This window comes from Stegostoma tigrinum, unplaced genomic scaffold (genome assembly GCF_030684315.1).
Source record: "Stegostoma tigrinum isolate sSteTig4 unplaced genomic scaffold, sSteTig4.hap1 scaffold_66, whole genome shotgun sequence".
NCBI classification, from domain to species: domain Eukaryota; kingdom Metazoa; phylum Chordata; class Chondrichthyes; order Orectolobiformes; family Stegostomatidae; genus Stegostoma; species Stegostoma tigrinum.
Window position 1 is genome coordinate 2,255,298 of NW_026728600.1, and position 144,179 is coordinate 2,399,476.

The 144,179-nt window shown below is 44.3% G+C and overlaps 2 long non-coding RNA genes across 2 annotated transcripts; one reads left to right on the forward strand and one right to left on the reverse strand.

Annotated features, from left to right (window-relative positions):
* Window positions 1-6,836: 6,836 nt before the first annotated feature.
* LOC132209095 (uncharacterized) lies at window positions 6,837-75,931 on the forward strand. Its single transcript, XR_009445197.1, has 3 exons — window positions 6,837-6,898; window positions 59,877-60,036; window positions 75,802-75,931. It is a non-coding gene; the product is annotated as an uncharacterized LOC132209095 (long non-coding RNA).
* A 19,894-nt stretch (window positions 75,932-95,825) lies between these two features.
* LOC132209094 (uncharacterized) lies at window positions 95,826-112,367 on the reverse strand. The gene is made up of 4 exons (XR_009445196.1): window positions 111,358-112,367; window positions 110,744-110,791; window positions 96,022-96,142; window positions 95,826-95,906 (listed from the first exon to the last, which is right to left on the reverse strand). It is a non-coding gene; the product is annotated as an uncharacterized LOC132209094 (long non-coding RNA).
* Between the last annotated feature and the right edge of the window lie 31,812 nt (window positions 112,368-144,179).

Below are 144,179 nucleotides of genomic sequence, written 5' to 3' on the forward strand. Positions count from 1 at the left end.
ATATATGCACCACCCTCTGCGTGAAAATGTCGACCCTTAGATCCCTTTTAAATCTTTCCCCCTCACCTTAAACCTATTCCCTCCAGTTTTGGACTCCAAACCCTTGGGACAAGATCTTGACTATTCACCCAATGCATGTTTGTCATGACAGTATAAGCCTCCGTAAGCGCCCCCCCCCCAACCCCCCAGCGTACAACATTCCAGGGGAAATAGCCCCAACCTATTCAGCTTCTCCCTTCAGATCAAACCTGCCAATCATGGCAACGTCCTTGTAAATATTTTTCTGAACCTTTCAAATTTCACAACATCCTTCCTGTAACAGGGAGATCAGAATTGAATGCACTATTCTAAAAGTAGCCTAACCGATGTCCAGTGTGTCTGCAACATGACACACTAACTCCTCGATTCAAGGCACTGACCTGTAAAGGCAAACGTACCAAATACCTTCCTCACTCCCTTGTCTACCTGCAACTCCACTTTCAAGAAACTATGAATTTGCACTCCAAGTTCTCTTTAAGTGGTAACACTCCCAGGGCCTTACGATTGAGTCCATAACTTCTGCATTGATTTGCCTTCCTAAAACGAAATATTTCATATTAATCCAAATTAACCTTCATCTGCCACCCCTCAGCTCATTGGCCCATGTGATGAGGGTCTTATTGTACTCTCGAAATAAACTCCTTCACTTTCCATTGCACCACTACTTTTGATGTTATCTGCAAACATACCTTCTCTATTCACGTGCACGTCACTTATGTAAATGACAAAAAAACAAAGTCCTTTTGTCCCCTATTGTCTGTCCAAGCTTTAACTTTGATCCACAGCGGTGCCATTGGCATTGCGTTCTCATACTTCCAGGTCATCGCACCCATTGTTGTCCATCTGCCCTTAAGTGGGTGTTTTGTCATCCAACTCGTTTGAGTCAGTGTCATTGTCCTCACGGCCTTCTAAGAAGACGAGGGCACTCGGTGCTTCCCCTACGCTAAGTATCATCATGCCCTTTCGCTTTAAGCCCTCGTGTGAGAGCTGCCATCTTTGCTTGTTCCCATTTCTCATTGGCCATATTTCTGATGGAGGCTGTCAGAGTTACAGCCACCTTCTCATATTTGCAATTTTTCTTTTTGTCCATTCCACCAGGTTCTCTGCTTTGGGTTTGGGTCATCCTGATTATCTTCGTGATCAGTTTCTTTCTGAAATCCGGTACAATTTGTAACAACCACCCCTCTGGACCTCTTTTTTTAATCATCCGTAGATACGATCCATTCAGAATCCATTTTGGCCGCCTTGGGCTTATGCCCCCCCCACCTCGTGCCCCACTTTTCCACCATGATGTCCTGTTTTGTGGCCCAACCCCTCCCAGGTGTGGACTAGGTCTATCAATTGTCCACTGAATTCAGCACAATTCCCTTCTCCCTCTTATTACTTTTTATACTGCCAAGAGCTATTCTGGGGTTTACTGTCTCCCTAAAGTGTACTAAATATTAAACATACTTGCGTGATTAGATTCGACACAGCTGATCATTGACTGGTTTAATATTGTCGGAGGAGAAATATAAAAGAGGGGTCTTGAGACAATGAATGGATATTCATGGTGCCTATTAAATTGTACAGTGAAACATATTTACTCTGATTCATGAATTTGATAATAATGAAACATATTCTGTGATTATCAGAATATAGAAGAACAAAGTTTGACTTTTTAAACTTCACTTAATAATAACTTTGAATTTCTCTGTCTGTAAAGCTGAAAAGTAGACTGATTATTGAAGTGTTATTGATGTGATCACAGCAAAAGAATCATCAGGTACAAACTGCAATTCATGAGATAAGCAATGTGATCATTTGCATTGATTCTTGTATTGAAAATTCAAGCTTGTTTAATGCTTGTAAAATATTTCGCTATTCATTATAATTCAAGAATACAGCACTGAAATGATGTCAGTAAAAAATAGATTTTAGTTTTAGTTTTACTGTTATAATCGACCAATACAATAATTGGACATACGGTTGGATGACTGCACTCTAAACTGTTAGATATCTAATATTGGCTGTGATGAGAAAAACAATTTAGTTTACAAGGTGTTCTGTACTAGGAATAATTAAAAAATAATTTGTGATTACGAATCAGCTACTTAAAAGACAATTACTGTAATTGGCTAAAATATTTACATTTTGGTCAGATAATTGGACCAAGGGACATACACGTTGTACATGTGTTTGTTCAACAGAATACTCAAGAGATATTTTTCCCCAGGTGCTAATTATACATACGCAGATCAAAGCAGCTTGAAATATACATGGAAGCCAAATGATCAATGAATTAAGAAAGAATCCATAGTTATACCTGACAGTTTAAAATTCTGAGTAGTTTGGGCACATGTTCATGTTGTTCAAACAGGCAACATGTGGATCAAGGTTAAACCTTGGACGGACAGTCGGGGACAAAAGGATGCTGCTTTTTGTCATTTGCATAAATGATTTGGATGTGCATATCGGAGGTAGGTTTGCAGATGACCTCAGAATAAGTGGCAGATTTTCATGTTGGGATTCTTGTCTGTTTAACTATAATCTGTTCCATTCTCCATGCAAGAGGCTCTTCTTGTGTGTGATGGACTGCCACTAACAGTGCAATTTCTCTGAGAGTCCTGGGATCAAGTTTCCTTTGTCTGCAAATCAGGCAGCCAGTAAACCCCACACCTGCTTTTCTCAGGTGAAGCAGAGATTCATTTCTTAGTTGAATAAGTGGTAGATGCTAAAGTTATTTCACTCAGAATGGTTTCTAGCATGCACCATCAATCAGTGTACCTGCTAAGTTATTTTCTGAACAATTCCGATCTCTATCTGTCAATCTGATGGTACATCTTGTTTGTCACTTTTATGAGAATTCAACCCTTTGTTTCTGAGCTATTTTTCTCAATGATTTGACAAATCTATTGCTTCACTGTGTGCAGTCTAAGAGCCGTTATGAGCCAGTCTCACCAGTTAGCCACAGTAACGTACCCCCGTATCACCGTATTATACATTTTTTAGCATTATCGTATCAGCAAATTCTTTTATTAAGGGGACCAGGAGTGAGTTTTTTTTTTAACATGACGTTTTTTCTGCTTAATATTTTGATTTTAAAACATAAGACGATGGCTTGTATTTGTGAGAGGGTCATGTTGCTGTGTGCAACAGCCTGTCATTAATGGGATTATGTTCCCTGGAACAAGATTTCTTTTGTCAACAAATTACGCATGAAGTTACTTGAACACCTGGGAAAAGGATGTGTTCATTGCAGTGTGACTTCCATCAATGCACTTTGTGGAGCCCCCTGAAGCCAGAGGTACACGTATGTGTGCAGATTTGTTTTCCTCACTGAAGGAAGCACACATTAGCATACGAGTGTTTGTAACACGGGGCAGCAGACTTATTCTGGGAACTGCGGATTATACTGAGGTGCGACAAGTTGGCTAGATATAAATATCTGACATTGCGAGGGAATAAAGAGGCGCTCTCTTTGAACTGTATGTTATTCCCAAAGACAGTGACAGGATAAATGTTGGCAGCTATCTTTTTGATAGGAATCTAGAATAATGGATCAGTCTCAGCGGTAGAACAGCCTGAGTGACTGAGATAAGCAGAAATGTCTGCACGCAAATGCCTGTGAATCTGTGATCATTTCCACCTCAAGGACTGAATCACTTACTATATTCCAGAAAATGGCTTGCAATGTTTGCTGTGCTAAGGGGATCAAAAAAGTTGCAAAAACTGGATGAGTGCTAAGAAGTCAACAATGATGTCACTGAAATGAACTGTGGATGCTGGCAAATTGAAACAAAACAAAAAATGCTGCAGAAACCTAGCCAATCTAGCAGCATCTGTGGAGAGAGAAACAGAGTTCAAGTTTCACGCCTGATGTGTCTCCTCTTCAGAACAAACAATGTTGTTAAACTGCAAGTCAGGCTGTAGGTGCTAAATGATTTAAACCTGACCCAGTCTTTGAAATTCTTTTGCAGAGAAATGATCTCCCCATTTGTTTGATAGTGGCACTGAGATTGTGCTGTTGAAGTAGAAAGGACACTTTCTGTATCTCGTTGATAAATTGGTGTCTATTGCTCATCACTGAGACTGGGCGGGAGTTCTGATAGACTGCAATAGTCAACATAAAATACTGTTTTTTGAAGAACAGGGAGACTTTCTGCTATGCTAGGAATCAGATCACAATGATCCTCACTGACCATAACAGGGCTCAAACCAAGAGATTTATTTTTGTGACTAACACAGTCAAGATGTGGCATACTGTACTCACACAGTCCTGTCTTCATCACACCCCAGCTTCATGATTCTGAGTCAGAGAATCTCGATGTAGAAACATTTCCTCTATATGAGACAATCCACATTTTCTCTCAGAACAGTCCCAGCACAAGATTTAGTTAGTGAATCGTTGGAACAGGTAAAATCACTGGAAGTCGAGACTGCTTGAAGTGTAGTTACAGTTCTCACATACAGAATTGAACTGTTATTTGGATTGTTCATTTTAATCATTGATAGATGTGCCTGTAGTTTTCATTTGAAGTGGGAGCTGGAATGTTTCAGCCCTGAGAGATGTTTCTGAGGAACCATATGAGTGTTTACAGGGAGCTCCTTGGAAATGTGTCAGTGTTTACTGGGGACTCTGAGGGGGAAATTTGTCAGTGTTTCCGGTGAGGGTCAGAATGTGCCTAGAGGAAGGTGTCAGCGTTTACGGGAGGTGGGGGCGTCGCCTAGGAGAAGGTGTCAGTGTTTATTAAGGGTCCCCAGTGAGTGTGAGAGTATTTACAGAGTGCCTTTGGAGAATTAGTATGGGATTCTGGTTTGCGGTTACTTTTTTGATCTTTAAGCGCCTTCCAGACCTTTGATTGTGAACACTGGGCCTACTTATGGGGATGCGAATGAGAAGACTTTAGACAGGTATTTGAGGGCAAAGGAATCTCTCTTTATTTCGGTGCATAGAGGTAATTATAATTTGAGAAATGGGTACCTCAGTAAATTCTATGAAGTTAACACAATATACTATGAAAAGAGATTACCACTATTAGACATTATTTACTGACATACAGAAAACAAACATTTACACTGTTCTCTGATGAAGGGTCTAGTCCCGAAACGTCAGCTTTTGTGCTCCTGCGATGCTGCTTGTCCTGCTGTGTTCATCCAGCCTCACATTTTATTATCTTGGAATTCTCCAGCATCTGCAGTTCCCATTATATCTCATTTACACTGTCTGCCTGAATTCCTCCCAATAGGGTCCCAATGTACAGCTATCGATGTTAGAGTTTGGGATCTTGGGGTTTATGCTCCCATCCCAGAATGTGGTTTTGAAGTCCCAGTGGTATTCTGGATCACCACACCTGGAGCCTGGATTTGGACTGTATGAGTTTTTACGTTTGGGTGAGTCAGCTGATGCGCTAAGGTGTGTTTTGGTGAGTTCCCGATTCTCTTCACCTTTGGGTTTGTGAACGGGTTTTCACCTCACGTTGTGACTGAGGACACGTGCCTTCGGTGAAGTCAGTGATTGATCATGTTGTCGGTGTCTGGTTTGGATGGTCTGGATCAGGTTCTTGCTGTTGGTGTTTTGGTTTCAGAAAGACCCGTGTTCGGAAGCACTTTGTTCAGATTCCTCCTCCCGTACGATCGGGGCTGGCAGTTATACTGACTGTGAGTCCCATTATCTTCAATCTGCAGTTTTCACTCTGCTCTTGATGTTCTCCCCTGAGGTTAATTAGCTTTCCGATGGTTAGAGTGTGTTTGAATGGATTTGAATGTCGAGTATCTCTTTCAGCTCCAGACTGACTGTGCTGAGTAACCTGAGGTGTAAAAGTTGTCTTGGATCGGTTCCTACTATCTCATCGATCAGGGTCAGTTGGTTTCGGTCAGATGTCCTTCAAGAGAAGAGGGGCAAAATGGGATTCCAGGACTAAAAATAATTTTCTGAAGAACGGTCAAACCATGAAACGTCAGCTTTCCTGCTCCTCTGATGATGCTTGGCCTACTGTGTTCATCCAGCCCTACGCCTTGTTATCTCAATAACCCCACACAGCAACCTCCGTTCCCAGGCATAATTATTGTGTTGTGTATTTTTCACAGACTCAGTCCAACTGTCTCTTTGAGTAGTTTTGGATGGGCAGAATCCTGGACTGCAACACAAGGTTCATCAAAATGGTTTACTATTGGCGATTTTTTATTTCTTCACGGAGTCCTGCATGAATCAGTACTTGTGCAGGTTTCCCAGTGAGTGTGTCAGTATTCACAGTGAGCCTGTGGTTAATGATTCAGTATCTATAGACTTTTTCCAGTGATTGGTGTGGAGTGCTATTTACAGAATGATCACTCGGAACTATTTCAGTACCCCAGGGAGTTGCTGGGGAGTTTGTCCTCACTGCAGTGTGTGAAAGGTATTTGAGGTGTCTTTGGGGAGTGTGACAGTATTGGCAGTCTGTCTGGGGTATTCATTTCAACACATACAGTGTGTCCAGGGGGCCTTTGTTATTATTTACATGGGGTTCCCTGGCCGTGTATCACTATTTACAGGGGGTGTTCAGGGAGAATGCCAATATTAATACAGTATCCCTGGGGAGTGCGTCAGTATTTACAGGGAATCGTTACAGCATTTTAATGGATCCCGTGCAAAGCAGATTGAGGGGTAACACGACAGAGGTTTAAAAATCCTGAGCGGTATTGATAAGGTGGATGGCAGATTTCAATTCAAGAGGGTGGGGATTTCAAGGCTGGGGCATACTCAGAAGGTGAGAGGAGAAAGATTTTAATAATAAATGCATTGAATTTTGTTTTTGTTTACATAGGATTCATGTATGGGATGGACTTCCGGAGGAAGTACTGGGTGCGGGTACAGTTACAGCATTTAAAAGGCAATTGGGTAAGTGCATGAATAAGAAGTATTTGGAGGGATATGTCCCACCTTCCTGTGCTTGGCCCCAATTCAGTTTGGGTTTATGGTCGGCATGGACTGGTTGGACTGAAGAATCCAATTCTGAGATATGTGTCTCTGTATCTCTAAAAGCAGTATCCACAGGGAATCCAGGATGAGTGTGTTAATATTTACAGGGGTTCCAGAAGGGATGCATCAGTATTTACAGCATGTCCCGGGGAGGATTTTCAGCATTTCCTGGGTGTTTCTGGGGAGGGCATCAATATTAAAAGGGCATTCCTAAGAAGCGTGACCGACTTTTACAGAAATCCCAGGAGAGTGCATCAATATTTACAACAAATCCATCGGGAGTGTGCGAACAATTTCTGGGAATCTGACTGGGAGAGTTTCACTATTTATGGGAGGGCCTGGGGAGTGAGTAATGTTGACAGGGAATTCACACACGATGTGTTAGAATTTTGAGGGACCTGTGGGCAGTATATCAGTATCTGCAGAGAATCCAGGGGAATGTGTCAATAATCACTGAGTGTTCAAGAGGGAATACAACAGTATCTACAGTGGGTCTGCGGGTAAGTCTGTCAGCATTTACAACCGGTCCAGCGTGACTCTGATGATGTTTGAGTTCAGTGGGACTGTCAGTATTTACAGGGGATCTTTGTGCATGTGTCAGTATTTTTTAAAAAAGTGTTCCAATGTAATGTGGTCGAGTTTAAAAGGAATCACCACGAAGTGTCTCAGTTTTTATGGCTTCTCCGAAGGAAATTGTTAGTATTTGCCAGGACACACTCAGGGCGTATTTCACAGAATGCTGCTGACAGTGTGTCATCATTTACTTAAGATGGTGTCCACGTTAACATGGGTCTGGTGGCAGTGTGTCCGTGTAACAGACTTCCACGGAGAGACCACAGTGAGTCTGCAGTGACTGACTGTAATTTTCAGGTGTGCCCAAGGACGGTGTCAGGATTTCGTGCCTTTTGCGAGTGTGTTCATAATTGTAAGTGATTTGTGGGGTAATGAGTCAGTGTGTATAGAGATTCCCCAGTGAGTGTGTTCGTATTTACACAGTGGGTGCAGGTGGCGCAGAGGTTGAAGCAGGTAAATTTTTTTGGGTTCAGACAAAACGTGCCCAGAAACCATAACCACACTCCTCTACATCAAAGACATTTTGGAAATGACTGCCAGACTACTCGGAACTCTTGGCATCACGGTAGCCCACAAAACCACCAACACACTAAAACAGCAGCTAATGAACTTAAAAAACCCGATACAGACAACAAGCAAAATGAACGTCATTTGCAAAATACCTTGCAAGAACTGTGACAAACACTACATTGGACAAACAGGCAGAAAGCTAGCCACCAGGATACATGAACATCAACTAGCCACAAAAGACACGACCACTATCACTCGTATCCTTACATTCAGATGAGGAAGGACACCACTTTGATTGGGACAACACATCCATCCTTGGACAAGCCAAACAGAGACACGCACGAGAATTCCGAGAAGCATGGCATTCTAACCGGAATTCCACCAACAAACACATAGATTTGGAGCCAATCTACCATCCTCTGAGAAAAAGAACAGGAAATGACATCACCAACACAGGAAATGACATCACCAACCCAAGGAAACTGAAACAGACAAATAGGAAGCAGGACATAACACCAGCGCTTCACCAGAGGATCACTGATGATGTTACCTAGAATGGTGACAAAACGTCTGAAAACGAACCTTCCAGCTCAGTGAGCAAATTTGCATCCAGAGCACTAAGAATCTTAGATATTTCATTATTTCTCCCTCATTCTTCAAAATGACAATGGGACAAGCTCAGACCAATTAACTTGTCCTCATTCGAAAATCCCTCCATTCCCCCAATCAACTGAGTGAAACTTCACTGGCCTTTCGCAAATGCAAGAATATCTTTCCAAAGGGTAGCCCTGCTGTTCATAATATTCTTGGTGTAGTCTGACTCACCTTATTTATTTTAGCAAAGATTCTCCATTTTAAAACTTCATTCCCTTTTTAATAATTGTCAGAATTTGATTTGCCTTCTCTATTACCTGCTGAACGTGTAAGCTCCCTTTTTCAGATTGATACTTATGGATTCCCGAAAACCTTTGTGCAGTCAGTCTGAAACCAACACTATGAGCCTGACAGTAAGTTAGAAATGTGCTGGCCTGTATTAGAACATAGAACATAGAACAGTACAGCACAGAACAGGCCCTTCAGCCCACAATGTTGTGCCGACTATTGATCCTCATGTATGCACCCTCAAATTTCTGTGACCATATGCATGTCCAGCAGTCTCTTTAATGACCCCAATGACCTTGCTTCCACAACTGCTGCTGGCAACGCATTCCATGCTCTCACAACTCTCTGTGTAAAGAACCCGCCTCTGACATCCCCTCTATACTTTCCTCCAACCAGCTTAAAACTATGACCCCTTGTGTTAGCCATTTCTGCCCTGGGAAATAGTCTCTGGCTATCAACTCTATCTATGCCTCTCATTATCTTGTATACCTCAATTAGGTCCCCTCTCCTCCTCCTGTTCTCCAATGAAAAGAGACCGAGCTCAGTCAACCTCTCTTCATAAGATAAGCCCTCCAGTCCAGGCAGCATCCTGGTAAACCTCCTCTGAACCCTCTCCAAAGCATCCACATATTTCCTATAATAGGACAACCAGAACTGGACGCCGTATTCCAAGTGCCATCTAACCAAAGTTTTATAGAGCTGCAACAAGATCTCATGACTCTTAAACTCAATCCCCTTGTTAATGAAAGCCAAAAAACCATATGCTTTCTTAACAACCCTGTCCACTTGGGTGGCCATTTTAAGGGATCTATGTATCTGCACACCAAGATCCCTCTGTTCCTCCACACTGCCAAGAATCCTATCGTTAATCCTGTACTCAGCTTTCAAATTCGACCTTCTAAAATGCATCACCTCGCATTTATCCAGGTTGAACTCCATCTGCCACTTCTCAGCCCACCTCTGCATCCTGTCAATGTCCCGCTGCAGCCTACAACAGCCCTCTATACTGTCAACGACACCTCCAACCTTTGTGTCGTCTGCAAACCTGCTGACCCATCCTTCAATCCCCTCATCCAAGTCATTAATAAAAATTACAAACAGTAGAGGCCCAAGGACAGAGCCCTGTGGAACCTCACTCACCACTGACTTCCAGGCAGAATATTTTCCTTCTACTACCACTCGCTGTCTTCTGTTGGCCAGCCAATTCTGTATCCAGGCAGCTAAGTTCCCCTGTATCCCATTCCGCCTGACCTTCTGAATGAGCCGACCATGGGGAACCTTATCAAATGCCTTATTGAAGTGCAAGTATTACAAAGGATATGACAACAAACAATAATTGCACCCTTCAAAACAACAGAAGATGTCTGAGTTGATGAAAGGAAATTTTTTTGATCATCCTGTTCGATTCTTTTTTTGGTGTGGCTGTCAATTGCAGAATAAATAAGGTGAGGGAGGGGATTGGCATTGGGGCATATGGTTAATTGAATTTTCAAAATCACTATGACGAGTTTGAACAGGGGCTGGAGAGTATCTAGGGGGTGAATAAGGCCTCTTAAAGATCAACAAAGCCATTATATGTGGGACAACTAGAGATGGATGCAATCATAAACAAGTATTTCTCTTCAGTATTTACTGTGGAGAAAAACACAGCACCTCAGGAGCTTGGTGAAAGAAATAGTGATCACTAGAAAAGAATCCACAACTGAGAGCATGAGGTGCCAGGAGTCTAAAAATGCACAAAGGCAGATAAATCCTGAGGCCTTGATCAGGTCCATCCCAGGACATTGTGGAAGGCTAGGTAAGAAATTGTGAGGTGCTCTAGCAAGATATTTATAGTCGTCAACAGCCACGGTGAGATGTCAGAAGACTGGAGGGTGGCTAATGTTGTTGCATCACTCAAGGGGCGCAAGGCAAAGATTGGATACTACAAACCAGTGACACTGACATTCGGGTGGGCTTGAAATGGACATCAGTTACAAGCTGTGGGAGTAGGTGGGCTTGAAATGGACATCAGTTACAAGCTGGTTGCCTGAGATGGAGACTGAGAGGTCCAGGAAGGTGAAGGATGTGCTGGAGATGGCCCCACCACACCTGGCACCTTCCCCTGCAACTGCAGGAAATGCTACATTTGCCCCTACACCTCCTCCCTCACCGCTATTCCAGGCCCCAAGATGACTTTCAACATTAAGCAGAGGTTCACCTGCACATCTGCCAATGTGGTATACTGTATCCATTGTACCCGGTGTGGCTTCCGCTACATTGGGGAAACCAAGCGGAGGCTTGGGGACCGCTTTGCCGAACACCTCTGCTCGGTTCACAATAAACAACTGCACCTCCCAGTCGCGAACCATTTCCACTCCCCCTCCCATTCGTTAGATGATATGTCCATCATGGGCCTCTTGCAGTGCCACAATGATGCCACACGAAGGTTGCAGGAACAGCAACTCATATTCCGCTTGGGAACCCTGCAGCCCAATGGTATCACTGTGGACTTCACCAGCTTCAAAATCTCCCCTTCCCCCACCGCATCTGAAAACCAGCCCAGTTCATCCCCTCCCCCCACTGCATCTCAAAACCAGCCCAGCCTGACTCTGCCTCTCTAACTTGTTCTTCCTCTCACCCATCCCTTCTCCCACCCCAGCCGCACCTCTATTTCCTACCTACTAACCTCATCCCAACTCCGAGACCTGTCCGTCTTCCCTGGACTGACCTATCCCCTCCCTACCTCCCCAGCTATACTCTCCTCTCCACCTATCTTCTTTTCTCTCCATCTTCGGTCCGCCTCCCCCTGTCTCCCTATTTATTCCAGAACCCTCACCCCATCCCCCTCTCTGATGAAGGGTCTAGGCCTGAAACGTCAGCTTTTGTGCTCCCGAGATGCTGCTAGGCCTCCTGTGTTCATCCAGCTTCACACTTTATTATCTTGAATTCTCCAGCATCTGCAGTTCCCATTAACACTGACATCAGTGTTGGGTACGTTGTTGGAGGAGATCCTGAGTGACTGGATCTTCAAGCATTTGGAAAGACAAGGAGTGATTTAAGGCTAGTCAGCACGGCTTTGTGTGTGGAAAATCGTGGCTCAGAAAGTTGATTGATTTTGCTTTGCAAAGGTAGCCAGGAGATAGATGAAGGCAGATTGGTATATGGCTCTCAGAAAGGTTAGAGCACATGGCGTCCTGAGAAAGCTTGCCAGTTGTGCACAAGATGGGCTTGACAGTGGGTGCTGCCTGAGGTTTGTTGTTCTTCCTGGAGGCCTATGCATGTGCTGCCAGGTTCGGTTATGTTGTGTGTCATTTATATTGATGATGTGAATGAGAGTACAGGAGTCATGGTTAGTAAGTTTGTGGGTGACAGTAAAATTGGTGGCATAGTGGATAATAAAGGAGATTATCTAAGAATTCAATGAGACCTTGACCTATCAGGTTGATGGGATGAGGAACAGCAGATGGAGGTTAAGGTGGATAAATGTGAATTATGAATCTTGGAAAGACAAACCAAAGCAGAACACAAACAGCTTACGTTCAGGCCCGAGATGGTGTTGTCAAACAGAAAGACTTAGGGGTGCAGATCCACAGTTCCCTGAAAGCGGCGTCACAGGTAGACTAGACGGGGTTTTGAAGGTGATGTTTGGCATAGTTTGCTTTCGTTGGTTAGAGCATTGTTAATAAGAGAATGGGACGTCATGCTGTGGCTGTACAGGACATTGATGAGGCTACCAAAAAAGCATTCTTAATTATCAGGAAAAACTTATCTGGTTTACCTGTGTCCTTGAGGGAAGGACATCTGACATTCTTAGCTGCTCTAGCCGACATGTGATTTCAGACCCACAGCAATTTGGCTGACTCTGAGCTGTGCTCTGGCAGTTAGTGATAGGCAACGATTGCTCGACAAGCTCGTGACATCCTCATGCCATGAATGAATAAATAAAAGTGCATATTTCCCTCCCTACCTCTCCAGACACCTCCAGCTCAGCAATTCCTCCTGGATTTGTAACATCGTTCAGGCCCTTGCCACTTTCCGTAACACTCTCATCACCTCCAGCACCTTCAACTTTCCCTGTTCCTATCATCTCAATAAATCCCGATAATGTTTCCTGTTCCTACCGCATTTCTCTGCTAGGAAATCCCTTTAATACCTGCGTCCATACTTTGGGAGCCCTCTTTTGTTAAGCAGTCTCTTTCTTCTGATTTGTTCTGATGGGTTTTTTGTGTGGTCTTCTATGGTTCTTTCAATTCAATATATTCCTTTACACCCTGAGTAAGTCACAGGTAGGAATTTCTTGCTGAGCTTTTGTCAATGGAATTCCCTTCTTTGTTGGATATTTTACAGTGTTCCTTCAAATGATTTCCACTGTTCATTTACAGCCATACATTTCAGTCTGTTTACCTGTTTACACTGGTCATTTCTCCTCTCAATGTCATACAATTGGTTTTGTTTCTGTGTCTAATTGTTGCTTGTTTTTTGTATGCTCACATTAAAACTTCATGATCCCTTTTGAATTCCACTTTTTCATAATTTCCCTTCGGATCTCAGTATGACATGACTCATTCACGCAGCTTCATCACACAACAGTCAGTCTGGGACAGTTACATCCCTAGCCAGTTGCACAACATGTTATTCAAAGAAATGCTGACAGAAATATCCTTTGAGCTCCTCTTCAAATGCCACTGTTTTATTGCACGTACTTTGTCCATTCCAAGGAGTAAATTATCATGCACTTTATACTACAATGTCCTGTCACAAACTGATGCATAGTTTTCGTGAAGCTCTGTGCTTCCTGTCCCTTTCTGGTTGTCTTCAGCCACATCATCATGCTGTTCCATTCACTCTTTCTGTTTGGGTTTGGACATCTCCTTTCCCCTGAACCCTGTCCCTACATTCTCTCTGTCAGTTTAAAGCCCTGTCCATAAACATTATAACATGATTGGCCAGGACACTGGTCCCAGCATGGTTCCAGTTATTATTTATTCACTCATGAAATGTGGGTGTCTCTGGCTGGCCAGCATTTATTACCCACCCCGAGCTACCCTTGAACTGAATGGCTTGCTGTGCCATTTCAGTGTGTAGTTGTGAGTCAACCACGTTGCTGTGGGTCTGAAGTCACATGTAGGCCTGACCAAGTGAAGATGGCAGAATTTCCCCCCTAATTACTGAGTCAGACTCAATCATTAGTTGTCATGGGAAGCCTACTTTCAGCTTTGAGATACTGTACCTTCCGAAGACGACAGAGGAAGTTCACGGTTATCAATCCAGGCCTGTGCTGTCTTTGTGAGGATCAGCACAACAGAAGTGAAAGCAAATCTCCCACGATAGGGCGGTAATGCTGTCTCTGATCTTCCTGTTCTGTGCTTTCCCTCCATGACTGTGTCTGTGTCATGTCTTGTGGACCAGTGTCTTCAATCATTCTAACTCCTATTTCTGTCACCACCTTTCCTCTCTGCAATCCCTCCATAAATTTGAAACATATTCCAATCCTGACCACCATCCCTATCTGTGTAAATTGCTTCGGTCTGTGCAATATGCCTTATCTTGGGAGCCTCCTCCTCCAGTAACTGGAGTCATCGAGTTGTGAAGCACGGAAAGAGACCCTTTGGCCCAACTTGTTCATGCTGACCGGGTTTCCCGAACTGAACAAGTCACATTTGCCTGCGTTTGGCCTGCATCCTTACAAACCTTTCCTGTCTGTGTACCTGCCCCAATGTCTTTTCACTGTTGTAATTGTACTTACCTCAACCACCTCCTGTGGCATCTCGTTCCATATTTGCACCATTCTCTGTGTGGTAAACGTTACCCCTCAGATCTGTTTTCAAACTTTCCCCTCACCTCAAGCTTATGCTTTTGGACTCCCCTAGTCTGGGAGCAAAGACTTTGTCTCTTCACCTTTTATATGTTGCTCAAGCATTCATAAACCTCTAAAAGGTGACTCCACAGCCTCCTCTGCCCAGGTTACAACAACTTCATCCCTGATTTCCCAAACGTCCTCAGATACACTTCATCAAGCTTTTCTTGACCTCCAACAGCACTCTTCTGTCGTGTGGACTCTTTTCAAGGCATCGCTCTTTATTTCCCTGAATTTATGAGTCCTTCTCCACAGTAAGCACTGACGTGAAATCTTGTTTAAGATCTCAAATACCTCGCTTCTTCTTACCTGTTTTGGGACCTCTGCTCTTTGTGATCTTTATGAATGACTTGGATGAGGAGGTGGAAGGGTGGGGGTTAGTAAGTTTGCTGATGGTGGAGTTGTGGGCAGCATTGTAGGTTGCAATGGGACAATGACAGGATGCAGAGTTTGGCAAAGAAGTCGCAGATGGAATTCAAACCAAAAAAGCACCAAGTGATTCATTTTATAAGTTCAAATTTGAATTGGATATTCTTCACACAGAGTGTTTGGCATGTGGAATGCACTGCCAGCAATGGTCGTGGAGTCAGATATTTTAGAGACTTTTAACTGACTCTTGGATTGGCAAATGGAGGATTGTAAAATGTAGCCTGTGCAGGGTAGATTGACCTCAGTAGGATAACAGGTTGGTACAACACTGTTATTTCACGTCCCATTTTTGCCATCTGGATTTCCTTCATTAGGTGTATTCATGCACTCCCATATTCCTGAAGGGATGCATTGATCCAGCCTTGTCCCCTCTTTCTTGACCAGGGCGCCTCTATCACAGGACATCCAGTGTTTCCTGTTTTTGTCAGCGTTGTCCGTCACACTAACAAGAACATGCTGGCCCTGACCTCTTTCTTTATCTTGCTTTTAAAAGCTCCCAACTTGCCAGATGCCCCTTTACCTGCAAATAGTCTGCCCAATCATCTTTTAAAATTCCTGTCAAATACCATCAAAATTGGTCTATCCCCAATTTATAATTTTAGCTTGTGGACCAGGCCAATCGTTTTCCAGAGCTATTTTCAAACATGTGTTGCCCTGATAACACGTCAGTCCCTTGCCCGACCTTGTTTCACATGTGGACGTCAGGTTTTGTTCCATCTCCTCGGTCCATCTGCGGATTGTTTGAGAGTTTTCTTGAACACACTTAACAAATTCCTCCCATCAAAGCACTTCACACTATTGAAGTGCCAGCCTAGGTTTGGAAAATTATAATCCCCTCCCATTACACCCTTATTATTGTTACAGTTATCTAAGATCTCTCAACATATTTGCTCCTCATTTTCTCACCGACTGTTGGGGTCCTGTTGGACAATTGCATCAAAGCGATCACACATTCTATTTTTTGTGTTCCGCACTTGTAGCTTCAATGTGCAAACCGCAGGAATATTCTCTGTAAACACTGTTGTCATGTTTTCCCAATTCAAATAAACCTATCTCCTCCTACCTTGCCTCCTCTTCTGTCCTTCCTGTAGCATCTGTCCCCTGCAGCATTGACTTGCTAGTCCTTTCTTTCCCTCAGCTGTGTTTCTGCATTCCCTTTGATATCCCAGTCCCATGCCCCCATCCATGCCCTGAGTTTATCTGCCTTACCTGCCCAGTCCATTGTGTTGATATAAATGCAATTTAATTCATCAATTTTCCGTCATATCCTTCCCTGCCCTGTCTATTTAAATTATTGTTTTGAACTTCTGTGCCAGCCTCTGTATTGCCGCACTGCTGTTTAGGGTCCCACAGCCCTGCTAGACTGGTTTATATCCTTTCAATGCCTCAAAGAATTCACCTTGCCAGGACATGTGTATTCCCGCCCCCAGTTCAGGTGGGCCCCCCGTCGATCTGTGCTGACACCTTCAGTGATCTATGGGCTTTTGTACCAAGGCCCCTAAGTTTATCAGTACTCTGCGTGTACCTACCGCCCATTACGTATGTCCTTCACTTGCCATACCTCCCACAGTGTATTACCTCACACTTCTCAGAAGTAAAGTTCATCTGCCGTTACTGTGGTCTGTTTGTCACTTGATCAATATCAGACTGTAGTCAGACCATTTCCCTCACGATGGACAACACCCCAACTTTTCATCTGAACATACTGTAGATCCTCAGTGTCAGGTTCGTTTTTGGAGACCTTCACGGACTTGCTGCAATAACAAGACACTGGCCTGTTTAGAAAAACACAAATCCTTTTATTACCAAGCAAGAACAAGCTGTGGCGAGCGACTGAACTCAACCCAGCACAGAGTGCAGAGTCTCGTAAGTAATTCTCCCCGAGCAGCGGACAGTCCCCGCTTTTTATACATAATACATAATACAATTTCACATCTCACAATGACATGATACGTGAAACAATTACTACAACAGAAAAAGACAGGATACAAAACAATTATTACATCAAGGACATAAAAGACCAGGATATAGTATCGATTGTTCGTGAAGTGGCTGCTAATGGCAGGAGGAGATTTCAAGTTGTTAACGAGACAGATTGTAATTTCAAGTTACCGATGTGTCTGGCTGGAACAAAGTCAGTGCCCTGGCCCCTTTGTCAGAGACAGATTTTACATATTTCAGAAGTCTCACACCTTTACAAATGCTCCTCACTTTATTTGAGACAGTTTAATACTAATAAGGAGTGACAAAGCCTTACACCAAATTCCTAGCTGGGCAGGAAGCTTTTGGGCAGTGCCTGCATACCTATGTGTAGGCAGATAAAGGACGTTAATTTATAGAAGTCTGGAAATCAATGGGATATTATCCCACTAACATCTCATCAGCATCCCAACTGAAATCCACGGCTACAATATGTTTCTCCTTTCTGAGCACAGATGAGAAGTGTTCATTTCAGACCTCACTTGCTTCCTCTGGCTCTATGACGATTCTCTGCATTGGTCTGGAACAGGCTCGACTCTACTTGGTAATTCTCTTCCTCTAACCAGACGTACAAAAACAACCGTGTGGCTTTTTCCTTAACGGCACCTGCCAAAGATATTTCACGCCATTGTTTGCGCTTCAGTTTTGAGGACCTCGTTTTGCAAATTCTATAATTTTGAAGGGCTTTACCCTTTTTCAATGCGCTGTATTTTCTTTATCAAACTCATGCTATCACTTCATCAGTATTCACTGGAATGCTGCCTTTGTCATTCACTCTCCATGGAATACAGTGACCCTGGATTCTCATTGTGTCTCTTTATAATAGTCTCACTTTCCAAATAGAATCAACTGCAAGCAGTTCCTCCCCAGTCTATATGTGCCAGCTCCTGTCTAATGAGAGTGCTAATGCTGAGTGATAGAAGTAATGTACTGATAGGTGGCTTTCCTCAAATTTAGACAATTAACTTCTGCACTATCCTTATCGCTTTCCATAATGATATTCAAACTTAGAGCTATTATCTCTGTCCCCCAAAAAATGGCGGTAGGAGGAAACTTGATTTGATTTCTCAGATGCATTTTAACAGGCTCCCATTGAAGAAGCGAACAAACATATTTGGACCAGATGGTCTTGGAGGTGACATGCTGGCATTCATTAAGAATTGTTTACCAGACAGAAAAGCACATGTTAATAAAATGTTGATGTGTGAGTTTGCAGGCTGCACCTTGTGAATTTGAGGAAGGATTCATGCTTGGGCTCCAGCTATTCACAATCTCTCTCTCGATGAATGAGATGCACAGACCAAATCTCATGTTTCCATGTTTGTTGATGGCAAAGCCATAGATGGGATTGTGAGCTGCGCAGAGAATACAAAGAGGATGAAGGGGAACATGAATTGTCTCTGAGTTTCGTCGCATATTCATGCTTGTGATGTGACAATCATTTACTTCCCATCTCTAATTGCCTGGAGAGGGTGGTGGTGGTTCTGAGCAATATTAGCTTTGGCTTCTCTTTACACATGTTGAGCTTTTCCAGCAACTTCTGTTTTTATTTGTGAGCTGCCTTGATTGACCCACTGCAATCCTTGGGGAGCGTTGGTAGGAAGGAGCATGTCTTCGAGGAGCCCTTGGAAATGCTCCTCGTGTCATACACCTGCTGTTGTTCTCCTTCCAGCATTTGGCCTTATGAAATGCTGCTGTGATGATCCTTGTAGATTGTAGACACTGCTGTCGCGCTGTGTTATGAGTGAAGTGAGGAAATATCATTCCAAACATGAGGCTGCTTTGTGCTGGATGGTGTCTATCTTCTTGAGTATTGCTGGAGCAACATTCATCCAGGCAGGGAGAGAATATTTCTTGACATTGCTGACCTGGGCACTGGAGATGGGCAGCATGCATTCTGTGGGATGTTGTTGTTTTTAAAATTTCTTTTCATTGCAAAATATCAGTTTTTTGTTTGGGCAGATTGATGTTAGTCTGTGAACGATGAATGGCCAGATCTATACATGGAACTGTGCTTTATTTTCTTGTGGATTCTGAATGTCCAGGTCTCTGCATGTTCAGTTCTGATTGTTTTCATTCTGTCGACTGCCAGCAGTTGGTCAAGTGTGGAGTGATTTCTATTTTTTCAAAAAAAAGATATTTGGCAAGCAGACAGTCAAGTTTCCTGAGGGGAACAAGCTTTGTTTTCAAGTCCTGTAGACTGTGATTGCTGTCTCTTGTATGTATGCAGACTGCATAGGGTCAGTCCTGTGTGAGGAGTTGTTTCCAACCTGTGGGCTGCTGTTGGTCAGTCCTGTGTTGTACACGGCTTTTGTGTGTATCCGTGTGAAGTAACTGCACCGAGGCCGGTATGCCATCACCAAGTCACCCTTTATTTACTCCTGCACAGTACATTGCCTATGGTCAGTTCTGTGTGTAGAGCTTGAAATTATACTGTGGCCTGTGGGCATTTCTGTCTGAAAGCTGCTGTTGACCTTGTGGACTGTGGTCAGTTGTGTGTGCAGACCTGGTTTTAATTTCTCTGCGGGGAACTGAGTTTATTCTTCGTTTTTTTCAATGGCTAGACATGTCTGTGCGTGTGTGCATCTTTGTGTCTCTCTCATTTCTGAAGAGCTCAATTCGCTGCACAGACGCTGCCAACCTACGTACTTTGCACCAATTTCTGTTCTGTTTCAGATCTTCAGATTTCGCAGTTCTTTGTTTAATTTTAAAGCTTTAATTTCACCTGTTAGGGCATAGGGCATACAACAGTCATGAACCAGAGCAGGTCCTTCAGCCCATCATTTCTGCGATGACCATGATGTTATTCTAAATTAATGCTCTCTGACTGCATGTGATTCAAATCCCTCTCTTCCCTGCCCATTGAATCCGTTTAAGGGCTTCTTAAACATTGCTGTTGTCCCCGCTTCGACCACCTCCCCTGGCAGCTTGTTCCAGGCAGCAACCTAACCTCTGTGTAAAAATTCTCACGTCTGCTTTAAACTTTCCCCTCTCAGCTTTAAACTAATGAACAGTTGAATTTGACATTTTTCACCTGAGGGACGAGACTTTGTTTATTTATTCTATTCATTCCTCTCATTTTTATATATTTCAACAAGTTGCCCCCTCAGCCACTGATGCACGAGCAGATACAATCCAAGTCTGCCCACGCTGTTCTTGTAGCTAATACACTCTCTCACCCATGTCACGCCCTGGTTAACCTCTTTTTCCCTCCTCTTTAAAGCCTCCCCATCCTTCCTTCAATGCAAACAGGTAATTTTATGAGAACTGCTGGTTCATATGTTGTGAATAACAAATTGTCAATGATCTGTTGGAATCTTGTATTTATCCTGTGGACTTCAAATGATCAGTTATTTATGATCTAATTTTCATCGAATGAGTTGTAAATAGTCAATGTTGTGTGGAGAGTAGGTTTTTATCCTGTGCAGTTTTGAGTAGTAATATTACACACAACTGACATCAGTGTGGAAATGATCTTTATTGTGATTACTCGTGTGTGTGTGTGTGTGTGTCTCTGTGTGTGTGTGTGTCTCTGTGTGTGTGTGTGTGTCTCTGTGTGTGTCTGTGTGTGTGTATCTCTGTGTGTGTGTGTGTGTGTGTGTGTGCGTGTGTGTGTGTGTGTGTGTCTGTGTGTGTGTATGTGTGTGTGTGTATGTGTGTGTGTGTGTGTCTGTGTGTGTGTGTGTGTGAGCCTGTGTGTGTGTGTCTGTGTGTGTGTTTGTGTGTGTGTGTGTGTGTGTGTGTGTCTGTGTGTGTGTGTGTGTGTGTGTGTGTGTGTGTGTGTGTGAGCCTGTGTGTGTGTGTCTGTGTGTGTGTGTGTCTGTGTGTGTGTTTGTGTGTGTGTGTGTGTGTGTGTGTGTGTGTCTCTCTCTGTGTGTGTGTGTGTGTGTGTGTGTGTGTGTGTGTGTGTGGTCTTTGTGTCCTTTGTGAATGTTCTATTCTGCGTTTGTGTTGACACCTCTTCTTAAAATAACAGTACACCCCCTTGTTACTGTGTCTTCGTCCAGTCCCTACAGCATTCCTCGTGTCTGTAACTGCCCAGAAGCTCTAACATCCTCCTGTTCTGACATCTCCTCACAATACCAAACCTGTTTGATCACCTCCTGCCCCTTTGGTCTCTGGTAAACCTCATACCCCTTTGACACTTTTTCAATTTCTGAAGCCTGTTTTGGATCACACAGCCTGCTCTGCAGTTGTCTGCGCATGTGTGCAACTGCGTTTCTCTTTCATTGCTGAAGAACTCAATTCTCTACGCAGATGCTGCTAACCTACATACTTTTTGCACCAATTTCTGTTCTGTTTCAGATCTTCAGATTTTGCAGTTCTTTGATTAATTTTAGAGCTTTAATTTCGCCTGTTAGTGCATTAAACAGTACTGAATCAGAATAGGTCCTTCGGCCCACCATGTCTGTGATGACCATGATGCTATTCTAAACTAATGCTATGTGACTGCATGTGATCCAAATCCCTCTCTTCCCTGCCCATTGATGTATCTGTTTAACTGCCTCTTAAACATTGCTCTCGTCTCTGCTTCGAACAGCTCCCCTGGCAGTATGTTCCAGGCAATTACTGACTTCTGTGTAAAAACTCTCATGTCTGCTTTAAACTTTCTCTCTCAGTTTAAACTTATGACCCGTTGTATTTGACATTTTCACCTGATGGAATGATTCTGATTATTCACTCTATCCTTGCTTCTCAGTTTTATATATTTCAACAAGTTTCCCCCCTCAACCACTGACGCTCGAGCAGAAGCCATCCACCTCTGCCCACCCTGTTCCAATAACTAATACACTCTCTCATTCATGTAACATCCTGGTTAACCTCTTTTTTTTCCCTCCTCTTTAAAGCCTCCCCATCCTTCCTCAATGGCAAATAGGTAATTCTGTGTGGACTGCTGGTTCATATGTTGTGAATTACAAATTGTCAATGATCTGTGGGGAGTTTTACTTATACTGTGGACTTCAAATGGCCAGTTATCTATGATCTAATTTTAATCAAATGAATTGTAAATAGTCAATCTTTTGTGGAGAGCACGTTTTTATCTTGTGGAGTTTTGAGTAATAGTATCACACAATTGACATGAACATGGAGATGATCTTTAGTCTGTTTATTCGTGTGTGTGGCCTTTGTGTGATCAGAGAACGTTCAGTTCTGCGTGTGTGTTGGTATCTGTTCCTCAGACAACAAAAGGGTCCCTTAATACTGTGTCTTTGTCCAGTCCCGACAGCATTCCTAATATCTGTAACTACCCAAAAGCTCGAACATCCTGCTGTTCTGACATCTCACAATATCAAACCCGTTTAATCACCTCGTGCCCTGCCGGTCCCTGTATACCTCACGCCCCTTTCACACATTCCATCTCTGAAGCCTGTTTTGGATCACACAACGTGCTCTGTTGTTGTAATCGTCGCCATATTCAATAACACTCCATATCGCTTCAACCAATTCCCTTATGGAATCGGCCACAGTCTCATGATATTACCAATGGGCTGTTAATTCAGAGACACAGATAAATGTTCTGGCGACCTGGGTTTGAATCCCACTGTGGCAGATTGTGGAGGTAGAATTCAATAATATAATCACACATGGTGTGTCCATTGTTGATCATCTGTTTTAAAAAAACCTCCACTCATTTACGAATGCCCTTGTGGGAGTGGCATCTGACCAGGCCTGGCTGACATATGTTTCTAGACCCATAACAAAACAACTGTCTCTTAACAATTGCTCAATGCAAGCAGCAAGTGGCACTGAATGCTGGTCCATCCTGTGAAGCCCAAGTCCCATGAATGAAGAAATAAAAAGATATATTTCTCACCGCGCCCTCTGCAAACACTGCAGCAATTTGTATTGGCTTTGTGATATCGTTCAGTGCCTTGTCACTCTCTGTAACGCTCTCACTGCCTTCAACAGTCCCTGGTCCTGTCACCTCATGGAACCCCAACAATGATACCTCTTCCTAACACATTCCTCCAGCGCAGGAGACCCCTTGCAAACTGTTTAACACCTACTACTATAGTTTGGTAGTCCGCAGTCATTTTCTGAAGCACATTCTTTCTCTTGAGAATTGTTAGGTATTGTTAGGTTGTCTTTTAAGCCTTTCTTAATTGAATGTTATACCGTATGCCCTGCGAGAGATACACAGAAATTTCTTGCTGGTGGTGTGTCTGTTTGAATGGAATATCCTTTTATTGACTATTTTACACTGTTCCTTCAAGCGTTTTTCACTGTTCATTTACGGCCATACGTTTCAGTCTATTTACCCTGTTTAACTTGGTCAGTTCCCCCCCCCCCGCCACCGCCCCGCCACTTCAAACTGCTGTAATTGGCCTCATTTCTGTTTCTGACTGTTGTTTGTAATTTTTGTGATCACTTCAAAACTTCATAATGTCTTTGAATTCTACTTTTTCATAATTTCCCTGAGGATCTCTCGGTGTGACATTACTCATTCACTCGGTTTCATTCCACAACGGTAGATCTGGGATAGCTCCGTCCCTAGTCTGTTGCACAATGTTTTTGTCGGTGTTTCTTTGAATAACACACTCTCCGAGCTCCTCTTCGAATGTCACTATCTTACTGCATATACTTTGTCAAGGCCAAAAGGAACATTATAATGTACTTTCTTAACCAAAATTTCCTGTCACAAACTTGTTTATTCATGTACAGTTTTTGTGAAACTCTGTTGCTTCCTGTCTCTTTCTGCTTGTCTTAAGCGACATCGCCGTGCTGTCCCAATGCTTCACCTTTTGTGTTTGGATTGAGAAATCCCCTTTCTCCTGAACTCTGTCCCAGCATCCTCTCTGTCAGTTTACAGGCCTGTCCAGACACCTACTGCCTTGATTGACCAGGACACTGGTCCCGGAACAGTTCCAGTTATTCACTCATGAGATGTGGGTGTCTCTGGCTGGTTGACATTTATTGCCCGCCCCTGGATGCCCTTGAACTGAACAGCTTGCCATTCCACTTCAGAGGATAATTGTGAGTCAACTAAGTTCCTGTGGGCCCGAAGTCATATGTAGGCCTGACCTAGTAATGGTGGCAGATTTTCTTAACATACTTTACAAATTCTTGCCATCAAAGTGCTGAACACCATGGCAGTACCAGCCTATGTTTGGAAAATTGGAATCCCCGACGATTACACACCTATTATTCTTAGAGATAGCTAAGATCTCCCAACATATATGCTCACCGACTTAAGTGGGGTCCTGTAGTACAATTGTACTCATTCTTATTTCTCAGTTCCACTAATATTGCTTCACTGGGCGAACCCCAGGAATATTATCTATTAACACTGCCGTCATGTTTTCCCCATTCTAAAATACCTCTTCCCTCCTATCTTGCCTCCGGCTACTCTCCTTTCTGTAGTGTCTGTACCCTGGGACATTGATCTGCTCATCCTTTCTCTCCCTCAGCTGCGTTTCTGTAATACCTTTGATATCCCAGTCCCATGTCCCTGTCCGTGCCCTGAATTTATCCGTTTTACCTGTCGGGCCCATTGCATTGAAATAAACGCAGTTTAATTCATCAGTTGTGCCTGTAATAGAATTTACTTTTTACCGCGATTTCTTGTCACACACCTTTTCACACATGTGCAGCTTCAGTGAAGCTCTTTCCCCTTCCTGCTCCTTTGTGCTTGTCTTCAGCCACATCACCATGCTGTCCCAAAGCTTTGCCTTGAATGTTCAGATTTGGAAATCTCCTTTCACCTGTACCCTGTCTGTGCACCCTCTGTGTTAGTTTAAAGACTTGTCCATAAACCTGCTAGTGTGATTAGCCAGGACACAGACCCCAGCATGATTTACTTGAGTATTTATTCACTCTTGGGATGTGGGTGTCTTTGGCTGGCCAGTGTTTATTGCCCACCCAAGCTGCCTTTGAACCGAGGGCTTTGCTGGGCCATTTCAGAGGGACATACATTGTACAGAGGGAGGTAAATGTCAGGTGCATTGCTCTGGGTCTGGAGTCACATGTCAATCAGACGACATGCACATAGCACATTCCTTTAATGATATAAGGTAATCAGATGAGTGTTTATAACATTGTCATTGGTTTCTGGTGTAATAGTCTAGTGGTATTCACCATCGCGTGTCCCACTTGGAGCTCGCCTATCCCTGAGTACTGATACTAGTGCGCCATGAATTAAAAGCCCTTCTTCCTGACCACGGTGTGATCCAAACACCTTCCTGGTGATATCACCCAGTATCTCTTCATGTGATACCTGTCACTGTGTGGATTTAATTGTTGCCTCTGACTGCACCTTTTGCAGATACTATGAGATCCTGAGCCAACAGAATTCTCCACTCCAGAGATCTGGCAGCAGAGGCCAAGGATGGAGTCTGGGATTCTCCAGATCTCTGCAGAGCTCACTGCCATTCTACATGTGTCATTCTCTCTGGATCAGTATAATTTCTCAGCCTGTCTATGTTTCTGTCTTTGGCAGCCACTCGGGAAGTTCCTGACTCTCAGAATTCCCACCTCCAGTCTTGTCCATCACCACATGGAAGTCAGTTGGTCAGCTAGAGACAATAAGGGCAGGGAGATCTGGACTCTTCAATGAATCCTGCTGCGAGGTACAATCACTCTCAGAGAACCAATGAGACCGCTAAAAAACATGAACCCACAAGACATGATGGACATACAGTGTCGAAGTTGTAGCACAATACAGAAAGAGCCCAGACTCAATCACCACCCGACGTTCACCTCAGTTGTACTGAGCCTTCCCAGGACAGCATAGGATGTTCATCGTTATCAATCTCAGCCTGTGCTGTTTCAGTGAGGATGAGTGCAAAAGAGGTTAAAGCAGGCCTCTCTCAAGAAGGTTGTTTTGAAGCCTGGGATCTTTCAGTTCTGTGTTCCCGTTCCAACATTGTCTCTATTGTTGTGTCCTAGTCGTACAGCAAGTTTACAGATCCCTTGTTGCAACTCATCTGCGCAATTGTGTTGAGCCGTTCTGGAACTGACAACAGTTGGTATCTCTGTCACCTCCTGTCCTCCCTCAATTCCCTCTGTATATTTGAAAACTATCCCAATTCTGACTACCCGGTCCATCTTTGCAAATTGCTCCAGTCTTGATAACATGCCCAATCTCGGTATTCTCCTCCTTCGCCTGCAGTCACTACAACAATCCCTGTCACTGTTGTAAGATGATAAGGTGCAGAGCTGGATGAACACAGCAAGCCAAGCAGCATCTGAGGAGCAGGAAAGCTAACATTTTGGGCCGAGACTCTCCTCCTGCTTGGCTTGCTGTGTTCATCCAGCTGTATGCCTTGTTATCTCAGGTTCACCAGCATATGCAATTCCTACCATCTCTTATATGTGTCATCTTGTCCAGTACCTACAGCCCACCCTGGCTCCGTAACATCACCAGCCCCTATAACACATGATATCGCTGTAACCATCTCGAATTCCTGTAACACTCCTACCTCTCGTCCTACGTCACCTCATGACCTCTGTCACCATCGACCATTCCTACAGACCTCCCCAGCCCCTATTGCCTTTCCTGACTTTGTAAACCGCTCCAATCCCTTAAACCCTCCCTTTGTACAGCATTCTGAAGTTATTTTACCCCTCCCCATGTCTGCAATCTCATCCAGTCTCGACAATCTCCTCTATCGCTGTGACATTCTCCCATTACTGTGGTGTTCCCTAATCGTGCCTCCTCCAGTCATTACTCGCCTTTTCTACCTCTGTATCCTCCTGAAGTCATTGAAATCATCCATGGATCTATAACATCTTCTTGATTCCTGTATCCATCTTCAGTTCCTCCAGCTAGTCTCTATTTCTAACCTCCTTCAGCTCCATGCCTGCGTATTCACCCTCACTTTAAAGTAATTCCCCGTCTGTGTAACCGCCACCAGCTCAAACAACCCCTCTTATCTGTGGCGGGAGAAAAAACACACTCTCCAGTCCCTGGAGCCATCCCGATCCATGTAATCACGTCCAGACCCAAGAAACCTCCCTACCTTGCTCACTTTCCTCATGGTCCTAAGCCCTCACCATCGATCAAACCAATCCCAAAGGTTTTGGAGTAGATTTGTAGCTCATGTTATGGTTGGGTAACATCTTCAATGCAGCCTCCGATGAAGTGTCGTTGTATTTCCCTGACAGGAATTCCTGTCTGTCTCTACTTTGCTTGTCCCAGGATTTTGGTGTGGTCCCAGTAGAATTGGTGTTCTCCTTATCCATGTGCATTGAGATGAGTTACCACCCCCCACCCCCCACTAACTACGTTCATTGATCTCAAATCTCCCCAACTCTGAAACATCTTCCAGTGTCTATGATTTTGCTCCTACCTGCAAGCTTCTCTAGTGCCTACATTCCTCCCCAAACTCACCTTCCAATGGCACTCTCCCTATCCATGTAAATGCCTCTTGTCCCTAGATCCTTCCCTTTCTGGGTAGCTCCCTCCAGGCCCGAGAGTCATCTTTACATGTGGTACCTCCTTCAGGCCTCTGCTCTTGCTCTCGTGCTCGCTCTCGTGCTCGTTCTCTCGCACGCTCTCGCACTCTCTTGCACTCTCTCGCGCGCTCTCTCTCTGTCCAAGGCCCCTCCAATCAATCTGTTCACCCCCATGCCTTTTAGTAGTCTCTGCATTTTGCACTTCTCCTTCAATGTGCTGCATCCTTGATTTTTTTTTCTGAATGATTGTCTGCACACCACTCACCATCCCTCAATGCTTGTTCTGCCAATAACAGTCTCCACCAAAAGTACAACAGTCCTTAATTCTGTAAGATTCTGCAGTTCCTGAATATCTATCTATCTATCTAACCTCTAGCCATCACTTTTAACCCACTCTCACTGAACGTCTCTGCACATTTGCAACAGGGCAGCTGGAATGATAGCGCTTAGTGAAGTGAACAGATAACGTTGTGTTTCACTCTGATCCAGTTAAGAGATGAGATGTTGCAGGGAAGACGGCCATTTCGCCCACTGTGCCTGGTCCACCATTGAATGTGATCGTTGCTGCTCTGATAATCTTCATCTCTACTTTCATGCCTTTTCAAAGTGACCCTGATTCCCTCACTGATTTAAAAACCTGGCGATCTCTGCAGGTAATCCGGCTTCTACAGCCCTCTCCACTGAGTAAGTAACAGATTGTCTACCCTCTGGTGAAATTCCTCCTCATCTCCTTGAATGAGTGAGCCCTTCGTGTGATTTTTGTAACCTCCATTTCTAGATTCTCACGCAAGGGGAGCCAAATTCTTTGCACTGACCCTGTATAAACCCTAAAGAGTCTTCAATGTATCAAAAGATTTACCTTTTATTCTAAATTCCAAAGAGTTCGAGTTCAATCTTTTCCATGTCTTCTCATTAAAATCTCTACATAAAGAGGATCAATCTTCCGATTTTCTATGGACTGCCTCTCAGGCAAAAATATTTATTCTCCCTGCATAGAGGCAATACTGATCACAGTATTCTCGGTGTGGGCCAAGTAGTGCATTCTAGATTTTTTGAAAACTTCCCTATTTCCATTCTCTATCCCCTTTGAAATGCCAGCATTCCATTGACCTTCTCTATGACATGCTGAACCTGAATGAAACCTTTTGAGTTTGAGACACAAGGAATCCGAAGTTGCAATCAATGTGAAACCAAGAGGTGACAGTAATAATCAGGAAAGGACTGGAATGAATGATAAACGCTAAGCCAGAAATGATAACTGCACACTTGGAAATCAGGTAGGTGAAGCATAGGCCAAAGAAGTTTAAATTATGGGAGTGGAGTAAACACATTCATTCCGTCGAGTCTGCTCCACCATTTGACTGTGGCTTCTATATTTCTCAGCCCCGTTCTCTTGCCATGACCGCCTTGGAGCCTGATCCCCTTATTCATCAGGAACCGACCTATCTCCGTCTTCAAGTCATTCAGTGATTTCGCCTCCACAGCCCTCTGTGACAATGCACAGATTCACCACCTTCTGACTGAAGAAATTCCTCCACACCTCAGCTCTAAAGTGTTGTGCCTTCACATGGAGCTCTGCCCTAGACTCTCCTACCAATGGAAACATCTTCTCCATTTCCACTCTCTCCACACCCCTCCGTATTCTGTCAGTTTGAACGAAATGCTGCCTCCTCCATTGAAACCTCATCAAATACAGACAAAGAGCCCTTAACTGTTCCTCATTTGACAACCACCTCATCCATAGCATCTTTCTTGTAAACTGTTTCTCTATTCCCTCCAAGAGAAGCACAGCCTTCCTTCAGTCTGGGTCCCAAAACTGCTCACAATGTTCCATAGGCTGTCTGAGCTGAGCTTTTTGGAGCCTCAGCAGTACATTTCTGCTTCTCTCTGGAAATAAGTGCTAAAATTTCCGATGCCTTTTCGACTCAAACTGAACCTTTGTGTTCAACTGAAGAGTATACAGAACCAGGATTGCAAGACCCTTGTGCTTCAGATTTTTCGCCATTTAGAAAATAGTCTACACCTCGATTTTTTCCGACCAAAGTTCATGAACGCATAATTTCAACACATTGGGTTCCATCTGCCACTTTGTTTCCCATTCTCGTACCTGTTTTTCTACAGCCTTCGCTTTTCCTCAGCACTATCTGTCTCTGCACCTCTTCTAGCTGATGACACAACATTAGCAACAATACCCTCACTTTCTTCATCCAGACTGCTAACATATAACATGTGCACTTTTGGTCCCAACACAGACTGCTGTGGAACTCCACACATCACTGGCTGCCATCCTTGAAAAATCCCTTTAACCCACTGTCTGTTTCAGCCAATCCACTATCCGTGCCAAGGATGTTGTTATGAAAGGCAAATTTTGATGGACGGACCCTGTTGGATTTGTCATTTTTCTGACGAAAAACAGAATAGATCGAAGGAGAGGAATTATTTGTTTGAATTTTCAGAAACCTTTGAAAACCTGGCCACTGAAGAGGTCGATAAATAAAATAGGCACGTGTGGGCTTGGACGGAATGTAATGGCAACGATTGTGAATTCTTTATCAGACAGAAAACTGAGTGGAAATAAATGAATTTGTGCTGGGCCTTCAACAACTCACATGTTGGGTCAATGAACTTGTTAGATGAACAAAATTTGATGTTTCTGTGGACTAGGAGATAGCAAGAACAACATTTGCCGGAAGTCAGATTCGATACAATGTGGGGCTGGAGGAACACTGCAGGCCAGGCAGCATCAGATGATCAGGAAGGGTCTCAACCCAAAAGGTCAACTTTCCTGCTCCTCTAAATACTGCCTAACCTGCTGTGTTCCTTCAGCTCCACGTTGTATCGTCTCTAATGGCGTTGTGACAAAACTAGATGGCAAGGAGATTTGTGTGAAGAAGCAAGGGGTGCGTCAACAGTCTGTGAGTTTCTCTATTTTTAAAATGATTTAAAAGATTATTTATGGGGTGAAGACATCACTGGCTAGGCCATCTCTATGATGGTGTTCTGCTGCCTTCGGGACCTCCTGCAATCCTTTCGGTGTAGGGACAGGCAGAGTAATGTTAGGATGCCGCGTGGCTTGGAGGTGACGTTGGGAATACTGGTAATCGGATGCAACTGTTTCTCCTGTTCTTCTTGATGATACTTGTTCCTGGTTTGTGAAGTACTGTGGGAAGAGACTTCCTGAGTGAGCTCAGTGCTGCTTGGTGAGCTTTATTTCATTCGTTCATTCATGGGATGTGGGCATTGCTGTCTGAGCAAGCACGTATTGCAGATTTTCATTCACCCCAGAGAAGGTGGTGCTGAACTTCTGCCTTGAGCCACTGCACCAGCCATTGGAAATGTTGTTACCTGTGTAGCCCCCACCAGTTACTACAACACTCCTCATGTCTGTGATTGCATCCAAAAGCCTCTTCATGGCTACTACCCTTCAAGCCAAACAGCATCCTGGTAGCCCATTTTGATACCCTGTCCAACACATGTACATCCTTCTGCTGGCAAATGTGACCAAACTAAATTTGCACTCAACTGCAACGTGACTGTTTTTGTACTCTGTGCCCTGATGTTTAAAAGCATGAAATATGCTTTTTTGACCACAATGTCCAGTTATGTTGCCACTTTTGGGGAACAATGGACCAGTACACCTGGATCCCTTTTACTTATTGCTGTTACAAAGATTTCTTCAATTTACTGTATCGTCCGCTTCTGCATTCAGTCTTCCAAAATGCATTACCTTGCACTTGCCCACATGGAATCACAGCTGCCTTTCCACTATCCAAAATGCAGCCTATCTCTGTCCTGTTTTATCCTTTTGGTAATTGTCCCCACGATCCATTGTCCACAATCTTTGAGTCATCCAGAAAACTACTGATCAGGCTATTTACATTCATTTATCTATTTTACAAAGAAAACCTGACTCAGCACCAATCTCTGCAACAAACACACCTCCCGTTTTAAAAAAAACACTGTTCCAGCATACTATGGCCAAGCCAGTTCCGTATCCATCTTAACAGCTCAGCGCAGATCTACTTGACTTCACATTCTGTATTATCGTGCGATGAGGAATCTTATCAAACGTCTTGAGACCATCCATATGGACACCACCCAGCCCCATGATCTCATAAGTCATCTTTTGTCCCTTATTCACAATATTCTATCAAGTTTGTGAGACATGACGTACCATGCACAAAGCCACACGGTCTATTGTTAACAAGTCCAAGTTTTCCAAAAATAAGTAAATTCTATCCCAAAGAACCTTCTCCAATAATTTCCCAACTACTGACCTCAGGTTTACAGATCTGTAATTTCCTTTCTTATCCTCGTTGCCCTTAAAGGAACAACATTGGCTATTCTCCAATACTCTAGTACCTATCCTGTCACTAAAGAGGACACAAAGATTTTGTATCAGGCCCGAGAAAATTATTCCCTCAGATTCTGTGATGAATTCCATCAGGATCTCAGACTTTTCTACCGGAATGCTTTTCAGATCACCCAGCACCACCACTTTTTTTTAAATATTGAAATGCTCTTGAACATCAAGGCACCCCTTTTCTAGAATGACCATCCATCATACCCTTCCCCTCTGCCAATGCCAATGTAAGTATTCTTCAAAGATTTTACGCACTTCATCTACCTTCATGCATAAATTCCCTTCTTTGCCCTTGGGTGGGTGTAACCTTTCCCTCCCTAATCTCTTGTTCTTTATACTCTGTAAAATGGTTTGGGATTTTCCTTAATCCGGGTCTGGCAAAGATATTTCATGGCCCATTTTATACCTCCCAAAACATTCCTGTTTTCTTTATGTTTTTGAGAGCTCTGTCTGCCTTCAGTTTCCGAAATCTTATGTATGCCTTATTTTTCTTTCTGACTAAGCTCATGATTTATCTTGTGGCCCAAAGTTTCCAAATCTTGCCATTCTTACCACCATGTGCCAATCACCAGATTTCATGTTCCTAAATCCTTATATCTGCTTGTAACGTTGAAAAGGGTCTGATGGATTTCTCAGATGATTCTCTCAAGTTGTTCATTATAGCCCATGTCGTTGAGGCCTCCTTACATTTCAATCTACCTTGTGTGTCTTTTTTTTTGTTAATCCTTATTTTAGTTTTATTTTCATTTTCTGTATTGAAAAAAAATCTCAAAGATCACCTTTGATGTTTCTTGCCAATGTGATTTCTCTTACACTGTTCGCTTTCTAATTTCTTCTTGATTTGTACCTCTCCATATTCCACAATCTTCTCAGATCTTTGTTGCTTTTAGCTACTATTGTCTGACATAATGTTTCTTTTTCTGCCTGAAAGTTTCCTGGACTTTCAGGGATCTCTGGATTTAGGAGCTTGCCCCTTTTTACTTTGCATTTTCTTGAAACTGTGTTAATTTCCTCTCTGGATACCTGCCACTGCTCTGATTCTGATTCATCATCTTGTTGCTGCTTCTAGTTCACATTCAGTAAATCTCTTCTCAGTTCAGTAAAATTGGATTTACTCGAATTAAATATATAGCTCTTAGTCCATCTTTGTTTTTGTTTTTCAATAAAATTATATAATACATAACACATTACATAATACTCAGCACTGTTCATGACTCCTCAGACACTGAAGCAGTCGTGTCAAAATACAACAAGATGTAGACTATATTCAGGCTTGGGTTGACAATTGGCAAGTAACATTTGCGCCACATAAAAGCCAGGCCAATAGTGAAGTGCATCTTGTAAATATTATACACCCTGCTGTTCTTGAACGTCAGTTGTGGAAGGAATGGATCATAATGGATGTAGTGCCAATAAAACTGGCCGCTTTTTCTTGGGCCGAGCCAAACCTCACTATTGATGCACTCCTTAAGGAAAGTGTGGGATATTCCACCATACTCCTGGCCTGCGCCTTGTAAATGATGATCTAGCTTATGGGATTCAGAAGATGAGTTACTCGTTGCAGTATTCCTAGCCGATGACTTGCTTTTGTATAAACTGTGTTGATCTGGTGAGCCCAGTTGACGTTTTGAGTAATTCGAACTCTTAGGATGATAGTGGGGCATTTAGTCACGGTAACACCATTGAATTCATGGGGCTGTGGTTAGATTGCCTCTTATTGGTGAAGGCCACGGCCTGGCTTTTATCTGGCACAAATGGTACTTGCCACTTGTCAACCCAAGCCTGAGTATGGTCCACATCTTGTTGCAGTTTGACACGACTGCTTCAGTGTCTGAGGAGTCATGAATAGTACTGAATATTATGTAAAAATTGGCAAACATGGTTACCTCTGACTTTAAGATGGAGAGAACGTCATTAATGAAGCGGATGAAAATGGTTGGGCTGAAGACACTACGCTGAGGAACTCCTGCAGAGACGTCCAGGAGCTGAGATGATTCATCTCCAACAGCTACCATTTTCTTCTGACGTGCCATGTATTACACCAATCACCAGGCAGTTTGCACCGGATACCTAGTGATTCCGGTTTTGATGGGCACCTTGATGCTGCACTCACGGTCAAATGCAGCTTTGCTGTCAAAGGCTGTTACACTCACCTAACTTCTGGAATTCAGCTCAGTTGTCTATGTTGAATCAAGCCTGGAAGGAGGCCAGGAGCTGAGCGACCCTGGCAGAATCCAAACTGTGTGTCACTGAGCAGCTTATTGGTAATACAAGGTAAAATTTAAAAGCAGCATGATTTCAAGCTTCTGATTTGCTGTTGTAAACACTGCAGGAAGATGCAACACAAAGGGAGTTGGGCTCTTTCTACGTGAAACATAAAGCTAGCACGTAGGTGCAGCAAGTAACCTGGAAGACAAATTGAATATTTGCCCTTATTTCAATGGAAAAAAATGGTAAAGGATTTAGCAATGGTAATGTCAAATGTTAATGGTGAGATTCTCAATGTTCATGATGGTCATTGTCTGATATTTGTGTGGTACATATGTTGTGCGCTGCATGTTTACCCAAGCTCACATGGAGTCCAGATCGTATTGCATTGGGAAATGGACTGCTTCAGTGATGAGTTGCAAATGCTGCTGAACATTGAGCTGTCATCTGCAAACAACCCCAATCCTGATCTTATGATGGAGGGAAGCTCATTGAAGCAGGTGAAGAATTTTGGGCATATCAAACTCCACTGAGGAACTCCTGCAGTGAAATTCTGAAGCTCAAAAAACTGACTTCCTAAACCTATAATCATCTTCCTCTGGTCCAGGTCATGTCTCATGTCAATGGAAAGTTGCCCCTTGATTCTCATGAGACCATAAGATCTAGGGACACCAGTAGGATATTCTGCTCCTCAAGTCATGCATCGATTTATCGAGGTTCTCAAAACACAGGATAACTAACAGCAAGAAAGGCAAGTTCAATTAATGCATGGGAACACGAAGAACTTGAATCAGGGATCAGACCAAAGTCAAAACAGATTTCAGAGCAAAGAATGCCTATTGGAGGAGATCTTGAGAGACGAGATATTCATGCATTTGGAAAGGCAATGATTGATCAGGGATAGTCAGCACAACTTTGTGTGTGGAAAAGTCTGCCTCAGAAATTTGATTTGTATATTTTCAGGAGGTAGCCAGGAGATGGATAAAGGCAGAGTGGTACGTGCTTGTTAACAAGACCTTAGGTAGGGTTCAGCATGATAGACTGTTTAATGGGGTAAGATCACATGGGCTCCCAGGAGAGGTTGCCAACTTGGTACAAAATAGGCTTGATGGTGGTGGGAGACAGTGGGTGCTGGTAGAGGTTTGTTGACTGGAGGTCAGTGCTTCAAGGTTCGGTGCTCGATTAACTGTTGCGTGGCGTTTCTATTAACAATTTGAATGGGAAGATATGAGTCGTGGTTAGTAAGTTTGTAGGTGACCGTAAAATTGGTGTAGCGGACTGTGAAGATGGGTAGCTAAGAGGACAGCAGGATCTTGATCTACTGGGCCAGTGGGATGAGGAATGGCAGATGGAGATTAAGATAGGTAAATATGAGATATTACATCATGGAAAGACAAATCGGGGCACGACGGAAACAGCTAATGGTAGTTCCCTGTGTAGTGCTGTCCAACAGAGACTTGGGTTGCAACTATGTACGTATATGAAAGTGGCATCAGAGGGAAATCGGGTGGTGACGGTGGCTTTTGACAGATTTGCCTTCATTGGTCAGAGCAAGGGGAACATGAGTTGGGACGTCATTCTGTGGCTGCTCATGATATATTTGACGCCACCATGCGAGCATCATTGATTATCAGGAAAAAAAACTCTTCTGATTCACTTCTGTCCTTAAAGGAAGGGCACGTGACATTCTTGGCTGGTCTGGCTGACGTGACTGCACACCCACAGAAATATGCCTGACTCTGACCTGCGCTCTGACAATTCGTCGTGGGCAATGATTGCTGGACAGGCCAGAGACATACTCTTGACATGAATTATTTTTTTTTAAAAGTACATGTTCCCCCCCTGCCCCCAGCCCCCCATCACTGCAAACACCTCCAGCTCCCACAATTCATCCTGTGTGTGTAACATCGTTCAGGACCTTGCCACCCTCCATAATGCTTTCACATTCTCCAGCACCTTCAACTCTCCCTGTTCCTATCATTTCCTTCAGTCTCAACAATGTTTCCTCTTCCCACTGCACTCCCCTACAAAGAGATGCCTTGCAATCTTTTTAACACCTACGCCCATAATGTGGTAACTCACTGTTCCTAAAATATTCCCTTTGTTCAGATTTGTTGTTTTTTTTTTGTGTGGATTTCTCCGCCTCTACCAATTGAATTTGTTGAGTTACACCCTGAATCACATGTTTGGCTGAGTTTTTGTCAGTTTCAATGGAATGTTGTTTTGATGAATGTTTCACACAGTTCCATCAAATGTTTTCCACTGTTCATTTACAGAGATCCATTTCAGTCTTTTCACCCTATTTACCTCGGTGAGTTCTCCTCAGGCTGATGGAGAAAATGAAGTCGCATGGGGTCCAGGGTGTGCTCGCTAGATGACTCAAACTGGCTAGGCAACAGGAGCCAAAGAATAGTAGTGGAATGGAGTTTCTCAAATTCAACACCGGTGACCACTGGTGTTCTACACGGATCTGTGCGGGGACCACTGTTGTTTGTGATATACGTAAATAATTTGGAGGAAGGTATAGGTGGGCTGATTAGCAAGTTTGCAGATGACACGAAGATTGGTGGAGTAGCAGATAGTGAAGGGGACTATCAAACATTACAGCAGAATATAGATAGATTGGAGAGTTGGGCAGATAAATGGCAAATGGAGTTCAATCCAGGCAAATGTGAGGTGATGTGTTTTGGAAGATCTAATTCACGAACAAATGATACAGTAGATGTAAAAATCCTGGGAAAAATTGATGTACAGAGAGATCTGGGTGTTCAGGTCCATTATTCCGTGAAAGTGGCAACGCAGTACAATTGAGTGTCAAGAAGGCATACCTTATGCTTTCCTTCATTGGACGGGGTATTGTGTACAAGAGTTGGCAGGTCATGTTACGCTTGTACAAGACTTTGGTTCAGCCACATTAAGAGTACTGTGTACAGTTCTGGTCATAACATTATCAAAAGGATGTGGACGCTTTGGAGAGGGAGCAGAGGAGGTTCACCAGGATGTTGCCTGTTATGATTGGCGCTGGCTATGAAGAAAGGTTGAGTAGATTAGGATTATTTTCATTAGAAAGACGGAGATTCAGGGGCGACCTGATTGAGGTCCAGAAAATGACGAGGGGTACAGTCAAGGTGGATTGCAAGGAACTTGTTTCTCCACAGTGGGGGACTCAATTACTCGGAGTCATGAGTTCAAAGGAAGAGGAGAAAAGCTTAGGGGAGATACGTGTGGAAAGTTCTTCTGTGGTGGGTGCTGGAAGGCATTGCCAGCGGAGGTGGTAGACGCAGACACGGCAGTGACTTTTAAGATGTATCTGGACAGGTACATGGATGGGCAGGGAGTAAAGGGATACAGACTCTTTGAAAATAGGTGACAGGTTTAGACAGAGGATCTCGATCGGCGCAGTCTTGAATGGCTCCAGGGCCTGTTCCTGTGCTGTAATTTTCTTTGTTCTTTGTTCTAAAATTCATACAGTTGATTTTTTTCTTGTTTCTGATTATTGCTTGTTCTTTGTGTGATCACTTTAAAACTTTATAATCCCTTTGAATTCCAATTTTCCACAATTTCCCAGAGGATATCTTGGTGTGACATTATTCATTTACTCAACTTCACCACTCAATGGTCGGTCTGCGATAGTTATGTCCCTAGCCAGTTGCACAACGTGTTATTCAAAGAAACACTGACAAAAACATTCTCTCATCTCCTCTTCAAATGCTACTATTTTATTGCACACTCTTTTTCCACTCCAAAAACCAACATTGTAATGTACGTTTTAGCACAATATCCTGTCACAAACCTCTTCACTGATGTACAGTTTTGGTGAAACTCTGTGCTTCCTGTCCATTCTGTTTGTCTTTAGCCACATCACCGTGCTGTTCCAATGCTTCACATGCTCTGTTTTGATTTGGAAATCTCCTTTCCCCTGTAGCCCCATCTCAGCACCCTCTGTCAGTTTCAAGCCCTGCCCACAAACATAATGACATGAGCCGCCAGGACACTGGTCCCAACACGGTTCCAGTCATTATTTATTCACTCATGAGATGTGGGTGTCTCTGTTTGGCCAACATTTATTATCCAACCCTAGCAACCCCTGAACTGAATGATTTGCTGTGTTGATGACTAGCTGTGCCTTTTCAGAGGGTATTTGAGAGTCTGTTACATGTAGGCCTGACCAAGTGTTAAAGGGGGAACACAGACCAGAGAGATGAGAAGCAGCATTATCATCCTGCTTTGGGAAATTAGTTTTCATTTAACTTGTGCTGATCCTCACAAAGAAAGCACAGGGATGGAGTGATAACTGTGTACTTTCTGTTCTGGCTATGGAAGGCACAGTACACCAATATTGAAAGTGAGGATGGCAGATTTCCTTCCCTGATTACGCAGTTAGGCAGAATCACTAATTCGTCATTTAAAGGAGGCCTACTTTCAATATTGGTGTACTGTGCCTTCCGTAGCCAGAACAGAAAGTACACAGTTATCACTCCATCCCTGTGCTTTCTTCGTGAGGATCAGCACAAGTTAAATGAAAACTAATTTCCCAAAGCAGGGTGATAATGCTGCTTCTCATCTCTCTGGTCTGTGTTCCCCCTTTAACACTGTATCTACGTCTCATTGACCAGTGTCTTCAAACATTCTAACTCCTATAACTGCTCCTATTTCTGTCACCCCCTCCCCTCTCTACAATCCCTCTATACATTTGAAACATACTCCAGTCCTGACCACCACCCCTATCTCTGTAACTTGCTTCAGTCTCTGCAACATGCCTTATCTCAATAGTCTCTTCTTCCAGGAACTGGATTCGTAGAGTTGTGCAGCACAGAAACAGAGTTTTTTGCCCAACTCATCCGTGCTGACCTGGTTTCCCGAACTGAGCATGTCACATTGGCCTGTGTTTGACTTGTATCCTTTCAAACCTTTCCTATCTGTGTACCAGCCCCAATGTCTTTTCACTGTTGTAATTGTACTTACCTCCACCACTTCCTCTGGCACCTCGTTCCATATTTGCACCATTCTCTGTGGGAAACGTTACCCCTCAGGTCTGTTTTAAAACATTCCCTTCTCACCTCAAACCTACGCTCTCTACTTTTGGACTCCCCTACCCTGGGCGCAAAGACCTTGTATATTCACCTTATCTATACTGCTCAGGCATTCATAAACCTCCTGAAAGGTCACCCCACAGACTCCTATGCTTGAAGGAATTATCTCTGCTCGGAGTCTAACAAATTCATCCCCGATTTCGCGAAAGTCCTCAGATACACTTGGCAAGCTTTTTAAGACCTCCAGCATCACTCTTCTGAATTGCGAACTCTTTTCAAAGCATCACTCTTTATTTTTATGAATGTGCTAGTCTTTCTCCACAGTAAGTACTGACGTGAAAAACTGTTTAATGGCTCACCTACCTCCTGTGGTTGTCCATATCAGTGGCTTCATTCATCTCTATGCATCCCTGTTTTCTTCCTCATCACTTTTTTGCTCTTAATATACATGGAGAATCTCTCTGTATTCTCCCTAATTTTATCGGCCAAAGTTATCTTGCATCACATTTTTGCCCTCCGGATTTCCTTTATAAAGTGTATTCCTATACTCCCATACTCCTCAAGGGATTAATTTGATTCAGCTATATATCCCCTTTTTCTTGACCAGAGCCTCTTTATCACCAGTCGTCCATAGTTTCCTACTTCGTTCAGCACCGCCCATCACACAAACGAGAACATATCGGCTCTGACCTCTCGCTTTTGAAAGCTTCCAACTTTCCAGATGCCCAATTACCTGCAAATAGTCTCCCCAATCAACTTTTGAAATTTCCTGTCAAATACCATCAAAATTGGGATTGCCCGAGTTTATAGCTTTAGCTTGTGCTCCAGGCTAATCATTTCCCATAGCTTTTTTCAAACTAATAAAATGGTGGTCACTTGCCAAAGTGCTGCCCCAACATCACCTCAATGTCTTGCCCCTTGTTTCGCACGTGGAGGTCAGCTTTTGCCTCTTCTTCAGTCGGGCTGTCTACGTATTTGTTGAGAGTTTCCTTTTAAAAACACTGAAAAAAATTCCTCCATCAAATTGCTTAACACTATGACAGTACCAGTCTAAGTTTCGAAAATTATAATCCCCTATTTTTCTTACAGATATCGACGATCTCAACATATTTGCTCTGCTGTGTTTGGTTGGCACTGCAGCCTCTCAGTAGCAGGGACCCAGGCTCGAATCCAGCCTCGGGCAACTGTTTGTGTGGACTTTGCACATAGTCCCTGTGTATGCGTGCGTTTCCTCTGGGTGCTCTGGTTTCCTCCCACAGTCCAAAGACGTGCAGGTTGCGTGAATTGGCCATGCTAAACAGTGTTCATGGGTGTGTGGGTTATAGGGGGATGGGTCTGGGTGGGATGCTGCAAGGGTCAATGTGGACTTGTTGGTCCGAAGGGCCTGTTTCCACACCGTAGAGATTCTATGATTCGATGATCTCCCAATATATTGGCCCCTAAATTTCTCACTGACTGTTGAGGGCCTGGCGTACAATTGTATCGAAGTAATCACCCATTCTGATTTCTCAATTCTGCTAACATCGCTTCACTGGGCAAATCCCCAGAATATTCTCTATAAACACTGCCACCATGTTTTACCAATTCAAAAATCCCTCTTCCCTCCTATCCTGCCTCCCGCTCTGTCCTTCCTGTTGCGTCTGTACCCTGGAGCAATGAGCTGCTCCTCCTTTCTTTCCCTCAGCATTGTTTCTGTCACACATTTGATATCCTAGTCCCAAATCCTCATCAGATTATCAGGCCCATTGCATTGAAATATATGCAGTTTAATTCATCAGTTTTACCTCATTTCCTGCCATGCTGTTGCCTGCCTTGTCTATTTAAATTGCTGTCTTGAACTTCTGTGCCAGCCTCTTTCTTGCGCAATTGCTGTTTGAGGTCCCATACTCCTGCTAGGCTGGATAAATCCTTTCGGGTACCTCTAACAATTCACCTTGCCCTTCCCCCAGTTCAGTTGACTTCGCCACCCTGTTTATCTGTGCTGACAACTTCAGTGATCTGTGGACTTGTGTACCAGGGTCCCTTTTGTTTTTCAGTCCTCTTTGTGTACCTACTGCCCATTATGAATGTCCCTCACGTATCATACCTCCCACAGTGTATCACTTCACACTTATTAGACATAAGTTTCATCTGCCATTACTCTGCTCAATATCAATATCAGACTGTCGTCTATGAACATCCATCTCTCTATGGACAACGTCCCAACCTTTCGTGTCTTCTGCAAACCTACTGATGATACGTCCTGCTCTCACAGCCAAGTCATTAATGTACAGAATAAACAGCAATGGACTCTGCACCGATCCCCGTGGTCTGCTGATGTTAAAAGGCTTTCAATCACAAAAAAATACTATCGAGGAGGTTTGGATCTAGTTTGCCCACTTGCCTCAAATCCCATGGGTTCTTACCTTTTGAACCAGCCTCCGATGTGCGACATTGTCAAAGACCTCACTGAGGTTCATTGTAAACCACATCACCTGCACTGTCCTCATCAATATTTTTTAGACACAATGTCAAAGAACTGGAATGAATTCATCAGACAGGATCTCTCTTTCCTACATCTATGCTGATTACTCCTGACTGATTTCTTCCTTTGCAAGTATTGATTTGTCCTTTGCCTCGAAAGTTTTTCCTATAAGCTCACTCCTACTGATGTCAGGCTATCTCTTCTGCAATTATCTGACCAATCTTTGCTGCCATTCTTGAACAAAGGAATCTGATTAACTATCCTCTAGTCATTGAGAACTTTACCTGTGACCACCAAGGTATTGAATATACCTGCCAGGCCTCTGCAATCTATTGCCTTGTCTCTGACAGCAGTTTGTGATAAATTTCATTGGTCCCTGGTAATTTATTCACCAATACGCCTGCAAAAGCATTTAATTCTTGCTCCTTACTGACCTTAACATGTTTGAGACCCTCACCATCCTGTGCCACCCGAAGGCTGCAGGGACAGCATCTCATTTTGCTTGGGAACCCTGTAGCCCCAGTATCAATGTGGACTTTGAAAGCTTCAAAATCTCCCCACCCCCGACTTCATCCCAAAACCAGCCAAGTTCGTCCTGACCGCTTTGACCTGTCAGTATTATCTCCCATCTGTCCACTTCTCCCACCTCACTGACAAAACCCCATCCTAACTCCCTCCCTACCCTCACTTTTACTGGAGCCATCCCCGCTTCCTTGGCCTCTCTGTCTTTTCTCCATCTATGTGCTCCGTTATCCACTCGCTGTTGTTGCCTCCCCACCTCTTTCTATGTATTTCAGAGTCCACTTCGCTCTCCCCACCCCTTTCTGAAGAAGTGTCCAGACACAAAGCATCAGCTTTCCTGCTCCTCTGCTGCCTGGCCTGCTGTGTTCATCCAGTTCTATACATTATTATCTTAGCCCTGGATTCTACTTGAAAACTTTATAATAGCCCCACTTTCCGAATACAGACTCAACTCCAAGTAGTTCCTGCCCCAGTCGATATGTGCCAGCTCCTGTCTAATTATGGTGATAATGCCTACTGGTAGTGGTAATCTCATGATAGGTGGCATTCCTCAAATTTAGACACTTAGCTTCCATACTAAATTATCGCTTTCCATAATGACATTCAAACATGGAGTTAGTATATCTATCCCAAAAAAAATGATAGTGGAGGAAACTTTAGTTGACTTTTCAGATGCATTTTTACTGAAGAAACAAATAAACAAATTTGACCACATGGATTTGAAGGTGATGTGCTGGCATGAGTTGAGAATTGTTTAACACAGAAAAAAAACGTGCTTATGAATTGTTGATTTGGGAGTTTGCAGGCTGTGCCTTGTGAGTTTGAGGAAGGATTCATGCTTGGGTTCCAGCTGTTCACAATCTCTCCTAATGAATGAGATGTACAGGTCAAATTTAATGTTTCCGTTATGTTGATGGCATAATCATAGATGGGATTGTGAGCTGCACAGAGAATGCAATGGGAGTGATGGGGAACATGAATGGTCTCGGGGTTTAGTCGCATATTCATGCGTGGGATGCGGCCATCACTGCCCTGGCCATCATTTAATTCCCATCTCTAATTGCCTGGAGAAGGTGGTGGTAGTTCTGAGCAATGTAAACTTTGGTTTCTCTTCACACACGTTGAGAGTTATCAGCAACTTCTGTTTATTTGTGACCTGCTTTGATTGACCCACTGCAATCCGTTGGGTGCAGGGAGAGCCACATGGCTGTTAGGAAGGAGTGTGACTTGGAGGGGACCTTGCAAACGCTGCTGTTGTCATACACCAGCTGTTATTTTCCTTCCAGGTTGTTTGTGGATGCTTTGGATTGTGAAATGCTGCTGCTGCTGATCCTTGTAGATTGTGGACACTGCAGTCATGGTGTGTTACAAGTGAAGTGAGTAAATATCATTCCAAACATGAGGCTGCTTTGTGCTCGATAGTGTCAAGCTTATTGAGTGCCGTTGGAGCTACATTCATCCAGGCAGGGGGAGAGTATTACATGACAGTGCTGACCTGTGCTCTGTATATGGGCAGCATGTATTCTGCGGAATGCTGTTTTGAAAACTCATTTTCATTGCAAAATGTCACTTCTGTGTTTGGCAAGATTATTTTATCCCTTGAATGATGAATGGCCAATTCTGTACATGGAACTGTCCTTTATTGTCTTGTGAATTGCAAGTGGCCAGCTCTCTGCATGTTCAGTGGTGATTGTTTTCATTCTGTGGACTGTCAGTTGTTCATTTGTGTAATGATTTTTAAACAAAAGAATGTTGAGAGAGCAAAGAGTCAGTTTCCTGAGTTGAACGAGTCGATTTTTAAAATGCTCTTGGACTGTGATTGTCAGCTATTGTGTGCAGATTGCAAATGGTCAGTCCATATGTGGGGAATTGTTCTCAACCTCTGAGCTGCTGTTTCAGTCCTGTGTTGCAAATTGATTTTGTGTGTGTCCCCATGTGAAATACCTGCACCAAGGCTGCTATCCTGTCACCAAGTCACCCTTTATTTACTCCTGCAAAGGACACTGCCAATGGCCAGCCAGCTCTGAATCATTCCGCTGAACTGAGCAGATTATAAATCCACTGTTTTCTTTGTCCTTTCTTCTTGATTTAGCGTCTTTTCTTTGTTTATTTTCCCCTAATCTTGCACTGGTGGGGAGCGGGTTTTCTCCTACAAATTGTGTTTGGTAAATTGTGTCTCTGGTTTGGATTTAACTCCTGGATTTTGAATGGTTGGGTGGATCAGTTGAGCTGGTTCCCAACCTGTGGTCTGAAAATGGTCAATTCAGTGTGGGGAGCTTCTATTTGTCTTGTGATCTGTGGGCAGGTAGTTTTGTTTGTGGAGATAATTAATGCTACAGATACTGAATGGTCAGTTCTGTGTGGAGAGGTTGTTTTTATTCAATGGACTGTGGTCATTTCTGTCTGAAGGCTGCACTTGACCTTGTGGACTCTGGTCAGTTGCGTGTGCAGAGCTGGCTTTAATTTCTCTTGGGAGCTGAGTTTATTCTTTGGTTTTTAAAAGGTTCGGCATGTCTGCACGTGTGTGTCTCTGTAATTTCTGAAGAACGTTGTTCTCTGCGCAGATGCTGCCAGACCTACTTAGTTTCTCCCCCAAGTTCTGTTTGTTTCAGTTCTTCAGATTTTGCAATGCTTTGTTTAATTTTAGAGCTTTCATTTAGCCTGTTGGGGCATAGGACAATGAATGACACAGATAAGGAACAGGTCCCTTGTCCCACCATGTCTGCGATGACTGTGATGCCATTCTAAACTAATGCCACTTGTCTACACATGATCCATATTCTTCCGTTCCCTGCCTGTTGATGTATCTGTCTGAATCCCTCTTAAACATTGCTATCATCTCTGCTTCCTCTGCTCCCCTGGCAATATGTTCCTGTGTGCAAACTCACACATGTGCCTTAAATTTTCCCTCCTCCAATTTAAATGAATGATTCCTTGCAATTGGCATTTCCACCTGAGGGAAGAAAATCTGATTATTCACTCTATCCGTGCCTCTCAGTTTTATATATTTCAACAGGTTGCCGCCACCACACCCCCCGTCACCACCGCCCCCACCCCCCCACCGCCGTCACCAGCCAAGAAGGCACGAGCAGAAACCATCCAACTCTGCTCACCCTGTTCCTATAGATAATACACTCTCACTCATGTAACGTCCTCGTTCACCTCTTTTTCCCTCCTCTTTAAAGCCTCCCCATCCCTCCTGTACTGTATATAGGTAATTCTGTGTGGACTGCTGGTTCAAATGTTGTGAATTTCAAATTATCAATGATCTGTGGGGAGTTTTATTTATCCTGTGGACTTCACATGGCCAATTATCTATGATCTAATGAAATGTAAAGAGTCAATCTTGTGTGGAGAGGAGGTTTTTATCCTGTGGAGTTTTGAGTAATGATATCACACACAACGGACATAAATGTGGAGATGATCTTTATTGTGATTATTTGTGTGTGTGGCCTTTTGTGAGCTCGGTGAATGTTCAGTTCTGTTTGTGTGTTGGCATGTGTTCCTCAAACAACAAAACCCACCCTTATCACTGTGTATTTATTCAGTCCCTACAGCAATCCTCATGTCTGTAACTGCCCAGAAGCACTAACATTCTCCTGTTCTGACATCTCCTCACAATATCAAACCTGTTTCATCACCTTCTGCCCTGTTGATCTCTGGTACACCTCATATCCCTTTCTCGCTTTCCATCTCTGAAGCCTGTTTTGGATCACGCAATGTGCTCTGTAGTTATAATGGTCTCCATATTCTGTAACACTCCATATCTCTTCAACCATCTCAAATGTTGGGTCGGCTACAGTCTCAAAAAAATACCACTGGGCTGTTAATCCAGAGACACAGATAAATGTTCTGGGGGCCTGGGTTTGAATCCCACTGTGTGAGATCATGGAGTTAGAACTGCATAAAAATATTCCGAAATGAAGTGTTCATTGTTGATCGTCTTTTTTTTAAATCTTAACTCATTCATGACTGCCCTTTAGGGAAGGACATCTGAACAGATCTGGCCGACATATGACTCCAGACCCACAATAAAATGGCTGACTCTTAACTATCCCTGAGCAGTTGCCCAATGTAATCAACAATAGGCACTGAACACTGGTCCATCCAATGACGCCATCATCCCATGAATGAAGAAACGAAAGGGTATATTTTCCTTCCAACCCTCTGCAAACATTGCAGCAATTCATTCTGGCTTTGGAACATTGTTCAGGTCCTTGCCACTCACTGTAACACTCTCACCACCTCCCAGCATCTTCATCTCTCCCTGTTCCTATCATCTTGTGGAACTCCAGCAATGTTTCCTCTTCCTACTACATTCCTCCTGCGAGGGGACCCCTTGCAACCCCTTTTTCACCTACTTCTATATTTTGGTAGTTCATTGTCATTTTCTGAAACACACTCTTTCCCTTTAGATTTGTTAAGTATTTTTTGGTTGTCTTATAAGACTTTCTGAATTGAATCTGATACTTTATGCCCTGAGTGAGATGCACGTAGGACTTCCCAGCTGAGTTTTTGTCTGTTTCAATGGAAAGCCCTTTTTTGAATGTTTTACAGTGTTCCTTCAAATGTTTTCCACTGTTCATTTGCAGCCATACATTTCAATCTCTTTACCCTGTTTCCCCTGGTCAGTTCCCCCGTCAAACCCATGTAATCGACCTTGTTTCTGTTTCTGATTGATGTCTGTTATTTGTGTGATCACTTTAAAACTTCATAATGCCTTTGAATTCCACTTTTTCCAAGTTCCCGGAGGATTTCTCGGAGTGACATTACGAATGCACTCAGCTTTATGACACAACGGTCGATCTGGGACAATTACATCCCCAGCCAGTTGCACAACGTGTTATTCAAAGAAACACTGACAAAAACAATCCCCGAGATCCTCTTCGAATGTCGCTGTCTTATTGCGTATACGTTGTCCATGCCAAAACGGAACAGTATCATGTACCTTTTACCAAAATTTCCTGCCACAAACCAGTTCACTCAAGAATAGTTTTAGTGAAACTCTGTTGCTTCCTGTCCCTTTCTGCTTGTCTTCAACCACATTGACATGCTGTTCCAATACTTCACATTTTGGGTTCGGATTTAGAAATCTCCTTTCACCTGAACCTTGTCCCAACATCCTCTCTGTCAGTTTCCAGGCCTGTCCATAAATGTCCCACCATGATTGGCCAGGATACTGGTCCCAGCACAGTTCCAGTTATTATTTATTCACTCATGAGATGTGGGTGTCTCTGGCTGGCTGGCATTTATTGCTCACCCCTGGCTGCCCTTGAACTGAATGGCTTGCCATTCCATTTCAGAGGATAATTGTGAGTCAACCACGTTCCTGTGGGTCTGAAGTCACATGTAGGCCTGACAAGGTAATGATGGCAAATTTCATTCCCTAATTACTGAGTCAGATTTGATCATGACTCTGCCATGGGAAGTCTACTTTAAGCTTTGTTGTACTATAACTTCCAAAGACAGCAGAGGGAATTCACAGTTATCATTCCAGGCCTGTGCTGCCTTTGTGAGGATCAGCGCAACTGAAGTGAAAGCAAATCTTTCACAACAGAGGGAAATGCTGCTCTGATCTTTGTTTTGTGATTTCCCCCTCGATGACTGTATCTGTGTCATGACTCGTGGACTTGTGTCTTCAACCATTCTAACTCCTCTAACTGCTCCTTTTTCTGTCACCACCTCCCCTCTCTACAATCCCTCCATATATTTGAAATATACTCCAATCCTGACCACTATCCCTATCTCTGTAATTTGCTTCAGTCTCCGCAACTTGCCTTATCTCAGTAGTATCCTCCTCCAGTAACTGGAGCCATAGAGTTGTGCAGCACAGAAACTGACCCCTAGACCCAACTCATCCATATGGCTCAGGTTTCCTGAATTGAACAAGTCACATTTGCCTGAATTTGGCACATTCGTTTCAAAACGTTCCTGTCTGTGTATCTGCCCCAATAACTTTTCATTGTTGTAGCTTCGTCTGGCAGCTCGTTCCATGTATGCACCATTCTCTGCGTGGTTAATGTTACCTCTCAGGTCTCCTTTAAACATTTTCCCTCTCACCTCAAACCTCCTCCCTCTAGTTTTGGATTCCCCTCCCCTGGGGGGAGGGGGGGTAGGGGACAGATGTTGGCTGTTCATCTTAACTATGCTGCTCAGGCATTCATATACCTCTAAAAGTTCACCTCTCAGTCTCCTGCCCTTGAGTCAAACGTCTGTGCTTGGGTGTGACAAATTCATCCCTGATTTCCAAAAGTACTCTGAAATACTTGATTAAGCTTTTTAAGACCTTCACCACCTGTCTCTTGTAGTCGAGACTCTTTGCAAGACATCACTCTTTATTTCCCTGAATTTCCTGGTCTTTCTCCACAGTCAGTACTGACATGAAATACTGCTTCGTATTTCACCCACCTGCTGTGGTTCTCCATACCGATATCCTCGTTCATGTGTCTGCAGCCCTATTTCCTCCCTTATCACTCTTTTGCCCTTGATATACCTATGGAATCTCTTTGTAATTTCCTTAACTTGGACCAATAATGTTATCTCGCATCCCTTTTTGTCCTCTGGAATTTCTTCATAAACTTTATTTCTACATTCCCATAGTCCTCGAAGGATTCATCAATCCAGCTCTTTATCACCTCTTTCTTAAACTGAGCGCCTCTGTCACCAGTCATCCAGAGTTTCCTCCTTCTGTCAGCATTGTCCTTCGCACTAACAGGAACATGCCGGCTCTGACCTCTCTCTTTTGAAAGCTTCCAACTTGCCAGATGCCCCTTTACCTGTAAATAGCCTCCCCTACAATCTTTTGAAAATTCCTGTCAAATACCATCAAAATTGTTCTTGCCCCACTTTATAACTTTAGCTTGTGGACCAGGCCATTCTTTTTCCATAGCTATTTTCAGAGTAATAAAATTATGAGTCACGTTCCCAAAGTGCTGCCCCAATGACACCTCAGTCCCTTGCCCGACTTGGTTTCGCACGTGGAGGTCAGGATTTGCCCCTTCTCCAGTCAGGTCATCTTCATATTGTTTGAGAGAGTTTTTCTTAATATACTTAACAAATTCTTCCAATCAAAGCGCTTAACACTGTGGCAGTACCAGCCTAAGCTTGGTAAAATAGAAACCCTGATGATTACATACCTATTATTATTACAGATATCTAAGATCTCCCAACATATGTGTTCCTCAATCACCCACCGACTTTGGGGGACCTGCTGTACAATTGTATCAAAGCGATCACGCATTCTCTTTCTTTCAGTTCCACTAAAATCGCGTCACTGGGCGAACGCCAGGAATATTCTCTATAAATGCTGCTGTCATGCTGTCTCATTCAAAAATAGCTCTTCACTCCCATCTTGCCTCCAGCTACTATACTTCCTGTAGTGCCTGTACCCTGGATCATTGATCTGCTTACTCTTTCTCTCCATCAGCTGTGTTTCTGTATTACCTTTTGATATCCCAGACGCTGTTCCCACCTGTGCCCTGAATTTATCTGTCCTACCTGTACGGTCCATTGCATTGAAATACATGCAGTTTAATTCCTCAGTTTTACCTCATTTTCTGCCCTGGTCTTGCCTGCCTTGTCTGGTTAAATTGCTACCTTGAACTTCTGTGCCAGCCTCTTCTTGCCTCACTACGGTTTCGGGCCCGACACCCCTTCTAGGCTGCATAAAATCTTTTGGGTACCTCTGACGATTCACGTTGCCCTTCCCCCAGTTCACTTGACTTCACCACCCTGTCTGTCTGTGTTGACACCTTCAGTGATCTATGGACGTGTGTACCAAGGCCCTCTTGTTTTTCAGTTCTCAGCCTGTACCTACAGTTCAATACGTCTTTCACTTACTATACTTCCGAAAGCATATTACTTCACACTTATTAGAAGTAAGTGCCATCTGCCATTACTCTGCCAAGTTCATCAGCTGATCAATATCAGACTGTAGTCTGAGATGATCCACCTCACTATGGACAACACCCCTAACTTTCGTATCATCTACAAACCTACGATGAAATCTTGTGGTTTCACAACCAAGTCAGTAACGTACATAATAAACATCAATGGACGCTTTACAGATCCATGTGGCTTGCTGATAGTCAAAGACTTTAATCACAAAAATAAAACTCCACCAGTTTGGATCTCTTTTGTCAACTTGCCTCAAACTCCATGGGTTCTTACCTTTTGAACCGGCCTTCCATGCCGGATGTTGTCACAGGCCTTCCTGCGGGTCTTTGCAAACCACTTCATCTGCACTGCCCTCATCAATATTTGTTGGCACAATTTCAAAGAACTTGACTGAATTCATCAGACATGATCTCTCTTTACCAAAACCGTGCTGACTACCCCTAATCGATTCCTTCCTTTGCAAGTTTTCGTTCAACCTTTCCCTCAGATTTTTTTTTCCAATAAGTTCCCTCCCACGGATATCAGATTGTCTGCTTTCTAATTACCTGGCCATTCTCTGATGCCCTTCTTGAGGAAAGGAAACACATTAACTGTCCTCCAGACATTCAGCACATCACCTGTGGCCACCAAGACATTAAATGTAACTGCCAGGCCTTGTCAATCTCCTTCCTTGCCTCTTATAGCAGCCTGGGATACATTTCATTGGGCACTAGTGATTTATCCACGATTACCCTTACAAAAGCATTTAATTCTTGCTTCTTATTGATCGTAACATGTTCGAGGACCTCACCATCCTAACTGAAGTCCCTGACTACAATGTATTTCTCCTTTGTGAACACAGGTGAGAAGCATAAATTTCAGACCTCACCTACTTCCTCTTGCTCTATGCAAAATATGCCCCTTCGCTTTCTAACAGTCTTCACTCTCCATGGTAATCCTCTTCCTCTAACTAAATTTATAAAATACCTTGTGGCTTTTCCCTTAACAGTACCTGCCAAAGGTAATTCTAGGCCATTGTTTGCCCTTCATTTTTAACGACCACCTTTTGCAAACTCTATACTTTTGAAGGCCTGTACCTATTTTCATTGTGCAGTGTTTTATTTACCAAACTCATATCAATTCATCAGCATTCACTGAAATTCTACCTTTTTCATTCTCTCTTTGCGGAACACAATGTCCCTGGATTCTGATTGTACCACTTTATAATGGTCCCACTTTCCAATTATAGACTCGATTGCAAGTAATTCTTCCTCCAGTCTATATGTGCCAGATCCTGTCTCATGATAGTGATAATGCTGAGTGATAGAAGTGATCTTCTGATAATTGTCTTTCAGCAAATTTAGACACTTAACTTCCGTGCTATCCTTATCGCTTTCCATAACAACATTCATATTTCGAGTCACTATCTCTTTACCCCCACCAAAAAAATTGGAGGTAGGAGGAAACTTTATTTGACTTTTCAGTTGCATTTTAACAGGGTCCCACTGAAGAAGCGAATAAACAACTCGGGACCACGTGGACTTGGAGGTGATGTGCTGGCATGCGTTTGAGAATTGTTCAACATACAGAAAAGCCCATGCTAATAAATAGTTGGTTTGTCAGCTCACAGGCTGTGCATTTTTATTAGACGAAGGATTCATGTTTGGGCTCCAGTTATTTACAAATTCCTGTCGATGATTGAGGTGTACAGATGAAATCTTATGTTTTCACATTGGTTGATGGCATGACCACAGCTGAGATTGTGAGCTGCACAGAGAATGCAAAGAGGATGAAGGGGACATGAATAGTCTCTGAGTTTCATCGCATATTAATGCATGGGATATGGCCATCACTGGCTCTGTCATCATTTAATTCCGATATCTAATTGCCTGGACAAGATGGTGGTAGTTCTTAGCAATGTTAACTTTGGTTTCTCATCACATATGTTGAGCTTTTTAATGTATCAATAGATTTACTTTTTGTTATAAATTCCAAAGAGTTCAGGTTCGTTCTTTTCCATGTCTTCTCATGAAAATCCTTTCATCAACAAGATCAATCTTCTGATTCTTCTCTAGAATGCCTCCATGGAAAGATTTATTCCCCCGAATATAGGGAATACTGTTCACAGCATTCTCGGTGTGGGCCAAGTTATGCATTCTCGAGTTTTTACCAAACTTCCCTATTTCCATTCTCTATTCCATTTGAAATGCCAGCATTCCATTTGCCTTCTCTATGACCTGCTGAATATTCATGCAACCTTTTGAGTTTAATACACAATGAATCCCAGGTTGCAATCAATCAGAAACTAAGAGGTGACAGTAATAATCAGGCAAGGACTGGAATGTGTGATAAAATATAAGCCAGGAATGACAGCTACACACTTAGAAATCAATGGGAGACATAGTACAAAGGGTTATAAATTGTAGGAGTGAAGTAAGGTCATTCATTCTATCGAGTCTGCTGCACAATTGAGTCTGCTGCACAATTTGATTGTGCCTTATATCTGTCTCAAACTCACTCTCTTGCCTTGATCTGTTTGAATCTTGATCCCCTTATTCATCAAGAACCTACCTATCTCTATCTCCAATTCATGCAGTGATTTCACCTCCGCAGCCCTCTGTGGCAATGTACAGATTCAGTACCCTCTGGCTGAAGAAATCCCTCCACATCTCTGTTCGTAAGGGTGAGAGATAATGGGAACTGCAGATGCTGGAGAATCCAAGATGATAAAATGTGAGGCTGGATGAACACAGCAGGCCAAGCAGCATCTCAGGAGCACAAAAGCTGACGTTTCGGGCCGAGACCCTTCATCAGAGAGGGGGATGGGGTGAGGGTTCTGGGATAAATAGGGAGAGACGGGGAGGCGGACCGAAGATGGAGAGAAAAGAAGATAGGTGGGGAGGTAGGGAGGGGATAGGTCGGTCCAGGGAAGACGGACAGGTCAAGGAGGTGGGATGAGGTTGGTAGGTAGGAGATGGAGGTGCAGCTTGGGGTGGGAGGAAGGGATGGGTGAGAGGAAGAACAGGTTAGGGACGCAGAGACAGGCTGGACTGGTTTTGGGATGCAGTGGGTGGAGGGGAAGAGCTGGGCTGGTTATGTGGTGCAGTGGGGGGAGGGGACGAACTGGGCTGGTTTAGGGATGCGGTGGGGGAAGGGGAGATTTTGAAGCTGGTGAAGTCCACAGTGATGCCATTAGGCTGCAGGGTTCCCAAGCGGAATATGAGTTGCTGTTCCTGCAAACTTCGGGTGGCATCATTGTGGCACTGCAGGAGGCCCATGATGGACATGCCATCTAAAGAATGGGAGGGGGAGTGGAAATGGTTTGCGACTGGGAGATGTAGTTGTTTGTTGTGAACTGAGCGGAGGTGTTCTGCAAAGCGGTCCCCAAGCCTTGGGGACCGCTTTGCAGAACACCTCCGCTCGGTTCGCAACAAACAACTGCACCTCCCAGTCGCAAACCATTTCCACTCCCCCTCCCATTCTTTAGATGACATGACAATCATGGGCCTCCTGCAGTGCCACAATGATGCCACCTGAAGGTTGCAGGAACAGCAACTCATATTCCGCTTGGAAACCCTGCAGCCCAATGGTATCAATGTGGACTTCACCAGCTTCAAAATCTCCCCTTCCCCCACCGCATCCCTAAACCAGCCCAGTTCGTCCCCTCCCCGCGTTGTACCACACAACCAGCCCAGATCTTCCCCTCCACCCACTGCATCCCAAAACCAGACCAACCTGTCTCCGCCTCCCTAACCGGCTCTTCCTCTCACCCATCCCTTCCTCCCACCCCAAGCCGCACCCCCATCTCCTACCTACTAACCTCATCCCACCTCCTTGACCTGTCCATCTTCCCTGGACCGACCTATCTCCTCCCTACCTCCCCACCTATACTGTCTCCACCTATCTTCTTTTCTCTCCATCTTCGGTCCGCCTCCCCCTCTTTCCCTATTTATTCCAGAACCCTCACCCCATCCCCCTCTCTGATGAAGGGTCTAGGCTCGAAACGTCAGCTTTTGTGCTCCTGAGCTGCTGTTTGGCCTGCTGTTTTCATCCAGCCTCACATTTTATTATCTCTGTTCTAAAGGGTTATGCCTTCACACAGAGGCTCTCGCCTAGCCTCTCCTACCAAGAGAAACATCTTCTCCACTTCCACTCTCTCCACACCCCTCCGTATTCTATCAGTTTGGATGCATTTGTGCGTCTTCCATCGAAACCTCATCAAATACAGCCCCAGAACCCTTAACTAACTGTGCTTCAGATTGTTTGCCATTCAGAAAATAGTCGGCAGGATTCCACCCTACATCAGCGGTAACCCTAAAGAGTTTCAAATCCATTGCCTTAATCACTTGGCCATAAATATGTGATTGCACTCGCATGGTCTCTCGCACTGTATTTTTTTTTATTGAATATCGCTGTTGTGAGGATGCAGATGAATATGTCACCTGATTCCGGGACAAAAATCGATCCCATTTGTGAAATGTTTCATGACCTGAAGTCTACTGCCTCACATTTTCCTCTCTTTATGATAATTAAACAGGTTTGTTGTTTCTAAACATGGGCCTCTTGCATACTCAGTGAATCAAAATGAAAATGGAGCAGATAACGACAAAACAAGCTCACTGCCTGGTTGAGGGGATCCTGCAGTTTTCAAACTTCCTCAAATGGAACAAGAAATAATTGCAAGTGTGTTTGTGTCATTCACACAATGGGACACTTATTGTGTGAAACCAGCTGAGCTGCAGATTCCAGTTGGTAGGATTCAAACAACACGTGAGCGAACCCATTGCATTACCAACCCATTACTTAACCACTCAGCCACGATTGTGTCAAAGTTTACAGCTCACAGTCGCCTCTTGCATTGGATTTCATCTGCAAATATCGCTGAATAGGGTTGATGGATGGAAATCCCAAGCAAATCTGTCGAGAAAATCCTTACCATTCCGGTATTATTGCATGGCCTTTCTGATTTCTCTGTTACTTTTTCCTCTCTATTGGGAAATAATCAACTTTGTTGTTTCAAAGCATGGTCATCTTGCATTCTCCATGAACATGGGAAACATTGAATGTGGAGAAATATTGCACTGAGTAATGTACTAGTGAAGTCCCAGCAACGTTCAACATTGTGGCCATTCATTCTTTTAAGTATATTTCAGGAGAAATTGGTGGATTTTTGCCTGGATAATTTGTAGCCATGAACATTGAACAGAGAAGGCAAAAGAAACTAACTCAGAGACAACAAGAAGTGCAGACACCGGAGTCAGAGATTCTATGGAGCTGGAGGAACACAGCAGGCCAGGCAGCATCAGAGAAGCAGAAACTGACCACTTAGTTTCAGGGTTCCTGCCAATTGTGCATGCACCTATGCTTGTGATGCATTTGCTAAGCACATTTGGCTTTTAATCAGAAGACCGAGTGTTTTGGGCAGTGCCAGGGACAAAACTAGGGTTTCCTTTTGCCCAGCCAGCATTCTCTGGTTCTTGCTGTGCAAATTTACAATGTGTGAAGACGCCGACAAATATTTCCAGCTAAACTGCCAATGTTCCAACTTCACAACGTTCACTGATATTGTAATGGTGCTCTCAATCTCTTCTGATTTTTATCCCCCTCTCCTTCTAATGTAATCATCAGCACCTTCCTCAGAAATAACCCTGTACCTTACCATACCCACAGACAACTGACCTTCCATTGCAGTACTTGTACCTGGTATCCACAAGGTTATATCCATGGTGTGTCATATTTCTCATCAACATGCTTCCACTGATGGAATAATCGAAAAGTGCTGTTAATTTTCACACACCCACTGACAACAACCAGATCTAGCTCAACACCCTCCCTATCCACTCCAACATTTCAGGAATATCCTCCATTTTAAACTTTACAAATCCATGCCATCGTATTTGATTGCTGCTGAAAGTTCCATTCCCCAATTTCCAAGTTCTTTCCTATCCTGGTAACTGTCTAAAGCTGAAGAATGACACATGGCAAGTGATTAAAATGGAGAAACGTCGTACAGTGCTGTCTGATCCAACAGTAGCCTGCACAGCTACTGCCTTTGCTGTCCTGTTTTGTGTATCGTTGGATATCGGAGCTTGTTCTGAGAAAAATAAGGAAACAACCAAATTCACATCTAACCTTGGAGAAACCTATGGGTGGGAACTCACAATAGAAGAGCAGCAAAATGGCCTTTGAAAATGTAACTTTTAGTTTCTTTTTGTAAATCTACAGTAGTGAGTAGAGTTTTATCTTATAATATGTTGTTATTAAGATCTGCCTCTTGGTTTTAATTTTTTAAAATTTAACAAAGTTATAAGCTATCCTGGAGCAGTGTTTTTAGAGCATTAAGTCTGTTCTTTTCTGGGTCTGTCGATTGTTGAGATGCAAAGATGGCCTTTAGTAGAGTGATGTGCTCTTTATGTTGAATGTGGGAGTTTAGGGAGAGTTTCCGTGTTATAGATGACTATGCCCAACGTAAGTGTGTTAGGCTGCAAATCCGAAAGGATTGCATGGATTGGTTGGAGTGGCAGTTAGAGGCAAGTAGAAATTTACACTAGCAAGAGGAAAGGATGGATGTCAGTTGCAGGGAGAGAGATAAACTGGAATGCAGTCAGGTATTCGTTGACCTCCAGGAAAGGGAGATGGAGTCAGATATTGCAGGAGTCTCCTGTGGCTATCCCCATCTCAAACAAGTGCGCTGTGTTGAAAAATGTGGGGAGTGGTGGATTCTCTGGAGAATGCAGCACTGACAACCAGTTTCCTGGTCCAGATTCTGCCTCTAAGGTGACACCAGTTCCAGGCCATTGATTATGAGAGGGGACTTTCTAGCCAGAGGTACAGACAGGTGTTTCTGCAGCTGACAGCGAGACATCAGAATGATGTATTGCCTCCCTGGAGCCAGAATCAAAGAAATCTCAGAGAGAGTATGAAATATGCTCAAAGGCGAGAGAGATCAGCAGGTGGTCATTGTACACATTGGAAATAATGACATAGGAAGAGAACAGATGAGATTATGAGGAGACAACATAGGAAGTTAAGCAATAATTTAAAAATTAGCTCATCAAGGATAGAAATATTTGGATTACTCACAGGGCCACAAGCTAGTGGGGGTAGGAACATGAGGCTAGAGCAGATGAATGCATGGTTGAGGAGCTTGTGCAGAGGAGAAGAATCCACATTTTTGGATCGCTGAAATATCTTCTGGGGTAGGAACCACCTGTACAAGAAGGACGGATTGGATATGAATTGGAAGGGAGCAAATATACTGGCAGGGAGTTTTGCTAGAGATGCTCGGGAAGATTTAAACTGGAGGGGTAGGGGAGGGGATGTTTTGTGAACCAGGGAGACCGTGAAGAAAGAGATCAGTCTGAGACTGGTTAGGTTGGGAAAAATTGTAAGTCAAACGGACAGGGCAGACAGGAACCAAGTAGAGAACTGCATTTATTTCAATGAAAAATCCCCAGCAGGCAAGGCCGATGACCTTGGAACATGGCTCAGAATGCGAGACTGGGATAGCAGAGAGACATGGCTCGGGAATAGACAGGACTGGCAGCTTCATGGTTCAGGAATAGATGTTATAGTAAAGATCAAAAGAAGATGTTTGGACAAGAGAGGATAGGGAGTTGCACTTTTGAAGAAGGGTGACATTGCAGCTATATTTATCCAAAGAAGCCCAGGGATGTTATTTGGCTGGAATTGAGAAATAAGAAAGGTTTGATCACATTACTGCAAGTGGAAATCGATAAACAAATATTAAAAAACATCTCAGCTATCTGTAAGAATAATAGGTGGTTATGGAAGGGGGTTTTAAATTTCCAAACATGGACTAGGACTACCATAGTGTTCAGGTCTTAGATGCAGAGGAATTGGTTGAGCAGGTACAAGAAAATGTTCTAATTCAGTGTGTGGATGTACCTTCTGGAAAAGACGAAAAACTTGACCTGCTCTTAGGAAATAAAGCAGGGCAGGTGCCTGAAGCATCAGTAGAAGAACATTTTGGGGCCAGTGACTATACTTCAATGAGTTATAAAGTAGTTATGGACAGGGATAGACCGGATCTAATAGTTAAAGTTCTGAATTGGAGGAAGGCCAATTTTGGCAGACTTAGGCAAGAACTTTCAAAAATTGATGGGGGGTGGTGGTGGGAGCAGGTGGAGGGTACAGTTATACCAAGGTAAATGGAGACATGGAAAATGTGAAGTGTTCAAAAATGAGAGCTCAGACACACTATGTTCCTGTTATTGCGAAGGACAAGGCAGGTTGATACAGGAAATGCTGGATGATAAGAGAAATTCAGCTTCTGATCAAGAAGACGAAAGCATATGTGAGGTATAGGCAGCATAATAGAGTGATTTTCTAGAAGAGTGTAATGGCAGCAGGAGTGCACTTAAGAGGGAATGCAGGAGGGCAAAAAGGGGACATGAGTTTGCTTTGTCAAACAGGGTGTGGAGAATCCAAAGAGTTTCCACAAATACGTTAAGGGGGAAAAGAAAGAGTAACTGGGGAGAGAACAGGGCCCCATAAGCATAAGCCATGCCACCTATGTGTGGAACTGCAGGAGGCAGGTGAGATGTTACACAAGTATCTCAGATCAGTGTTTACTGGGGAGAAGGATATAGAAGATAGAGAACACATGGAAATAAATTAAAATCTTGTAAGATGCCACTGTTACGGAGGAAGAAATGCAGCATATCTCCAAATGTATAAAGTTGGGTAAATCCCCAAGACCTATCGAGAGTATGCTAGAACTCTGTGGGAAACTAAGGAAGTGACTGCTTTGCCCCTTGCTGAGATATCTGTATCATCGATAGGCACAGGAAAGGTGCTGGGCAGCTGAAGATTGGCTACCTGGTTCCGCTTTTTGAGAAACCTGGTAAGGAAAAGGGGGGCTCTTGACCAGTGAGCCTGACATCAGTGGTGGGCAAGTTGTTGGAGGGGATTCTCAGGGGCAGGATTCACATGCATTGAGAAAGGCAATGGATTGGGGAGAGTCAACATGACTTTATGCCTGAGAAATCATTGTTTGAGTTTTTTTTACCAAAGAGGCCTGATGAGGGCAGAATGTTGGGCATGATCAATATGGACTACAGTTAAGACATTTGACAAGGTTCCTCATGGTAGACTGGCTAGAAAGGTTAGATCACACACAAATAAAGGGAGAACTGGCTATATGGATACCGAGTTGGCTCAAAGGTAGAAGATGGAGGATGGAGTTGAGATGTTTTTGGGATAACATCCCGTTGATTTCTATAAATTCATGTCATTTATCTGCCTGCAAATCGGGATGTAGACACTGCCTTAAGCTTCCTGCCTGAATACAATTCAAGTTAAACTGTGCAAATCATTATATTCCTGCACGGGGGTATGTGGAAACTGTCTCATAAGATTAAGTGAGGAGCATTTGTAAAGGTGTGAGGCTTCTGAAGTATGAAACTTCTGTCTCTGACAAAGGGGCCAAGGCACTGACTTTTTTTCAAGCCATACACTTCGGCCACTTGAAATTACATTCTGCTACTTCGGCAACTTGAAATCGCCTCCTGTCATTAGCAGTCACTTCGTGAATGATCGATGCTATATCCTGCTCTCTTTATGTGTTCGAAGTAGTAATTGTTTTGTATGATGTCTTTGTAGTGATTGTTTCATGTATCATGCCATTGTGAGATGTAAAATTGCTTTATGCATTACACACTTGACAAAGTATAAAAAGCGGGACTGACCGCTGCCCAGGGTGAATGGCTTGCGAGACTCTGTACTCTGTGCTGGGTTAAGTACAGTGATTTTCCACAGCTTGTACTTGCTTGGTAATAAAAGTTTTGTGTTTCTCTAAACAGGTCTGTGTCTCGTCGTTGCATCAAGTCCGTGAGTGTCTCCGAAAATGAACATAACATTTGGTGCCGTGACCAGGATTGCAACATGTACAGCAGTCTCATGTGGAGGGCTGAATAAGGGATCGATCGAGTGTCAGTGGAGTGAGACAGACAGGCCCGCAAGGTAAGATTCACCTTGGTCTCTCTCAGTAGCCTGCCACCCGTGCGACCCCTCATCCCTGTGTGGCTCTGTACTGACGGAACCCCAAGACGACTCACGGTCTTGAACACTGCTAAATCTTAATGCCTGGAGGTTCAAGACTCCAGGTAAGTAAAGAAATCCGGGAGGTTCGAGTCCCTAGAACAGGTAAATGGGAAAATAAAATCCGGGAGGTTAGAGTCCCGCAGTGGCCAGGGCAAGAGTCCCTAGGTCAGGTAACTGGGAAGAGGGAGGGGATTAGTATAAGATTGGGAAGGTATAATAGGTTCTGGATGTGAGTTTGCTCACTGAGCTGGAAGTAGTTTTCAGACGTTTTGTCACCATTCTAGGTAACATCATCAGTGAGCCTCCGACGAAGCGCTGGTGTTATGTCCCGCTTTCTGTTTATCTGGTTAGGTTTCCTTGGGTTGGTGATGTCATTTCCTGTTCTTTTACTCAGGGGATGGTAGATTGGCTCCAAATCAATGTGTTTGTTGATGGAGTTCCGGTTGGAATGCCATGCTTCTAGGAATTCTCGTGCATGTCTCTGTTTGGCTTGTCCTAGGATGGATGTGTTGCCCCAGTCAAAGTGGTGTCCTTCCTTATCTGTATGTAAGGATACGAGTGATAGTGGGTCATGTCGTTTTGTGGCTAGTTGATGTTCATGTATCCTGGTGGCTAGCTTTCTGCCTGTTTGTCCAATGTAGTGTTTGTCACAGTTCTTGCAAGGTATTTTGTAGATGATCTACCCCTCCCTACCCCCACCTATACTCTCCTCTCCACCTGTCTTTTTTTCTCTCCATCTTCGGTCCGCCTCCCCCTCTCTCCCTATTTATTGCAGAACCCTTACCCCATCCCCCTCTCTGATGAAGGGTCTAGGCCCAAAACGTCAGCTTTTGTGCTCCTGAGATGCTGCTTGGCCTGCTGTGTTCATCCAGCCTCACATTTTATTAGCTTGGATTCTCCAGCATCTGCAGTTCCCATTATCACTCATGGTGTTTTAAACTCTGGTTACCACGCCTCAGGCAATGGGGAGGGTTAAGATGGTGGGACCCTCATGGTCACCTTAGCTGGTAGAGGAATTGATCATGTGTTGCTGGCATCACACTATATCACAAACCAGCCATCCACCCAACTAAGCTAACACACCCTGACCAATGCACAATGCACCATTGAGGATAGTCTGTCCTCCCTTTGTGTACTCAATATATAGATGTAGAAAACCATCAGGAATTTATCATATATAGTCTTGTTACTGATTTGATTTGCTCAATTTTTGTGCAGATTGAAGTCATCCACAATAATCCTCAGAACACAAGGTATGGGAGCAGAGTTAGGCTATTTGGCCCAGAAGACTGTTCAACCATTTGATTGTGACTGATATGTTTCTCAACCTCTTTCTCCTAACTTCTGGAACCATTGATCCCATTACCAATCAAGAACCAAATCACCTGTGTCATAAATACATTCAAAGGCTTGGCCTCCACATTCCTCTATGGCAATGAGTTTCACAAAATCATCGCCCTCTGACTGAAGAAATTCCTCCTCATCTCAGTTCTAAAGGGTCATCCCTTCACATTGAGGCGGTGCCCTCAGGTTCTCGACTCTCCTATTAGTTGAAACATCTTCTCCATGTCCATCTATCCAGGTCTCTCATTATTCTGTAAGTTTCCGTCACAGCCATAGAGTCTGACAACTTGAAAGCAGACCCTCGGCCCAACTAATCCATACCGACCATGTTCTGAAACTAAAGTAGTCCTATCTGGCTGCACATGGCCCATATCTTTCCGAACATTTCTTATTTATGTACTTATCCAAATGGCTTTCAAACGTTGTCACTGTGCCTGTATCCGCGACTTGTTTTGGAAGTTCATTTCACATACCAACCATGGTGTGCAAAAAGGTAGCCCACTTTGCTGGAAAGTGACTCCTCTCACCTTAAAAATATGCCCCTTTGTCTTGTTATCTCCCATCCTGAGGAAACAACAACTGCCATTCACTTTCCGTATGCCCCTCAAGGACAGGTCTTAAACATTTACTGGTTAGGCCCTGGGTTGTGTTGAACCCAGATACCTTCGTGCCCTAGATGGTGCCATAAGTGGCTACTTGTAAACGGTTCATTGTACTTATGTCAGTGCATGTGACTCCATGATTTCTGAATTCTCTACAATCCTCTACAACCTCCTTGTTATACCTCTAAGGTATGTTTGGGCCCTTGGATATTGGGGAGGGAGGTGGTAAATGGACAGGTGTTGCACCTTCGTCAGTTACGGGGGAAGGTGCCATAGGGCTGTGGGGAGGTGTTGGGGGTGAAGGAAGTGTGGAACAGGGTGTCCCGGAGGGAATGGTCCCTGTGGAAAGCGGACCAGAGAGGGAAGGGGCATATGTGTCTGGTGGTGGAATCTTGCTGGAGGTGGAGGAAAGAGCGTCTGATGATCTTCTAGATGTGAATGCTGATAGGATGGTAGGTAAGGATAAGGTGAACCCTATCACGGTTGTGGGAGGGAAGAGATGGGGTGAGGCTGGAAGTGCGGGAGATGGGTCGGACCGGGTTGAGGGCCCCATTGACAACGGAGCTGTGGAATCCTCGGTTGAGGAAGAAGGCCATATTTATGGTCACTGCCTTCACCTCTCATCAAATCTCCCTCGTTATACATCACTAAATCCAGAACTGTCTGTTCCTTTCTGAATGCAACCATTAGCTGCTCCAAAACAATCTCATTGACGTTCCATAAATTCCTTGTATTGAAATCAGCTGCCAATTACATGACTACTTGGAGGCTTGTACACACGTTCCATCAGTATTTCAGCCTTTCCATGTGCCTATCTTTCATAGATATTTATTAGATATTTTGTTCCCAGCCCTGATCTCCTGGCAACCACATGTGTGTTTGTCTTGCATCTCCAATCTGCCCACTTAACTGATGCGTGTCCTTTCCGTACTAATACTTGGGCATATTTTCATTTTCTGGATCCTCACTAATGCCTTTTACCTCGTCCTAAAATGTTGTATTCAAGTCTCAGTAAACTATTCTCGTTCAGTTTGAACTCGATCCAATTCAGCCCGTGAACGTTTTGTGCATTTTCTCTGCCCCCAAAGGGTTTTACCTGTTTAAAGCCACAAAAGAAAAGTTGCAAACAAAACCAAATAACTGCGAATGCTGGAATTCTGAAACAAAAATAAACAAAGAGACAAAGCTGGTGACACTCAGCAGGTCTAGCATTATCTGTGGTGCCGTCTGAGAACAGTCAAACGTTTCTACCTGACTTTTGTTGCACACAGCTCCAGTTTTGTTCTCAATTCCGCTGCCTCTCTCACCAAATCCAACCTATCTCCCGCTGAACTGACTGCACTCCGTGCACTCAGATCCAACCCTGGCTTTGTCTTTGAGCCGACTGACAAGGGAGATGTTGTTACAGTCTGGTGTAGTGACCTCTACCATGCAGAGGCTGAGCGCTAACTCTCCGATACCTCCTCCTACCTTCCTCTGGACCATGTGCCTCCATGGTACATCACACCATTGTATCCACTACTGTTAGTGATCTCACTTCATCCATTGATATCCCCCACCCCCAACCCCGCCTCCCCCATTAACCCGCTCCGCTTCCAAGCTAATAGTCTCCCCCAACCCTGCACAGCTCGTTTCTACCTCCTCCCAAAAATCCACAAACAGTTCTGCCCAGGTAGACCCATTGTTACAAACTACCCATGGCCCGCAGAACTCATCTCTTCCTACCTCAACTCAGTCTTCTTTCTCCTGTCCAATCTCTAACCTACATACATCCATGATTCATCTGACGCCTTGTGCCAATTTCAAAACTTCCAGTTTACCGGCTCCAACCACCTCCTCTTTACTATGGATGTACAATCCTTCTACACATGCATTCCCTACCACGAGGGTTTTAGGGCTCCATGCTTCTTCCTGGAGCAAAGACCTGAGCCATCCCCACCCACCACCACCCTCCTCTGTTTGTCTGAGCTTGTCCTCACCCTCAACAAGTTCTCTTTGAACACCACTCATTTTCTTACGGTCAGAGGGGTTACCATGTGTGCCCGGATGGGCCCGTGTTATGTGTGTCTCTTCATGGGGTACGTGGAACATTCCTTGTTCCAGTCCTATTCCAACCCCACCCACAACTCTTTCTCTGATACATCGATGAGATCATCAGTGCTGCTTCCCTCTCTCTCATTTGGAATTGGAAAAATTGATTAATTTCCCCTTCAATTTCCACCCTGCCCTCACTTTCACCTGGTCTGTCTCTGACTCCTTCCTTCCCTTCCTCAACATTTCTGATTCCATTTCTGCGGTAGACAGGCCACTAATATCCATTACAATCCCACTGACTACCACAGCAACCTGGACTATACATCCTCACATCCCACCTCCTGTAAAGACTCCATCCCATTCTCTCTGTTCCTCCGACTCCTTCACATATGTTTAGATGAAACCAAAATCAACAAGGTTGCCTCCAACATTTCCACATTTTTCTCAACTGAGGATGCCCCAGCAACGTTATCAACAGGGCCCTCAATTGGATCCACCCCATCTCCTGCACTTCCACTCACAACCTTTCTCTTCCCTCCAGCAAAAGCGATAGAGTTCCCCTTGTTCTTACCTACTGTCCCACCAGCATCCACATCCAGAAGATTATCAAGTGCCATATCTGCCACCTCCAACAAGATGCCACCACCAGGTGGTGTATACCTCTCTCTCCCTTGGCTGCCTTCTTCAAGCACAGTTCCCTCTGGGACTTCCTGTTCCACACTGCCTTCACACCATCAACCTCCACAGCCTAACTGCACCTTCCCCTGCTACCTATAAAGGTCTAACTCCTGCCCATTTACCTCCTACCTCCCCAGCATCCAAGGGCCCAAATATACCTTCCAATGAAGCAACATTTCACCTGCATTTCCCAGAATCTCGTCCACTGCATTCTCTGCTCACAATGTGGTCTCCTCAACACTGGGGAAGTGAAGTGCAGACTGGGTGACTGCTTCACAGATCATCTACATTCAGCTTGCAAAAGAAACCCTGAAGTACCTGTTGCTTCCCACTTTAACACACCATCCTGTTCCCTGGCCAACATGTCTGTCTCTGGCTTACTGCAATCTTCGAGTGAAGCCCCACACAAGCTGGAAGAAAATCACCTCATTTTTATACTTGGGGACCCTGCAGGCCTCCAGACTCAATATCGAGTTCAAATGTTTTAGGACCTGAACTCTCCCGTGTTCCAGCCCCAAACCCCACACACAAGGACTTGTTACGACATAGCCTGTCTTTGCACTCTGCCTGTTCTTGGTCACTAATAGTCCCTATTAACAACTAATCACGCTTGCAGCCTAATCATGTTCACTGCTTTGTCTGTCCAACTTCTGTTTTCTCTCTCTTTAGGCTCTATCCTATCATTTATTCCCTATTCCTTCCCCTCCCCTTTCTTCTGAGTATAAACTTACATTTTCCCAGCCTCCGTCAGTTCTGAGGGACGGTGACCAGGCCAGAAACGTTAACTGCTTTCTCCTTCACAGATGCTGCCAGACCTGCTGAGCTTTTCCAGCAACTTTGTTTTTGTAATACCTCTACTAGATTGACTAACCTAGTACAGACAGAAGCCTCACTCACTCTTTCTTAGTCGTGAACACTGTAGCTATTTCAGCATGTTTCTACACTTTTTTAAACAGGCTCTGCAGAATGGACTGATCTGGACACCAAAATCTTTTCCCACAATCCATCCCTGCCACTTGATCAGACTCTCTCACAACTGTGCCTGCTTCAATTTTACTGTTTCACTATTTCCCAAACAGTTGCTCTTTTTCTACCTTGCACTTCTCTTGAGGTTTCGGGAGTATTTTTTTCTCATTTCTTTTCTTATTCACTTTTTTCTCGCTTAGTTAACGTGTGGCAACACAAGGACTCACAACCCTCCTCTTTCCTTATTTGACTCGTGATTGTGCCAGGACTCTCAGCCCTCCCTTTTTTCCTAATTTGCAGGCAGGGCCTCGCAACCCCCAGTTCCTTATTTCAGGTTCTGATATTATTTCACACACTCTTGTGCTGTCCTTTGCATTCTCATGTTATTTCAAATATTTTCGTGTTATGTTGCATTTTCACATTAGGTCAGATGTTCTCGCGCCAGGATCCACTTCCACTATTTTGTGTGTTCTCGCAAAATAGTGGAAGGGTTTTCTGGTTGACAGAAGAAACCCACCAATTGCCAAGCATTTTAGAAAGAGTGGGAATTAAAGATTCTTACCCAGATCATGGCCCAGTGTAACGCTGCTCACAGCAGCAATTTGTAGGAACATTTTCCAGAGCAGGGACAAGAACTCAGGAGGCAGGCAAGATTCAAGCAAGTGGAAGATGTTTATTCCAGCAGAGACCAGTCGACAGAGGAAGCAAGCCTATGGATATTCGTGGAAACTGGCTTTGGAGGATGGATCAATGACACACCCTCTGGTTTTACAAAGAAATACAGCATTTTTATATATATCTTGTGTTACAGAAATCAATTGCAACATATTCACTGTCCTCCCCAATTAATCTAAACACACAGATCCTGTGGGACACCTAGTGGACACTTCTATAGACAGCCCCAGGTTCCATGATCTTACGCTGTTTGCTCGACATTATCATCTCTCAGCCTCAGAATCTTTCTGTGCATCCCATTCATTTGCATTCAAAAAGTTTGATGATTATACTTCCTTGGGTCTTTCTCAGACGTGTTTATCTATAAGGACAGTTTGAAATCCATTATCTGCTGTATGTTGGTACAGTCATTTATCACATTTAGTTACTCCTTTAATTTTCCCATTCTCCCAATGCATAATGTAAAAACAAAAAAAATTCAGTTAGTTTAACTAATTGCTCTCAGGTTAACTTCTGTGTAAAGTTAATTAAAAGTGTAGTGTTGTACCACTACTTCTACAGTCAGCATTTCATAATTTATGGGTTGTGAGGGCATAAGAGAAGGCATTTCCTCAGGCTAGTTAACCTACACATCTAAACTTAAATGTTCGTAAGGAATGTATTATATTCTGATTGTGTCTAGAAACCAACTTATGTGATTACAGCAGTTTTAGATCGAAACTATTTAATATTGCTGGCAGCTTCGAAGAGGCGACTATTTATGAGGAAAAAACTTTAGCTGCTTAAGAACCTAAACTAGAACATGATGTTACGCATTTACTGGGACAACCATTCTTTCAGTAATAAAGCTGGAATTGGCCATTTACCTGTCCTGAGGCATCCTTTTATCAGAACTGTCTGGGATAGAAACATACAGCGTCCTTTTACTTACCTTCTCGCAGTTCTGCTCAAGGATACAATTATACTTCACTGTGTGAGCAGGCTGCTTAATTTTTGCTTAGCTTCTGTCTGCCAACTTGTAAAAAGGTATGGGCAGCTTGGAGTGGTCCAGTACAAGTCACCTTACATAGCCACTACAGGTCACCCCTACGCCAAGTCAGAAAGTGAGATGGACAGAGAGGCAGTGGAACATGGAGAGAGAGATGGCGAGAGGGCCAAAAATATATGGCTAAAGAGACAAACAGATAGAGAGTGTGGTGCAGAGAGAGGGACAGGAGCTAATTGAGACAGAATGAGAGAGAGGGACCAATGTGAGAAGGGTACACACAGAGAGAGAAAGACGCAGTTACAAAGGGAAAGGGTGTGAGGCAGAGAGGGAGCACAGAGGGGCAGAGAAGTAGGAGAGCATATGAAAATAGAGAGGGAACGACTTACGAGGGAGAGAGAGGATGGGCGGAATATGGGTGAGATAGAGATCAACAGAGTGGGGAAGAGAGGGAAAGATGGAAAGAGAGACAGGGGAAAGGAGTATTGGGAGGGGATGGTGCAAACAGAGACAGATATAGAAGCAGATGAGAATAGAAGTGGAGAAAGAGCATGGATAGGGAAGAGGGAAACAGGGAGAAGGGCAGACAGAGAGAGCCAGGAACAGATGAGGAGAGAAGGACCAAGAGGGACAGGGAGGGGGGTAGAGAGAGACGGGAGGCAGAAGGAGGACAGTTAGAAAGAGAACGACAGAGAGAGTGAGGAATAGAGAGAGACATAGAGAGTTGGACGGTGAAGGATGTATTGGAGACAGGGACAGACAGAGTGGATGGCACAGAGTGATGAAAGGCGGGACGGTGCTGAGAGACAGAGTAGGAAAGGAAGATAGGGATCGAGAGTGAGGGGGGAACAAAGAGTGAAAGCAACAGTGTTACAGATGTGTGAGGTGTGTGTGAGAGAGAGGGGCGACAGAGGAAGAGAGAAGGATGTGACAGAGGGAGAATATGAGTGAGGGGACCAGAGGGAGAGAGACACAGAGAGAAACGGGCAGAGGAGTGGGAAAGGGACGGGGCTGTGGGAGAGAGAGGGGTGTGGAGAAGAGGAGAGAAAGAGAGATGTGACAGGGGATAGAGAGGGGAGAGGGCAAAGAGAGAGAGGGCTAGATAGGGCGAAACGTGCAGGCAGGGGCGGAGGGGGTGAGAGAGAGGGCCTGAGGAAAAGCAAGAGAGGGGGATGGAGGTGGAGTGAGCCGGTCTGGAGGGAGAGGAGGACAGAGGGAGAGAGAGGGAGCAGAGACAGGGAGGGGAACAGAGAGAGGCAGTGGGAGATGGAGAGACAGAGGCAGATATACAGAGAGAGGGACAGGTAGAGAATGGGAAAGAGAGAGAGAGAGAGAGAGGAATACAGAGAGAGAGAGAGAGAGAGAGAGGGGGCAGGCAGAGGAAATAAAATGAGTACAGCAAGAGAGATAGAACATAAACATAGAAAAGTGCAGAATAAGAACAGACCCTTCAATCCAAGATGTTGCACCAAACACAACATCAAATTAAACTAATCCCTTAAGCCTGCCCCTGGAGCATTTCCCTCCATTTCGTACACAACAGTGTGTGCATGTAAAATTCTATTAAACACCCTTATCTTATCTGCCTCTACGACCACACCTGCCAGCACATTCCACACTCCTACCGCACTGAGTAAAAAACATGCCCCTCACAGTTCCTTTGAACATGCCTCCCCCCTCCCATCAACCTTTAAAACACATCTCCTGGTTTTAGTTATTTCAACTCCGAGAAAATATTCTGGTTTTCAACCCTACCTATACATCTCATAATCTTACAGACCTCTATCAAGTCCCCCCTCAGTTCTACTGCCCCAGAGAAAACTACCCAAGTTTATCGACAAGAGAAAGAGAAAAGTGCTGGAAAAGCTCAGCAGATATGGCAGTATCTGTGAAGAGAAAACAGAATTAATGTTTCAGATCCAGTGACTCTTCCTCAGAACTGATGGTAGCCAGGAAACTGTGTATTTCTAGCCTCTCCTCCCTTTAATCCAGGCAGCATCCTGGTAAAACTGGTAAAGCTGGTAAAGGCGCAACAACACCTCTTCTTCCTGAGGAAGCTGAGGAAATGGATTAAGAGATTTAGTATATCTGCACCCGAGAAAGCATTCTATCCCAGCACAGCAACTAGCCTGGTCAGGACCGTAAGAAACTACTGAAGGTTGTGTGCACAGGTCAGACCATCACAGAAGCCAACCTTCCATTCATTAGCGCCATGACACATCTCGTTGCCAGGGAAAATCTGCCATCATAATCGAAGACCCACGCCACCCGCTAAGGCTCTCCAACATCCTCTTCATTCAGGCAGAATATACAAAGTTTGAACACATGCACTGGCGCCTAATTTGACAGAAACACTGAAATGTGCCACAGTAAACCTCTGTGGGATAAGGTTGGATAAACCAGCACTACCCTCAGTCTGTTACCATAGTGACAGGCTGCTTCATTGCTGAAACATTGAACTGAAATGAGAAAATCCTGGATGGATTGATTAATGAGTGAATTTGATTGATTGATGAATTTGGGTAAAGGGACATTTCAGCACATTCTTCAGCTGCTGCCTGAACTTTGTCTGGGTCACGGCATAAATCGCGGTGTTTGTGCAGCAACTGAGGAGCTGCAGCATGAAGCCCAATTCCTGCACAAAGTAATCGAGGTACACAGACTTATACCCAAACCACCACAACCGGTTCCACACTGAATACACCATTAACATTGACCACAACAGGACGAAATTGGCCGAGATCACAAACAGTAAAATGATGGATTTTTTTCGATTTCTCATTTCTGTGTCACACTGACCGTCCCCATTGGTGTGAGCCCGGAGTCTCCTGCGGGCTCTGCTGGTCACTAAAATGTGTCTGACGGTGAAAACATTGAGCAGCAGAATCAGGAGAAATGGGAGAGTCGGGGTTAGAATGTGGTGGAGGAACTCGATTGTGACCCAGGCACGAGAGTCATAAACACCACCTCTTACATCACAAATCCAGGGGGCATTCACCAGCCAATAGCGAGCTGAGAGCATAAAATACCAGAAAATGTTCTTTGAACAGCTCAGCACAGTCACTGTTCCCAGAACCACAGCCGCCGTTTTCTCACTGCAATATTTACTTTTCAGCTTCTGGCAACAAATGGCCACAAATCGATCAAAGGTGAAAGTGACAGTGAACCAGACAGAACAGTCAGTGGCTGCATAAAGCAGGACGGCGTGGATATTGCACACAGGGATGAAGAACAGGAAATAAAACTGTTCCCGATAAACAATGGGAATGTGTCTCAATATCAGATCAAGGATAATGAGCAGTAAATCCGCTGCTGCCATGGCCCCCAGGTAACGTCTGACACATGGAGATAATCCACAATCTTTATAAAGCAGGACGTAGATTGTCACTACGTTAACTATGGAGAAAGAAAACAAATAAATTATACATGAGCCTGGAGGCAAAGCCACCAGTTTGGATGAGGATCCAGTGCGATTTTTAAATGTGTCGCTGTCTTCAGAGATTTATTAAAGATATTAAGGCTGAAATGCAAATGGTAGGTTCTAAATTATTTACAAAAATGTGGCGTAAAGCACAAAAAACACTCCCCCTCCAAACACACGGACACTCATCCATAATAACAGATGGTTTCTCGAGCGTTCCCACATAATTGATCGCTCAATAGCATGCAGAAGTCACTTCTTTGCAGTTTCTAATATGGAGGGTGAAAACATTGCTGTCCCGAAGGAAAATTGAATTAAAATTGAGATTGGAAATTTTTGTCTTTTGGTCTAAACAGTGGTCGACCCTCAGTAATGAAGAAATGTAACTCAGGGAAAACTTATTCACCTCTTTAACTACACCGGGGGACTTCGAAACAATGTTTCCTTCCTCTGCCTGGAATGAGATCTCTTCTTTCAGGAAATTATATTTTGTTCAATTAATTGACCTCCGGGTGTTCACAGCTAATGCCAGTCACAGAATGTTTTGGGGAATGTCAGTTTTAGAATTTTCTAGGGAATGGCGGTTATAGAATAGGCCTGGGAACGCTGGTAATACTATATTCCAGAGACTGACAGTTATAAAATGTTCTGCAGAAGGTCGGGTATAGAATGTTCTAGAGAATGTTGGTTATAGAATGTTCCAGAAAATGCCACGTACAAAATGCAATAGAGTCATAAAGATCCATATCACAATGGGCCTTCAGTCCACCTGGTCTGATGAAATCCACTCACCCTCACAGAGTTAATCTCTCATCAAACTCAACTCGACACTCTCTCTCTCTCTCTCTCTCTCTCGCCTTTGCAATAACCCCATAGGGGCATAGAATCTTCTGGAGAGAGTCAGTTATGGAATGTTCCAGAGAATGCCACTTGTAGAATTTTCTGAATGATGTCGTTTACTGCAGTTTCCAGATAACGCTCTGGACATTTTGCAGTTTCAGAATAATGTCAGTCGCCTGATATGTAACACATAAGGGGAATAAGCAGAGCTGTTTTTTCTTTCTCAAATCTCATCCGAATAACGTCCATCCCGAGTCCAGCCAGCCTTTTAAACCTGCTCCACCATTTAATAAGCTCAGGACTGATCTGATGGTGTCCCGAGATCCATGTCACAGATACTTTCAATTATTCAATCCTTTGTCTCGTTATACAATTAGAGATCCTGCATAGGGAATATTAGGAATTAGGAGCAAAATTAAAGAGCAGGGCCTCAACTGTTATAACCACCAGGTTATTACCCGAGCCACATGTAAATTGGTACAGAAAAGAAAAGACAACTGAGGAAGTAATGTTGCCACGAAAGGAATGGTGCAGGAAGGATGGGTTCCTTTTCGAGGGGCACTGGTATTGGTTTTGGGACAGGACGGAGCTGAACCTTTGGGACGGACTGCACATGAACTGTTCAGCAACCAGGATATGACTCGAAAGATGAAATACTGTCGTCACAAAGACTGGAAACTAGTAGAAGTGGGAAGAAGTAGAAGGAGAGGTCATTAACATTTCCAGAACAATGAGATTTACCAGGTACTTGAGATAGCTTTGGAACCAGGATTAACAAGAATTCAAGGAAATTCTACAAATTTATTAGTGACAAAACACTAACAATTGAGACAATAGGGCCCGTTAAAGATCAACAAGGCTGTCTATCCATGGAACCACATGAAAAGGGTAAGATACTAAACAAGTGTTTTGCATCCTATATCGTGTGGAGTAGGATATGTAAACTAGAGAATTTGGAGAAATACGTTATGATTTCTTGAAATGTGCCAATACTACAGAGGAGGAGGTGCTGGACGTCTTGAAATGCATAAAGTTGGGTAAATTCCTCACAAATGAGCAGTTGTACCCCAGAACATTGTGGGAATCTGGGGAAGTGATTGTTGGGCCCCTTGCTGAGATATTTGTATCAACAATAACCATGGATAATGTGTTGGAAAAGAAGGGGTTGGTATGTGGTGCTATTATTTAGGAAAGATGGTAAGAAAAAACCCAGGGAATTGTGCATTAGTGAACCCGACATCAGTGGTGCCTAAATTGTTGGAGGGGACTCCAAGGAACAGGACATATATATGAAGAAAGGTAAGGACAGATTAGAGATTTTCAACATGACTTGTGTGTTAGAAATCATGTCTCACTAACTTGATTGAATATTTTGAGAAGTGACAAAAATATTGATGATGACATCAATTGTCTGTACAGACTTCAGCAAGGCATTCAGCAAGGTTCCACGTGGTAGGCCAGTTTGCAAGGTTAGATCGCATGGAATCTAGGGGCAACCAGCCACTAGGATATAAAATTGGCTTGAAGGTGGGATGCAGAGCATAATGTTAAGTGTTGACTTTTTTTGTCTGATTGGAGGCCTATGACCAATGGTGTATTGCAAGGATCAGTGCTGTGTCCGGTAGTTTTTGCCATATATATCAATGAGTTAGATATGAACATTGGAGGAAAAGTGAGTAAGTTCACAGATAACTCCAAAATTGTTGGGGTGTCAACAGTGAAGAATAATATCTCAGAGAACAATGGGAACTTGATTAAATTGGCTGTTAAGTGGAAGATAAAGTTTATTTTAGATAAATGTGAGGTATTGCATTTTGAAAGCCAAATCAGGGCAATATTTATAGACTTATTGGTAGGGATCTTCAAGGAAATAATGGAATCCCTACAGTGTTCAAAAAGGCCATTCTGCCCTTTGAGTCCACACTAATACTCCAAAGGACATCCCACCAGGATCAACTGCACCATATCGCTGTAAACCTGCATTTTTACTGTAAATCCAGTAATACACATCATTGGAAAAAAATGGCCAATTAACATGGCCAATCCACCCTAACTTGCACATCTTTGGACAGTGGGAGTAGACAAACGAACCCACAGAAAAGCCATGCACGCACAAGAAAAGCGTGCAAACTCCACATAGACATTCATTTGAGGGTGGAACTAAACCTGGACCCCCATTTCCGGGTAGTAGCAAGGCTAACTACTGAAACACCATGTCACCCTGGGGTGAAGGTTCACAATTCCCTGAAGCTGGAGTCACAGGTAGACAGGTTAGTGAAGAAAGCATTTAGTACACTTACCTTTTTTGGTTAGTGCGTTGAAGAGAGGCGTTTGGATGTCATGGGACTGTACAGAACATCAGTTAGTCCACATTTGAAATGCGGCATTTAATTTTGATCTCCATTCTATAGAAACAATGTTGTTAAACTTGCAAGTATGGAAACATGATTTATAGGGTATTGCTGGTATTAGAGAATTCGAGCGAAAGGGAGAGTTTGAATTGGGTGGGGCCATTATCCCCAGAGCTTTGGAGGATAATGGATGACTTTATAGAAGTAATAAAATAATGAGAGCATTGGATATGACGAATAGTCAAGGTCTTTTCTGAGGGTAGGGGAAAGCAAAGCTAGAGTGCATACGTTTAAGGTGAGGGGTAAAGACTGAAAAGGGTCCGAAGGTGCAACCTGCTCAGGCAGAGAGCGGTGCATGTACCGAATGAGCTGCTAAATGAAGTGATGGAGGCTGGCATCTGGATTTGTACATGAAAAGGAAGGGGTTGGGGCATTTCGGCCAAATGTTGGAAAAGAGGACTAGGTTAATGAGGATACCTGGTTGGCATGGACAGATTGGCAGGAAGGGGCTGCCTCCGTGCTGCACAGCTGTCTGACTCTATATGAGAAGATGAACATTCAGTCTCTCTCATTTCTGACGAAGGGTCACCGGACCTGGAACATTGACTCTGATTTTTGTTCATGAATGCTGCCAGACCTGCTGAGTCTTTCCAACAACTTCAGTTTCTGTTCCTGATTTATAGCATCCATAGTTTTTTTTTTCAGTTTTTATTGAACCTCTCTAGCCTGTTACACAGAAAAGGAGGTGGCTATTCAGCCTCTTGGGTCTCTTAAACTGAAACAGGACGAGGCTCTTTGATCTCTCAAGTCTGCCACAGGGGGCCTTTTAGGTTTTCAGCCTTTTACAATGGAACAGAGGGAGGCCATGTGGGCTCTGGACTCTGTTACAGCAGAAAAGGAGATGGCCAAGCAACCTCTAGAGCCGGTTACACAGGTTGGAGGGTATGAGCTATCGGGAGAGGCTGAATAAGTTGGGGCTAGTTGGCCGGGAGCATCGGAGGCTGAAGGATGAGCTTAAAACTTTATACAGTCATGAGCGGCATGGATATGGTGAGCAGTCAAAGGCTTTTCCCCAAGGTAGGGGAGTCCAAATCTAGATGATACAGGTTTAAGTTGAGAGGGAAAAGATTTTAAAAAGGACCAAAGGGGCATTTTTACTTTTCACACAGAGGACCGCTTCTGTATGGATTGAGCTTCAGAGGAAGTGGTGGAGGATTGTTTCGTTTTCAGGTTTAAAAGGCATCTGGAAGGGTATATGACCAGGAAGGGTTTAGAGCGAGACAGGCCAATTGCTGACAAATGGGGCTAGATTCATTTGGGATATCTCATCGTCCTGGACAAGTTGGACAGAAGGGCCTGTCAGCACACTGCACGCCTCTATGACTCTACTACTGGAAGATGCCATCCAGCTTCTCAAGTCTGTCATACAACTGCACGACCTGTTAGCTCGCTTGCTCAATTACTGAGAAAAAAAAAATCATAAATACATCGTTCAGATTGTGAGGATGCTTTTCAGAAACAGAAGAAAGGCTTCCAGTCAATAGAAGCTGTAAGTAATGTGAATGGACCATTCAGTCCCTCAATTCCATTCCATGGGCAAAGCACACAGCTATTCGAACCTATTGTTCAGGATCAGGAGGAACACGTCTGTTTTCATGATAAAAAAAAACTAAAAGATTGTGGATGTTGTAAATCAGGAACAATAGCAGAAGCTGGTGGAAAAAATTATAATAGTTCTGAAGCAGGATCACCGGACCTGAAACGTTAACTCTGATTTTTTCTTCACAGATGCTGTCCGACTTGCTGATGTTTTCACAAAGCTGGCACACAGGGACAGAACAAAGCCATTCAACTGCTCGAGACGATACACAGTTTGATCTGGAGGTCAGTAAGTCCCAAGAAATCTGTTACCCAGGAACAGGAGGAGGCAACTCACTCCCCACCACTATGGTACACTGGCAGGCACGGTGATTTGGCTTGTTACAAACAGAAATATATGAATACGTTGCAGGAGTGGGCCATTTAATCCTGTTCCCCCATTCAATAATATTCAATGTAATTGTGATTCCTCACCCATTTCCCTCTCTGCAGGCTCTGCGCTGTTTTCTGGCCATGTTACAGACAGAGACACTGTAACTATAGTCATGACGACTCATCTAGCGTGGGTCACCAAAGCATCTGGTCTTCCTGAATGCCCACAGAAGATTAAAACACAACCTTGAGGAAACTATCCCAAGCATTTCCATGAACCTCCCAAAAAGAATTAAGTGAAACACTACTCAACGCCAAGTTCGAAGCCTAGTCTGAATCAATAACAGTCCGGGATTCCAGAACATATGATCAGCTGAGAGAAACTAAGACAGACGTTCAGTAGACAGTCACAGAACACGTTACAAAGGTGTACCCCTTAGCTGTTGAATATCTCTTGTCCAACATGGAGCACCGCGCAGGACACTGGGAAGTGAAAGAAAGTGCAAGCTATCATTTTTTTTTTAATGTCAGTTTCATAATGATGAACTGAATGTTCCAGAGTAAATGACACAATAGGTCAGTGAGGATACGGGACATCAGTTCAAGTTAAACTGGACAATTACTTAATGGGCAACAAGATGCAGCAATACGTGGGTAGACAGCAGAATGGGACTCGCCTGGGGAGTCAGAATTTGGAGGGTGCAATCGTAAGAATGAGAGCATAAAATAAATATGCTGCCAGATCAGCTAAAATTGAATTTTTTAAAAAATCACATTCACAATCCAGTTCACAGAATCAGCCCAGACACCATAAATTCAGAGAAGGCATCCGTTCAGCATCGAACACTGTGCAAACCAGCATAGTGTTCGTCTCAATGCAAGCTGGCAATCTGTCCAGTGTGGAACACTGATTACACCAAACCAGTGGATTGAACTATAAACCCAAACTAGACATCTATCCACCACAAGGACCACAGCAGTACACTGTTCTGTAAGCCCAGAGAAGATAACTGTGCAGCATGGGGAGCTGAGCAGACCACGGCTTGCATTGAGTTATAAATTTAAACTATGTATCTGTCGCCTTGTCGAGCTGTGCAAACCACCCCAGTGTATTGCTCAGTAACACTGCCGAAGATCACAAGGTGTAGAGCTGGATGAACACAGCATGCCAAACAGCACCAGAGGAGCAAGAAGGCTGACATTTCAGGCCTAGGCCCTTTTTCATCCAGCTCGACACCTTGTGGTCCCAGATTCACCAGCACCTGCAGATCATACTATCACTGCCTTAGTTCGCTCTCAGCTTGGGGAACCTTGCAGCCCATGCTGGAAGTGACAGGATATGAGGCTCCCATCCATTTACAGCTCCGTATCCCCAATGTGCCATGACAAAGGGTGCTGTGGATGCGAGCATCACTGCCAGAGAGAGATGCCAGGGAATCCGTTTAAATACCACCCAAAACAAGGGGTTCAGAATGTAGACAGAGAAAGGAAAACTGAGAGATAATGTCATGGAGGGATGTGTTCACGGGTTTCAGAATGCTGAAGTGAAAATATTTTGATAGCACCTTGCAACATGGGCCAATGTTTCCCACAATGACGGGTGTATGGAATTTTGGTGAGTTCAGTTGACGGAGAGTGTTGGATGACCATTTGTTCCGTAACTTTGTAACTCAGAGTGGCGACAGCAGAGCCTTTGACTCATTGGGTTCAATCTTGCAATATTTTGTCTCAGAGTCATTTTCATTGAGTTTGACAGGGAACATCTGCATGAGGGCAAGCTAATTTCCTGCTTCTACCTTGTCAATCTCACCTCATTAATTACCTACACCACCCCATATCTTCCCTCTCACTCAGCATCCTCCAGTTTTGCCCCTTCATCATGGCTAGTGGTACTGACCACTGCCTGGATGCTCCTGGATATTCTGTGATTCCTGGCTCTGGTACCATCTTTAAAAAGCTAATGGGCACATGCGGTTATCTTTGTTTGGACCTGCCCTGAACTGTGTACAGTGAGCATAGCAGATAAGGGGCTATTGCATCACATTTTTTTGACAGGGGCCTGGAGGTCCGAGTGAATGGGTTAGTACAGGGGAAGACCATTCTCTTTCCAGGGGAGGCCATGACACCAGAACATGATCCGAGCTTTTTGCCTATTTCAGTCCAGTATCGGCAGGGTGAAGAAATGCCCAGCAATACAGGATAAGCGTGAAACCCCTCCCTGTTCAGTAAGGGTAAGTGCCACCGTATTCTTTCCAATCTGTCGCACTCAATGTACTTCTTTCATAGCATTGACCTTCAAACAAGATTCATGAGCTAACATTCTAAGTGCATGCAGCATCATACCTCTCTCCCACCTCCACTGTAACCCCCACACTAATAACACTGCATGGATTCAAAATTCGACTGACTCACTCCAGACACATCAGTATTTACCTCCTACCTCCAACAACCCTAGGAGCAGGATCACCCACTTCCATCCACCCTTCCACCCTCACGCCCGTTCTGTCATTTCAGGAGAACGAGCGTGTAATAGAGTAGAAAGTGTGCAGCCGGTTGGTGGAGTGCTCAACATCCGTTCCCTCACAACTTTCTCCCACCCTGCGCCATATTGACAGGTCCCGGAGAAGCTCAGGATGACTTGTGTGGAGGTTCTGGAACATCCATATCGCACCAACTGAGTAAGAAGCAATATTCAGTGAAGAACAATTCTCATTTTCAACCTACTCTAAGTTACTTTTCACTTGGCATAACTTAGATGCTGTGGCCCAGAAAACTGTCCCTCTTTTATGTTGAGTCAGTGCAAATGGAATCTCCACGGTCTTGTTGTGTCACAACACATCGTCTCCACCACCTCCCAGGAAAGGAACATGATCGAACAGCAAAGCACACTGAGTGGGTCGAATCGGCCATTTCTGCTCCAATTTCTTACGCTTTCATGATCTTATGCTAGTTGTAATATATCTACCTAAAAGAGCAGTGGAGGATGAAGTTGATAAATATTTGGTTGAAAAGTCTTAATGGTAAAAAGAGGTATGTGGGGTTTGAGGTCTATGCCTGTTACTAATTGTTGTATCCTTCAAACTCCGAAGAGATGGTGACATAGTGTGATGTTAACTCATTTAAAAAATAAGGGCTCGCCTATTTAAGACTAATATAAAGGTATTACCTTTTCTTAGTGTTGTGCTCACCTCCAGGCCAGTGAAGATTTGGTTTTTGAAGATACTCAAGGCTGAGGTCAACTGATTTTTGATGGAAGAGGGAATCATTGTTTATGCGAACAAACAGGAAAGGCATGTTCAGACACATTCAGATAACAATATGCTTTTATATGATTCAACTCAGACAGGGAGAAATTGCAACCTTCCTGAGAAGCGACGGCTTATTGCCCCCATGTCTGTCTGTCTGCCTACCTGTCTGCCTACCTGTCTGTCTCCCTGCCTGTCTATCTGTCTGACTGTCTGTCTATCTATCTATCTATCTATCTATCTATCTACCTACCTACCTATCTATCTCTTTCACCTCAGAGTGATGTGTGTGAATGGAAACCCCGCTCAGTGATCTTTACTACACGTGGAGGATTCTGGTTGAGGATTCATTGAAATTTCCAAACTCCCTGAAGGAAAGGGAATTAAACTAAATCCAACTGGTCCAAGTCGAAATCCAACTGCCAGCAGCTTGTGTGTCCAGAATGACTTCAGAAGCAGAGTAACATTTGGGACAATCTACTTTTTGCTCGTGTCATGAGTTTAACTTTTTATTTGACAAAACTCTTCAAACTGATATTCTGCAGTGATTTTTTTTCCCGTTTGTCTTCACATGTGCATATGTGTGTGCATGACTCTGTGTGTTTGCATGTGTGTGTGATTGTAAGTGTGTCTGTATGTGTTTATTTTTATGTGTTTCAGTATTTATAGAACGATAAATACTGATGTACATATTTTCACTGCTCAAACCTTTTGTCATTTAACCTTCCATCACAGCGTCAGTTACGTTGCTTTGATTATGGCTGAGCTTTTTTTAAGTAAACGTAAGACTTCGACTCAATTTTTCCTAAACGCTGAACGTAACCCAGTCTGAGACCTGCATAATTAGCCATATCACCAAGTTGGCAACAAATAAAATTTGTGAAGAGTTGGACAAAAAAAGGAAGAAAAAAGACCCTCCATTCTCAGTCAAAACAGGGATGAGGAGAAATTCTCAAAGGGTCATTTGAGTGGGAATTCCCTTCCCCAGAAGTCTGTGGTTCCTGCATGTTTGTATTGATTCAAAGCAGCGTTAGTTAGATATTTGAAAGCAGAGTGATCCAAGCATAACGAACTACAGATAGGAAGGTGTGACTGAGGCGACAACCGGGTCAGCCACAAGCTTAGTGACTGGTGGAGCAGAGTCAAAGTGCCTAATGACCCACTCCTGCTCCTCAGTCCTATGTTCCATTCTGATCCTCAAATCTGCCATACTGAAGCTGTGGAAGGCTACTTATTCCAGCTACTTCATGCACGGAAACTCCTCAGAACTGCCACACACCATGTGATGCATGTTGGATAATGTTTTTGGTGGAAAACGGGGGCACCAGTGTGAAACACACCCCAACTCTCCTCACAGACGTTTCCCAGTATCCCTTTATTGGTCGTGGTCTAGACCTTGATTCACTGTGAAAACAGCCGCATACTGGTCACTGACATCACTGACAAAATTCTCTGGTCTTCCTACCTGCAACATTCCAAAGCATCAATTTCAGGGAAATCAGAACCAATAACTTTTCAAAAGCAGAATTGGAGGAAACAAGATACAGAAGTAAATCTTTCAGCCCCTCAAGCCTGCCTTCCCCTTCAATGTGATCATGGCTAATCTGATGTTGGCCTCAATTCCTCTTTCCTGCCCACTTCCTTGTAGTTCTCAAATTTCTGATGTGTCAAAATTTAATCACTTCTTTCCAAACATTTCAGTGACCTATCTCTCTATGCTCTTTGGAATTATGACGTTCCGACAGTCACTACTCTCTGAGAGAAGGAAACAGCCCCCACACATACAGCATAACCTATTAACACGAACAAAAGATACAAACACAGTGTAAATGTGATGGGCACAGATTGCAAGGCAGCATTTGACTCGCAGTGGTATCAAGGAAACCAAACAAAATTGGACTAAATAGGAATCAGTGTAAACTCTTCAATGGGTGGAGACATTCGTAGCACAGTGTGGTTGTGAGACATCAATCACCTCAGCGCCGGGGTATCATTGCGGGAGATATTCAAGGTAGCTTCCTCGGCACAAACTTTTTCAACTGTTTCATCAATGCCTTACCCCCATCATAGGATGAGAAATTGGGATGATCACCGAAGATTACACAATGTTTAGCACAACTTTTCAGGCCTCAGTTCCTAAAGCAGCCTGTGTCAGTGTGCACCAAAAACTGGACAACAGTCAAGCTTGAAATATTAAAGTGTGTGTAACATTCATGTAACAGCACTACTGGACACAGCACATATTCACAGTAAAAGGAAGACATCATTCAGCACCTCGAGGTGATTTCACAGGAGGATAAGGAAGTCTTTCAGTCCATTGAGATTTTGGACAAGGGGGACAGCCCATTCAGTCACTCCTGCCTGTGACATCAGAAAAGAGTGTGTCTTGTCAGCACATCAAAATTTTAAACAGGACTCTGAGGTTGCTGAATCCAGTCCATGATCCTTTTCCATGGAATGAGGAAGATGCCATTCAGCCCTTTGAAACACTGATACATAAATAGGAGGATATTATTGCCGGCCCAACATGATTAACCAATGTACCACAGACTGCACAGATAGACTGTTACATGTTGCTCCTTCTGGCTGCATGGCTAATGGTGCTTTACCACAATTTGCTGATTGTGAAAAAGGAAAGTGGATCAGTTGTGCCAAGCCTCAAAGATACATCTGCCATCTCTGAGAATACAAACTGTTTTTCTATATGGAGGTCAGAAACTGGCTGCAATGGCAAACTCTGTCTGACTTAGGGCACTGTGGCCCCTGACAGGTTTGTGAACAACATGAAAATCAATGCAGGATCACACACCGACTGCAAAATAAAGTGGTGAGAGCTCATTGAGAGCCTGGAGCTCTCTCAACCTGAAGATGAGGTGTCAACTTGGCGAAGCCACCAAAGAGGACTGTTTGCATGCCAAACAACATAAGCTGCAAGTGATAGAATGAAGCTATTTCGTAGCAAACAGATCAGATCAGAGTCCTGCAGCCCTGCTACATCCACTTGTGTATGATGGTGGAGAAACAAACAATGCACTGGAGGAGGAGGCTCCACAAATATTCCCGTCCTCAATGATGGGAAAGCCCAGCACCTCAGTGCAAAAAGTAAGGCTGAAGCTTTGGCTGCCACCTTCAGCCAGAAATGCCGAGTGGATGATCCATCTCGGATTCCTCCAGAGGTCCACATCATTACAGATACCAGTCTTCAGCCAAATCTATTCTTTCCAAATGATACCAAGAAATGTTTGGAGACACCGAATACTTAGAAGGCTACAGGCCCTGGCAATATCCTGGCATTGTATTGAAGCCTTAAGCTCCAGAACGTGCCACTCGCTAACCAAGCTGTAGCAGGGCAGTTACAACGCAGGCATCGACCTGACATCATATAATGTTGTCCAGGTACTTTCTGTTCATGAAAAGCAGGACAGCTGCCCCATCAGCCTACTTTCTATCACGAGCAAAGTGATGGGTGGTATCATAAATAGTACTATTAAAAACACTTTGTCATCAAAAAGTTGCTCAGTGAAGTCCCGTTTGGGTTTCACTGGGGTCTTTCAAATTGTGACTTCATTAAAGCCTTGGTTCAAACATGGACAAAAGAGCTGAATTCATCAGCTGAAGTGAGAGTAACAGTGCTTGGCTTCAAGGTAATATTCGACTGAATGTGGCATCAAGGGGCCTGATTAAACATGGAATCAATCAGTATTTGGGTACACTCATGAGTGTTTGGAGATATGACTGGCACAAAGGGCAATGGCCACGGTTGTTGGAGGTTAGCCATCGGATCTCCATGACATCACTGCATGAGCTCTGTGGGGTAGTTTCGGACGCCCAACATTCCCTCCAGCATCAGGTCAGAGGATGTTCATTGATGAATGCATAATGTTCAACACCATTCACAAGTCATTAAAATACCAAAACAGTCCATATTCAAATGCAACAAAATCTGAACAGGATCCAGGCTTGGGCTGAAAGATTGGCACCACACAAATGCCAGGCTGTGGCCACCACCAATAAAAGACATTCCAACCACGGCCCCTAGACATTCTGAATCCTCCTCTGTCAACATTCTGGGAGGTATCATTGATCAGAAACTCAGCTGGACACACCACATAACTGCAGTGGCAACAAAATTTGATGAGAAGTGAGGAATACTTTGGCAAGGAACTCACATCCTGGCTCCTCAAAGTCTGTCTACTATCTTCAAGGCACAAGTCAGGAGTGTGACGGAATACTACCCACTTGCTTGGATGAATGCAGCTCCAACAACACTCAAGAAAATTAACATCATCCAAGATACAAGCATTGACTCCTTCCAGCACCAACATTCAGTGGTAGCAGTGCATACTACATGCAAGATACCCAGCAGAAATTCACCAAAGATTCTCAGATAACACCTTCGAAACTCATGATCATTTCAATCGAGAAGGACAGGGAAGAAGGTATGGAGAAAATTCACCACATTCGAGCTGCCCTTGAAGACACTAATCATCCTGATCTGGAAAGTATATTGCTTATTCCTTCACTGATGCTCGGTCAAATTCCTGGAATTCCCTCATGAGTGACATTACGATTCAACCCACAGCGGGTAGTGATTCAGGAAGGCAGCTCATCAACAACTTCTCAAGAGTCATAAGGGCAATAAATGTTTGCCCAGCCAGTGATGCCCAATGCACACAAATGAATGCTAAAAGAAAAAGAAAACAACACGGAGGTTCGGCAGAGAATCGTAAACTATCTGCAGTCATGTATCAATGTTTTGTTTCAGACGTGTGACGGTGCATAAACTTCATCTTTCAATGGAATCACCTCTTATCCTCTCACAGTGCTACAAATTAAAGCCTCGCTTTCTACATACTCTCCTCATGTCATCGTCATCTCAGGAATCAGTCTGGTGAAACGCCTTTGCATTCTGTCTGTGACAAAGAATCCGTATTCAGGAGAGAAAATCTGTACACGATGCTCAACAAATGCAGAAAGGTGTCTTTAGCCCTATACCTGAATCATTTTGCAATGAAGGACAACAAACAATTTATTGTTTTGATCACTTGCTAACCCGCCAGATTTATGTTAGCAACTCATGACCAAGGGTATTCAGGTCCTTTTCGACAACAGCACTTCTCAACGTCTCACCTTCTAATAAAAACAAAATGAGAAGGATGGTGTTTTTTGCCTGCATCTAAATCATTTCTTTGCCTTATAAATATCTGTTCTCCAAGCACTGATGCCTGTGATATCATCTGAGTAGTTACCTTCGGTGTATAGAAGGATCTGGCGCACTGTATTCTCTCCATTATCCAAATTTCAATCCATAAAATACTTTCCCCCTTACCCAAGGATTCTAAATGGGTTCACTCACCTGCGTACAACCACATCAAAGGTTTTCTGCAAATTCAAATACACCACTTCCACTTGTTCTCATTTGTCGATGTCACAACCAACATTTTGGACAAACTCCAGAAGATTTATCAGATAATTTCCCATTCATGAATCTAGGCTAAGTCTACCAACTCATATCATTATTCTCCTATTATCTAGTTGTTACATGAATTACAAAAAAAACTGATATTTTCTCATAACTGACATCATGTTATCCACTACTTAATTTTCTGTTCTCCCTTTTCATCCTGTTTTAGATATTTGTGATCGCAATAGCTACTTTCCAGTCAGCAGGATTCTTTCCAGAATCTAAAAAGCATTGAAGAACTTTGACCTTCCTCAATATTCCAGAATGTAGATCATAGAATGATGGAACTTACACTACAGAAGGAAGACATTGACCCATCGTGTCTGTATCAACTCCTGAATGAGCAATCCAGCAACTTCAGTGCTCCAGCCGTATATCTGTAGCCCTCTTAAGGCATCACACATCTGATGCATCAACATATCAATGTTCAATAGAATGAGTTTTTTGAATACTTCCTCTTTATTCTTCCTAATTTCCTACATGTCCTCATTTTTACCAGTCACCTTGTTCCCTAATATTACTGGAACGTTTTGCATTGCTCCCTCTGTGGAGACAGAGCCAACGTGTTCACCTCACTGGACAAAGATGACATCACCTCATGAATACATCAGAGGACGGCTCTCTGGGACACGATGGACATGTAACTCAATTCCGCCCAGAAATTTCCAGAATAAAACCAGTTCACTTCATGGCCAGTGTCAGCACAGTCCTCCCCCTGGTGTGTGACTACAGGTTATACTGAAATTGGTGACACAACTCTGGGACCTCTTCATTTCTGAATAAAACTGGCTTCACGCTTTGCAACTGAAATAGGGACAACATTGGAAAACATTCCATGAATCTCCAGAGAGGAGAGCACAGTGCCCTGATCCACCCTGTTTACAGAGCTTCCCTTCAATGCAGCCTCTGTCCCATTTGTTAGCCACATTGAAGTCCCAGATACACTGTAAATGCAGCAACCATATATCTCACGGAGTGGAGGCACCAGACCTTCAGGTCTCCCGAAATGAATGCAGCAACTGACAACACACACCCAAGAAACCATGAAAATAACATTTCCTGGCTTTCCAATGACAGGAGAAAGTCAAATTTATGCATTCATGGTGCACCCATTCAGTGTTGAAAATATCTTCCTCTCCTCATTTTCTTTTCCTGGATGATAAACTGTTACATTTTTACGCAGTCGCAGTGACCTGAAATATTAACTGTTCCACTCTCCATAAAAGTAGTTTATAATACAATTGCACACTTTTTCTGTACCTCAGTCACAATAACAGTAAAACCACTATTACCGGTGAAGATGGTTGGACATGCTTGAACGAGGCATTCTAGTGATATTATGTGCAGACTGTTAATCCAAGGACCCAGGTATATGACCCAGACTCAGGATTTGAATCCTGCCACTACAGATAGTTGAATTTGAATTCAACAAAATATCTGGCATTATGTATTTATTGAAACTGTGAATGCATCATCGCTCGTCAGAGAGAAAGAAAAAAAAAACTGGTCCACCGCTGTACTTCATGGAAAGAAATCAGCCATCTTCATCTGGTCTGGCCTTCAGTGACTGCAGAGCTAAAGCAATGTGATTGGCTCTCAGTTGCCATCTGAAATGGGCAAGACAGCCATTCAGTTATATCAGTCACTGCAAGGTCTCATAGAAATGAACAGAATGGCTCTAGGCATTGACACATGTGGACAGCAGTGGTTGAAGAAAGCAGCCCACTGACACCGTCTGGAGGGGAAGCAGGAAACGGCAGTAATTTCTAGCCCAGTCAGCGATGATCATGTCCCATTAATGAATAAAGGAAGATGATCACACTCAGGGAAAAGAAACAAAGGGGACATAACTCACTTTAAACACAGACTTGGACATATACCTGCACAGGAATGATATTCAGGAATATGGGAAAAGGCTAAAAATAAACAAGATTAGCATCACATTTTATTTCTATTCCAGCTGATCATTAACAGTGTCCCTAATTGCTTCTTTTTTTCTCTCTCTTACTCCACGTATTCAACACACTCCTTCTCCCCTTCAAAACAAACATCTCTGTCACCAGATTAAATCACATCATTTCCCAGCTGCTTTCAGTTCCAATGTGTGGCCAGTGGACTCAAATGCAAACTCTGTTCTTCTCTTGGCAGGAACTTCAAACCTGTTCAGTTTCCTCACCATTTGTTTTTCCTCTTTGTTTCATGGAATTTCATGGGATTTTGACATTATTGGAAAGGGCCAGCATTTGTTCACCATCATTAATTGTTCTTCCCTGTGAGGCCAATTCTCAAGGCAGTATAGAGCCGAACACATTATTATGGGTCTGGGCTCACTCTTAGTCCAGATCAGGTGGTAATGTGAGATTTCTTTCCCAAAGGATATTCGTAAAACAGATAGGTTTTTAGACAAAATTCCGTTGATTTTATGGTTGCTGTTAGTGACTTCTTTAATTACTCCAGTTCCTGTCATTTGAATTTATGGTCTGCCATCAGCTGTGAATTTGGAACAGTGTTGTTGATATAAATTACCTGTCCATCAACATTACTACTCTGACACAATCTCCGTATTGAAAAGTAAATTCAGAGACAAGAACAAGTTTCTGGCCAATTATTTGTAACTGGAAGACTGGCTGGTGGAGACCCGAAGATGTAAAGTCTGAACGATAGCAAGGCGTAGTTAATGGTTTACTCAACAGCAACAATGACACAGAGGTGGAGCGTGTGGATATTATCGAGCTGGTCGTCGACAGGTTTGCTGATGGAGACAACAATGAGGGATAAATCAGTTCAGGGCAAAAGGGGTCCTCCAGGTTGTGAACACTCGTGTCTGTAAAGGAAGGGTCTGAAATTCATGGAAATGAGCGGTGTTTGCAATTGAAACAAAAAAAAATAGATTCTGCCTTTGCCCAAGTGCGGATAACGGAAATAGCAATGAAGTTCAATATGTTTTATGGAATTAATGAATGGTTAGAGACAGTGACTTACCAGGAACACCAACAATAGCGAGGAGGGGATAGTAACCCACTTGAATAATCAGCAGTAGACCGTGTATTCGCCATGATAACAGGGCCCAAGGATTTGAAAGGTATAAAAGACCCTCGAATAAACTCCTGTCCGTTATTGTAACATTCCCGTCTATTATTCTCAGATTCAGATTCATTGTTGGAACATTCCAGTCTATTGCTCTCAGATTCTGACCTCTCCGCACCGTCTCTCTGCAGCTGCTGATCCCTGTCAGTGCTGTACCTGATGCTCACGCTTATACTATGGGAGAACACACTGAATGGGGCCCCTTAGTAGTAGGAGAAGGAAAGCCTCCTGTGACACAGCTGGAATCCATGGAGACTGACATCAATCACAGTCACTGAACAAACAGTTCTAGTTAACTCCTTTAATTCGAGAAACTTCAGATCAAAATAATAACCAAACTGGTTTGGGTGACTTAATCTCTGTCTATTGGCCTTATCTCCCATTACACATTGCTCTAGCGAAGTCAATTGTGTGGGAGCATAATGTATGATTTCTTTTCGCTGGTTAAATGATTCTACTGTGCTGTCCATATACAATGGTGTACCCATCTCCCCCCTCAAAAAAGTCAAGAGGTTGTTATTGTGCTGGTCTTTCCTTCACCAAAACAAGCGCCAACCAACTGATTGCCACTGGGCATAGCTGCCATGACCTTACAGAGGAAGTGTGGATTTGGCTGGACATTCCTGCCATTTATCTAAGAAGGCATTTTTTTTCAACACACAATAGACTTTAGCTTTCTTTTTAAAATACACTGAAAAGCATCTTATTGAAGTTTATTTGCTTTAAAGTTGTAAAAAAATTGATTTTGTAACTTGAGTCCAAAGCCAAGCTTGGCATGAACAATGATCTTGTCCATTTCAACCCACGGATTAATGACAGAATGAATATGATGCTGGTTAGGAGACAGAAAGGAATGAAGCAGTGGCGGTGGAGACTGGAGGGGAGTACAATGATCTCGCCCAGTCACTAATTTTTGACCATCACTTTCTTTGGGAGGCAGAATGAAGTGTGATGCAGAAGAAATAGACAGACTACATTTGGGAGATGAAATGCCCAAAGACATTGTGAACAGAGCAGGATAATTTTAAATGTGTCGTCGGGAAATATATTTTATATTAAGACTGCTTTATCACAAGGTATGAATGTTGATAACATTGGTCATATCTGGACGGGGTATTCGAAATTAAATATAGATACAGCTAATAGATGTCGGGGTACTGGATGATTTCTGGACAATAACAGTAGAAATATAGCTCATTCGGACCTCCTGCAGTAATGAGGACGTGTGTTACCACTATTTTTCCTGTAGTTATTCTGTGACATGTATTACGAGGTGGCATGGTTGTTATGACTGCTGCCTCACAGTGCCTGGGACTTCGGTTCGATTCTATTCTTAGGTGACTGTATGCAGTTTGGATGTTCTCCTGTGTCTGCAATATGTTTTCTCTGGGTGCTTCCGTTTCCTCCCACAGTTCAAGAATTTGCACGCTGATGGAATGGCCATGCTGAATTGCCTGTGATGTTCAAGAATGTATAGATTAGGTGGTTCTGGGGGAAGGGTCTTGGTGTGAAGCTCGGAGAGTAAGTGTGACCTTGTTGGGCTGAAGGGCCTGTTTCCAAACTAAAGGGATTCTATTAAAAGTTTTCAGAGCATGTGGAGACAGGCTTGTTCAATAAAGAACACGGCATGGGTCATCATCAATAATCTATTCCTGTTTTTATTTTCATGAAGTTCAGCTGCGTCTAAAATATCTTTTCAAGCAACATCAATTTTCTGAGATTCACAAATTTAGGAGGATATTCTCAAAAAAAAGTTTTTGTTGGAACTTAAAGAAGAAACAGACACCATGTTTATACAAGTATCACCAGCACAGCTTCCTTAATGGGAAAAGAAATGGACTATATTTTGTCTGATCTGAACGAGTACAGTGAAGCTGCAATTTCAGTCGACTCTCAAGTATTTGGTTATGGCCAATACATGAGTAACTATAAAGTTTCTATGTTTGTCAGGTTCCCCAAGTATCAATGACATATTGAGTTGTGCTGACTTGCCATGAAATTAGTGAACTCAGTGACACTGACATCATACGATCAATCCTCTGAAAGTAACCAATTGAAAACAAACAACAAATAAACAAAAGAGAAGTGCAGCACAGGAACAAACCTTTCATCTTTCCAAGCCTGCGCTGATCGTGGTGACCTGACTAAATTAAAGAAAAACCTTCTGCCCTCATTTGTTCCGTATCCCTCCATTCTCTTCCTATTCATGTAACCATCCAAGTGTCTTTTAAATTTTGCCAACGTGCCTCCTTTCATCATCTCTTCTGGTAATGTATTCCAGGCTCCTACCAGTCCATATGAAAAAAAAACTTTCTGCGCACATCTTGCTCAAACTTTTGCCCTCTCACGTTGCATCTGTGCCCCTTTATAAATTGAAACTTCAACCCTGGGAAAAAAAATCAAAACCTCTAACTATCCACCCTATCTCTGCCTCTCATAATTTTCTAGGCCTCTATTCGGTCACCTCTCAGCCACCATCTTTCCAATAAAAACAATCCCATTCTTTTTAACATTTCGTCATTACCAATGACCTCGAGACTGGCCAACATCCTGGTGAACCTACTCTGCACTCTCTCCAAATCTACCACATCCTTCTGGCAATGTGGCAAACAAAACGATGGGAATCACAACCTCAATGTAATGTCATTCTCTTAGTGTCGCTGGAATCAGACTCATCCAGCAAGGTATTACCTTTCTGAAACTGTAGACCCAACTGTGAAAGCATAAAATATCTTGGTATTTTTAAGAAAATATATTCATCTGTGTTTTGGAAGGCAAGGGTAGAGTTTGTTTGTCATCCCCAAAAGCTCTGGAGAGTTTGACAGAGAGATTCGTCCTTGAAATTCTTCTATCCAAGTGGTGCAGATACAGACGCAGACCTCTCTGAAAGGGGATTCCAAAATATTTCAACTAACCAACAATGATGGAATATCAAATTTGTCATCGGTGCCACAATTAAAGCAGTCCTTATCATTTAAGTTACAGTAAAGCAGTGCTTCTTGGTTATTCTAATGACCATACACATTGGACAAGTCAGATTAGCGAACGTAGATTGAACGATGAATTGACTAGTTCATTAGAACAGTATTTTCCAGAAACAATCAGAGAGCAAGACACCTGGTAATATGCAATGGCACAAGATTAATCAATGATCACATAGCGAACACGCACCGAGGTATCAGTGATCACGGTGTGGCTGAGTGTACTTTGAGGGAGGGATGGTTGGTTCTAAGATGACAGCTTGAAACCTATGTGAGGAAATTGGTAACAGTGCGAAATTAGGGTTGGCTGCAATGAATTGGTAAATTAGCTTAGGAGCTGGGTCAGTAGACTTGTAATGTTAGACATTTGAGGAAATATTTCATGCTGGAAAAAGCTAAACTGCAGTCAGAAAGACTCGAAGAGAATGAAGCACCATCCAAGGCTAAAGAAGTATTTTCAAGATAAGGTGAACTTTCAATAAGAAGCGTAGGATGACACAACGATATTCATATTCAGACAGAGATAATGGGAACTGCAGATGTTGGAGAATTCCAAGAAAATAAAATGTGAGGCATCCCCATCCCCCTCTCTGATGAAGGGTCTAGGCCCGAAACGTCAGCTTTTGTGCTCCTGAGATGCTGCTTGGCCTGCTGTGTTCATCCAGCCTCACATTTTATTATCTTCATATTCAGACATATGCACACAGGGCACATTTCTTAGGGGAGTGCATTTTATACGCCACCTTTTCCTCGATGCTATCAGTTCTGCTGAATAGTTCAGACCCGAGTACTGACGACCCTTGATTCGCAGCCACAGGACAACACATAATGTTGATCTTGCTGCCCTTGATCTCGCCTACTCCATGTCCTGTGCCATGTAACCAATGTACCTCTGTCTAGATCTTTTCACAAATTCTGATGTGTTTATCCTTGCTTCCTATGATCTGCTTGTCCTGCTCGTAAACAAAGCTTTTCACTGTATTTCGGTACACATAATAATCCATCAATCAATCAATCATTTCCACAGATAATGCCTGTTGGACTGAATTTCTCCATAAATTTCTGATTTTGCTCAGAGAACGTTGTACCATTTTGATTGCGAGATACAGGAAGGGTGTAATTGCACTAGAGTGTGCCCAGAGCAGATCAGCAAGGATATTACCTGGATGGACGATTTCTGCTAAGAAGACAGACGATCTAGGCTGGGTTTTTTTTTTCTGACAGCAGAGAAAGCTCAGTGGGGAGCAGATTAACATGTATAAAATTATGAATGGGATACATGAGGGAGATTGGACTAAACTTCAGCTTATTGAAAATGATTATTAACCTTCAAGAAAGATTGAAAACAAGTGACAGAAGGTTTACGGGAGATTTAAGGAAGATGTGTTTCTCCCACAGATAGTTCTGGGCATCTGAAATTCACTGCCTGAAAGTGTGCTTAAGCTAAGAATCAGAACATTTTACGAGTGTTTAGATGATCACATGAATGCCAGATCTCTCAGGGATAGTGTGGAAAGTGGGACGAGGACAAACAGATACAAAAGCAGAAGTTGCGAGAAAAGTTTGACAGAGCTGCCAACATGTGTGAAGAAACATCGGCGTTATTTTTCAGGTCTGGTGACCCTTCTTTCCAAGGAATTTTTTTTTGTTAAAAGACACAAAGATGATGTACCAAAGCCAACTTTCTGAACTTTTAAGCTCGAGTAGGCGAGGTTCTAAGTACAATGGCGAGCGTATCAGACATCTATGGATTTATGGCCCTGTGTTTCAAATGTTGTGGGTTTGACTCCCACAGAGTTTTAGATTGTGTTTGATGGAAGTCAATGATGATCTGCAAAAGCCGATTCGTTGTCACCCACTGTTGTCCAGCTCCCACTGCTGACCATGCGAAGTTTGTCAAATTTTCGGGGCAAGTTTTCTGGGGATAATACAGTTTGAAAAATATTCAGACTAGAATCGGTTGCCTACATGATAAACCTGCATAGTTCATGAGAAAGCACAACTGGCTCGCAGCACAAACATTTCCTTCCACAGTTGACATGCTACTTTCGAAATTTTTTTGGAGGTGGAGATTGATAAATGTCTGGTTCCCAACGGTACACAGGGTTTTGTGGATGGGGTGGAAAATGTCATTGAAGTTTAGATCAGCCATGATTCTATCGAATGTTGAGATCGTTCCTTTTTTATTAGTGAGTTTTCCAGCTGAGAGTTTTAAACAATAACCTGGTGAGGATGATGTTAATTGACACCACTGAATATCAACTCATCAACTTTACTACACTTCTCTCACAGCTGGAATTTTCCAGCTTCAGATCAGGCAATGGTAGATTTACAGGAAAATAAAAATTAGTTCCTGTGAATTACTCCAGTCATTACATTTCTTGCCTAAAATTGTGAAATTAAGGATTTTGGAAATGTTTACTCTGTGCAAAATTGTGGGCCATTAATACCTGTCCGGAATAGACGTGGTCCCAACACTGACTCCTGGGAGCAGCACTGTGCACCCTCCTCGAGCCTAGTCAACAAAGCCACATCCCCACTATTGCAGGGATTTTCAGTCCCTGGGCTTCAATTCTTCACAGAATTGGTTTTAACAGACCTTGTCACTTCATAATTCTTTACTTGTGTTCTACTGGGTACCATACTCTGGAAGACGTACTCTGCTGTTTATCGTTTCACTAATGCCAAGGAGAAGAGTCTGTTGCTCTGCGCAATTTACTCAACAGCTTTCAGAAGCAAGGTAAAACAACTCAACTGTTTCCTGCTATCTGTAACTGAAGCAATCTCTCAAATTGATTCTACTGTCACACAGGCCAAGATTGTAAATGCTATACAAAAGTAAAAGCTGTCCACTCTCTCACATCCCTGTTCTCCCCAGAAGATGTCAAAGTGCTGGCCTGAATTGCTTCTCTGTCACTCTGAGAATGATTTGAAAAGTAAAATCTATTCCCTGAGCTGGGATCAACACCATGAAGTTTATACAGACCTAGGACAGTGTGTCTGAATGACAAGACTCCCTGCAGTAACTTTCCCGCTGATTCATATAGCAGCGACCTCCCTGTGACATTAAGATACAGAAACAGTTTCCTATTATTGGGAGGGATTCTCTCTTTCGTACCAACTCTGCATTTTTCGCTCTGTCTCAGATGCAGTAATTTAGACAAGGTTCCCAACATCATGTCAGTTCCTGTGCAAGTACGATCTGCCTTCTGCACAGACTTCCACAATTTCCATTCCTCACAAGGAGGTTTGACAGAGAACTGAAGAGCACGTTCATGCTGCCCTTCTCCAGCACTAGCTGCCAGTGGAAGATGTCTTACTCCAGGTGCCAATGGACAGAGCTTGGTCCCGGGAGAAGGGAGTAAGGAGTTAGAATGGGAAGAATCTGTTTTTAAAAAAACTCAATGTTGCTTTCACTCCCCGAGGAAATGGGGATATCCTTAGCTTACAAGAAAACTCACCTGGCTGAGAGTTCATTGTTCTGAGCTGTTTGCTGGTTCATTGATCGAGCGGTATGATTCCTGTTTTGTGTGGATAGAGTAAATGAGAATGGTTCTGCACGTTAAAAGCGTGGGCAATCTCTGGCATTTTCTATCTTGCTCTCTTCGTTACTGATGAAGTATGTTTTTGATGAGAACGTGGTCAGTCTGAGGTCCCTCAGGTTTGCTGTGGCGAATGTATCACATGTGCAAAATAAGGAAGCAAGCTTTGAACAAAAAACCTCTTCTCGTGGTGAACGGACTTCATGACATGGAAAGTCCTCTATAAACGCACCTCTATTTATCTTCAAAGTTCAAAAATCCCAGTTTTTACTGCCCCTGGTCTTTGGAAGCAAGTTTCTCACTGTCTACTTCATCCAAACGCTCGTGCCATGAAATCTCCATTTAATCTTCTATGCCCAAAACATAACAATCACAGCCTCTGGAATGTCTCCACAAAACTGAATTCTTTCATCCCTGGGCATGATGAAGACTGAGCAGCGCCATGAGAATTTAAGCGGGAAATTAGTTAGTACGTGGAAACATGGAAATGATACGAAACAGAAACCCAGTCTGTGAACCTTTCAAAATATTTTGTGATCTAGGTGGAAGAAAATGGTTTAATACACAAATGAAGAGAACGTAGTCTCGTTGGAATGGACAAATAACACCATTCTGGGAGCAAGGAGACAAAATGAGAGGAAATTGTTCTTGAAACTCTGAGTTGGTTTGAATTTCCAGAGCAACATTCGTGACAATCCACTCTGAGTAAGTCTCAGCTGGTTCAGAGCTACGCAAGTGCACACAGGCAGGGCTTGTTAGTCTAGGGGTATGATTCTCGCTTAGATTATGATATAGTGTAGATATGCAAAAGGTCGCTGTGTTCAACTCCCAGACAAACCCAGCTTCTTTACCTTACATTTGCTACAATGCCCAATGAGATTTCCAGAAAAAAAGCTGGTTTTGTTAAATGTGTTTGGATTGCCTAACGTGGGAATGGTGCAGAGGTACCGTTGCAATGAACATGCCGAAAGGAAACACTCGTTCAAAGTGAAAACAAGTGTTCTCGGGCCTTTGCCCACGTTAACTGACTCTGCATGAGTGCTCCAACTGCATTATTGCTCATTTCTGGGAGTGAAACGTCCAGATTAAAAAAAAAACGAAGGAACAGCAGATGCTGTAAATCAGGAACAAGAATAAATTTGCAAGAAAAGCTCAATAGGTCTGGCAGCATCTGTGAAGGGAAAAAAGGCAGTTAACTTTTCGGGTCTGGTGACCCTTCCTCGGAACAGAGTCATCGGATACAATATGCTTGTTCTGTTTTTTTTTCTCTTTCATTCCATGTATGTTCATTGGAAGAGAAGTTGGAAGACATAATAGGAGGGAAAATCGTGCTCCTTTTCATTAGGCCATCTCAACATCCCAACTCAATTATCCAGAGATATACAGAAGGCAGCTTCTGTACGTAGAGACAGAATGTAAAAGTCAATCAGAGATGTCAAAAAAGTGCTAACGCGATGGGGTTGCTTTGTGTTCAGGAGGTGAAAAGCTCTCTCACCTGAGTCACCTTCACATCACTTGCTGAGGACTGAATAAGAGAAAAGGTGTTTCACCAGAGCTCACGAGCCTCGCTTTCCTATTCCTCCTTGTTTCGCTCTCCTTGATCCTTTGTGAAAGAATGAAAAGAAAATGGAAACAATATTATTTAGTAGCCTGGCTTGTCCTTTTTGCAAACATTAGAATTCAAAAACGACAATATCACGTTGCGAAGTAGTTCGAACCTTGGTGCAGGTCTGAGCAGCTATCTGCCTTGTCTTTCTCCTTAAGCGTCAATTTTCCTGCACAGCTTTCCAATCGTGGACACGAACAAATGTCAGATTGGCAGCCAGCTGATTCAGAAACCTGTGTGGGAAACGAGGAAAAGCAACTCAATAAATTTTACGAAATTCCATGGTGCTTATTTAGAGACGCACGTTTATGAACACATTGACCGTTAGTAAAAGGTGATCAGAGACGTCAGCGATGTTAACAGCATGTGATTGTTTTTCATTCAAGAAGTGAAAAGCCCTCATGCCTGAGTCACCATCGCTTCACATCCTGCTGCATGATTAAAGTACAAGTTGCTTCACTTTAACTTCATGTGGCACACTTTTCTATTTCTCCTTGCTTAGGCTTTCTTGCTCCTCTTTGATATAAAGAAAAGATTGGATACAATATCAATTGATAGCCTGTCTTGTCATTTCCTCAGTTTCAATACTAGCATGTTGTTGACTTGAGACCACACGTAAATGCTAATGACTCTACGAGAGCATGAGTCATGAGGTTCATCTGAGCCTGTAAATCCCTTCACTCCTGTTGTTGGCTGAATGAGCCGCTATTGCGTCCACTGCTAAGAAATGCAAACACATTTCTCTACTCCGAAAGGTGACTGAAGGCTTCTGGTTTCAATTCATGCACTTTGAGACATGGCAGAGCAGAACTAGGACGTTCAGAGACTACCTTGAGATGCATTTGACAGAGAGGAATATGCGGTGCACTGCGACACCCGCAAATCAAGCTTTTCCTTGACTTTGAGCTGGAACGCTTTCACACAAAAAGCAAAGGTGACACTACACTGCTCCAGAATGAATTAGAGCACGCTAAATGCACACGTAAAAGGGACCATTTCAGCACATTCATGACCAGGAATGAGAGGAATTTAACAAGGATTCATACCACATTGAAATAGAATTATCCTCCCTTCCACAACAAAAGCAGAAATGGCCAACTTCATTCAAAGAAATGTTGGCTGACAAGAACGCTCACACCATGTCCATCCAGAAACCTATCACTGCAAAAGGGCAACAGCACTGTTTCTGCCCAGCTTCGAACTGGGGACCTTTCACGGGTAAAGCGAATGTGGTAACCACTACACTACAGAAACACAGCCACTACCCTGCCCTGCGCACTGACCTTCCTACAGCATTAAAATGTGCAGCCGTTCAACACTAAACCTCTCTGTTTCAAATAGATCGATGCAGCCCAGCGTTATTGGCATTATTGAAAAATAAAAGATATCATGTCAACCCGCCCAGAAAATATTCACGTGGGCATTGCCAGGGTTGCAGGTTTCGGACTGTATGGCGAGACTGAATAGGTTTAAGGCAGTTTTCCCTGGAGTGTCGGAGTTTGAGGGACGACCTGGCGGAAGCTGATATAATCATCACGAATATATACAGGGTGAGGAGTCAAGGTCTTTATCGCATGGTGGGTGAGTCCAAACCTGGAGGGTGTGTAATTAAAGTGAGGGGTAGGAATTTAAAAGCGACCTGAGGGCCATTTCTTTTATTGCCCTGAAGTGGTGCAAGTATGTGTTGAACTGCCAGATGAAGTGGTGCAGCCTGGTAAATGTACAACATTTCCAAGGCATATCGAATGTGTGAGTGAATCGGAAGGGTTTAGAGGGATATGGGCCAAATGCTGGCAAATGGGATTGTGTTAATGTGGGACATCTGGTTGACATTGGTGAGTAGACCAAAGGTTGAGTGTCTGCTCTTTCCATTTCCACAACAAAATTGATAACCACTGGCACAATGGAAATGAGGAGCAGATGCTCTGTGCTCTCTTGCATCGTACATTGATTGGAAACAAAATGCTTCCTACTATTGCTTTCTACTGATCGCAGCTCATCGCCATCCATTTTCAGCAGTACAGACAAACAACATGACAGGGTACCAGCATAACGGCAGTGGTGGGAATTGAACCCACGCCTCCGAGGAGACTGGATCTGAATCCAGCTCCTGAGACCGCTTGGCCACACAGCCACTGACAGGTGCGCTGCAAACATGATTCTTTCTGATGTTGCTACTGCAAGACAACATAAGCGAAGGCACAGGGAAAGGCTTGAACCATCGCTGTCTTGTTCATCCATTTTCGTAGCTGCCGGGCAGTGCCCAGCTCAAACATTATTTTCCCACGAGATGCTGATAGCCGCTCGATCAAATCAAAAATCAACTGAAAGCAGAGCACGTCATGTGAGACTCAGTCAGGCGACAAATGTAATGTGCCTGGGAGAAAGTATATTCGGTTATGCTTGGATAAAATAAACATGAACTGCATGGCATTTCCAGCATTTAGATTTTCACTCTGGTGAACGATTCCACCCTTTGCTCAAAACAGGACAACTTTCACGTTAACATGTAGCGTGAAAAACACCAGACCACTGGGAAAATGCACCAAGCTGAGCAGGTTGTGTACCAGATGATACCGTGCAACATATGTAGACTTACCTTCGACGACGTTTTGCAGTGTAAGTGGCTCAAAGATAACCCTCTGTCTGAAAAACTGAGCAAGCATTAGAATTCGAGAACGACAAATCACATTGGGAGGTTGTTCGAACCTCGGTGCAGCTACGAGCTGTCATCTTCCTTGCCTTTCTCCTTACTCCAACATTTTCCAATCGTGGACATGAAGAAATCTCAGGTAGCAGCCAGCTGATTTGCAAGCTGGCATTGGAGACGTGAAAAAGCAACCCAGTAAAATTTACGAAATTCCACGGTGCTTATTTAGAGATGCACAAAAGGCAGTTTCTGAACACATTTCTGAATGTAAAAGGCGATCAGAGATGTCAAATAGATGCTAACAGCATGCGATTGCTTTTTGTTCAAGAAGCGAAAAGCTGTCGCTCCTGAGTACCATCACTTCACATCCTGCTGACTGATTAAGATAGGGTTAGGGTTTGGGTTGGTGTTCATGTTCTCTTGTTGTTAGTTTCCTTCCTGTTTGTCCGATGCAGTGTTTCTCACAGTCTCTGCAGGGGATCTTGCAGATGACATTGGTCCTGTCCATGGTCGGGATTGGATCTTTAGTTCTGGTGAGCACTTGTCGTAGGGTTGATGTGGGTTTGTGTGCCACCCTGATGTCGAGTGGTCGAGAAGTCTTGTGGTGAGTTCTGACATGTTCCTGATGTAAGGGAGTGTGATGTGTGTGTCGGGGCATGTAAAATCTTTCTGATGCTGTTCCTGGAGGCATCTCCTGACACAGATCTTTGGATATCCATTATCGTTGAACAACTGGCTACAAAAAGACATGGCCAATGCTCACTCATCTTAATCCACACGGACAAGGAGTACCACCACTTCGACTGGGACAGCACCAAATTCCTGCGACAGGCAAGCCAGAGGCAAACACGAGAATTCCTGGAAGCATGGCACTCCACGAAGCAGGCTATTAATAAACACATTGAACTCGATCCCAAATACATTCCACTATGGAGGAAACCCACAAGTGAGGCAATCCATCGCAACGAACCCCAGAGTTTAAAAACCAGGCGGGAAAGCACTCTGATGCTTCATCAGAAGCTGCACTGAGGATGTTACCAAGCATGGTAACGAAACGTCTGCGGAACAACAAACCAGCTCAGCGAGCCATCCAACCTCAACATCGTCATCATTAGATTTTTAATTCTAGATATCTTTTTAGAATTGGAATGTCACCACCTGCTGTGTCAGGATTTTCAGTGAGTCGCTTACAACCAGGGGAAAAAAAAACACAGATACAAACACATATGGAGACACATGTCAACATGACCATTGTATCATTTGAAACTCAAGAGGGAGAGACAGAGAGAAAGCGGGGAAGTGAGTTAACCCCGTTTCAATGGATTCACACACAAAACAACAGAAAGCCCACTGGAAAGAACCACAGGCACAAACACACAGCCACAGAGACTCACACTAATGCACACACTCAGCTTACAGTTTTGTTTCACATCAGTCTAGCTTGCACACAGTGAGAGTTCAACAGTGACACACTAATACAGAGACAGAAACACACAGACACGTATGTACACACACGTATGTACACAAAGGCATATAGACACACATTGAGACAGAAGCACACAGACGCAGAGCCACACACTGAGACAAACATTTGCATACAGACAGTGACACACATACGCACACATACAAATGCTGAAACACAGAGGGAGAAAGGGATGGAACGAGTTGGAGAGAGAGTGTCAAAGGTTCTTTCTAGTTCGGAAGAATCTTGGTATGAGTTGCCTGGGCCTGAATGCACATAATATTCGCAGACAGTTCAATGATTGGAGAATATTTCCTTGTAGCTAATGTTCCTATTGACGATCCGGAGATGTGTGACAAAGGAAACAATGATTTTTTTAACTGACAACCTTTATTGGTTAAAAGCTGAGCATCTTGATTGGTTGTGACACAGAGACTGATGTGAAACAAAACTGTAAGCTCTCTTAAACCCAGGTGTGAGCCAGTTCAAATTTCAGATTGCAACAACTAAAATACCAATGTTCCTCTGCCAGTTTATCATGGAGACACAGGCCCGCAGTCAATGCAAGCACACCCATGCCACCAGGAACTGGCCGTGTGTGCTGATACATACAAACTGATTCTGCAGTCTCTCTCCAATTTACTCAGTTTAAATTCAAGCTGACTATGATTCATTTCAGGATAACAATGGGCTGAATGAAGTCTTTGCTGTAATCAAGCTGTGATTTCATGGGAACATTATAGATTTAGGCATTGATTGAATGGATCAAGAGATGAGATTAAAACTCAAGGCGGGTAGTGCTCCATTTAAATGGTTTTGACATCGCTTTTCATCATTTCGGACTTTAATCAAGGGCCCACTGAAATCATTATCTCGCTTGATGGATACTGAAATTTAATTGAGAAGAAAAAAGAATGCCTCGATCTTGTTTAGTTTGGTGATTTTTTAACCGCATGAAATGATTGTGGTTGGCCATCCAAATGTTTCCCGCCACAGGGCAGTCTGACCCTCAGGGAGGTTTCTTTAATAAACTGTTCCCCGGGGCTTCCAGCTGCACCATGACGTCATACACCATGAGCGGCGACAGCCTTCAACTACTGTGATGCAACAATGATGCTGGCTCCCGGAATATAATGATTTGTCGTGGGTCACGTGGCGCTGAATCATTCAATGAAATGTAATTACATCCCCAGGTATTCACGTTTCTACATTACAATCTCAGGCACTTCCATCTCTGACTTCAAGTTAAGCAATTCTTGGGATTCCATATTTCTATTAAGGATATTCATGATGCTACTTCCTGGTGAAATTGGAGAAATATTGTGTTTTGGTGGCTGAATTTACTGAACAATGTTTGGTAAGAGGGTCGGGAATCTCGTCAGTTGTTTCTTTTTTCCCTCAGATCCTTTTCCTGTGCTTGCATTTTAAGGCGGGTCGATAATAACGATGTACATACAGAATCAAATTCCCCAGTGCCCTACAAGTTCAGAGCAGGACACAAGCAGGGCTCCGCACACAAATCACATTAAGTTTACACCACTCATTTGCAGGCCAACTTCCCTGGAACATATGCTAGGATGGAGGCTTTTGGCGACGGAGTGTATGGATCTCAAACTTGTTTCTGATTATTTTTCAAGTTTGCCAAGGGAACAATGTTTCACGGCTGTGGTGTGCCATTGTTTGGGTAAATTCTCACTTCCTCTCATGTATAAAGAAAAACACAAACTGCTCACCATGCGGTTTACACACACAGCTGACTGCCTCTAGGTAGCTGCTTCATTCAGCCGGTAGTAGCACAATGTTAAATATATTACACTGATCTTTTATTACTTAAGTTATAGACACGACATTTTATTTTTCAATTCATCAGGATTTTCCAGCTCCTGTTGTGGCAGAGTGACATTGAATTCAGAAAGAGATGTTTCCAATCAACAGGAATTTCTTTCCTCTTACTGGACGCAGGAACAGTGATCTCTATGCAACAGCAAGAGCACATCCACAACCTCTCTTCACATTAACAGTAAGCCTGAATTTTATAATCTGTGTCGAGAGCAGGGAGTCAGAAAAAAGATGTTCTTGAGATTGAACCGTAATCCCATGAGCAACGTGGAATGTACTCCGCTCTGAGGGAATCCCAACTTGACCAGGGCTCCTCCTAACTTTGCCAAAAGGGCTGTTTGGTCTTGGGGTATGATTCTCACTTTAGGGGCTGTACAGCCCAAAAAAATCTGAGAGATCACGTGTTTAAATATCGGACAAGCCCTTATTAGTTGTCTTTGCTTTACCAATTCACCCGATCAACTTTCTGGAAAAAAAACGTGTTCAATGACGCTGAAACACATTAGGTGTGTTGGGTGCTCAGACCACTCTGCAGTAACTCCCCATAAATCCCTACAGCAGCTTCCTCGCTTTGACACGGGGTCTTGTTTTATTTTTCAATTCATCATGATTTTCCAGCTCTTCCTGCTGTGGCAGAGTGACATTGAATTCAGAAAGAGATGTTTCCAATCAACAGCAAATCCTTTCCTCTTACTGGATGCAGGAAGAAGAAAATCATGTTTATTCAAGCTTTCTGCTTCTAAAATTTAGCATCCTAACATCAGGCTGCAAAACTGACCTGAGTTAGTTGCCAAGTTAAACTGACGTGACTCCCTGTCCGCTTGAGGCAATGAACCGAGGTGAGATGTGCAAAGGACAACACACAAATGGGAGTTATTGTATCATTGATTGTATACCAGGATAAACAGGGAAAACCAGTCTTGAGCACCCACATTGAACCTGTCTCCACTTGGCCTAAGTCAGCTCTCACTATCCACTATCATCATTCACTTTTCCTGATGTCCCCGCCGTTCTTGTTGCAAACTGACTGCACGTCACACAATTGCAACTGACATTGCTGGTGTGGAACTGTAACTGTGGTGAAGTGATTCTGACTAGTTCACAACATTATTCTGTTTCTAAAGATCAGTCTTTTTTTTAACTATACGTGTTAACCATTAGTAGGCCATGGTAGTGAAGGTACTGAAACCTTATTACTAGACTACCAGTGAAAATCTGTTTAAAAACCAAAAGAACTGCGGATGCTGTAAATTGGGAACATAAATAGAAGTTGCTGGAAAGGCTCAGCAGGTCTGGTGGCAGCTGTGAAGAAAAACAGAGTTAATGATTCAGGTCAATGACCCCACCTTTCCGTTCTGAGGAAAGATCTCTGTTTATATCACCTTGGGCACTGTCTGATTCAGCCTTGCTTTCTCCCATCTTCCTGCACATAATACCTACAGCTCTGTTTCAATTTTGTTATTTCTTGATTTAAAGTATACAGGCTATCCCATTATCTATTACATTGTAATTTCTTATATGCGAGACCCTCCAACTACTGGCAGGCTAGTGGCTGAATAGCTCAGTGGTTAGAGCACTGGCCTTGTAAACCAGCAGTCATGAGTATGCATCTTACTGATGCCTTAGGCAATTTTTGTACACCTGCTGTTTCCAAGATCCAAAGGAGCACTTTAAACATAATCTGAAATTATGAAAATATCATTTCTTCTACAGGCCTGAAATGTGCTTTAAATGCCACACTCCTGTTTATCTTGCCAGGAATTTGAGGAAGACCATTCGGAAGGACAGGAAGCAGCTGATATGATCAGTGTTTGAATGGAAGAGTGAGGTGAGGCCATATAGACTACAGAATGACAGGGGAAGAACTCAGGCCAAGGGCCGTGACTGAGCGCTTCCTTTATTTGCTGTAACCAGACTCTAGTTTTGAAGTCTGGAATGGGACAAAATAAGCCAAGTGGTTGAAATCCGACTTTCTGCGGTTTGATCTTTCCAGGAGCCTTTGTCACTCTTGGTAGAATGTGCCCCTGTTTGTTTCCTTCTGTAGGTAAGGTTAAGTTTCCCGAGGGAGCATGAAACAGTTTTCCCATCTCAAACTTTCCTCCCATTTGTTGTGTTGATTGAGATTAAAACATTTCGTGAAATTATCATTGAAATGAATACTTGAAACGTCACAGCACACAAGACTACAGGCCAAGTCCTGGAAACTGGGATGATGCTCCTCTTTCCATGCTGTAAAACTCAATGTTTTGATCATCTTTGAGAAGAAATTGATGTCCAGTTAAAAAAAGGCAGAAGCTGAGTCATTGAGAAATTATAGTACTTCTGTCCTCATCCCTGGTGGGCCTACTGTCTAGGATTCACCCCTTTCACTGTTCACGTCCACAAAATCACAGCAAAAGCACAGCAGCTCTGACAGGAATCCTTTCTATGTCTCGGATCAGAGAATGTCTCTAAGAACACCAGACTCAATGTCCCACCCTCTTAAAGAAGTCGAAGGTGTCTTGGCAGTCTCTGCTCAGTCGGACATCTGATTCAGAGAATCAGAGGAGAATATCCTTTTACCCAAATTCACCAATCAATCAAATTCATTTGTAAATTCACGTAGGATATTTTCATTTCAGTTCGATGTTTTAGCAATGAAGCAGCCTGCTGTTATGATAAGAAACTGAGGGTAATGCTGGTTTGTCCAAAATTATCCCACAGTGGGTGGCAGGGATACATTTCAATGTTTCTCTTAATTCAGGGGCCAGTAAGAAAAGGCGGCATTCCACTGACTGTATCTATCACTTCAGTTTGTAAATAATTGAAATGTTCATTAAGAAGTGTCAAGCAGCAGAATGAGTTGTATTGTTGTTTGTCTTTGTGTTGTAGAAGCTGGGGGACGGACAGGCAGAATTGGCCCCAAGTTGTCATCCTCAGAGTAGAGGACAGGAATGAAACTGAGTTCAGGAGTTGGGTACAAGTCACTCTGTCCTTGCTTCCCCCTTGGGTTACCCACTCCAAACTGGTCTTGGTACATTTCACCTTTCTCCCTTGCTCCCTCTCCCTCCCACATTCACACTGTCCCTCTTCCTGTTTTTGCCTCCTGTTCATATCTCAAGGGCAGGATCGATTGGGCAAAACTGCTCTGTGTCTCCAAAGACATTCTTTGAAAAACGAAACAACTGTACAACCTGACATACCTTCTTCAAAAAAAAAGTACCACTTGTGTAGTGAAGTTAGAACGCCACCAGGCGGTGGCATTGTACGAGAGGGATAGTCTGAGCCTTTGACTCATCGGTTTTCCATTCATTTAAACTTCTCCCCTGAGTCTCATTGCAGCCAGATATAGACACGCAGATACAAATATGCACATGGACACATATGGAGATATACATCAAGCTGATCATTGTATCACTTCAAACGCAAGAGGGTCAGACAGAAAGGGGGTAAGGTATAACTCAATTTCTATGGAATTGCCTCCAAAACAACAGAAACCCCAAGGCACAAACATAATAGGGCACACACTAGATGTGCACTATCTCACACACAAACGGAAAAACACAGCTCCTAATACACAGATAGTTCACTGAGATAGAAACACACACTCAGTTACAGAGATGCACACAGACTCACACACACACACACACACACACACACACACACACACACACATAAACAGAGAGACATCGAGGCACACATACAGAGACAAACATAAACACAGACACACACTGACATGTAAGCATACAGACACTGACAGACATACACACAGAAATATACATGCATATGTGCAGACACTAACATTACATACATACATACACACAGAAACACAGGACACTCATACAGACTGTGTGCAGTAACTGACACTGCTCCGAATTCAACTATCATTAACAGAGCTAGAACATAGAAGTGTAGAGCAATGTATAGGTCCTTCACCCCACGATGCTGTGCCGAACTTTTACCCTAAACCTAAGGTCTATCTAGCCTCCACCCCTACCTTATGCTATCATACATATGCCTATTTAATAGCAGCTTAAAGGCCCCAAAGAGGCCGACTCCACTACCGTCTCTAGCAATGCATTCCAGACCCCGACCACTCTGAGTAAAGAACCTACCTGTGACTTGGTTTGCTCCATATCTGGACGATGTGTGTATCTACCTCCAATCAATTTAAAACTATTTCCCATCATAATAGCTCCCTCCAACCGTGGAAAAAGTCTCTGGCTGTCCACTCTATCTATACTTCTGATCATTTTGTCAACCTCCCACCCTTCATCATTCTAAAGAGAAAAGCCCTAGCTCTCTCAAATGTTCCTCCCTCGTACTGCCTTCGTTCCATTCCAGGCAACATCCTGGTAAATCTCCTCTGCACCTTTGCCAATGCCTCCACATCTTTCCTGTAATGAGGCAAACACAACTGGACACAATATTCCACTTGTGGCCGAACCAGGCTTTTGTATAGCTGGAGCATAACTTCACGGCTCTTGAACTCAATCCATCTATTAATGAAAGCTACCATACCATACGCCTTCTTACCAACTCAATCCACCAGCTTTCAGGAAACTTTGGACATGAACCCCAAGATCCCCATGCTCCTCCCAACTGCCAAGGATTTTTCCATTAACACTGTATTCTACTTTCAAGTTTGTCCTTCCAAAATGAATCTCCTCACACTTTTCAGGGTTAAACTCCATTCGTCACTTGTCTGCCCCACTCTGCATCCTATCAATGTCCCTTTGTAACCTAGAACAGCCCTTTGCACTATTCATAACTCAACCCACCTTTGTATCATCCATGAACTTGCCAATCCACCATTCCATTCCTACATCAAAATCATTTACAAAAACTACAAATAGGAAGAGGACTCAAGACAGATCCTTTTGGTACATCAGTCGTAACTGAACAACATGTTCACTATTTTCCATCCACTACCACCCTTTGTCTTCTCAGGGTCAGCCAAGTCTAAATCCAATCTGCCATATTTTCCCTACCCATGCCTCCTTACTTTCTGCATGAGCCTACCATGGGGAAACTTAACGAACGCCTTACATAAATGCATGTATACCACATCCACTGCTCTACCTTCATCCATGTGTTTGGCCACTTCTTCAAAGAATTCAATAAGGTTTGTGAGGCCTGATCTATCCCTCACAAATCCATGCTGCTTGCGTCAATCAGATAATTCCCAGCTTTTACTGATGAACTATCAATGGGAAAGTGGGACAGTCCTATGAAATCCCTCATTCTATTGTCAGGAAAGAGGTGACAGTGTTTGATAAACTTAGGATTATTTGTACAATGAACAAACTTCCACTTGTGCAACAGATCCATGTAATCCCCTGATGTTCACCTGTGAAATAGATTGATATTCATTCTCAGAAACTAATTGAAAGTAATCCCCCGTCTTTGATGGTTACCTACAGCTCGACTCATACCTTGCGTTAGTCTGTGTGAAAATACTGTGTTCACCTGTGGGATCAATTTGTGTTCCTGGCTGCAGAAGGTTCCGTTCCCTTGTCTGGATAAAAGTGTTTCATACCCATTTTGAAACTGCAGCCTTGTCTCTGTGTGGGTTTTAGGTCTGAGGCCAATGTGTGTGTGTGTGTGTGTGTGTGTGTGTGTCTGTGTGTGTCTGTGTGTGTCTGTGTGTGTCTGTGTGTGTGTGTGTGCGCGCGTGCGTGAGTGAGAGAGAGTTTGTGAGAGTGCGGGTCGGGGGGAGGGGTGCAAGGGAGGGACAATCATGAGACATTGGACTGAACTTCTGAGTTGCTGCTTTATTTCCCCCCCCCCCCCCCCACCTCTAATCTCACAAAGAAGCTTCTTGGTTTGCTCCATATCTGGACGATGTGTGTACCAGGTACAGACAGCTCGGAACTGATTGGGTAGCTGGGATTTGGGAGGAGAGAGGGGTTTGAATGACATAACTTGGGGTTTTTAAAATTGGTTATGACAGCCATCCTAATCTTGTTCATGTGGATGAAACCAGGAGGTGAATGTCAGAGTTATTCTTACTGTCTGTGTCAGTGTGAGTACAGCTGGAATCTCAGTGCCAGCTTTGGCCCTGTACCACCCTCTTCCTGAAGCAACCCTGGTGAGTATTGGCTCCTCAGACTCTGTATCTTTCCTGAATTCCTGGCTGTATCTCACTGACTTCTCCTCTTCTTGCCTCTCTTTTTCTCTGCTTTCTCGTTTTGCGTCCCTGTCTTTCTCTCTAAGTCTCTCCTTTTGTCTCCCTTTGCTTTATCTCTGTCAGTCTCTTTCTCTCTCTCTGCCTCTCACATTCTACTCTTGTCTCTCTCTGTTTCATTCTCTCTCTCCCTCTTTGTGTTTCTGTCTCTTTCTTTCAAAGTCTCTCCTCTTGTCTCCCTTTTGGTCTTTCTCAGTCTTTGTCTCTTTCTCTCACCTGAATCTCTGTCTCTCAGTCAACTCTGGATCATTTTGTTTCATTCTCTCTCTCTCTCTCTCTCTCTCTCACGAGCAACCACTCTTTGCCCCCCACCCCTCTCTCTTGGTTCCCTCCACTATCATTCTCTCTCTCTCTCTCTCTCTGTCTTTTCCCTCCATATTTCTCTCTCCTTTCCCTCCATTTTTCTCTATTTCATCTTCTGGTGTCTTGTTGCACTGCCTCTTTCTTTCCTACACCACTCCAAAAATTTTGTTTCCATTCAAAATTGCCGAATTCCAACCGCCCCCTCCACAAATATGACTGTCCCTACAAATTTGACCCTAGAATTTTGTTATTTAATTTGAGACTCATATACCTCTCTCATTTCACATTCTTCTTCCTCAATTTTCTGCCTACAATATAACCGCCAAGTTTCGCTGCCGCCCAGTTTTGTCCCTCTCTTTACCTCCCAGAGGAATGTCAAACTTTTGTCCCACCCTTACAGTATTGTACCCCCATCCCAAATCCTTGTGCTGGTGAATGCAATATTGCACCCCCCAATACCAATATTTTGTGGGCCTACCGAACAAATATTGTCCCCTCAATTATGGCATTTCCCAATTGCAGTTCCACAAAAGTTTGTTCTCCATCGCAATTTTGCAAACTCCCCACGAAGTCATCTCAAATATTGCCTCCCACAAATTTGCGCACCTGTTTAAATATTTCCCCTGTGACTTTTATCCCAATGAAAATGTTCAGCCTCACAGTTTCTGATTGCTGCCCGTGTAGCTACACTCTCTTTCTTCATTCCTCTGTGATGCCTCCACTGTGTATAGATAGCCCACTGTATCTCCCTCCATGTGCAAAACCCAAATATCCCCTCACCCTCACTGTTCCCTGACTGCACCCCAGAGATACTCTGGCCTGTTCATTGACTGCCTTACTGCAAAGCAAGATCCCATTTCGCAGGCACACCCCAAGCCCGACTACCACTCACTTTAGCCAAAGTGTGATGGTGCAACATGTAGGCACTGCAAAGACCAGAAAGATCCCCTGGCATTTCGCATGAAGAACAGAGAAGGACAGAGATGGAGATGGAGTGAGAGAGCGAGAGAGAGAGAGCGAGATCCCATTGAAAACAAGGAAAAAGAGAAAGAGGAGAGAGACACAGAGATAGGAGAAAGACAGAAATCCCATGGACAGGACTAGAAAGGACAGATATAGAGAGTGGGAGAGACAGAAGGGACAGTGAAAAATCGAGAGAGAGAAGAGCAGACAGAGAGATACCATTCAGAATGAGTGACAGAGATGGGGGGTGGTGTGGGGATGCAGACAAAATGACCCTCAGGAAGGAACATCAAGATCACACAGGACAATGAGAGAGAGAAAGAGAGTGTTGAGGAGAGGTGAATGGGTAAACTTGGAAATCAGCAAGACTGAACAATGAAATGGTTCTTGAAAAACCTGGGAAGGAGACAAGACATTTGGAGGGAGGAATATGAAGGGATGTGGGAGAGTGAACAGGGGTGGATGTGAAGAATGATGGGGAGACAAGGATTTATAGAAAACTGTGGGAAGGACAGGAAGGTGAGAATATGGAGGCAAAGAGAGTCGAAGGCAGTGACATCAGACTTAGCAGCAGCCCCCTTTTCCCACTTTGTCTCCCCCACACCTCCAGCCCAGAGCTCATCGCCTTGTGTTACAAATCTCAGGGACAGCCTGAACCCCATAATTATTTTCCCCTGTGAGCGTACAAGTGTGCAAATGAATGACAAGGCGACAGGCTGGTTTATTATCATGCTCTCATTTCTCTCTTTCTCTTTGGTTCCAGCTCTGTCCGAAGCTTCCTCACGGCAGAACATTTAATTCTCCCAATCAGTGCTTCGTCCCAAATTTCAGCTCCCGAATCTAATCTCCTCAGGGGCGAGGTTGGAAAGACAGACAAGAAATGAAAAAAAAAACCTACACCCATCACCTAAAACACAGCAAAATCACACCATTCTCTGCCCGAGCTTCCAAAATCTGACCCTTTCCCCCAATTGCCCTACCACCTCCAGAACAGCCCATCATCTTCAAGAGGGAACAGGAAGAGGCTCAAACCACCTCAGTGTTTCTGTTTAAAGGGAGGACAGAGAGATATGTACTCCAGATGGTGGGGCTCCCCTCCACCGGACATCCCCAACTACACGACCCCCCACCCCGAACATCTCCACTGCCAGAGATTGTGTCCACCACTGTATGTGTATAAGCTTCAGTCTCTCAGTAATCTCCTCTGGTGGAAGAAAAGGAAATTGATCCATCAAAGCCAAAGTTTTGAAACAAAAATGAAGAGAAACGTATGAGATTCCATCACAGGCCTCTTTCAAAATTTCCCCAATTTATCAGCACTTTCCCTGATTTTAAACCCAGAGAATAGGAACAAATTTGACAACGGATCAGGGGAGAAATGCTTTCTGACTGCATCCAGTGTTTACTTTCTGAGAGGCTGGACAATTAATCACTGATGGGGAGTCACTCACCGGAGCCTGCGTCTCTCTCTTTGTCCCTCCAGATGAGTTTCTGACTCCCTGCGGGAAAAAAAAAACAATAAAAAGACCAAAGATCGTCCCACTTTCATTCAGCAGGCATAGACCCCATGACCACTACTTCCAGGATTGGGGCTGTTTCTACATGACATATTAATGATGAACTGATACACTTACTTTTCTCTCTCTCTCTCTGTCCCTGTCTCTATCACTGTCAGTCTTCCCTCCCTCTCTCTGTCCCAATCCACCTCTCTATCTCTGTCCAACTTTGTCCTACTCTTGAGAATTGATCAAACTCTCCCTCTCTCTCTCTGTCACTTTTCTGTCTGTGGCTGTCCCTCTGTCTCTCTTCCTCTCTGCCCCATCCACCTCTCCATCTCTGCTCTGCTTTCTGCTGCTCAACAATCGCTCTCTCTCTCTCTTCCTCTCTGCCTGTCTCTGCCCCATCTCACTCTCTCTCACTCCTCTGTCCGTCTATCTTCTTCTCTTTGACGCCATCGACCTCTCCGTTCAGCTTTCCTTGCTCTTGACAATCGGTATCTATTTCTCTCTCTCTATCTCTCTCTCTCTCCATTTCCTCTGTTTTGATTGAAACACTCCTGGCTTACATTTTCCACAAGTTGCAATCTCCCCGCCGTGTCTCCGAGATGTTTGCGACACCAATATCACATTTTGGAGGGTGAGGCGATGACAAGAGGTGGGAGTGATCGGAGTTGAGGGTAAAGGAGGGACGATGCATTTCACCCACTAAAAGCTGTCAGCAGTGTCCGCTCAGGGCCCTGTAGACAGACACACAACACGTTTGAGGCTGTTCCGCAGACCAAGGGGATGCACAGCAAGATTCCACAGGCAGCCACTTAATGTACCTCGAAGGGATTCCCTCAAAACTTTGTTGGAGCCAACCACACCCTGCCCCCACAAACTGAAGGACTGACTGCGGAATGAAGGACATTCTGCACAGCAGCATCCCAACAGCTTTCCCCAGCTTCCCCATACTGAAGAGACTAAAGGTTTCCATATTCTTCACCGGCCAAGATCAGAAGCGCCGACACACCCACCTCATCTGAATTTGGAAATGGTGGACCCCTGCTCCTGTAGAGGAAAAGGTTGCAGGCTATCCCCACACAGCAAGATTGCAACGTGAAAAAAGGATTCCCCCACTGAGTCCACCAGCAACTACTAAACACCCCATTTTAACTTAGACCTCAGCTCAGACTGAACACTGGAGTTAATCCCTCACCCCCTTTTCCTCAGAACCTGTATCTATGTCCCTCAGCCCTGTCCCTCTTTCAGCTGTCTCCAATTTCCCTCCATACCACCATCTTGGCCCCTACACTCTCCACTGTGCCGGTTCCCACAAGCAGCAAAACAATAGTCACTTGTTGATGAGAGAGGATTAATTTCACACCAAACATTGGCCGTGAGGGAGTGTGGGTGTCAGGCCCTGCAGTCTCGGCCCCTTTGAAATATTGATCCCCCTCCTTATCTCCAATCCAGAGCCTGCGCTGATCTCCCCATTCCTCCAACGCTCACCCCAAGAGAGAGGAATGAAGTCCCAGTCAATGGAAACAATTCGCTCCATTTACTCACAAACTTCACACAGACCAACAGGGGGTGGTAGGAGGGAATGGCATATCGAGGGGGTGGGATCCCACTCCCTTCCGATATCCTGACACACCCATCCCACCCACCTCCCCATTAAAATGACAACAAGTCACAGCAGAATTTCTTCCAGATTTTCCAAGATGAAATACAGGGAAGTAACCAGCTGGATGGAGAAACAGGGGAAACCAGCCTTTCCCTCCCCTTCCCCATTGCCCTCAGATCACCACATTCAAGTGGAGCCTGCACCTTTTTTTATCCCTCGCCACCCCAGGGCCGCCTGAATTTCAGATACGACTCTCCTCGATGATTCACAAAGCTTTCAATTGTATCAGTCCTGTCCTTGTTTGTTTTACCAAAACACAGTACCGTGTATTTATTCAAATTTAGACTCCATCTGCCACTCCTGAGCCCATTGACCCAATTGAACAAGCTCTCTTTGTAATCTTAAATATCTTCATTGGCCACCATACCAGAAATTTGGGAATCACTCACAAACTTACTAACCATGCCTTCTATCGTCCCATGTGAATCATTTACACAAATGACAAACGAAAGTGGACCCAGCAGAAGACCCTGTTGAACAGGTGTCCATTCTGAAAAACAACATCCAGCACCAGTTTGTCTCTTGCCATTAACAAACTCTGTATCCAATTAGCAAGCTCATCCTGAATCCCATGTGATCTAACTTTAATAATGCATTTCTCACAAGGAACTTTGTTGAAAGCTTCACTTTACTCCAAGTAAACAATGTGAACAGCTGTGCTCTTATCAACCTTCTTAGTCACTTCCTCACAAAAACTCAATGAAGTGTGTGGGGCGTGATTTCTCTTGCGTAAAACCATGCTGGCTATCCCTAATCAGTCAGTGCCTCTCTATACGCATCGGCTCACAGATTTATGGTTCTCAGGCTTCTCCTCACATCAGTTTTCAAACAGATGCAAACACCAGCCATTCTCCAGTTATTAGAAACTTCACCATTATTTCAAGATGATACAAATGTTTCTGCAGCGGCTCACAATTTTCTCCCTAACTTTCCAAAATGCCCTAGACATACTTGCTCAGAACCCAGAGAATTATCCACATCTATACCTTTTAAGACCACCAGCACTTCCTCTTTTATAATGTGAACTGTTTTCAAAATATCATTATTTATTTCCCTGAGTTCTCCAGCCTCCGTTTCTTTCTCCACAGTAAAAACAGAGGCAAAATATTTACGTAATATGTTTCCCAACTCCTGAGACTCAACACAAAGATCAACTCCTTCATCTGTATGGAGCCCAACTCTCTCTCGTTGCTCTATTTCTCTAATGTACTTGTGGCATTCCTTTGAGACATCCTCAAACTTACTCACCAAGACTATCTCATATCTCTCTTTGCTTTCCTGGTGCTCCTCTTAGGAATGCCCCCACACTATTCATACTATTCGAAAGATTCATTTTCACCCAATTGTTTATGTCTAATATGTGATTTTTTTTAGTTTTATTTAACAAGTCCTTCATCCCTGCAATCAATCTTGTAAACGTCCTCTGGATCCCTCAAACACCAGCGCATCTTTTCTTAATACAGGACCTAAAACTACTCAATTTTCCCACTGCGGTTTGACAAGCACCTTTTATAGCCTCAGCAGTACATTTCCGCTCGAGCTGTCTTCAAATGAATGTCTACATTGCCTTTGCCTTATTACCACCATTTGAACCTGCATATCAACCTTACAACGAATCCTGAGCTGAATCTTTTAAGTCTCTTTTGACTTTAGATTTCTGAAGGTTTTCCGTGTTCAGAAAATAGTCTATGTCTTTACTCTTCCCACCCAAATGAATAGCCTTGCACATTCCTTCACTGGATCCGCATGCCACTTCTTTGTGCACTCCCCCAGCCTGTCCAAGTCATTTTGAAGGCTTCCCACAGCATCGATACAACCTGTCCCTCCACCTATCATTGAGTCATCTGCAAACTTAGCGACCATGTCCTTAATTCCTTTGTCCAGCTCATTAATAAATTGCATGAATAGCTGTGGTGCCAACAGTTGCTCCTGCTCAACTCCACTAGTCATCCGGCTGTCATTCTGAAAAAGTCCCCTTTATCCCAACTCTCTGCCTTCTGCCAGTCAGCCAATCCTCAATCCATGCCAGTACTTTGTTCCTAAGACCACGGGCACTTCCCTTATTTGGCAGCTTCCTGTACGGCAGCCAGTCAATGTCTTCTGAAAATCCAACAGATCACTTCCACTGGTTCCCCTTCATCCAGGATGTTCAGTACCCCCTCAAAGAATTTCATCAGATTTGTCAGGCATGAAGCCCCCTTGGTGAAGCCACGCTGCCTCTTCCAAGTACTCCATGATCACATCTTTACAGTGATCTGCCACACTGTTTGAAACAAAGGTTTTTTTTTTCACTTTTATCCAGAATATTTTAAAAATTGCTTTCAGTCATGAATGTTTTGAACTGCAAAGTCAAATTACCATTGAGATCTGTGAACTCTATGTTGTCTCAGCAGGATTGTCAAATGAGTGAATTCCTTCCCCCACACAGAGCAGGTGAATGGCCTGTTCTCAAGGGTGGCTCTGTGCTGTCTCAGCAGGGCTGAGGAGTGACCCAAGTGTTCTTTTCTTTTTCCTCACATGCAGCAGGTAAATACATTCTACCCAGTGTGAACTTGCTGGTTTACTGAGAGTTGAGATGATCACCTGAACCCAGTCCCACAATGAAAGCCTCCGAAAAGATACCTCATCATGTGAAAATGTTGATGGGACATCAGTTCGACAGAACTTCGATAGCACTTCCCACAGACCGGACATTTCAAAGGTTTCTCCTCAATTTGAAAACATTGATGATAAAACTACCTCCAAGATCTTGCATAGGGATACCCATAATCGCAGCATTTATAAGGTCTCTCCTCAGCTTGAACATGTAGATGACAATTCAGTTCCCAGGAGCTTCTGCAGCGCTTCCTGCAGTCTGGGCATTTGAAAGATTTCTCCACAGCGTGAATTTGCTGGTGTCTCAGCAGGTTAGACGACTGAGTGAATCCCCTCCCACACTCGGAGCAGCTGAATGGTCTCTTCCCAGTGTGAACCTGCTGGTGTTCTGTGAGGTCGAATGATCACCTGTACCCAGTCCCAGAGTGACAGAACCTTTTCAGGGTGAACATGTTGATGGGATATCAGGTCCGGGGGTTTTGTAGCATTTTCTGCAGGCTGAGCATTTAAAAGGTCTCTCATTAATGTGAGCTAGTTGATGCGACATGAGATCCCTGGGACTTATAAAGCACGTCCCACAGTTTAGGCATTTAAAATATCTCTCCTCCACGTGAGCACTTTGGTGGATCATCAGGTCCCCAGGTGTTTTATAGTATTTTCCAGTCTCGACATTTAAAGGGTCTCTCTTCAGTGTGAAGATGTTGATGGGCCGCCAAGTTTCCAGAGGTTTTATAACATTTTCCACAGTTTTGGCATTTAAATGATCTCTCATTAATGCAAGCTAGTTCATGGGACATCAGGTTCTGGGATGTTCTGAAGCATTTTCCAAAGTCTGAGCTTTGAAATGGTCTCTTATCAGTGTGAATGAGCTGGCATTGCAGCAGGTGAGATGACTGAGTGAATCCCTCCCGACACATTGAGCAGGTAAATGGCCTGTTACTGGCGTGAATCTGTCGATGAGGTTTCAGCTCAGAAGAGGAAATGAATTCCTCCCCACAATCTCCACATTTCCACAGTTTCACCCCATTGTGACTGCATTTGTGGTTTGTGAGGTCTGATGATTGGCTGAAGCCTTGTCCACACACACAACATGCGTAGTTTCTCTCCAGTGTGAATAGACCGTTTTCCTACCAGGTTTAAAATCTGATCATGTTCCATTTGTGATGAAATGGGCGTGACGTTTGGTTGTGTTCGTCTTCCCCTTCTAATATCCTATGAAATTGACATCAAACAAAAAACAAGAGAGTCAGAGACAATCTCTCACAAGACACTGGCTTCTGTGTGAAGATAGAGAATGAAAGCGAGGGATTTTGAACACCGGCAACTTGATCAGAACTTTGTCAGAGTCATTTAAACACCCAGCCTCCATCATTGAGAAGGGGCAGGGTAGCAGGTGGATGTGAACACCAACATCTCTAAATTCCCTCCAGGTCACAAACCATCCAAACTTTGCTGACATCCAGTCCTGGTGGAGCAGAAATTTCCTCCCATTAACTAATGACAAAACCAAGGCCTTTATCATGTTTCCCCAACACAAACTCCACTGCCTCACAACTGACTCCAAACCCTCTGTGGCAATTGCCTGAGTTTGAAACAAAAAGTCATAACCATGCTGAAATATTTCATCCCGAACTGAGTTTTCAGCCACATATCCCCACCGTCATTGAGACTGCCTAATTCTGCCGCAGTAACATTACTCAACTCCTCCGAGTCTCTGCTCATTTGCTGCTGAAACACTCATCCATTCCTTTGTTACCTCTCGACTTAACTATCATTACACATCTCCTCACGGTCCTCTCACATTCCCCTCTCTGCACTTGTCTTATTTCTCTGCCTCTACTTTTGTGTGTCCTTGAGCTCTGTTTAGTGTTTTTTTGCTTCCTTCCACTGAGTGTATCTCAATGAGATTTTTACCACTGCTCATTCTCCCAACCATGTGCTGCTCTCTTAACAGCTTTCTCTTCCCACATCAGCTCTCTCAATGCTGTAAGGGAAGGTGGTTCCACTTTAGGAGGTACAAATATGTGGACAGATTATGGAAAGATGTAGGAGCAACAGGGTGTTGGTGACGGGAGATTTTAATGTTCCCAACATTGACTGGGATTCACTTAGAGTTATGATCAGAGATAATGGGAACTGCAGATGCTGGAGAATCCAAGATAACAAAGTGCGAAGCTGGATGAACACAGCAGGCCAAGCAGCATCTCAGGAGCACAAAAGCTGACGTTTCAGGCCTAGACCTTTCATCAGCGAGGGGGATGGGGAGAGGGTTCTGAATTAAATAGGGAGAGGGGGGAGGAGGACCGAAGTGTTTATCCACTTCACAAGCACCTTCCACCCCAACCTCAAGTTCACCTGGGCCATCTCCAACACATCCCTCACCTTCCTGGACCTCTCTGTCTCCATCTCAGTTACCCAGCTAGACACTTATGCCCATTTCAAGCCCACCAACTCCCACAGCTACCTAGAGTACACCACCTCCCACCCAAAACCTGCAAAAATTCCATTCGCCTTCACCACATCTGCTCCCAGGATGAGGCATTCCACTCTCACACATCCCACATGGCTGCGTTCTTCAAGGACCGCAACGTCCCCCTGCAGGGGTCAAGAATTCCCTTGACCACGTCTCCCGCATTTCCCACAACACATCCTTCACACTGCGACCCCGCAATAACCGCCCTAAGAGAATCTCTTCTGTCCTCACATACCACCCCACCAACCTCCGGATACAACACTTCATCCTCCGACACTTCCGCCATCTACAATCCAATCCCACCACCAAAGACATTTTCCATCCCCAACTTTGTCTGCCTTTTGAAGAGACCACTCACTCCGTGACTCCCTTGTTCGCTCCACAATCCCCTCCAACCCCACCTCTCCAGGCACCTTTCCCTGCAACCACAGGAAGTGCGACACTTGCCCCCACACCTCCTCCCTCACCCCCATCCCAGGCCCCAAGATGACTTTCCAAGTGGAGGGTTGGGGACCACTTTGCAGAATACGTCCGCACGGTTCACAATAAACAACCGCACCTCCCATTCGCAAACCATTTTAACTCCCCCTCCCATTCCATAGACGACATTTCCATCGTCGGCCACCTGCAGTGCCACGATGATGCCACCCGAAGATTACAGGAACAGCAACACAAATTCCACTTGCGAACCCTGCAGCCCAATGGTATCAATGTGGGCTTCACAAACTTCAAAGTCTCCACCTCCCCCACAGCATCCCAAAACCAGCCCAGCTCGTCCCCGCCTCCCTAACCCGTTCTTCCTCTCACTTATCCCCTCTTCCCACCTCAAGCCGCACCTCCATTTCCCACACACCAACCTCATCCCGCCTCCTTGACCTGTCCGTCCTCCCCGGACTGACCTATGCCATCCCCACCTATACTCTCCTCTCCACCTATCTTCTCCTCTATCCATCTTCGGTCCGCCTCCCCTTCTCTCCCTATTTATTTCAGAACCCTCTCCCCATCCCCCTCTCTGATGAAGGGTCTAGACCTGAAACGTCAGCTTTTGTGCTCCTGAGATGCTGCTTGGCCTGCTGTGTTCGTCCAGCTTCACACTTTGTTATCTTCACTTCGAGTTAGTGGTTTAGATGGAGCAGAATTTGTAAGGATCATGGGGGAGGGCTTTCTAGAGCTGCATGTAAATACTCCAACTTATGAAGGCGCCATACTGAGCCTGGTGTTGGGGAATAAATATTGATGGACAAAGAAGAGCGTAGTCCTGAAGGAAGAGTGCTAAACTGGGGGAAGGCCAACAATAGCAAAATTTGAAAGGAACTGGGGAAAGTGGATTTGGAGCATCTGTTTGAGGGTAAATCCACATTTGATATGTGGGAGACTTTTAAAGAGAGGTTTATTAGACTGTAGGACAGACATGTCCCTGTGAAAATGAGTGACAGAAAGGGCAAGATTAGGGAACAATGGATGACAGGTAAAATTGTGAGACTGACAAAGAGGAAAATGGAAGCATACATAAGGTCTAGGCGACTGAAAACAGACGAAGCTTTGGAAGAATTTGGATAAGCATATGGGCGTACACGGAATTGTATAGGTTAGATGGGCTTCAGATTGGTATGACATGTTGGCACAACATCGAGGGCCCAAGAGCCTGTACTGTGCTGTAATGTTCGGGAAAGTAGGACTAACCTGAAACGAAGAAATAAAAGGGCTGAAAGGGATCGTGAAATATCTTTAGCAAACAGGGGTTAGCAAATTCCCAAAGCCTTTTGACATACATAAGGAGCAAGAGGGTAACTGGCGAAAGAGTTGGCCCAGTCAAGAATGAAGGAGGGAAGTTATGCAAGGAGCCAGAGAAAATGAGTGAGATTCTTGATGAGTACTTTAACTCTGTATTCACTTAGAGAAAAACATGACAGATGTTGAGGTTGGTGATAGATTTTTGATTACTGTCGGTCAAGTGGGCATAAGGAGGGAGGTTGGGGGAGTGTTGGGTATTCTGAAAGGCATTAGGGTGGGCAAGTCCCCTGGCCCAGATGTCATCGATCCCAGGCTATTGAGGGAAGCGAGTGAAGAAATAGCTGGGGCCTGAACAGATATCTTTGCAGCATCCTTGAGCACGGGTGAGGTCCCGGAGGACTGGAGAATTGCTAATGTTTTCCCCTTGTTTAAGGAGGTAGCAAGGATAATCCAGCAAATTATGGGCCAGTGAACTTGACATCCATGATAGGGAAGCCATTGGAGAAAATACTGAGGGATAGGATCTATTTACATTTGGAAGAAAATGGGCTTATCAGTGATAGGGTGCAGGAAAGTTGATGTCTTACCAACTTGATAGAATTCTAAACCAGCTATTCTAAATGCTAAACCAGCCGGTCATGCCCATCCCAATCCCAAGAATGACATTGTTTTTAAAAAAATGCCCTTCCAGATACCTGCATTATCTCCAATTCCATACTCCTGAAAATTCTTGTTTTTAAATGTTTCACATTTGGTGCCCTCAGGTTTTAGCTGCCAAGGCCACAAATGGTGAAATTTCCTAACTAAAACTCTCCCTTTCTCTGCCTCAGTTTTACACTTGAAAATATGCCTTCAGAACAACAAATTTGACCATAAAGCATTTTGTCACCTTCCTAACATCTTATTGATGATTCTGGTCAAACGTTGCATTGTAATACTCCTGAGGAACAATCTGGAAGTTTCCACTCAGTGAAAGATACTACATTGATATCAATTAATTGTCATTGATTTGGACACATATCACAGTTCCTTCATCACCATTTCATGAGTCACTCCACGCTGAACAGCATTGTGGGAGGTACTAAGGAAATATAATTGCCAGCAGCAAATGGTCAGGCAATTTTCTGCTGTACAAACCTCATTTAGAGAGTGAATGAAAGTAACAATAAAATATCTAGGATAGTCACACCCGTTACTGGAGACAGAGGAACTTAGACATGACAGAGTTGATCGAGGAGAGCAGAAATGAACCAGGACAATGGATGGGCTCTCATTCATCAGTGTTATACAGCAACTTTTAACATCAGTCTCACAATATTATGGGGGTGAGAAAATTCTACCAACCATGTGCTGCTGCCTTAACAGCTCTATCTTCCCACATGAGCTCTCACAATGCTGTGAAAGAAAGAACACCAGCCCCAGAGTCAGATGTCTCAGAACAGCACGAGAAGCTGAATTGTGTAGATTACTGGTTAAAAAATACTGAAATAATTTTGTTGTGTTCCAACTTTAAAATCAAATGCTAAACTCTACCCCTGAAAAATTATCAAAAGCACTGGGGTCAGAGGAAACTATCACAGTTCAGGATGCCTAGGAATCAGAGTGATGTCACTGAGTAATTGTCCACGTGTCATAACATCACTCATTTGAACAGACAGCATTTGGGTCTGCACAAAAAGGTGACCTCCATGAAGGATGTGACGGTCAACTCATGATTCAAAAAGAAATTCATCAGAATGTTTAAAGAACTGAGGGATACTGGTTCTAAGGTCACATTGGAGAAACTCAAGTTGTTCCTCACAGTGCAAAGGAGATCAATATGCCAGTAGATAAAGGGGGTGATAATATAGTGTGGACCTGGAGGAAAATGTTCTGATGAAAGGTCCCTTCCTGAAATGTCAACTTGCCTCCTCCTCCAATGTTGTCTGGCCTGCTATGTTCCTCCAGCTCCACAGTGTGTTATCTCAGTTTCCAGCATCTGCAGTTCTTGCTATCTCTGATTTGATAAAGGTGTTCAGGTTTAAATCAGGTGGATAAAGAGCAGTTGTTCCTCTTTGCTGATAGTAAAACTGTTTGGTACACAGATTTAAGATATTGGGCAATAGTTACTGGGAAACGTAAGAAAGGAATTTTGTGCTATTTTTATTTTACTCAATACTTCCCTTTAAAGGCCAATAATACCCAGTGCTAAATGAATAAAAAAAAGGCATGCTTAGATCATTTAGTTTGAGTTTCCGATCTGCAAATCCTCTTCTGATGTGCTGTAAAAAAATTACAAATGCCATCTCAGTCAACCTGGGACACAATTTCGGAAGAAGCAACTATTTCCTTGATTTGGAGTGTGCTGTGTAAATGCTCCCCTCCCGACTCCCTGTAAAAGCAGTTTATAAAAATGCCAAGATAACAAGTGTGGAGCTGGACGAACACAGCAGGCCAAGCAGCATCTCAGGAGCACAAAAGCTGACGTTTCGGGCCACGACCATTCATCAGAGTGGGGGATGGGGAGAGGGTTCTGCAATAAATAGGGAGAGAGGCGGAGGCGGACCGAAGACGGAGTGAAAAGAAGATAGTTGGAGAGGAGAGTATAGGTGGGGAGGTAGGGAGGGGATAGGTCAGTCCAGGGAAGACGTGCAGGTCTTCCCACCTACTAACCTCATCCCGGCTCTTCGACCTGTCCGTCCTCCCTGGACTGACCTATCCCCTCCCTACCTCCCCACCTATACTCTCCTCTCCACCTATCTTCTTTTCTCTCCATCTTCGGGCCACCTCCCCCTATCTCCCTATTTATTCCAGAACCCTCGCCCCATCCCCCTCTCTGATGTAGGGTCTAGGCCCAAAACGTCAGCTTTTGTGCTCCTGAATACTGCTTGTCATGCTGTGTTCATCCAGCTCCACACGTTGTTATCTTGGATTCTCCAGCATCTGCAGTTCCCATTATCTCTTATAAAAACGCTATCTCTGTCAGTCCAGGAGAGACATTCACAACTTTCTCTCCCCTGGCCCACGGCAACCGCACATGCGCCTTGATGCCCTCTGCCTCCTACAAAGATGCCTGCCGTTACCCACGGTCTGCCATTGAGAGGGAGCCTCGATTTTAACATTTTATGAAACCGGGACAGATTGCTTCTTTATACGGGATCTGTCACATTCGCAACGTGTTCAGAAATCCTCCCCGTCTCACTGACCGGTCTATTGCCTCCCCCGTTCCGCCTTATTATTACCTCTTGTGGAGCCGAGGAAAACAGCGACTGCGGCTCAAGTTCACTCCCACCGCGCATGATCTAGACAGTGGGCACTTGGGAACTTACTGAGCCTGCGCAGTGATCAGCAATGATGTGCTCAGCACTCAGAATTCTGGGTTACGTACCCGTCATTGTAAAGATTGAGAGAGAGAGAGATAATGGGAACTGCAGATGCTGGAGAATTCCAAGATAATAAAATGTGAGGCTGGATGAACACAGCAGGCCAAGCAGCATCTCAGGAGCACAAAAGCTGACGTTTCGGGCCTAGACCCTTCATCCAATAGCTGGATGAAGGGCCTAGGCCCGAAACGTCAGCTTTTGTGCTCCTGAGATGCTGCTTGGCCTATTGTAAATATTGAATTGTATTTGTTGTAATGTGTACAAGCAATCTTTCTCTATACTTCCTACCAGGACAACTGACATACATTTTATAAAGTATAAAACGTGCCTTTTGCATCCCATGGATATAATATTACAAAGTCTGACACTGAGTCACACATTGAGCCTGACACCCAGATGCCGTTCACATTCTGGGTCAGAGGATTGCTTTCTTATTAGAGAGACAAAACTGGTGGTGGTTGAACCTGAGGGACACCACAACTCATGTCAGCAGAGAGGTTGAAAGTAGAAAGTCATGAGTGGTAACCTCAGGCGGTGTGGGATTTCATTCTACACTGTTGGCATCATGTGGGAAACTGGCAAACGGCTCTGAGAAACGGTTTGGCTTTCATAGCAGTCTTCAAAGAGGAAAATGTAGTTTCATGTTGCAGCAAACAGCAATGCTTTCCTTTCCTTTGTTGAAGAAAGTGTTTTTGTTCCACTGATGCCCTCAAACATTGACTACCTGTTTGGATGAGCACTTGAAATGTCAAAGCAGACGATGTGCTGGGCCAATCCCTGGAAACTGGCTTTAGAAGTGAGATCATAAACAAAGTTTCTGGTAAAGCTGAGCAGGTCTGGCAGCATCTGTGGAGGAGAAAACAGAGTTAACGTTTCAGGTCAGGTGACCCTTCCTCCGGTTTTTATTTATAAGTGAGATATTTGATGACTGCATAGATATAATGGGCCGAAGGTTCTTTCTCCGTGGTGTTAGAATCTCACTGACTAATATTTTGCAACTGAAACAAAAGGTCAAAAGCAGTGTCAAGACAGAAAACGTGCAAGCATTGTGCACACCTTCGTTTTTGGGATTCAGCATTGCAACTGTTGTGTTCATGGTTTGCTCCCGAAATAGGAATGAGGATTTTATTGTTCCTCTCAAAATTCTTAAAGTGAACGTGAATTCCTGACATGAAAACACATAAAGGGAATAGCTCAGTCAGAATAATAACAGTTTGACATCAGGGATGAAAGCAAACAGGAGGAAGTGCTGAAATCCAATGACTTCAAGTGCTCAAACACAGTACTGCAAAAATAATACTTGCGCCTTAATACAGCATACAGATTTCTTTGAGATTTAATATGTTGGACACAAAAAATGGTTTTCCTTTTGGGCAATCTGCACGAGCGTGCCTAGTATCAGAATGGGGGTTGCGCATTTAAGACAGATGAGGAAATGTTTATTCTCTCAAATGATGGTGAATCCATGGAATTCCTTACAGCAGAGGCTTGTCAGATCTGGGTCATTCAGTGTATTCAATGGTGAGATTGGCAGATTTTTAATCAGTAAAGGTATCAAGTGTTATGGGGAAAGGCAAGAAAGTGCAGCTCAGGATTATCATATCAGACACGAGATCAGTAAATGGTGGAACAGACTGAATGGGCTGGATGGTCCGTTTCTGCAACTAAAGTTTATGGTCTTAATACGAGACTGTTAGGATGACTTGAGTGAAATTTGCCAGGTTAACATGCATGGATCCTCTCCGAGCTCTGAAATGAGGTGAGATGTGCACCGTCAACACACAAACGAGAAGCCATTGTGGGTGATTGATCCAGAGTGATTATATATCAGGTTAAACAGTGAAAACCAGTCATCAGTGCCCAGAGATAGTAGGAACAGCCGATGCTTGAGAATCTGAGATAACAAGGTGTGGAGCTGGATAAGCACATCAGACCAAGCAGCATCAGAGGAGCAGGAAATTTGATGTTTCGGGTCTCACCCTTCTTCAGAACCCGAAGCATCAGCTTTCCTGCCTTCAGAACCGACGTAGGGCCTGGCTGCATGAGGCCTACGGTCAGCTCCTACAAACCACCGTGGCCCCTCACTTTTCCTGACGTCCACTCTCAACTTGTTTTAAACCATTTGCTAACTCTGTTTCCCGACACAGATGCTGCCAGGCCTGCTGAGCTTCCATGTCAATTCCATTTTTGTGTCATATTTCCCCAGTTCTTTGTTTTATTTTAATCTGAGTCACGTCTGGGACTACACGGTTCACCTTCCATCTCCTGAAGGATCAGTTAGAAGTGCTGTCACCATGATTAAATAACACAGCAGAGTGACTATTCCCTGACTAGGAATCAAAGCTGGGCTGGGGAGGGGTGAGGGGCCGAATCCTAGCCACGAGACCACCAGTGAAAGGGGCAGGGGGTGTGGTACATTTCTGCAATGACACTGCTTTTGCTTTTTCATTTGTGACCATTTTCACTGCAGATCAGTTTCTCCATCTGAGTTTTTACAGCGTGGAAAACGACCATTTGGTCCATCATGTCAGCGCAGGTTATCAAACCTTCATCTGTTCTTGCCACAGTATTGAGTGCACTGAGTTTCAATTACCCATCTAAGCTGCAAACACATCGGCACAATTACACTGGGAAGAAACTGTTCACATGCTTCATGTGTGAGAAGGCATTCACAGCAGTTTCACATTGGAAAGCGGCTGTCTCCCTACTGTGAGTGTGGCAAGGAATTCATGAAGTTATCCCCGCTGCTGACACACCGATGGGCCCACACTGGGAAGACACCATTCTCCTGCTCAGAGTGTGGGAAGGATTTCTCCCGGTCATCCTGCCTGTTGAAATACCCACAGGTTCACTCTGAAGAGAGACTCTTTTATTGTGCAGTTCGTGGGAAGTGCTATGAAAGCTCAAGGGAACTCATGTACCATCAACATGTTCACACTGAAGGGAGACCATTCATGTGTTCTCTCTGTAGAGCTGGGTTCAGGGCATCATCAACCCTCACTGTGCACCAGCAAATACACACTGGGGAGAGGTCATTCACCTACTCTGTGTATGGGAAACAATTCACTCAGTCATTTCGCTTGAAGAAACGCCAGTGGCTTCAAACGTAACTGCAGTAATTGGGTTTTTCTTTTATTTGTTCGTGTGATCATGGCATCAGAAGCTTAGCAAGCTTTTATCATCAGTTCTAACTGCCCAGCGGATGGTTCAGAATCAAACTAATTATTATAGCTTGGAGTCACATAGAGGTCAGAATAACAATGGTTCCCAGGCCCAATGGCACTGAGTTGATTTTCTGGTCTCTTGTCCTGTTTCTGAAGCAATCGTCAATAAATTGTTGCAGTTGATTTAAAAGTGAAAGACCAAAATGGGCTTTATTCTGATTCAGCATGCCCTGCTGTTTTCTCAGATGTTATTGCCAGTCTCTTGGCCCTCACACCATCACCTGTTCAGGAGGGTGTTACAGGAAAGGGGGAATGGTTAACTGCATCTGGTGACTCAAAGTGTCAATTGTCCCAAAAGGGGAACTCTGATTTCTTTCAGAGATGCTGCTGGGCCTGCTTAATTTTTACAGCAATTTCTGTTTTTGTTTCTGATTTCCCTGCTTTTGCAGTTTTTTAAAAATGTTTTTCAATATTCAACTTGTCTGTTTCAGAGAAGCCTCATTGATCGGTTTGGTGGGTTTTGGAAATTGAAAGTTAGGCTACAGATCAGGCAATGGTCTCATTGAATGACAGATCAGGCTTGAGGGGTTGGATTGTCTCCTCCTGTTCCTATAAAAGTATTCCATCTGCAGCTTGTGGCATTATTTCCCCTCACGACTCACTTCACATCCATGACTCTTACACGATATGCTATTACTGGCTGACCAAATCTCCTGTGTTTGAACTAATTCTGTTATTATTCAGCGTTCCATCTTCGCCTGCCCGAATGTGACTCTCGTCAGAGAATGTTGTCTCTCCTGCAGAAATTCACCAAAGATCCTCAGGCAGCACATTCCAAAACCATGACCACTTCCATCTGGAAGAACAAGGGCAGCAGATATATGGGAAGGTCACCACATCCACGTTCCATTCCAAGTCATTCACCTTCCTGACTAGGAAATATATCACTGTCCCTTCAATGTCACTGGGTCAAACACCTGGAATTGCCTCCCTAATAGCATTGTGGGTCACCACGCAGCAGGAGGACTGCAGCAGTTCAGGAAGGCAGCTCACCACCACCTTCCCAAGAGCAACTTAGGATGGGCGAGAAATGCCGGCCCAGCCAGGGACGCCCACATCCCACACATTAATTAAAAAAATACTGTGTGAACAGTCACAACAGGAGGATCCTGGAGTTTCATTCCCCTGGAACAAAAACAAAGTTGCTGGAATAGCTCAGCACGTCTGGAAACATCTGTGATCCTTCATCACTCCCCTGGGATCTACCAAACCTGTTTATTATTTCCACTTCCTCTTTCATTCTGACTCTTTAATTTCTCAATTTCAGTCCACTCGCCTTTTGAGCTCTTCAACAACACCATTTGGGAAAATGAGAGAAAGCTGGAATTAACGCAGGGAACTGGGAAGTGGGCGGAAGTATGAGGAGAGGCCACATCAAAGAAAGCTCCCATTCCAACAACAGAGCTTCTCAAAACACAAAGGCAGCATGAAAGCTTGAGCTGAAAGAACATGGTGATGTGTGGCCTGTCATGAGGAAAATGTGACCATGATCACAAATGGTTAAGATCACAGGATCCCAACAGTGCAGAAAGAGGTCATTCAGTGCATCTAGTCTGCACGAGCTCTCTATCCCGCCCTACTCCCATAAACCCCACATTTACCGCAGCTAACCCAACCACGTAAGCTGCACACTCGGGGACAATTTAGTGCGGCCAATCCACCTAACTTGCATTTTTCAACTGTGGGATGATCACAGTTTAGCTCTAAAGAAGCGAGATTGTGGATTAAATCTCAAAAACAACTCAACTCTGAAACAATTTCATGGTTTTTATTTCCAAAATTAAAATCTGGGGAAAGCTGCAGCCACAGCGATTTCAGTTTCCCTCTGGAGGAAGAGAATTTAAAACTCTGACCCGGGGGCGCTGTGAGCTGACAGAGGCCTGGGTCCAGAAATGTAACAGATTCTGAGCAAGGTGGGGGTGAGACAAGGGCAAAAGGCACACGTCACGGAAGGCAGGAGAGATTAAATTGCAGAAATGTTATTCGTCCCTCAAGGTTGCAGGGAATGGAGTTAGGGCTGCAAAAGAAACAAATAAGCAAAAGATGTGCCTGGAGCCAGGCATGCAGTGGACCCAGAAACAAATTGAAACAAGAAATGTAAACAAATTGGGGCAGAGTTCACAGTTTGAAATTGTTCATCTCAATGATGAGTCCAGAATTCTGTAAAGCCTGGCTCGTTCTATTCCAGCCAACACACACATGATGGGCCAAGGGTGAACACTGCTGTCCAGCCAACAATACGCACATCACAAAAAATGAATAAAAAAATTGTCTTGCTCTGCGCTGTAATTTTCTGTTACTTTTCTTCTGACATTTGCAGTTTGTTTCTGATGATGGCTATAACCCTAAACTTGAACTGGAGTTCAGTATCCGAGAGAAATGTAAAATAAGTCAGCTTTGCCTCAAACACATTACTGTAGATTGTTGTATTTGTCCTGAGGGTTGACCAGCACCTGGAGCTCAGAAAGGACAATCTCAGGGTGGGGAGTAGGGGGAATCGTGCTCAGCAACAGAGCTTCAGTCGGGGCAAATCCTTCAGGGTCACACTGAGGGTGTCAGATGGCACTTTACTCTTTCATGTCTCTCTTCATTGACAGCCAAGCCACAGTGTGGGTTAATCCTAATGCGTGTAAGAAATGTGTCCCAGCTACTGTCTTCCATGGCTCACAGCTCCTTGACACGGAACAGAATCTCGTTTCCAACTGGGTTTAGTGTCAGAGGAAGTACAAAGGTGAATGCTGGAAACGTGCTTCAAATCAGAGATTAGTGTAAATCAATGATCTGTTCCTGACTGGAAGTGAACCATCAGGCTCAGGTTTAGGTTTCCTCTACATTGGTAAAGATAAAACAGTATTTCGCAGCCGTGCAACACTGAGGCCCAGAGCAGTGGGAGCAGGGGTATGAACATCCTGTCCCTGTCTCTGCTGTAACCACACAGAATGCGCCAGGGTGAAGTGAGAGAAGGGTCTGGGTTAGAAATTATATTTCACCAACAGTGATGACACAGGGAGTGTTGACGAAATGTTAGTTTTCATTTTCAATATCGGCACGTAACGTGGACATATTGGTCAGGAAAGGATGAAGAGGGGTTATTGCTGGCAATGGGAAGATGTTTTTCTGAAGGAGTCTCGTCTGAGACTTTATCACTTTTTTATGCTGTCTCCAGGACATGTCTTTTATTCCCACTTTGATATCATTTTCCAACTTGACTACCTTCCGTTCACTTGTCTGATCCAGAGGTAACTGTCAAAAACCAATGTTTCACTTTGTAGGCAGCTTCATATGACAACATTTCTTTTTAAATTCAAAAGCCTTCCATCAGGTTTAATACAATCAAACACAAAACAGCCCTCTTGATTTGCACCTCAATGACATCCCTGTATTCCCTACACCACTGATGCACAGTGGCAGCAGTCACTGCACTAGGATGGACTGCAGTGGCTCAGCAGTGCTCCTCCAACAGCACCTTCTGAATCTGCAGTCTTTACCATCCAGAGCAGGTCGATATTGAATTAGACCTTTAGTCCTCCGAAAGCTTTTCCAGTCAGAGTATTTACAAGGTCTCTTGCCAGTGTGAACCCACTGGAGAGGCATAACAACATAAGAACAGAAGAACTAGGAACAGGAGTAGGCCATCCGGCCCCTTGAGCCTGCCCCGCCATTCAATAATATCATGGGTGATCTTTTGAGACTCAGATTCACTTACCCGCCAACTCACAATAACGCTTCAATCCTTTCCTGTTCAAACATTTATCTGGCCATGCCTTAAAAACACAGTTAGCTAGCTTCAACTGCTTCATTGGGCAGGGAATTCCACAGATTCACAACCCTTTGGGTGAAGAAGTTCCTCCTTACCTCAGTCCTACGTCTGCTTCCCTTTATTTTGAGGCGATGCCCTCTAGTCCTCGTCTCACATGCTAGTGGAAACAACCTCCCTGCCTCCACTTTATCTATTCCCATCATAATCTTATATATTTCTATAAGATCTCTCCTTATTCTTCTGAATTCCAATGAGTATAATCCCAGCCTACTTAGTCTCTCCTCATAATCCAACCCTCTCAACTCTGGAAACAACCGAGGGAATCTCCTCGCCACCCCCTCCAGCGCTAGTATATCCCTTCTCAAGTAAGGAGACCAAAACTGCACACAGTACTCCAGGTGTGGCCTCACCAGGACCCTGTACAGCTGCAGCATCGCCTCCCTGTTTTTAAACACCATCCCTCTAGCAATGGCAGACAAAATTCCCTTTGCCTTTTTAATTACCTGCTGCGCCTGCAATCCCACCTTCAGTGATTCATGCACAAGGACACCCAAGAGCCCCTGTGCAGCAGCATGCTGCAAATTTTACCATTTAAAACATAGCCCATTTTGCTGTTATTCCTAACAAAATGGATGACTTCACATTTATCAACATCGTACTCCATCTGCCAGACCTTTGCCCGCTCACTTAGACTATCTGTATTCGTCTGCAGACATTTTGTGTCTTCTGCATACTTTGTTCTACCACTCACCCGAGTGTCATCCACAAATTTTGACCCACCACACTTAGTCTCCAATTCCAATCATCTTTGTAAATCGTAAACAATTGCTGCCCCAGCACTGACCCCTGAGGCACACCACTAGCCACTGACCGCCAACCAGAAAAACACCCATTTACCCCTACTCTTTGCTTTCTACTGGTCAACTAATCTTCTATCCATGCCGATACATTACCTGTAATACCATTCAACTTTATCTTACACAGCTGCCTTTGGTGTAGCACCTTGTCAAATACCTTCTGGAAATCCAGATACACCACATCCACAGGTTCCCCAATGTACACCATGCATGTAATGCCCACCAGTTTAGTTAAACATGACCTATCCTTCATCAACCCATGCTGGGTGTTCCCAATGGGACAATTCATATCCAGATGTCTTGCTATTTTTTTTCTTTAATGATAGATTCAAGCATTTTCCCCACTACCGAAGTTAAGCTAACTGGCCTAAAGCTACCTGTTTTTGTCTACTTCCTTTTGAAAACAGTGGCGTCACATTGGCTGTTTTCCAATCTGCAGGAACCACCCCAGAGTCCAGTGAATTTTGTGAAATAATTACTAGTGCATTTGCTGTGTCCCCCATTCCCTCTTTTAGTGCCCTGGGATGCATTTCATCAGGGCCTGGAGACTTGTCTGCCTTTAGCCCCCATTACCTTGCCCAGCTCTGCCTCATTAGAGATAATGATAGTTTCGAGGTCCTTGCCTGCTATAACCTTCTTGCTGTTAGTTGTCTGCATGTTATTTATGTCGTTCACTGTGAAGACCAACACGAAATAACTGTTTAATGCCTTGGCTATTTCCTCATTCCCAGTTATTAAATTGGCCATCTCATCTTCCATAGGATGAATGTTTACCTTTGCCACTCTTTTTACGATTTACATATTTATAGAAACTTTTGCTTCCTGTTTTTGTATTCCGAGTTAGTTTACATGACACTGGGTGACTGAGCAAATCCCTTCCCACACATTTAGCAGGTGAATGGTCTCTCCCTGGAGTGACGATGATGGTGAGCTTCCAGCTGGCCTTGCCCTTCGCACTGTCCACACATTTCCACCATTATTCAATGATGCTGATCTCCTGGCATCTCTCCAGATTGGATGATCTGCTGAACTCTTGTCCATAAACACAATGTGTGGACAGTTTCTATGCTCTGTGGATTTTTTTTTTATTTTCAGAATGTTAACTGGATGATGTTAAATAATTTCTGCAGGTAGTTCACTGGAACATTCAGAATCAGGTGTGTCAGTGTGTGCGTGTTGGTGCTTTCTCACTCACACTGATGTTTGAAATCTTTTCCCAGAGACATACCAGATAAATATATTCCTTTCTGGTCCTGATGAATTGAATAACTCGGTTCAATCTGAACATAGTGTTTGATTTGATTGTTCCATCTTCAATGTCTTTCTTTCTATTACTCTGTGAAATAGTGGTTGGTCAGTGAGGAGGGAGGGGTGGGTAGGTGGGAGGGAAGACAGACAGATCAAGGAGTCAGGGATGAAGCTAGTCGAGGTGGGACAGTGACAGGGATGGACAGGAAGGAAGCAAAGGACAGTGACAGGCAGCAAGGGACAGGGGCAGGGATGGAGGGAGTGAGCGGGAGTGAGATAAAATCTTCGAACAAACAAATTCATATTTCTGAGATAGATAGTAGGAACTGCCAATGTCGGAGAATCTGAGATAACACGGTGTTCTTGAGAAATCTTAAGGGTCTCCACTCAAAACGTCAGCTTTCCTGCTCCTCTGATGTTGCTTGGCCTGCTGTGTTTATCCAGCTCCACACCGTGTTATCTCATATTTCTGAGTGACAATTTTCCTTTATTACACCCACCCCAAAACTATTGACTGACATTAAAAGATGTGAAAATCAGTACCAAAAGCAAAAGCAACATTCCTGAACAAATCAGGTTGTTGTTCCCAGCGTCTATGAGGCATTGTATACCCTGATGTACCAACTTGTGATGGGAAGTACCCAGCCCACTGGTGGACTCTACAAGCTCCCCGTCCACAGAGAGGTCACAAAAGAGAGACGGTACCCTTTGGGGTTAGTAGGAACTGCTGATGCTGGGGTCTGAGAGAACAAGGTGTGGGATAACAAGGTGTGGGATAACAGGGTGTGGGATAACAGGGTGTGGCATAACAAGGTGTGGAATAACAGGGTGTGGGATAACAGGGTGTGGGATAACAGGGTGTGGGATAACAGGGTGTGGGATAACAAGGTGAGGGATAACAGGGTGTGGGATAACAGAGTGTGGGATAACAAGGTGTGGGATAACAAGGTGTGGGATAACAGGGTGTGGGGTAACAGGGTGTGGGATAACAAGGTGTGGGATAACAGGGTGTGGGATAACAGGGTGTGGGATAACAGGGTGTGGGATAACAAGGTGAGGGATAACAGGGTGTGGGATAACAAGGTGTGGGATAACAGGGTGTGGGGTAACAGGGTGTGGGATAACAAGGTGTGGGATAACAGGGTGTGGGATGACAGGGTGTGGGATGACAGGATGTGGGATAACAGGGTGTGGGATAACAGGGTGTGGGATAACAAGGTGTGGGGTAACAAGGTGTGGGGTAACAGAGTGTGGGATAACAGGGTGTGGGATAACAGGGTGTGGGATAACAAGGTGTGGGGTAACAAGTTGTGGGATAACAGGATGTGGGATAACAGGGTGTGGGATAACAAGGTGTGGGATATCAGGGTGTGGGATAACAGGGTGTGGGATAACAAGGTGTGGGATAACAAGGTGTGGGATAACAGGGTGTGGGATAACAGGGTGTGGAATAACAGGGTGTGGGATAACAGGGTGTGGGATAACAGGGTGTGGGATAACAGGGTGTGGGATAACAGGGTGTGGGGTAACAGGGTGTGGGATAACTGGGTGTGGGATAACAGGGTGTGGGATAACAAGGTGTGGGATAACAGGGTGTGGGATAACAGGGTGTGGGGTAACAGGGTGTGGGATAACAGGGTGTGGGATAACAGGGTGTGGGATAACAAGGTGTGGGATAAAAGGGTGTGGGATAACAGGGTGTGGGATAACCAGGTGTGGGATAACAGGGTGTGGGATAACAAGTTGTGGAGCTGGATGAATACAGCATCGGAAGAGCAGGAAAGCTGATATTCCGGGTCTGGACACTTCATCAGAAATGAGGGAGGGGAAAGGTGGTGATCGAAGGTGGACAGTGGTGCAAATAGATGGAGAGAAGACGGACAGGTCATGGAGGTGGGGATGGCGCCAGTAAAGTTAAATGTGGCTCGGAAGTGGGGATAGGGGTTTGGTCAGTGAGGAGGGAGGGACGGGTAAGTGGGAGGGAAGACGGACAGGGCAAGGAGGTGAGGATGAAGCTAGTAGAGGTGGGACAGGGCAGGGATGGACTGGAAGGGAGCGAGGGACAGTGACAGGGAGCAAGGTACAGGGACAGGCAGGGGGGGAGTGAGAGGGAGCCAGGGAAAGGAACAGGGAGCAAGAGACAGAGAGGGGGATGGGGACAGTGAGAGAGGGAGCGAGGGAAAAGGACAGGGATGGAGGGATAGGAAGGGTGTGAGGGACAGGGAAATGGAGGGAGGGATAGGGAGGGACTGAGGGACAGGGACGAGGATGGACAAGGAGGGGGAGGGACAGGGAGAGATCAAAGGGCAGGGAGGGAGGGGCAAGTAGAGTGTGAGGGACAGGGAGTGAGGGACTGTGAGGGAGGGAGGGACACAGACAAGGACAGGCAGCGAGGGATAGGAACAGGGAGGGCAACAGCAAGGGAACAAGGGACAGAGGGCGGGTGAGGGACAGGGAGGGTGCCTGGGAATAACAAAGAGCGAACAAGGTAGAGGGAGCAAGGAGGCGACAGAGAGGGAGCGAGGGAACAAGGGGCGGGTAGGGACGGAGGAATGGGAGGCAGTGGTGAGGGATAGGGAGGGAGGGAGGGATGCCACGAGGGACAGGGAGGGAGGGCTAGGGAAGGGGGAGGGAAGGATGGGGAACGAGGGAACAAGGGTCAAGGAGAGAGAGCAAGGGATGGGGAGGGAGCAAGGGATGTAGATGGAGTGAGAGAACAAGTGAGGGATGGGGTGGCAGCGAGGCAGTAGGGCCACGAGAGAGCCACTGGGAGGGACCGATGGAGCGAGAGATGGGGAAGGAGTGAGTGAAGGAGCGTGGGATGGGGAGGGAGCTAGTGAACGAGTGTGGGACATGGACGGAGCAAGGGACAGGCGTGAACAAGGGCGGGAGCGACAGGAAGGGAGGGACAGGAAGGGAGCAAGGCCCAGGTAGGGAGGAATGGATGGATGGGGAGGCAGAGGGCGAGGGATGAGGAGAGAGGGAGGGAGGCCACGAGGGATGGGGAGGGAAGGACAGGACCAAGGGACGGGAGGGGAATCGAGGGATGGGAGAGACGGATGGGGAGGGTGCGAGGGAGCGAGGTACGGGGAAAGGATGGAGTGAGGGAGGGATGGTGAGGGAGCACGGGATAGGGAGGGAGAGACTTGAAGTGAGGAAACAAGGGACTGGGAGAGACAGAGCGCATTGCATGGATTATGGCGCCAGTGATGGGGAGGGAGGGAGGGAGCAAGGTACAGAGCCAGGAACAGGGAGGGAGGGAGTGAGGGACAGGGATGGAAGGAGCAATGGATGGAGAGGGACGGGAATGGGAGAGTCAGGGACCGAGGGCGAGAAGCGAGGGAAAGGGAGAGAGGGATGGGGAGGGAGAGAGCCAGGGAGTGTGCAACGGAGAAGTAAGTAGGGAGGAAGGATTGAGGGAGAGATGGACTGAGGGAGCGATGGAAACGTGTGGAGGGAGTGAGAAAGGGATGGGGAGGCAGAAGAGGGGGTGAGGAAGTGAGCGAGGGACAGGGAGTGAGGGAGGGAACGAGGCACTGGGAGGCAGCGACTGAGCGAGGGATGGGGAGGGAAGAAGGGATGGGGAGGGTGCAAGGAATTTAGGGACTGTGAGAGAGGGAGGAACAAGAATGGAGCGAGTGCATGAGGGATGGTTAGGGAGTGAGGGACTGAACGAGAGGCAGGGTGGTTGGTAGTGATGGATGGGGAGGGAGCAAGGAATGGGAATGGAGTGAGGGACCAGGGATGGGGATGGAGCAAAGGACCGAAAGGGAGGGAGGGAGCAACAGGGAGAGGAGCTAGGGAGTGAGGGATGGGGGAGGGAGGGAGCAAGGGAGGAATGGACGGGGAGGGATGGAGCGTGGGACAAGGAGGGAAGGAATCAGGGAGCAAAGGAGGGACGGGGTGGTAGCGAGGGATGGAGAGGGAGGGAGTTAGCGATGGATCAGAGGGGAGCAGCAGAGCGAAGGACAGAGCGAGGGAGCGAGGAACGGAGACAGAGAGTGAGGGACAGAGCAATGGAGTAAGGAAGGGTGAGGGATTGAAGGACCGAGGAACGGGGAAGACGGGGAGGGAGCAAGGGACGGGGTGAGAATGAGGGACAGGGAGGGAGTGAGGGATGGGGGAGCATGGGACGGCACGGGAGTGAGAGACTGGAATGGGTCAAGGCAGCAAGGGACGGGAAGGTAGGGAGGGAAGAATGGGGAGGGGCGAGTGATGGGGAGAGAGCGAGTGAGCGAGGGACGGCGTGAGGGAGTGAGGAACACAGTGAGAGAGTGAGGGACATTGAGAGGCAGCGAGGGGTGGTGATGGAGTGAGGAACAGGGAGGGGGCGAGTGACGCTGAGGGAGTGAGGGTTGGGAGTGAGCGAGGGCTGACGTGAGAGTGAGGAAGTTAGGCACAGTGATGGATCGAGAGACTGGGTCACAGTGAGGCAGGGAGGGACAGAGAGGGAGGGAAAAATGGGGAGGGAGCAAACGAGTGAGCAAGGGATGGGGAGGGAGGACGGGAGTGAGGGATGGAGAGGGAGAAAGGGAGCGAGTGAGCGAGGGATGGTTAGGAAGAGAGAGGGAGGGAGTGAGGGACAGAGAGACAGGGAGAGAATGAGGGACAGGGATGGAGGGAGGGATGGAAAGTGAGCAAATGAGGTAGAGAGGGACCAGGGAGGGAGCAAGGGATCAGGAGGGACAGGGAGAGGGACAGGGAGGGAGGTGGAAGCAGCAAAAGATATGAATGGATGCAGGGACAGAGTGAGGGACAGGGATCGACAAGGAGGGGGAGGGACAAGGAGGGAGCAAAAATAAAGGAGGGAAGATCAGTAAAAGAGCGAGGTGCAGGGACATAGACTGGGAGGGAGGGAGAGACAGGGAAGGAGTGAGTGACTGGTAGTGGGCATGGAGGGAGCGAGGGACAGGGAGGGAGCAAGAGACAGGGCAGGACTGGGAGAGAGCAAGGGACAGTGAAGGACAGGGAAGGAGCGAGTTTGTGAGGGAGCGAGTGAGGGACCGGGAGGGTTGCGGGATGGGGAGGGTGCAAGGGACCTGGAGGTTGCATTGGAGAGCGAGGGACAGGGAAGGAGGGAGTGAAGGAGGCATCACGGGATAGGGAGTGTAAGAGGGACCAGAAGGGACTGACGGAGAGGAAGAGAGGGATAGGGAGGGATGGACGGGAAGTAGGGCAGGATGGAGGGAGGGAGCTTAGGATGGCAAGGGATCGAGGGACAGGAAGGGTGCAAGGGATGGGAGGGACCGAGGGATGGAGTGAGGGACAAGGTGGGAGCGAGGGACAGGGATTGCAACAGGGTGGGGTGAGTGACGGACATTGACTGGGAGGGATAGGGAGTGAGCGAGGGATGGGCAGTGAGTGATGTGGAGGAAGTGAGGGAGCGAGGGACGGGGAGGGAAGTGGTGTGAGTGAGGGATGGGGAAGGAGCGATGGAGTGACAGGGAGGGAATGACAAGGAAGAGGAGGCAGAGACCGACAGGGGCAGGGGGACACGGCCCAGGGACCAGATACAAGGGGCCAGTGAGCAGGGGGTTCCAGAGATAAATGAGGGACTTGAAGGGGGAGAGGAGGACAAGAAAGAGAGAGAGAGAGAGAGAGAGAGGGTCAGAGACAGAGTGAAGGAAACAGAGGCAGAGAGGTGAGAGTGAGGGGGGAAGGAGAGAGAGACAAAGGTACAGAGGGGGATTAGATTAGATTAGATTCCCGACAGCGTGGAAACAGGCCATTTGGCCCAACAAGTCCACACCGACCCTTGAAGCATCCCACCCCGACACATTCCCTGACAACCCACACACCCCTGAACACTTTAGGCCACTTAACATGGCCAATCCACATAACCTGCACACCTTAGGGTTGTGGGAGGAAACCGGAGCATCCGGAGGAAACCCACGCAGACATGGGGAGAATGTACAAACTCCTCACAGGCAGTCGCCTGAAACTGGAATCGAACCCGGGTCCCTGGAGCTGTGAGGCTGTAGTGCTAACCCCTGAGACACCGTGCTGCCAGGATGGGGAAAGAGATGGAGTGGGGAAGGGGGAGGGGGACGGAGAGAGGGAAAGAGTGTGATAGGGGATTAGGGAGAGATGGGGTCAGAGGGAAAAATACAGAGCGGGAGATGGGGTTCACGCAGGCAGACGGTGAGAGAATGGGGTGTGGACATTCAAGGAGAGATAGAGAGACAGGATGCAGGGAGAGAGGGAGGGAGTGGTTTGGAGAAGGTGGGTGGAAAGAGAGAAGGAAGGGAATGGAGAGAGGGGTGGGGAGCGGGGGGGGTTACAGAGAAATGTGGATCAGAGAGGGAGAGACTGAGTGAGGAAGGGCAGGAGAGAGAGAAAGAGACAGAGATATACCAGAGGTGAATGCAAGGACAGAGTGACTTAAACCCAACTCCTGAGCTCAGTCCCAAAATCCTCCCATTCCCCTGGGACTGAGCCTGTCTCTCTCCAGCTGAGCTTCTTCAACACAGAGACAAACAACAATATAGTTTGCTGAGCTGCTTGGCACTTTTTAATGAACGTTAATTACATATTGAAGTTATGGATGCAGTCAGTGGAATGGTGCCTTTTCTCTTTGGCCTGTGAGTTGAGAGAAACATTGACATGTTTCCCTGTAACCCCCTGTGGGATAAGGTTGGATAAACCAGCACTACCCTCAGTCTGTTACCATAGCAACAGGCTGCTTCATTGCTGAAACATTGAACTGAAATGAGAAAATCCTGGATGGATTGATTAATGAGTGAATTTGATTGATTGATGAATTTGGCTAAAGGGATATTTCAGCACATTCTTCAGCTGCTGCCTGAACTTAGTCTGGGTCACGGCATAAATCGCGGTGTTTGTGCAGCAACTGAGGAGCTGCAGCATGAAGCCCAGTTCCTGCACAAAGCGATGTAGGGACACAGAGTAAAACCCAATCCACAACATCCAGTACCATATAGAATACACCATTAATATTGACCATAACAGGATGAAATTGGCCGAGATCACAAACAGTAAAATGATGGATATTTTTTTGATTTCTCATTTCTGTGTCACACTGACCGCCCCCATTGGTGTGAGCCTGGAGTCTCCTGCGGGCTCTGCTGGTCACTAAAATGTGTCTGACGGTGAAAACATTGAGCAGCAGAATCAGGAGAAATGGGAGAGTCGGGGTTAGAATGTGGTGGAGGAACTCGATTGTGACCCAGACAGGATTAAAATAAACATTGGCTGTTACCACACAAAACTAAGGGTTGGTTCCTCAGCCAATAGCGAGCTGTGAACATAAAATACCAGAAAATCTTCTTCAAACAGCTCAGCACAGTCACTGTTCCCAGAACCACAGCCACCGTTTTCTCACTGCATATTTACTTTTCAGCTTCTGGCAACAAATGGCCACAAATCGATCAAAGGTGAATGCAACGGTCAACCAGACAGAACAGTCAGTGGCTGCATAAAGCAGGACGGCGTGGATATTACACACGGGGATGGACCACAGGAAATGAAACTGTTCGTTGTAAACAATAGGAATGTGTTTCAATATCAGGTCGAGGATAATGACCAGTAGATCTGCCACTGCCATGGCCCCCAGGTAACGTCTGACACATGGAGACAATCCACAATCTTTATAAAGCAGGACGTAGATCGTAACTACGTTAACTGTGAGGAAGGAAACTAAATAAAGTATACATCAGCCTGGAACCAAATGTACCAGTTTATTTGAGGACAGAGTGAGATATTCAAACACATCACTGTAGTCAGCGAGTTCTTGAAATAATTGCAGCTGAAGTCACAAATAGTAAGGTCTGAATTACTTATAAAATGAAATAGTAAAAGCTGTTCTGGTGTGTGAAAAGAAAAAAACTGGCTAAGACTAAAATTGGGCCCTTGAAGTCAGAAACGGGTGAATTTATTATGGCGAACAAGGAAATGGCAGAAGAGTTGAATAGGTACTTTGGATCTGTCCTCACTAGGAAAGACACAAGCAATCTCCCAGATGCAATAGTGGCTGAAGGACCGACGGTAATGGACGAACTGAAGGGTATTTATATTAGGCAGGAAATGGTGCAGGATAGACTGTTGGGACTGAAGGGCGATAAGTCCCCCGGACTTGATGGTCTGCATCCCAGGGTTCTTAAGGAGGTGGCTGTAGAAATTGTGGATGCATTGGTAGTTATTTTCCAAAGTTGTATAGATTCTGGATCAGTTCCTGCGGATTGGAGGGTGGAAAATGTTGTCCCACTTTTCAAGAAAGGAGGGAGAGAGAAAAGAGGAAATTGCAGACCGGTTAGCCTGACGTCAGTGGTGGGAAAGATGCTGGAGTCAATTATAAAAGATGAAATTACGACACATTTGGATAGCAGTAACAGAATAGGTCAGAGTCAGCATGGATTTACGAAAGGGAAATCATGCTTGACTAATCTTCTGGATTTTTTTGAGGATGCATCTATGAAGATAGAAATGGGTTAACCAGTCGATGTAGGGCACCTGGGCTTTCAGAAAGCCTTTGATAAAGTCCCGCAGAGGAGATTGTGAACAAAATTAGGGCACATGGTATTGGGGGCAAAATACTGACTTGGATTGAAAATTGGCTGGCTGACAGGAAGCAAAGAGTAGTGATAAACGGGTCCCTTTTGGAATGGCAGGCAGTGACCACTGGGGTTCCACAAGGTTCGGTGCTGGGACCGCAGCTGTTTACGATATATATTAATGATAAAGACAAAAGCATTAAAAGAGGCAAGATTTTGTGATGAGAACAGTGATATAAAAACGAATTCTGTTCACATTTACCAAAAAATAGGAAAAACACAACTTGTTAGGATAATGAGGGAGCAGTGCTGTGAAGCGAATGTAATGACTGCCACACCGCAGTAACATAGGGGCCCACTGGCCCTAGTTTTTTACACTGTCTTTCTCTATTATGCACAGGCTATCCAGCCATCTATTGCAATGCAGTTTCTAATGCATGAGGTCCTCTCTCAGAGGACACCTATGCCTGCAGTGTTGGGTCTGTAGTTTGGCGATTTGCCGAGTGGGCCTGAGTTCATTTCTTTCTGGGGTCTGCGAGAATTTTCACCTCCTGCTGCATCCAACATCCAAAGGAGCTCTTTAAATGTCATTTCAAATTATTTCTGATACTACAGTGTTAACGCCACCATGTCATTCCGCCCATCAGCCAGAAATGTGTTTAAAATACCACATTCCTGTTTGTCCTCCCAGGTATTTGAGAAAGGTATTTGCAAAGCAGCTGATGTGAGGAATGCTCCAGTTTGGCAGGAAGAATGAGCTGGAGCAGTATAAATTGCAGAGTGATGAGGAAACAATGGGGCAATAACACGGACAGGGGAGCGGCGGAACGATGTTCTTCTTTGCTGTAAACAGACTCTGATTTTGAAATATGAATTTTACTAATATAAGCTAGGTGTGTGTCATCCTTGCTCTCTGGGGGTTGGTCTGTCCTGAGGACTCTGCCACTATCAGGGAATGTATCTGATTGATTCTATTTGTGGGTGAAAATGAGGTTCCGTTCCCTGAGTAGAATATGAACACAGTTTTACCATCTCTAACTTCAGTCCCATTTATGGAATCTTGGGAAAATAATATTAAGAACACTTGAAACGTCAGAGCATACAAGGCTGCAGGCCAAGTGCTGGAAACCAGAATTGATGGACCTATGAAAAAAAACTTAATGATTCGGTCATTTTGCAAGAGAAAAGAAATCAAAAGCTGCATCATTAGGAAACAATTCACGTGCTTCTGCCCTCAGCTCTGGTGGTCTGGTGGTTCGGATTTGGCACTTTCACCTCCGTAGCCTGAGTGTGATTGCGGGTCAGGGAATCAGGATTGATTGTTCCTGACAGGGACAATAACAAACGTAAAGCAGTTCTGAAGGGAATTCCTTCAATGTCTTGGGTTAGTCCACGTCCCCAAGAACATGAGAATCAATGCCCCAGCCTCTTAAAGATGGGAATGGTGCCTGAACTCTTTCTGTTCAGTCAGATAGTTCACCCTTCATCCTCCTCTGATTCCACTTCCCAAAGAGATTCTAAAGTTTCTTGAAGCTGAAGCTGGATGATTGGGCTTGTGTCCTTGACGTTCCCAGTAGCTGCAGTGATTGGGTCGGTGGGTTTGGGAAAATAAAAGGAAGGCATGAGCAGCTTTTGGGACAATTTCAGCTTTCCCTTCTCTGAAGAGGCTGTGATATTTGTGACATTCACTGATGGGAAAGAGCGAAAGGGTTCTTATTTCTGCAGAAATTCAAACGTCGCTGCGGCTTCATAGCAGAGAGAAAAATTACATGGGAAATGTAACAACTAGTTATACTGCTCTTGAGCCAGGTAGGAGTCAAACCTACAATTTCCTAATTCGTCGTGAGGTGTGTTATCCATTGCACCACTGGCCCACTCCAGTGTGTGGTTTTATACACTGCAGTTATGGTGTTAATGCGAACATGGTTTGCAATGGTAACATTCACAGCATGAACTATCAGCAAAGTTCATCACTGTCACTGTTTCAGTTCACTGGCCCAGACTTTGTGATGCAATGAGTTTCACTGGGAAACAAAACACGTTTGTCCTCAGGGAACTGCCATTCACCCTACCCAGCTCAGCCATTCAATGAGATCACTACTGTTCTAATGAATCTCAGCTTCATCTTCCTGTTTTTTTCTCCATAACATGAGGAAAGCTCAAGCCCAATCTCAACCCAAAAAATTAATGATTCGCGTTATTTTTCGCAAGTTTACATTACTTTAATGGCCTGTGTGCGTTTGCAGAAAATTGAATAATATGAAATGAGCGAAAAAGCCCTTCCTGCAATTTAATTCAGTGCAGAGACAACGAAATAAGGGAGTTCAGAGAGTGAAAATATTACCTCCATTTCTCCCTGCACAGAAATCTCTCTTTGCCGTGTGAATATTTGTCGCTTTTTTTAATAATTGAGACATTCTCAAGGACACATCCTCCCTGAATCCATCGACATCTGTGCTGCCAAAATACTATTTTCTTTAGATTAAAATTGCTTTCCCAAATCCTGATGTCCCAGTAAGCTTTGGTCCATGTCAATTAAAGATGCTCCACGCACTCATTGCCACCATTTCCCCATCTTTGCGACTAGTCCACTATGCTTCTCTGGTTCTGGACGTGAGAACTGGGATTATATGGTCATTTGCAGCAGTGGTTACTTCCTTGTGTGAGGGAACTTGTAAAGTAACTGATGTTAAACTGCATTTCTTTTTGAAAAATGCATTTTCAATATTTTCCTGCACTATTCCCGAAGCATGTTATGTTTTGAAATTTCAGCCTGGAACAGACTCAGTGACTGACCCTGCCAAAAGGTCTGGGCCACCAAAGTTTAAAGTTTCACACCACTGTGACCTTCCCACATCTCTGTCTGTTTTTTGGTAAGCATTCCTGTCATGGAAAATTCATTATGTATATTCTAAACGATGAACGTAATGTGGAAAACATGTGACCAGTGGCGCAATCGGTCAGTGCGTGATAGTTATATGACTGTGTAGAGGCCTGTGCAATACGCGGTATGAGTTCCAGCTTTACGTGGATTAGCTTTTACTGACATGGGGACAGTACGCTAAGAATAAGGGCCATGTTGAGCGAATTCGACTTTATTGGAAAGTGTCGGTTTCTGTGGATTGAGAAACTTTTTTTTTCAGTGGGAAGTATCTCAATTATCAACAAATATCCAACACATATTCAATGCGTGTGGAAACATTTCTGGAGAGAAAACCAAATGTGATGTGTCAGCTCAATAACTTTTCTCATGTGGCTGACCCTGCATTGGTTACAGTCTCGGATAAAAAAAAAATTACCCTGTTTCATATTACTCAGTTTGCTGCTAACTGGCAGCATCTATGACAATAATTTTACAAAAAGGAATTAGATTTATCTCATTGCACCGTTTGACTGGTGCATTCAACTTTTGTCAGAATTCATTGAATTCAAGTGCTGCTGAGAAGAACAGAGGCTTGAAAAAACAAAAAGGCAGAGTCTAGTTGGTGGATTTCTTTGGCAGACACTAATAAGTATGAATGGACGCAAAATCATAATAAATATGGTTATAGCTTTAAGGTACAAGATAAAATCAGGAATTCCATCACCGAGCGACAGTTCACTTACTGATTTTGATAGTGTCATGTTACTTGCCAATTAATAAAAGAGCTTCGTTCCATTTCTAAAGCTTCACAGGAAATCATATGCCACACGTTTCAAAACCATGAGAATTTTTACAGTCGATGCTATTCAACTGCATGGGTTCACGAAATTTATTGATATCTAAATTTCCTTTCTGTACTTTTTCAAATCATGCTCAGTTGTTTCACAATTTGTATTGCTTCACATCAAATAATAAGCCACACCTTCCAAAGCTATTAATATTTTATAAACAGTTTTAATCAGCCGTTAATGAAGTTTCTTCACATCTGAAATCATTCAAATTCAAATTGATTATTGACCCACACAACTCGACATCC